Below are 139,721 nucleotides of genomic sequence, written 5' to 3' on the forward strand. Positions count from 1 at the left end.
AAGACAGCATTTGGTGCCATCAGACGCCGAGATGCTGGCGAGGATCTCCGTTCTCCAGTTCCAGGAACTGGTGCCTCCGGGCCCCCGGTGAAGTGGAATCGGGCTGCAGGGGCGGGCGCACCCTTACTCCGATGGTGCAGCCTTTGCGGTCCCTATCCAAAGGGGGGGTTACAAATCCCTCCCTCCAGCAGTCCTGGACTCCAGCCCCCGCCCCTCAGGCTGGCTCATCCTCTCGGCCGCCCCCTTCAGGGTCAACAAGCCCCCAGGGAAAACCAGCCCCACGGGCCACCCCACCCTCTCCCGGACCTTGACCTCAGAATTCTTCACCACTCGGTCAGCTCTCTAACGCTTCCAGGAGATTTTTAGAAAGCATCTGGCCCAGGGTTTCCAGCTGTTCTTGTGTGTGTGTGGGGGGGTCGGTCTGCAGACCGGATCTGCCTTCCCTGGGGGCAGGCGTTGGAGTGTTTCCGATGGGTGAAATGCAGGCGTATTTGAACACTGATGGCAGTGACCCAACCGAGGGGGAATCCATGATGCAGGGGACAGGGGATGCTGAAGCAGGCAAGAGAGGGCGGAGTCTGAGAGACAGCTCAGGGTGGACGGGGGCCCAGACCCTTCGCTTTGTGGGTCGCCTGCGCCTGCGTGGTGTGAGGACAATAATCCCAGCAGGACCCATCAACCTGGTCACAGGGTGGTGGCAGGCGGCCCCTGCTTCCTGCAGACATTTCTCTTTGGGGAAACTGGTGTTAGTCCAGTAAGGATCATGGGCTGGGCCTCCTCACGAGGGATGTGGGTGTGTCTGACGCTCAGGACGGGAGAGGAGGGGAGGGATGGGAAGGAAGGGCTGTGCCAGGTCCTCGCAGTCAGGCTGGGGGCCCACGCGTCTCAGTTCATGCAGTGCTGCTGACGACAGCCAGCTCTCCAGGGCTGCCCCTCAAACGCATCCCGTCCACGCCCAGCTCCTTCTTTCCCACAGGTCAGGTCCGCTGATGGCTCTCCTTTGCCCCCAGCCTGCCCGTGGCTCCCCAGGGCCCATACGATCAAGTCGAAGACGAGGCCCCAAGGAGCCTGAAGCCACTGTCCCTTCTCCTGTGTTGTCACCCTGCCAGCTGTTGGGGCCAGAATGAACCCTGCCCCAGCGGAAGGGACGACTGGGAGAGAGGAGGCGGCTTTCAAGGAGCACAGGCTTCGTTCAGGGAGGTTATTCTGCCCCTCTCAGAGCCAAGGGGAGAGGTGTGTGTTCCTCTGTGTGTCTTTGTGTGTGTGTCTGTGTGTGTTTCTGTGTGTGTATGTCTGTGTGTTTCTGTGTGTGTGTGTTTCTGTGTCTGTGTGGGTCTGTGCATGTGTGTGTGTCTGTGTGTGTGTGTGTTTCTTTGTGGGTGTGGGTGTGTGCAGGGATGGGTTTTAAGGTGACCACTCACAGAGACGTGAGGTGCCTGCAGGCAGAGAGGACCCTTTACTTCCTTCCCGAGTCGGTTGGTCTGTGTGGCACAGACTCGCAAGGCCCTGGGCAGAGAAGAAGAGGATGGGGGGCTGGGGGCTGGGGGGACGTGGAGACCACAGGCCCTCTCGCCTCTGGGTCTGCAGAGGGCAGGAAGCTTCCAGCAGGACGGGGGTTGGGGGATGTCTAGCCCAGAAAGTGCCTGGGCCTGCTGGTGTCCCCTCCCAGGAGGGCTGCTAGCACCAGGGGCCTCAGCGGTGGGGCCTCAGCCGTGGGGCCGTGGGCGGCCTGCTGTGGGAAGACTGCCGCCCCACATGTGCAGCTGCTCCCGGGCCTGCTCCTCGCCTGGAGACAGGGGCATGGGAAGACCCCCGTGCCCTCCAAAGGGGCCTCATTGCACCCCAACAGTGTGCGCGCAGCGGCAAACAGCGGCAGCCATCCTGCGTGCCCCCCGCCTGGTGTCTGGTCCTTTTCCTGCGCCCAGCCCTGAAGCTGGGTGGGCTGGGGAGGAGGTGTGTCCCCCCCACCACTCGGCCATCGGATGGGACTCGGGTCTGGAGGTGGGAGGAAGAGCTGGAAGAGCGCTGGCGATGGAAACTGCTGGGAGCCTGACGTGGGCCCCGTGCCTCTGAGCATCGCTGCTCCCGCCAAACTGCTCCTGGGCTGGAGACCTGGGGGAAGAGGTCCAGTCGGCCGCCTCGGGCCGCGGTTATTGGAGGCACAAACCCCTGTTTGCCCAACAAGCACGTCCCTCCGTCCTGGAGTGCGGGAGTCTGGTCTTTCTGAGAACCACTGGCCGGAGCCGTCCGTCGTCTGGTCCTTCTGAGCCAGGAAGAGCTGCTCTCATGGCCGCAGCCTGAGGTGTGACGGTTCACCCGGAAAACAAGGTCGCAGGGGTCAGGACTCACTGCTCCCCCGGCAGCAGCTGTCCCTGACCTGCCATGGGCTCACGGCTCCTCCCCCGCCCCCCGCGCCCCTTCGTGGCCCCGTCCCCTTCCTGACCTGGCTCCTCGGGAGGGGGCCCCGCCTGGCCTCTCAATCTGCCCTTGGTGCTGCACTCCCTGCGGTCTGAAGGGTGAACTCAGGTGACCAGCTGCCCCTAACGTGCCCCTAGACAGCCCCTCGGCTGACCCCCCACCTGGTCCTCCGCCGGCCCCCACAGAGAATGACAGCACGACACAGCTTCCCGCGGGCGCCTTCTGAAACATCAAAGCAGATTCTAACACCGGGAACAGTTGACGAGACACTCCTTTATTAAAACCTCAGGACATCTTTATAAAAACTACTGTATATAAAGACGGGAGCAGCGCAACAGCGGGCAGTGGAAAACACACGGTTATTGGTACATTATAGTGTATTATTATTAGGAACAGTATTGGTTTTTGGTTTTCCCCGGTTGTCAGCTCTCAGAGGGCCCCCCAGGCTGGCTCGGATGAAGTCGGGCTTTACGGGAGAGAGAAACCGTTTCTGTCCCACCTGTAGCCACATGCCCTTGTCCCCTGACCCTGGGGAGGACACACGGGCCCTGGGTGGGGTTTCCTGCCGTTAGGGGCACGGAGCCCCCTCCCTCGGAGTCCCCACTTAGTTATTGCACGTGACCCAGACTGACCGTTTGGTTATCTGCCTGTGACGGAGCCCACTAGCTCTAACATCGAAATGAGGAGGAAACTGCGCATGAGAAACTAAGGCGAGGGTCCAGGAAGACACCCTCTCGGTCACCAGTCTGGTTCCAGTGGGGCCACACGGGACGCCCACAGCGGCCGTGGAAGCTGTAACTTCCTGACCTGCCATGGGCTCATGGCTCCTCCCCCCGCCCCCCTGCACCCCTTTGTGGCCCCGTCCCCTTCCTGACCTGGCTCCTCGGGAGGGGGGGCCGCCTGGCCTCATGTGCACGGCCATCCTCCCTTGACTTCGTCTGACTTCGATGGGACCTGCACGTTTCGGAGGGCAGCTTAGGGTAATTCACTGGGCACCTCATTGCACAAACCCGGGGTGGCTGCTCACGGCGCATTTGAGAGGAATGGTGCCCTCTGGAAGCGGGCACTGCAGCAGCCCTGAATTTCAGTCTGTCAAGGGCAAAGGGGTTGGGGCTTTGCAGTGAACATAGGAGGTTTAGGTACAGTCTGACTCGCAGTCAAAGCCACTCACTCACCAAGCATCTATCTAGCACCAACTATCTGGCAGGGTTTTGGACAGGACACTTGGGGACAGGGGGACAATGCTACCTCCATGGCCACTTTCGTGGATGGGATAGGTAAGTCTTCCTTATTTGCTTTGTGAATCTGAGCATCCCTAACTATTAGGCACAACTAGTCACGTCACAGGCGATGCCAGCCTCTCCCGAGGATGTGGCGTGTTCCCTGACATCTCCGTGCACAGTGGGACCTGCTTCCAGATGGGCACTGGATAAATATTTGTTGAACAGATGAGTGAATGCATGCGTGAACAAATTTTTTTTTTCTAGGATCTTCTATGTCACCTGACTCCCCGATTTCAACATTTGAGTTTTTCGGACCATGGATCCCGAAGCTGCACACGTTCGCCTCCTACCGTCTGGGGCTGCCTCTGTGCCACAGGGAGGGGCTGGGGGCCTTGCGTGGCATTGGTGGCACGGGAGGGGCGCACAGGGCATCACCCCCGTCTGGTGATGTGTTCCGGGGCTGCAGACGGCAGTGACAACAGTGTCACCCACTCTGGGGGGTCGGGTGCCCCCTGACCTCTTGGACAGTCTGTGGGGACTAGGCAGATGCCGTGTGGTGCTCGCCAGGTGAGCAGGAAGGTCAGGTGCCACACCGGCCGCCTCCACTATTGCACCCAGGTTTCCGTAGCGGAGATGGGGGCTCTGCCGTGACGTGGCTGCCCCTCCAAACGGACAAGAGGTGCCCCCAGTACCTCCAGTCGGGCTGACACGTCGATCGGGACTGTCAAGGAATCTGCAAATTCACTTCTGGAGGCCACCTATGGCGTGACTCCTCCTGTCGGGGGACCAATCGGCCGAGTGGAAAAGATTAAAATAAACCAAAGAATACATTCTAAAAGTCTCCGACTCCGGGGAACTGTGTCTTCTTTTACAGCACAAGCTCTAGTAGACGCAGCGGATGGAGTGTCTGCTGAGCTGGGGGCGAGGGCAGGGACAGACAGCCAGGGGGACGGCAGAGGGCCGGAGGGCACGGAACTCAGAAATGACTGAAATGACCTAAAGAGAGCTTTCGATGTGACAGTAGCCCGAGAAGTATCTCTTGGCGGAGGCCTGTCATCCTCTATTCCTGGCCAGGTCTCCTCGATGCCCCCCGTCCTTTCCAGTTCCGGGGACAAATTTGCCTGAAGGGGTTTTTGGTTGAGGAGGGGACATGCCACCCACCCTAGCTAGCAGTCTACCTGCTGACTTTCTAAAGCATCAGAGACAGCAAGAGAGACCGGATCAACCCACAGAATCGCGTGTGTGCACCTGTGCATTCATGTGTGTGTGCACACATGCCCGTGTGTGCGTGCGGGCGTGCGTGCGTGTGTGCGTGTGTGTTTTCGATTAAGGCCTGTTTCAGGTTGGTCCTGGTCGGCATCAGATGCTCGCCCGGCAGGCAACTCCGAAGGCCAAGGAGAGGGCGGAGGGGCCCGGGGGCGCTACCAGGTACTGGTTCTGAATAGAGATCCCGGAACGCACAGGCACACCGTATGCGGACGAGAAGGAAAGCATAAAACTGCTCGTTAATAACACACCGTTCCCAGCGGGAAAAGGTCCTGACAAACACAGGAGTCCGTGGCACAGACCAGCGGCGGATGCAAACTCCTCGGCGGGCTCGTGGTCCTCCTCTTCTTGGATTATTATTATTGTTATTTTTACAGACGACGTGGTGAACAGCCAGAAGCTCACAGTAAAGAGTAAACAGAGGCAGCTTGAAAAATCAGGTTTGGGAGTCACTGAAAAACGCCAACGCTATAAATCTCTACTTGGTCTCGTCACCCCCCTGCATCATATTCTCAGGGACACTCTGCCAACTGGCACGTCCACCCGCCCCGGGAGCACGGGGACCGGCTCTCGTCGGGATGAGTGGGGTCCCGTGGGGTTTTGAGGAGCCCTCGGCATCGGGAATGACTGAGCGGCACTCATGTCTTCCACTCTGGGTGTTCACACCACAGGCACCATCCTCACCCGCCTCGGCCACACTGCAAGGCAGTGAGTGTGGGTACCTTCCTCCCATCCCCCTGTCCCACACACTTGACAGGTGAGAAACTGAGGCTCAGAGAAGAGAAGTGATTCCCCCAAGGCCACTCAGCTGGGCAGGGGCGGTGCTGGGGGTCTCCACACTCTGGGTCCGTCTACACCGCAGGCTGCTCTGCACTGGTGTGCAAAGTCTGTGATGTCTGCTGAGCCACGTGTGGGAGGCTTCCGGCTTACAACAGCATTTGCGGATCCCAGCCCGGCTGCAACTGTAACCTGCTGCAGGGTTCTCAGTCGCTCCTGAGACCCCTGGCGGGCCAGGTGCAGCAGCCCGCAGGTCGCAAACCTCAGGGAGGCCACTCAGCTGAACCCCAGCCCGGCTGGGCTACGGGACAGTGAGCTCTGGCTCTGGGCATTCAGGGCGGGGAGGCAAGGCCACAAGCTCCTTCTTAGCAGAGGAAGCCCTTCTGTCTGAGCAGCTGCATGAGCGTCACCCAGAACCGCAGGAAGCCAGAGGTGCGAGCCCCCTGATGGCCCACTGACTCCCTCCTCTTACCGATGGGGAAACTGGGCAGAGAGGACTAGCCCAAGCACACTGCTCTTAACGCAGAGCTGATGTCGGAATCTGGGTCTTGTGCTCACCCTCCACCCCCCAGCCCAGTTTAGGTTCCTTTGACTCCCGAGGCTGTGCACGTGGGTTGCAGGTGCGGGCTGATCCAGCTGTGCTGAATGGCTGTGAGCACCCTTCCACAGCAATTGCTGCCCGGCAGGGGCAAGGCCCTGGGGCATGTTCTGTGATGACTCAGCGTCTGGGGGAAAGGAAGCCACGCTACCCCTAATTGAGAGCCCTGCCTCTGCCAAGCTGTGTATCACTGTCTGGAGGAGACGCGACTGACGCTATGGGCTTGGGTCTTCCAAGGCCAGCTGTGTGACCTTGAGCAAGCAGCTTGACTCATCTGAGCCTCAGTTCCTAGTCCATGAAGCGGGGAGTGTCCCTTCTTTGTGGGGCTGTTGAGAGGATGAAAAGCCAGGCTGTATAGGAAATGCTTTACACCTGGAAAGTTCTTTCTGCTTGATCAAAGGCTGGGGCATTGTGCTTGTGCAGCCTGACAGTGACTCACAGTGAACCACAGAGTCTGGGCTCTCTGACCTTTATCTCCTTCCATTCTCCCTCTGGGTTCCTTGAAACCACTAAGCCTCTTGCTGCCTCAGGGCCTTTGCACGAGCTCTCCCCTCTGCCTGGAATGCTCTTCTCGCACCTCTAATGCCCATGACTGGCTCTTGTACACCATTCAGATCTGGGCTTAACTGTCACCTGTGCAGAAAGGCCTTCCGGAACCACACAAGCTCCACAAGACCCTCACTAACGTGGTTTCGACTGAATTCTCAGCAGAAGGCTCACCACTGTTGCTATCTTCCTTACTCACTAATTTCTTCACTGCCCTCTCTCCGCAGCTAGAAAACCAGCACCGTGAGCAGGGCCTGCTGCTCACTGCTGGGTGTGATGAACAGCGAGGACACTGGGTCTGGCTGAGTGAGGACACACAATCAGAGGGGACACGCACTTATTCGGCAGCGCTCACTGCCCTAAGGGCTGGGGGAGACTTTAGGATCACTGACACCAGCGCGAGTGCGTCTACACTGGCAGTGCGGCTCTTGGGGATTTGTGTGATCACTGCCTGGATGATGCCACTGGGGCAGGGGGTGGCTGAAGGCGGTGAGCACTGTGGATGGACATCCAGGTTTGCGTGGAAGTCCCACCTTAAAGTGGAAGGGTTTCTAGAACCTTCTCCTCTGAGTTTCCATAAGTGCTCGTCACCCTGTCCAGCAAAGATCTGTGTGTCTATATCTCTCACCAGACGGCGGCCCCCCCGGGGCAGAGACAAGGCCTGCCTTACCCACGTCGCGTCCCCATCACTGCCCAGCACGGGGCCCGGCACACGGCAGGTGCTTAACCAGAATGTGCTACGTGAACAAGGGTTCCGGGGCGGTGACGGTGGAGAACGCAGAGCAACGGAGCATCCACTGGGGAGACGCTGCGGGGACGGTGCTGGGGGCGCCCTGGCTGGGGAGGCTGGACCTTGGGTTCCTGCACCCCTGACGGCAAACTGAGGGGCTGATGTCCTCCTGGCTGTGTGACCCTGGGCACCTCCCTCGCTCTGAGCCACTTCTGCAGGGGACTGACCCCACCCATTCCCGGAGAACGAGAGAGGTGTGCATGAAGACACCCAACCTCACGCCTGCTCAGACGTGCCCCTTATTGTTACTGTTGTTACGGGAACAGATCCTGTAGGACGGACCCTCACTGGCATTTTCCAGTCCCCAGTGTCCCCAGAGACACAGCGGGGCCGTGTCCCATGCTCGCAACTCCCTCTGCTTCACAGCTGCCAGCTGGTGCAAGAAGCCGGAGCCCGCCTGGGATGCTGGCGAGGACCCCCACCACGTGGTGACCCGTGCCCATCAGAGAGCTGGGGGACCCCAATAAAAACCAGCCAAACAAACACAAAGAACACTCTGAATCACACACGCGCACACACACACACTCACATTCAATATTCAGACACACATAGGCCCACGGGCCACTACCGGAGGAAGCAGAGTCAGGGGAACTGTGGGGATGATGCGTAGGCCTGAACCCTCCCGGCCTGAACCGGCCGGAGCAGCTTAGTGTCGGTCATCCTGAGTCCACAAGGGCGTCACCTCTCAGAAGCCACCAGCCCAAAATGGGACTATTGCTTGTGGACGGGTGACTCAGAGCCCCCCACCCTGCACCGCCGGCCCCCTCCCCTGAGTTTGCTCCCAGCTGTAGAAGTCCGCAGCAGGGGGTTTTGGGCACAGGCGGCGTTCCCTTCTCTGCCACCGCTGCGGCCGCCTCGGCTCTCCCTGGCGTCTCTGTGGAAGCTGTTCTTCTCGGAGGCTGCGCCGGGTGCTTCTGGTCTCACCTCCCCTATCCTGAGGCACGGCAAAAGGGTTTTCTGGGGAAGCAGAAGGAAAGAAAATATCACATGGTGGGGACACACCAGGAACACTTCTCTCGGGCCTCAGGGCCAGGAGAAGCCAGGTTTTCTCTGAGCGCATGACCCGTCTTCGTCTTGTGGATAATTGAGAACCATGTGACTTTAAGACTGGAAAGTCTTAATGTGGTTCCCGGAATTACTAGCGCCCCGGCCCGTGCAATAAGACAAGAAAAAGCAGAGTGCGTCAGCAGTGGAGGAGAATTACACCGGCTGGCAGATGACACACACAGAAAGTCCCAGAGAATAAAAAGGCTAATTATTAGAAAGAGAGGGTGGAGGGAAAGATACAGTTTTCAATCTGTGACACATCAAATCAACTCACAAAAAAAACCAGTATTCTTTTACCCCAGGAATTACCAGGTGATTGCACATCTCACCTGGGGACGGTCCCAGTCAACACCTGCTGTTCTGACATAATTTTTAATATTGTTCCCTTGTCATCCTGAAATCGTTCTGACTTGGACGATAAACCATATGGCCACCTTTGCTACAACCAACGGGGAAACATGAACAGATACAGATACCACTCATCCTCATCGCAAAAATCATCATGAGTCTTGGCATCACACTGCTGGATACGAGCACACCCCACAGAACCACGGGGAGGAGCCAGGGCGCTCCTGGCGGAGGACCAGGAGGGTGGACACCAGCCCACGGGGTGCGTTCAGCTTTGATTGGCAGAGTCGAGCTGCCTTTATCCTTTCCCCTCTCAAAATCACCTCCAAACGAGGACACTGAGGAACAGAAGCACAACCCCCACCTGCGGCAGGCACAGGGCAGCCCCTCTCCTGTGCCCATTTATAGGGGCCATTGTCCCATCACAAATACTCCCCTGTCCAGACTCCCTTGCACACAGGAGTGGTCACATGACCCAGCCCAGCCAACGCTGTGTGAGCGGAAGTCTGTGGGGAAGGGGACGTGAACCCAGAGGAAGACCAGGAGGATGAAGGACCCTCACTGATGCGGGTGGAGGGGAAGCAGGGAGAAACCCGGGCTGGCGCGGCCCCAACCGCCCGCCTCACCCACTGCGGCTGCCTCTCTGCTACGCGCACCTGCTGACAGCTCTGGACTCGTGAGCTGTCTTCAGGCAGCCCCAGTGTGGTTGGCAGGGGCACGGTGGCAGGGGGGGACGTCCAGGGAGGGGCTCTAACCAAGCCGGCACAGCCCATCTTTCCAGAGCGAGTGACACTCCAAGGGGCTGGGCCAACCCCCAACCCTGCATTAGTGGGAACGTGAGCACGGGCTCGAGGTGAGAGATCCCAGGGAGTAGAAAAAGCCCGCTCCGGTGTCCCCACCCCGCCTCATCCTCCCCCACAGCACGTATCTCTATCCAGCACAGCACGTATTTTCCTTGCTGGTCAAGTTTGCTGTCTGTCTCCCCCAACTAGAAGGCAACATACAACAGGCCGAGGCGTTTGTGTGCCGTGTCCGCTGCTGTGTTGCCAGGGTCCAAAGCCACAACAGGCACACGGTAGGGGCTCAATAAACATTTGTGGAGTGAAGGAATGAATGCACCAAGGACTTACAGCCCACAGGAACCATCTTTTAAGTATAAAGTCAACAGGAAACTTTTTGAACATATTTTTGAATTATAGTTCCCATGAGCCCTTCTTATATAAATTACCAGAAAACCAAGGCTAAATGGGGTAACTCTGGCAAGAGCCGTGGCAGTGAGAATCTCTCTAACTGTGGGACTGTGTCTGAAACAAGTTGAAGGATGGTGACTGTTATGGAAAGAAGGAAAGAGAAAGCAGAGAACTGACACACAGTGGTACCTCTCGGTTACCCCTCAACCACAGGTGACTGGGGCCGTGGAAAGCAAAACTGGATAATGGGGATCACTGTGGGGTTCAGTACCATCCACTGTTTCCAACATCTGCTGGGGTCTTGGCAGGAATCCCGTGTGGATAAGACGGGACTACTGTAAATAATAATAGATAGGAGGGGTGCAGGTGAGAAGGAGGGGAGTAATATACATAAACTATGTCTTATTTATTTATACTTGGAGGTCTAAAGAATCATTTAGAGGTATAAGTAACATTAGAGGTACAAAAGTAAATAGAAAAAGTAATATAATCACTTAAAATCATTTGGTGGAAGGGAGAGTAGGGAGGGAGAGTAGAAATAGTCTAATTTGGACCTCATTCATAGTAGGGAGAAAATAAACATTGTCTAAAGAAACAGAAGATTAAGGGTACCATAACACAGTATAATTATCAAGATAACCATGAGCTCAGAAACACAGCTTTCCAAATTGTCAGAAGACGTACACACAAAAAATAAAACAAAGAAAACAGAGACCATATGGTGAAAATTGACAACCCACACAAAAGCTATAAAAGCAGAAAGCATATCACAAACTATGATGACAGAACTAAGACCAAATGTATCTGCCATATCAGTAAATGTTAATGAGCCACACACTTGCTAAAAAAAAAAAGACTCTCGGATAAGATTATAAACAAAATCCACTGAAGGTAGAATGATTCACAAAGTTTTCATAAAAAGGACGGGCAGATGATGAAAAAGCTCTGGAGATGGACGGTGGTGATGGATGCACAACGATGCGAATGGACTTAATGCCATTGAGCTGTACACTAAAAAGTGGTTAAAATGGTAAATTTTGGGGCTGGCCCCTTGGCCGAGTGGTTAAGTTCACGCGCTCCGCTGCAGGCGGCCCAGTGTTTCGTTGGTTCGAATCCTGGGTGCGGACATGGCACTGCTCATCAAACCACGCTGAGGCAGCGTCCCACATGCCACAACTAGAAGGACCCACAACGAAGAATATACAACTATGTACCGGGGGGCTTTGGGGAGAAAAAGGAAAAAATAAAATCTTTAAAAAAAAATGGTAAATTTTATGTTATGTGTTTTACCACAATAATAATAAAAAAAAAAAAGCACGGGCAGAGACATCGTGAACAAATGCAAACTAAGAGAAACCAGGGGTCTTTTCCTGAATATTAGACAAAGCTGAAAACAGGGCAAGAAATATTGAAGGGCCTTGTGTGGGCACCAAGATGAGAGTCATCACGAGGATCTAAGAGTAATGAGTGTCTGTGCACCAAATAACACAGCCGCAACGTTCACGAGCAAGAACTGCAGAAAATTTAAGAAGAAAAAGAGGATGCTAGTATTAGTGCATTTTAATTCACCTCTCTCAGTCCATCGCAGATGAAGGTGGCGAAAACATAAACAAGGATGGAGGGAGCCAAATAAACTAACAACATAGTAGACGTGCATGTGTGTGTGTGTGTGTGTGTGTGTATTAAACACACTCCACCCCCTGTTCAAATGCCCTGGAAAATGCACACCCAAAAAAATGACTATCAGGCCACAAAGAAAGTAAATTCCCCAAACTAGAAATGAGACAACATTCTCTGACCATGATATAGAATTTGAAAATATTAATAACAAAACCACGAAACAAAACAAACTCTACCACCAAGATGTCTAACCACTCTTTAAAATTACTTTTGAGTCAGAGAGAGAGCAAAAAATCAAAATGGCAGGATATCTAGACAACAACGAAAATAAAAGTATTACAATTCAGACCCTGTGGGATGCAGCTAATGCAACACTCAGAGGACAATTTATAGCTTCACATATTGCTATTAATAAATGAGAAAGACACAAATTAACTATCCAACTCAAAAAGTTAGAAAAGAAAGGCAAAATAAACCCAAGGAAGGCATATAGGAAAGCAATCGATAAATTAAAACTGAAATGAAGTTAAAAACAGAAAAGGAAGGAATGAATAAATAAATGCAATTTGTGGTTCTTTTTGAAAAACAGTGAAACACATCAACTGCTGGGAATCTAATAAAGCAGGGGGAGGGAGTGACCGCTGGCAAGTTAGCAGTTCTTTCGCTCTCCAATTCCACTTCTCCGCCATCCCTTAGCCCCTCCAGACGGGCTTTGTCCCAACTATTCTGCAGAATTTGCCCTTGTCAAGGTCACAAAGACCTGCATGTTTCTAAATCCAGTGGTCCATTCTCGATCCTCCTTTCACTCATTCTCTCAGCAGCCCTGACACAGCTGATCGCTCCTCCTGCCTCGGGGACACTCCCGGTTCTCTCCTCTGTCTCAGGCTCCTCTCTGGGTCCCTCTCTGTCTTCCTGGTCTCTTCTCTCCATCTCTACTCTGTCCTGAGGATGTTGTGTCCTCCCAAGGATTTAAACACTCCCTATGCACTGAAGACTCTCCAGCCTCAAGCTCTCCCCTGGACTCCAGGCTCATTTCTCCAACCATCTACTTGACATCACCAACTGGATATTAACAGACATCTCAAACTTAATATGCCCCAAATTAAAATCCAGATCTTGTTCCCCAGCTGTGCTCTTCCTGCAATTTTCCTGAGCTCAGTAGATACAGCGCCGTCCTTCCAGTCGCTCACATCAGAGTCCCAGAGCATCTCTGGCCCCTCCCTTCCTCTCGAACCCCACATCCAATCCATTAGTAGACCCCATTGCCCCTCCTTCAGATATGTCCATAAACCTTGTACTCCCTGCTGCCTCCATTGCTCCCACCGTGGTCCACGCCAGCAGGATTCTCACGATGGCCTCCTTGCTGGTCCACTCCTTCCGTCTATCCTCCACACGGCAGCCAGAGGGATCCCGTGAAAATCTACATCGGATCACGTCACTTCTCTGCCCCAAACCCTCAATGGCTCCCATCTCCCTCAGAGTAGAAGCCAAAGGCCTTCCCCTCCAGCGCCTCTCTGATCAGATCCCTATCTTCTCCCTTTTGCTCACTCCACTCCAGCCGTGATGGCTCATGTTACATGGGAACTTGATGGGGCCACGGGGGCCCAGATAGTTGGTCAAACGTTATCTTGGGCGTGTCTGTGAGGGCGGCTGTGGGCGAGGTTCCCATTTGAATGGGTAAACTGAGTAAGGCAGGTGGCCCTCCTCGATGTGGGCGGGCCTCCTCCAGTCCATGCGGAGCCCGAATCCAATTAATGGGTGGAGGAAGGGGCGGCCCCCTCCGCCTGCCTGTCTCAGCCTGGACATCGCTCTCCTCCTGCCGTCACAAGGGGACTCGGGCCGGAACCTGCGCCATCTGCTGCCCTGGGGCTCCAGCTCGCCAACCACAGCTCTCGGGGCTTCTCGGCCTTCACAGCTGTGGAGCAAACTCCTCACAGGGAATCTCTTTACACACGTCCATTCTGTTGGGTCCGTTTCTCTGGAGACCCCGGCAACACCCCGGCCGCGCCAGCACCTGCATCTCTTCTCCCAGATAAGCACACGCTTGTGCCCTCATGGCCTTCACGTCACCTGTCTCTGAGACCCTCTCCGACCACCCTGTGCAAACTTGCACTGCGTCTCAACTCCCTCTCTGTTCTCATGTGGTTTCTCTGCCCAGCTCTCGTCACCACTAACAGCCCGCAGAGTTCACGGAGATGGTTTTTACGTCGTCCGTAGGCCCCATAACAGGAGGTCTTGCCTTGGTTTTGGTGCACTGCTCTCTCCCCAGGACCGATAATGATGCTGGGCACAGAGCAGGCGCTCAGGAAACACAGGGGGAACAGACAGATGAGGAGAGAAAACAGGGGCGCCTACCCGCTCAACTCTATCCAACGAAATCAGAAAACCTGGACGAAACGGGTGAATTTCCAAGAAAACAGAAATTACCCAAAGGATCCACGGGGAGAGAAGCCAAACAGACCAATTGCCAAGAAGAAAGGGAGAAACCGTCAAATCGCAAGTGCAGGGTCTGAAACAAGAGAAACGCACAGAAAGCCGCCGCGGGCAAGTGTCCTGGAGAGCAGACAGACGAGAGGAAGCTGCCGCCATCTCTCACCGTCGCCCAGCTGAGATCACGAGGGTGGGTGCCACGGGTCCGCTGGTTTGTGGGGGGAAAGCCTCTGCTTGGCTGCTGGTAGGAGGGACGTTGGGGTCCCTTCCGGAAGGTGGTCGGACAGGAAGCAAAGTTACAGGTGCCCTTGCCCTGGGCCCAGCGGTTCCACCTACAATTATCCCACCAACGTGGCCCCTGGGCAATCTCATTCTTTGCAGCAGCTCGGGTCAAAGTGAAAGCTCAGGATCGTCCATCAGGAGGGCACGGGCGCAAAGGCGGCGGATCCCCGATGATGCAGAGAGACGCAGACCTCCGAGGGCCCAGCAGCAGCCCCAGGACGCCCCACGCTTGCACGCCCCATTCTCTGACCCGCATCCTGGGCTGCTCTCCCTGGTTCTGCGGCTTTAACGAATGCTGAGGCCTCTCCCCTGAGCTTCCGTCTTGACTTCTGGCCTCCTGGACCTCCCCCTGCCCGCCTAACAGGCATCCCGTTCTTAGCACGTCCAACACCGAACTCCTGAGCTTCCCTCTAAACCCGCTCCTCCTCGGCCCCCTGCATCTCAGCCCACGGCGGCTCCCTCCTCCCAGGAGCTCAGGTCAAAAGCCTCGGAGCCGTCACTGACTCGCTCTTCCCCCTCTCACCCAGGTCCACTCCATCGGCCAATCTCATCTATTCAAAACAGACAGGATCTCACCACTTCCCCCCGTCTCCTCCGTCACTGCCGCCGTCAGAGCCCCCGTCCTCTCTCACCTGGCGCATTTCAGTACTCAGCTGATTTCTCTGCCCCCACCTCCCTGCAGTGTATTCTCAGCACAGGAGCCAGAGTTCTCTGTGTTTTTAAAAAACATATATATTAAACCTCTTCTGCTTAAAACCCTCTAATATCTTCTCATCACCAAGGCCCTGCTGACCCTCCATGCTGCCCCCTCAGTGCCCTTCTGACGCGGCCTCCTGTCATGTGCCTTTGTCACTCTTCTCCAGCCGCACAGGCCTCTGTGCTGTTCCTTCGACACTCCTGGGCACTCCTGCCTCGGGGCCTTTGCACCTGCCATTCCCTCTGCCTAGACTGCTCTCTAGGCATCTACGCAGGGCCCATTTTCTCAGCAACCTCAGGGCGTGGTGCAGACGGCTCCTCCAGGAGGCCTTCCCAGCCCTCCTGCACCCCAGTCCCTGCTTTACTCTCCCTGTCACACTCCCTACCAGTGATGTCCCGTCTCTGTCATTTGAGGACTGTCTGCCTTCCCGCCAGCTCAAACGTTCCGTGAGGGCAGGGCTTGCCTGGTTTTGTGCCCGCTGCTCTATCCTGGCCCTGAGAACGTGGTGGGGGGAGCGTGTAGCAGATGATTCAGACCCCAGCCCTGGAGACCCCATCTGGAGGGGCAGACAGTGACATCAGGGGGGTGAATCTGAGACAGAGGGGGCCTCAGGGCTGGGGAAGAGGAAAGTCAGAGGAGGCTTGAGGGGAAGTCCCGGTGGCTGTTTAGCTTTTGCTTGGCTTCCCACAGGGATGGTGAGCTCACTACCTCGAAGCCCACTGTCCTTTTGGCTGCTCAGTTATCTAGAAAACTTACAATGGGGCCAAATCCCCTAATGCAGTTCACAGTCCCCTGCCCTGGTGGCCTTTCTGAGATACGGTGGCAGCAGCAATGTCCCTTCTCTCTGTTCCAGGCTCCCCCTTCTCTGAATGGAGGCAGTATCCCCTCGACCTTGGCCAAGGCCTCCAAGTGGCCGTCTCTGCCCTGGGCCCCCCGTCCAGACGAGCCCCGTCTCACTCCCTAGGGAGACACCTCCGTCTGGGGACGACAGGCCCCAAATCGAGGCTGGTGACCCTCGAGGGGGAGGGCGGGCCGGGCCTCAGGTGTGGGCGCTGCTCTATTCCTCAGGCCGGCCAGGGGAACGTGGCATTTGTTTCAGCATTTTTACACCTTAGAGGAACGTTGAACACACATTCTTTCGCAGAACAAGAAATATTTCAAGATCAGTAACATTAAGGAAACTCTGCTTCTGGGTCCTGGGAGGGTAGTGCTTTGCCGCCTGAGCTGGGCACTCAGGGCTTCCCACTGTCGCTACTTTCGCGGCCTCACCTTCCAAGGACTCTCTCTCCAGGCCCGGGTGTGCCCCACACGCTGGGGGCACCCTCTCCTCGGCACCCTTCCATGCAGCTGGTCTGACCCGCGTGGGTCTCGGTGACAGTCAGGACCACATGGCGCTGTGGAGGGGCTGGCGCAGGAATTGCCATGGGCCTCGGAGTCATACAGGCCTGGGTCCATATCCTGGCTCTGCCGCTCACAAGCTGTGTGACCCCAGGCAAGTCACTTAACCTCTCTGGACCTCAGAATCCACCTGATGCCACTTCAGGCGTGCAGGGCCATCCTCACTGCTGGCCAGCAGGGCCCTTCACCGCGCGGACCCCCCCCGGCTCAGCTCATCTGGACACAGCCCAGCCCATCAGCCCCTGTGGCCCATGTGCCTTGGGAACACGACTTCAACAGAAACTTCCAGAACAAAGCTTCGCCAAGGTCAACTTTTGTTCTGCTTCTGTGGCAGCTGCGCCACAGCCACGCAGGCAGCTGCGGTCCACGAGCGCAGGAAGCCGCTCCCAAGCAGCCTGTCCCCGAGAGCCCGCCTGCCCCTGGTCCTGGGGCCGCCCGCCGCCCAGGCACTGTGCCGGTGGCCTGGCCCCTTACCGCCAACAGCGCCGGGAAACCAGGCTTGGGGCCACCAGTGCCCCTCCCACTTGTGTCAAGGCTGCCGCCACCCACGAGGCCTCTGGCAGCGCTCGCTCCCTGGCGGCGTCCTTGGCCCGGCCCGCGCTGGGTGCTGGGGCTCAGACCCTGGTCAGGTGTGCGTCCCGCCTTTGAGGGCTCTGAGTGGGTGGGAGCCACAGCAGGACCCCTAGGCCAGAGCGGCAGATCCACGCTGCATCGGCAGCCAGGGCTTGGGGTTCATGGGGGCACGGCCTTGATGGGAATGGGGACCCAGGAAAACCCTTGGGCACTGATGCCGAGCTGGGCCCTGAGCAGAGTGAGCAGGAGATGGGAAGGCTCTCGGGGTTGGGGGGAGGCCCGGCCTGAGCCAAGGCCCTTCAGAGGACCGGGGGGGCGGGGTGGGGGGACGGCTCAGGATGCTCCTGGGGAGGCTGAGTTGAGAGGGGGAGCCCCCAGGCGCTTTGGCCACCAGGCGAAGGCATTGGGATGGACTTGACCCTCGGGCCCCAAGGAGCAGGCGTGAGCTCCTCGTTCCAGAGGAGGCAGGGCCGGGCTGGTGCCAACGGCACGGTCCCTGCACAGCTTGGCAGAGCTGCCCAACAGCCCCAGGGGGCCATTATTCCCCCACAGACAGAGGAGGAGACTGATGCTCAGGGAGGCGCCTCAGCTGGCCCAGCGTCACGTGTCCACTTAGCGGTGGAGCTGGGAGTCCAGCCTGTGCTGCCAACGCCGGGCTGCGCAGCCACCCCTCTGGGGCAGGGCACGGCCTGGAACCTGGCCCTCGGCCCCCAGGACAGGAGGGTGGGCAGCTGGCAGCTGCAGCCTAATTGGGAAGAGGAGACGGAACACCTGGCGATTTGAATAACAATGGACGCTTCCTGCAGGCGGAGGAGGCTGTGACAGTAACCCGCCCACCGAGGCAGAGTCGTCAGAGGCACCGGGACAAATTGCTGGGTGAACCTCCGACAAGGCGCCCTCCGCGGGGCTGACAGCTCGCATGTATTTAGCACTGACTATATGCCAGGTGTGGCGCCAGGAGCTTTTGCAAGGTTTTCCATTACGTTCTCACAGCAACCCGGAGACGCCGTCAACCGCATCTTACCAGGGAGCAGACGGCGCGGGGCCCCGAGTGAACCGGGGCCTGTAGGATTCAACCCCACGGAGCTAAGACCGCACGCAGTCCCCCGGGGTCCAGCTCTTAGCCGCGGAAGGTGTGGTCCTGGGAGGCTGCCTGGTGGAGGTGTGCTCGTGTGATGATGAGAGAAAGTGACATGCAAGCATCTGGAAAAGGTGACGGAAACTCCCGTGAGCCGCCCTCTGCGCCCACTGACAGGGCTGGGAGGGAAAGAGTGACGAGGCCCAGCGCTGGCAAGGGGGCAGAGCAGCCCCGAGCCACGGAGGCAGGTGGCTGCCAGGAGCTGGGAGAGGCAGGGGACAGTTCCGCCCTGGAGCCCCCGCAGGACCAGCGCTGCCGGCACCTTGATCTCGGGCGTTCACGAGGTTCACTTTGAACTCTGACCTCCAGAACTATGAGAGATTACATTCGTGTTGTTTTAAGCCACTAGTTTGTGTCATCTGTGTCAGCAGCCACAGGACACTAGCATGATTCCCAGACAATGGTGTGTGCAAGTTCCCCAGAAGGCCTGGGTGTGAGTGTTCAGAGCAGCTTCACTTACAACGGCCCCGAAGTGGAAATGAGCCACACGTCCTCAGCAGGTGAATGGATAAACAAACTGCGGTATGTCCATACAGGGGAGTACTACTCAGCAGTGAAAAACAAGGGCCGATCGCTACACACAACAACGTGGATGAATTTCTCTTAGAGACACAACGTTGTGTGAGAGATGCTGGTGCTATGAGCCCACGCCACCCAATTCCACATGCAGCCCAAGGTCAGGCAGAATGAGTTAGGGGCTGGATGTCAGGGGAGGGGTGCTCAGGGCGGCAAGGCAGCCTCATGGGTCCTGGAAAGTTTGATATCTTGGACTGAAATGCATGAAGCTGTGCAGATAAGATGGCACCTTATTACTTTAATGCAGAGAGGGTAACGGAGCCACGGGACACCTCCCCCTGGCAGCCGGTGTCTGGCGTGCGGCAGCTGCTCCATAAACATTTCCTAAGGAACCAGCGGAAGTGGCTGCCTCGTGACGCCCTCCCCCCTCCATGGAGAACACGGCATCTCAGGTGCGCTCCTCCCATCTGGGTAAAAATAAACGCTCCGTGTGTGCCGCTTTGCCTGTTTACATGTGATCTGCACATGCACCATCTCATTCGCGTGCCACCCTGAAGGCAGGGACGATTCCCCCATTTCAGAGATGAGGAGCCTGAGGTTTGGAGGGTGGGGGGGTGTTGGTTGGCAGATGCCCCACATCCATTCCCTTCCCCGCTTCTGGACTGGTCTCTGCACCAAGGCCTGACTCATACCCACATCGGGACAATCAGGACCAGCAAGACATAGTTCTGGGGTCTGTGTTTGAGCTGATGCAGATGCTAATATTGTCTTTGCTGCTGGGTTTGGATTGTTGCTTTGGGAGCTGGTGGTAGCTGACTCGTGACCTGGAGGGAGAGCTGGGCCTCAACCTCAGAGAAGTGGAAGTGAGAAATGCAAGACTAAGTCCTCTTCAGGTGGCTGGAGCTGCTGGATCAAGCCTCTCCTGAAGCCCATATTCCCCCTCTGGCGTGTTCAGGGGTATGAGTTAAACATTCTCTTTATTGTGTAGGTTAGTCCGAGTGAGGTTTCCTGTTGCCTGCAAAGCAAGAGCATTCTAACTGATAAGTGTCACTGGGTACAAATCCGGGCTTGAGCCTGCATGTGAAGCTTCATCTCCTCTTCCCAGCCAGGGTACCCAATGCTCCAGTGCCTGCTTCCAAGGCCCTGGCCGACCTGTGGGGTCCCCCAGTTCTCGCAAATTTGCTGGGAGGAAAGCAGAGACAATAACATCATTTGACATCGGGGACAGCGACGCTCAGAGACACAGAGTCCAGGGAGGAGCTGGAGAGGGGTCCGAGCCTGGGGAGGACCAGATCTTCTGAAGAGTGGTCCTTCTGGCAGCCTCTCCCCACTCCCAGCACAGAGCCTGGCGCACAGTAGGGCTTCGTGGGAGGTGGCTGAACAAACAGCAGAGGGTAGTGTGGTGCGTGCTCCGCTGGCCGGAGGCCCCATCTCCGTCCCCTGCAGACCCGTCCTCCTGGCAGGATCGGTGTGCGGGGATCCAGGCATGGGGGGGCGTCCTGACCGACGTGGTCACTGCCACAGGCGGACGTGGTCAATCCGTGGATGTGGATGCAACAACGTCCCTGAGAACCCGCCCAGCCCCGGCTCTGAGGGGCCCTCGGGCAGCGGGCGAGAGGACCCCACATGACCCAAGATACTGAGCCAGAGGGAAGAGAAGGAGCTGGGGACCACACAGCTGGATTTCCCACTCTTGCAACCTCAGGGAATGACCCTCTGGCCTCGGCTTGCACACCCCAGTGATGGGGAGCTCACTGCCTCCTAGCAGAGCGAGGCTACTTTGATCCGGGCTGCCTGGTGAGCGTCTTTCTCCTGCACGGAATCCTGCTTCCTGCACCCGCTTGCCATCCCACAGCCCTTGGGGCCTCAGCTTCAGCCCTGTTCTGGAGAGACGGGCGGGTTCTGCGTCCCCCGTGAGCCGGTCTGTGGCTCAGGCTTCTCTGGATCACAGCCTCCCTTCCCTCTTCCCGGCTTCCGGCGGGAGCTGCGGGGCGGCGCGCGAGGGCTCAGGGGGGCCTGGGACCCGCAGACCCGCCGCACCCGTCAGCCTTCGTGCCCTCCATCAGCCGTTAGCCACCTTTCTCCACGAGCCTCAGTTTGCCCATCTGCTAAATGGGGACTGTGTGAGGTTTGCACAGGACCCAGCGTATAGACCCGCCTCGTGCACAGAAAGCCCTCGGTAAGCGGCCGTCCTACTAAGTGGGGAGAAGCAGCCTTTCGGGAGGGGACGTTGGAGGCCCTCGAGGGGCATTATCTTGACTTTATCAAGACATCCTATTGGTCGTCTAGATGGATGAAGACAGCGGAGGTGAAAGTGCGGAAGGAGGGGCTGAGAGAAGGCACGTGAGCGCACATGTGTGCACGTGTGTGCGTGCGTGTGCCTGTGTGTGTGTGCGTGAGGGGGGCTCTGGGTTATCTGGTCCCTCATGCGGCATGGGCACAGCTGGTAAAGGTGTGAGGACCCGGACGGAGGAACCAGGCCGCCTGTCACTGCTGTTTGACTCAGAACGTGCCATGTGACCTCTCGGAACCTTAGCTTCGTGTCCATCAAATGACAAGGGAAACCCCTGCCCTGGAGGTGGCCGTGCAGGTGACGTGGGCGGGGCTCTCCCAAGGGCCCCTCGGACCCCAGGTTTTGGTCACCAGGTCTCCAGGAAAGACGAGAGGCCATCAAAACGAAGACCCTATTTGCAGACAAATTAGCATTATTTTGTGTCTTCAGGGCACTGCCTCATTTTAAAGAATCTGATGGGAAACCTCACTTTCTTTCCCTAAGGAGAAGCTGGCCATCACCCCCGGGAACGTCGAGGGCACCCATGGGGAGAGGATGGCTGTGCCTTCGGGAGTCAGCTCCGCTCAGGGCTCCGGGAGCTTCCTGGGGCTCACTGATGCCCCGGGGGCAGCTCCCGCCCACCTCGTCCTCCCCAGGGGCCCCTCAGATTCCAGGACAAGCCCCTCAGTGGCAGCCACGCTGGTGTCAGCCCAGCCGCCCCCCAGCTCCTCCCGACCCATCACCCATTGCCACACACGGGCAGCTCAAATGCAAGCCGCCCTGCAGGGCTGAGCCCCAGAGCCAGCCTGCCCCTGGGGCCCCACCTCGGAAAAGCCCACCAGCATCCTCCCAGAGGCTCGGTCCAGACGTCCTCTGTGGGGTCTCCCACTTCCTAACCATCCCCCACCCAACACGCCAGCCAGTCCCGAGGGCCCTGCCCGCCTTCTGCCACCCCCGCTCCTGTGACGGCCTCTCTGATGGACTGCCAGCTCCCCTCCCCACTGGCTGCCAGAGGGAACATTTGAAAAGGCACATTGGGCCATGTCCCTCTCCTCGAGGGCCATCCCCCTGTCCCTGGAATAGGAAGCCCTCTCCTCATGGAGGCCAGGCACAATCAGACCCTCCACCCCTCCCCTCCTGTGCTCCCCTTTTCTCCCCACACTCCTGCACCCCATCTCTCCTTCTGCTGCATGAATGCACTGGCTCTCTCTGCCTCAGTGCCTTTGCACATGCCGCTCCCAGTGCCTAGACCCTTCCCTGATCCCACCTCAATCTCCTCCAGCCTCGTAAGCTCACTCTGTTCTATCCTACGGACCCAGCTGCCCAGAAAGGCAGGGCCAGAGCACAGATCAGGAAGGCTGAGCCGAGGGCCTGTCCTGACCCTGCAGGCTGCGGCGAGCCTCCGGAGGGCTTGTGGCCGAGGAGGGCTGAGCAGGTGCCTCTGCAGACACAGGGCTGGAGGCTGCTCTGGCTCTAGTTGCAGGGGAGGAGGGCCCGTGGGGAGCCGGGCCTGGCTCTGGGGCCTCACTATTCAGGCCCCGCATGCAGCCCGCCCTCCCCTCCCTTTGTCACTTGGCCCTAGCGAGCTCGGGGTCTGTAAACATCCACAGCCTCGGGGTTAATTTTTAATGCCGCTTTGGTAAATATTTGATGCCGTTGCTTTCACGGGAGCTCTGGGCTCTCCATCAAATGCCACAAAGTGCCCGGACGCCGTCCTCTCACCGGCCTCTGTTTGTAACCCCTCCTCCCGCCCCCGAGGACGGACTCTGCCCCTTCGCCTCCTGCCATGAATTTTTCAAAGTGCTTTCCCAGCCCTTCTTGGCCCCGATCAGCATCTCCATCAGCCAGAGGGAAGGTCAGAGCTTTTAGCTGAGACCCACAGAAGCCTCAGCCCTTCTCCTCGCCTCACACAGGGGACGAGAAGCCCAGGGAGGGACGCGGCGTGCGCAAGGCTGAACAGCACGCCCTTGGGGGGAGTCGAATGGGAAGCTGTGATCCCACGGGGCTCTGCTCCTCCTACTGGGGTCCCCAGCGGGATTCAGACTGTCCATGCCCTTGCCCAGGCCAGTGGACACAGAGGTGACAACAGACCATGTGGCCATGGCTGCGATGGTAGTGGTGAGCTGGGAGAGAAGTCCTCCAGAGGAGGGAGGGAGGCCTGGGGGAGGACAGCAGCCTGAGCAAGGTTTTGAGGGATGAGTAGGAGCTCGCCGGGAGCTGGGCTGGGGGATCCAGTGAGGTGACCAGGCTTGGTAGGCATATCCCAGGCAGAGACAGGGCCCGGTTCATTCTGTGTCCCCAGCCCTGGGCTGAGGCCCAGGCCTTGGTCTGTGTTTTGCAAATCCTTGTGAAATTAATGTGCCTTCTTGCTCCGGGGGTGTCTGTGCCTTGCCCTTGACCGTCCGTGGCTCCAGGTCTTCCAGCTCCGGCCCCGTCCGCATCTCTGTGTTCCCTCCATTTGGGGTGCTGGCTTGGCCCCATTTCTATCTTACTGCCCCTGGCCGGCCTCAGGTGCCCTGGCCCATTCCTCCTGCCCTGTCCACAGCCCTCCGGTGGGGACAGAGGGGGCGGGAGCGGGCCGAGCTGGAGGCAGGGTCACCCCCAGGCATGTGAGTGTGCACACCCACACACACGCACACACACAATACACCCCCACCCCCACACACACTCAAATCAGATGCACCCCTCACATATACTGCACACACACACACACACACACACACACACACACACACTGCACACCCGACCCCCGAGTCTTTGCCTTTCTCGGCTGGCACCGTGGCCAGGGAGGAGGCCATCCACCATGGGGAACATGCCCCAGGCCCCCCATCCCTCCTGGGGCCTCCCTCTGCCTCCTGGCACACACCTGTCCCTCCTGGGGCCTCTCTGTCTCCCGCTCACCCGTGACCTGTCCCCGCCCTTTATGCCCCTCTCCCCTCGCGCCGCCGCCCAGGGCTCCCACTGCAGCCAGCGGTGAGCGCCCCGTCTGCTGTGCCCACAGCCTCCAGCGGCCGCCGTCCTTCCCGTTTGTGGCTACACCACACGTCACCGCGGTCGTCTCCCGCGCCCCCACATCCAGTCCTGTAGATCCTGTCCATTCTGCCTGCGAACCGTCTCCACGTCGGTCCGTTTCTCCCCCTCATAGCTCCCCTGACGCTTGCAGCACCACAGCGTCTTCCTGGGGCCCAGCGACGGCCTCCCCGCCTCCCACGCTCCGCCCAGTCGCGGCGGGGCCTCGTTGAAACTCCCATCTGAGCAAGTCCCTTGCCGCTGAGAGCGCCTGGGGCCCGGCTCTCCGTAGGTTCACGGGCACGCCGTCCCGTCACCACGGCCTCGCCGCACCCTGCACGTCCTCGTCCCTCTGGTGCCGCCAGCTGTGAGCGCACTGTTGCCTGCAAGTGGCTTTTCTGGAAAGCAGTTGGCAGCGCTCCATTAAATGTACACCCTGGGACACACGTGGGTGTCAGAGACCCTGCAAGGTCACAGAGATGTGCCCCTTCGAGCCATGCGAGTGACAGGATGGGTCAGGGTCCAGGAGCACACAGCGCTGGGGGCATGGAGTAAGGCACTGATGGGAGGAACTCGAGTGTCCAGACTTGTGGGTGGGAACGGTCCAGAAAGGGGCATCGGGGGCCCAGAGGAGGGTCACTGGGCAGTGCTGGACGGGAGCGCCGGGTCCGTCTGCAGGGAGGCTGGGAGCCGGGCGGCCGCCGAGGGAGCCTGGGGGCCACAGAAGCTCTCCAGGACGCGTCTGAGGGGTCTGCGGCCTGGGGTCCGCAGTCGGGAAGGAGGGCTGGACATAGACGGGAAACCTGAAGGAAGCCCCACCCCCTGGGCCAGGGGCAGCTCTGAAGCCCTGCCTCCCTGGCTCTGAGGCCCCCAGGGCCCAGGGACGGCTGTTTCCGGCCTCCTGAATATCAGACAACTTCAGCCGGCATCACCAGGAAGAGGATTCTGGGATACGGAGACCCCAGGGTAACCAAGCGGACAGCAGAACAATCTAGCACAATGTCCCCCTTTCTTGTCTGGTTGGAAGAGCTACAACACAAGCCCTCAGCTATGTCCACGGGGTGGACAGAATCAGGAAAAGAGGATCCTCTGGGGGTCCTTCCTATGAGTGGGGTGCTGGGCTGGGCCCTCTGAACATCCTTTTGGATTCCGTCCCCATAATCCCCCTGCCAGCTGGGGATTATTTATTCCTCCACTCATGTCTGTCTGGCAGCTCAGAGAGGTGAAGCAGCGTGCCCAAGGACACACAGCTGGGCAGCACAGAGCTCGGTGCCAGCCCAGCCCAGGGGCCCCAGAGCCTTTGTGGTTGCCACCCCAAGGCTGTAGCGCCCAGCGATTCCTGGAGCCCCGGGTCCCAGTGCTCAGGGCATGACAGAATCCCAGCCAGAGCTCGCGGCCAAAGCGATCTGGCAACGGGTTCCTCCCAGCACCCTCCGGGGCGCCTTAGAAACAACAGGAAGAGCATTCCAGAGGGCGTTTATGAGGAGCGGGCGCCCTCTCGGCCCCCAGGCAAGTGTTGGTTTCCGTCATTCTGACGGCAGCCGGAATGCCCACACTGGGAGCCACTCACCGCGCCAACGAGCTTCTATTCTGGGAAGCAAATGCTTCACTAGTTAAGGCCAGAGTTTCAGTGACAGGAGCATAAAGAAGGAGCGATCCCATGGCCCTCCCTGGTCCTCTGTTACCGATGGAGATAAATTACTTCTTCCATCGTCCTGTGGCGCCTGAGCTAGGAGCTGCGCCTACTTAGGGCCCCTGAATGAAATGGTTTTGGGGACCAGCACGGCCACCAGCCCAGCCACGATTCTCCCTTCGCGCCACCGTGCTTTCTCCACATTGCCCTGCTGCAGCCCAGAGGGCGACAGTATGGGATTCCCATCCGGCGGACATAAAGGAACATCCTCCTTTCTCCCGGGTAGTTCATGACGCCTAGATTCGCCGAGGCCTCTGCAGAAACATCTTTACTAATTGCTCACCAGAATGGCATCTTTGTTTACACAGTAGCCGGCCACAGTTGCTGGGTTATGGAATTTTAATTAAGATTCCACACTAGTGCGCTGGGTGGGCAGCGTGAGCCTCCCCTGGAGCCGGGTGCGAGGGCAGGAGCGCAGGAGGCCCCCTCCGAGGGTGAGGCACGTCTGATGCGGCCGCCTGGCAGCACGTCCCTCGGAATAGGGCGCCACGGGGCCAGGCACCTGCTCTGTGCCGGGCTCCTAACGGACACCATCTCCATCCTCCTGACGCCCCTGCTTTCACAGACAGGCAAAAGGCCTAGAGGAGCGAGGGACTCGCCCAAGGTCACACACAGGGCCCGTGGACCTGGTTGGCTGGACCCAAGACCCTCGCTGGCCCACCCCGCTGAGAGGCATCCTGGGCCCCGAGACAGCGGAACCCCCATCTGGAACTCGGGCTGGAAGAGTGACCTGCAGACAGCCAAGCCTGGTCTAGTTCATCTTGGAATTGCATCCTCAAACTGATTTTTCCAAAACCTTCTCTAAGGTACGTTCGTCCTGTGGCTGAATACATCGATTTTCCAGGTAGCCTGAGAGGAGGATCAGATCAGTTTTCTGCGCATCGCTGGCTGGCCTTCCTTGGGGTGGGGCTGTGTCTTTCTGACCTTCCACTCCAGCTCTCAGTACAGGGCACGGCCAACCCTCCCTAAGGGCTTGACAATCGACGAGCGAGTTAACAGTGTCCCGGCTGCATCCTCACAACAGTGCAGCCTGTTTCCGAGAAGGAAAAGCAGGAAGGAGCTGGAAAGTTTGCAGAAGGACTGCCCCTCTGGCGGTGGGGGCGTGGGGACCGAGAGGCAGATGTGTGACAGGAAGGTTTGACTGGTCTTTCTGCTTCTTTTGCTCCAGGAAGGACCAGGAGCTGAAAGGGGTCAAAGGCTCTCCCTCCCGGAACCGCCCGGCTACCGCTGCCTGGATGCCTGTCCACGGGGTCCTGGAAACACCGGGACGGCAGCTTCCACGAGCACATGAGAACATGCTCAATTCTCCACAGCGAGGTGCACGCGCCACGGGGGCAGGCGGATCATGCAAGGTGCTGAGTCCACGCGCATTTGAGCCGTCGTGTACAGTGGTGTGGCCGTAAACATTTAACGACTGATTCTCTAGGGGAGACAAGCCCTGATCTGTAGCGTTTCCATTGTGTAAACCCCGCCAATGCGGTGTCAGAACGCAGAGGCGGGAAGAGAGGCCGGTGGCCACTGAGATACAGTTTCCATCACACAGATACAACAGATGCAAAAACTCGAGAGCAGAGATAACAGCAAATGTAGCAAAATAATTAGGAAGTGAAGAGTTTCGAGTACCTATTATCTTTGTCTTTAGTATAACTATGTGTAAGTTTGTAGCATTTCGCTTTTAACAGTGGCTGTGTTTAACAGCAGGCTCCCCAAATTGCTAGAAATTTCACTCCCAGCTCTTGTGAGCCAGCACGGGGTGGCCCCAGCACATCTTGGATATGTTTATGCACTTGTTTTAATGCGTATTAGGAAAAATATAACTCTGAAAGCAAAGATATGGTTGCTTAGAGCAAGACTGAGTTTTCTAAAAAAGTGACTTGATTTAAAGTCAATTAAAAATGTATTAAGTAAATGGTATGAGGGAGGTTTGTAGACGAGAGGAACACCAAGGAGCTGAAGTTTGAGAAACAAATGTTGCTTTATGGAAATGGCTTCAATTATCACCTGTCTTGGGGGCATAGTAAAAGAAATGGGCAACCCCCAAGAGAGGAAATACAACTAATTAACACAGGGAGGAAGGGCTGGAGCTCACTGACAATCCCGGAGGTGCAAACCCTATAAAACCCAGGGAGATGGGCTGGAAATGGGCTGTGATGTGAGCGCCCCAGAAAGCTGCAGCTGACGGTCCCTTGGGGAACGCGGCTGGCACCAGTATAAAGAACCATAAAACCACCACCCTCCTTGACTCAAGAATTTGCCCCCCTGGAATCTACCCAGAGGAAATAATTCAAAAAAGGGAAAACCACAAACACTTAAAGGTGTTTGACGCCGCCTCTTAATTTCTGGAGTACGTTTCTCCTCCCGAGACGTTACTTGTCACAGTAAAAAAACTGTAAGCCGTCTACACGCCCCGCTGCAGGGGAATGACGAATTAATGACAGAACACGGGGTCCAGACCACCAGCTACCTGCTAAAATGATATTTAGAAAAACTAAGTAAAACCACAGGATAATGGCTCATTTAAAGCTAAGTGAATAAAATTAGAATGCAAAACTGGGGGTACATTGTTATCGGAAAGCTGTTGAAGCCAGTGCGTAAGAAATGCAAAATATCCGTAGTTCTGTGTGTGTGTGTGTGTGTGGCGGGGGGGGGGGGGGGGGGGGTGTTCCGTGTGGCTTTTCTCTCTGTTTTTCCTCTGGCACTAACAGCCACGATCATTGCAATCAGCATTTAGGGAGGGCCCTGTCACACGCTGGGCCCTTTCTAGTCCTCGAAGTCATCCCGCAGGGTAAGTCTCCCTGTGTCCATTTTACTGATGGGGAAACTGAGGCTCAGAGAAGTTGAACCATTTGCCCGAGGCTCCCCACCCGCACAGGGAGGCTCGATCTGAACCCGGCTCTGACTCCAAGAGCATGCAGCTCACCCCCCACAAGTTTCCCCCAGCGTGACCAGGAGATTCTGAAGCGAAGTTTTGTTTAAAACAGCTGGGTGTTGCGTTTCTGCGTTCTGTGCGGCCGGGTCCTCCTCTGCGGGCGGGCTTTCCAGGGGAAGGAGGCAGGCGGCGAGCTGCCGGGGGGATGGACGGGGACATCTGGCCGCCTCAGCTCCTCCTCGGGCTCCAGAAAGATTCCGAGGGCTGGCAAAGACCTTCACAGATGGTTCAAGAGAAAGGACGAAGACCCCGAGCCAAAACAAACCAAACTGACCACTCACACCTGGGGCCGCGACAGAGCCAGCACTGGGCGGGAACCCACACCGAGTTTCCAGCCGATCCTCGGCCCAGGCCTGAGAGGGCTTGGCATCCGATCCCTGGAGCCCCAGGCCTCATGAGCTTTGGGGATATGTGGGGTCCGGCCCCTGGGCTGGGTGAGACCTGATTTGCACAGGGAACCCACCTTGTGGATGCAGCGAGGGGCCTCGAGCTGTGTGAGCCCCGTCTCGGGGTTTAGCTGTCACAGCCGGACAAGCACAGTGGAGACACTGCCTCCCCTTCTGAGAATGTGGGCTTTGCAGTCGCCAGATCTGGTGTGAACTCCAGCGCAGCTGCTGTGCATGCCTGGGCCAGTGGCTAACTTTCTCTGAGCCTCGGTTTCCCCCTCCAGACAAGGAGCTCAGGATGACCAAGCTGCAGTGCCGTTGGGGACGTTAAATGGCACGGGTCGTTGCAGCTGCTTAGCTCGGTAGTTCCTTGTAGATGGGAGACACCGTTATTAGGAGAATAAAGCACTGCACCACGGATCTGACTTCCTGGGCACCCGTATGTGCCCGGCGCTGGGCGGAGGGAGATGCATTCATTCGCCACTTTTATCGAGCACCCGATACTCAGTGCGGGGGTTACGGCTGAGCACAGGCACATCAACCCCAGCTCTGGTTACAACTCTGTCCTAACAGCAGAGGAGACAGACACAAGACAAGAAACCAAACACAACAGCGAGGAAACTAAAAGAGGGTAAGTGAGTAGCGAGGGATGGCGGGGCGGGCCTGCTGCTGGTTTACAAACGCTGGCCAGGGAAGGCCTCTCCGAGTGGTGACATCTGAGCAGGTGCCTGGTGGAAGGGAGGGGCCGAACCACGCGTTCATCTGGGAAGAGAGCGTTTCAGGCAGAGGGAGCGGCAGGTACAAAGGTCCTGGGGTGGGGGTGAGCTTGGGAAGCTGCGGGAACGGCAGGGGGGCCAGTGTGTCAGGAGCAAGTGGGGGAGACGAGGACAGACGGAGGGAAAGCTGGCTTCTCCGTGGAATTAGCTGAAGGAGGCTGGGCTCCAGCCCTCACACCCCACTCCCTGATCCAGTGACTGTGAGGTCTGAGCGGGGGCGCCCCGACACCACCCACATGGCCATGCAGTCAGGCCCTGGGCCCCCAGCGGCAGGCAAGGAAGTGGCGTTTCCGGTGATGGAGGTGGACGCAGCATGTCTGCAGGGACCACAGAGGCAGCCCCAGTCGGAGACATGCCACTGCCGCGGGGCCTGCAACGGTGCCCACGCACCACCCAGGGTTCTGACGGGAGGCTCACCCTTCCTCCCCAGCAGAGGCGCCGCTGGCTGTGGGGTGCCACATTAGGGCCACACAGCCCAGGGTGGAGCCCTACCTGCCTCAGTCTCCCCTCTGCTGGGTGACCTGGGACTTCTCTGAGGCCCCCAGTTTCCACATCTGAAAATGGGGCTCAAAGCCCCAACCCCACAGGGCAGACAGGTGAGGAAACTCGTGACATGTGGCTGGCCTGCGGGGGTGCTGGGTGATTGCTGCTGCCACCTTCGCTGGCCCCCTTGGAATGGCAGGACCCCCCAACATTCACTTACCCACCTGTGAAGTGCCCACAAGAACTGCCCCATCGGGGCCAGGCACAGGCCAAGCCTTTACAAGGACCGTCTGTCCCATTTAATTCTCAGGATGATTATGACCCCTGGCATTTACATGGGGAAACTGAGGTACAGTTGGTGAAATGACGTGCCAAGGTCACACAGCCAGCAGGTGGCACGGGTGGGCCTTGAACTCCAGCCATCTGACGGGAGCCCAATCAGACGAGCGGGTTCCAGTAATGCTGATAGTGACAAAAATACTAAAAATAACCCACTGAATAAGAGTGATGGCTGCCTGATGGTGTCGGTGTGAACCCCGCTGATGGAGCCGGGGACGGGTGCCTGGTACATGGTGGGCACCCAGCAGTGGCCACTTCCTTCTCCTCCCTGTGCCCACTCTTGCTCCTCTTTGTGTCTCTGGGCCCTGAGCCCCTGACGCGGGCGCCTCAGTGCTAGCCACCCGGAAGAGGGTGTGGGAGCAGCGCCCACGGCCTCTGCGGTGGGTTTCTGAGTGGTCACTGAGCACTGCTGGGTGCCCGGCCCCGCACAAGACTCTGCTGGGGGGCCAAGGGCCAGCCCCATCCACCGCCTGGCCTCCCAGCTCCAGCGTCCGCTCCCGGCCACAGGCCTCCCTGTGCCAGACTAGGCAGCTACAGTCCAGGGAGCCTGGGAGAAGCCCCTGCTGCAGACGGGGCGGGAGGTCCTGAGAGCCTGGGGCAGCCCTGACCTGCAGCACCGCTGCCTGCACCCCTCCGGTTCCCCTCTGTCTCCATCCACCCTGTCCTCCTGCCTCAGTCTCCCCGGGAGTGGTCCAGGGTGGGATCTTGACTCCAGAGCCCCCCGCCTCCACATAAGGGCTCAGAATAGGCCTGTGGGGACCCAGAGGAACCCAGTGACGGAGACTCCAGGAACCCAGGGGGGAGTGGGCACGTGGACCCCTCTGTCCTCCTCTGCCCCTCTTCCCAGAGGAAGGGCTCAGGTCTGCTGGCATCCTGCCCCCTGGGGGAGGAGAATGGGTGAGGGGCCAAGCACGGAGACACCTCAGGAGCTGGAGAAGCTGGGACCATCACACAACACAGTGGACGGGGAGGGAGCGAGGGACAGGCCACAGGCTGAGGAGCTCTGGGGACGGAAGCAGAAAGTGGGAGATGCTGTCGGCGGCTTTTCGAGTCGTTTAAGGAGCACTAACGCGCTCCTGGCCTTGCACGCCCGGCCCTCCTGGCTGTGACACGCTCGTGGTGACTGTTCGGCTGCCTGGCGTGTTGACTGTGACAACACGTGGAGGCTGGGCCGAGAGGGGCTGGAGGTCGAGTCGGGTGACGGTCAGAAGCTGGGCAGCCGTGGTCCAGCAGGAGGTCAGGGCCCAGCTGCGGGAGGACTGCGACCTGGGAGGGTGTTCAGTCGTCTCCGCTGTGGGGAGAGGCGGGCTGAGAGGGGCCAGAGGGGCCAGCAACCAAGGTCACAGAAGGCTCTGAGCCAAGGGACAGGGTGGCAGCGCCCCCACCTCTGGAGGCCCGGGGGTTCGGGGGCAGAAGAATACATCAGGTTGCAGGAGACGAGGAGGAGAAGCAGGCCATCGGGGCAGGAAGGAACAAGGGAGGCTGCAGGGAGCGGGGGGGCAGGGGCCAAGAGACAGAGAGAGACAGAGAGACAGATAGAGAGACAGAGAGAGACAGAGAGACAGATAGAGAGACAGAGAGACAGAAAGACAGAGAGAGAGACTGCAGACAGGGTCGGGGGTGGGGGCTGGCTGAGCAGCCGTGGAGGTCCCTGGAGGCACAGCTGATGGGATGGGTGCTCAAGGGGCCGCATCTCGACGCGGAGGAAGCACTCAGGACCGCTGGCACGCGGCGTGTGGAGGACGCAGGCTGACACTTTGCAAATGGAGCAGCGCAGACTCGGGACTCTTGTTCTGGGAGGAACACTGAGGACGGCCCGCCCCTGTCCCAGCCACCTCTCCAGCCACACCCCTGGCGACACTTAGACACCCTGTGACCACACCCACCACGTGGTCGCAGACCCAAGACCTCCACTGGGGCGGCTCCCTGCCCAGGACGTGCACCCCCCCTCCCCTCCCAAGTCGAGGCTCATCTAATGCGGACGGCTGGGCTCTGGCTGTGCCCTCGTTCCGCCTGAGCCCCCCAGGCTGTATGTGCTGGTTTACGTGTGGTTTCCTGTGGCCCCTTGTCTCTGTGTCCCACGGCTCGCTCCCACCCCATCACGTACGGGCCGGTGACCTCGGGAAAGCTACCCCCCTCTCCACGTTTCGGGCACCTACTCCTCAGGGTTGGGGTGAGAATTAGGGTGCAAACACAGTGCCCGGAATACAGCAAGCGCTCGACAGATGTTGCTGGAACCGTGGGCACCCGCCAGGAGGCCCAGCGAGGGGAAGGTCCCCTCTGCTCTCAAAGTCCATCCCCTCCCACCTTGGTTGGCAAAACGGAAGCCCAAGCAGGAAGCCCCTGGCCCAAGGTCACATGGAGTGACCAAGGGCACACCGAGTGGAGAGGGCAGAGGGAGCCGGGGGGGCACCTTCTCCCGCATCCCATCCTCGTAGGTTTCTGACAACGGTTTTGAACGAATGACACGGGGTCACGGAAACGCCATCCCGAGTTCGCACATGCGAGGACGGGGAGGGACAGCGAGGCTCTGAGATCCAAAATGGAATGCCCCCCCGTCTGGACGGCAGCCCACGACGGCAAGCCCAGCCTCCCACTCGGACGCCACGAACTCGGACTTGACGCACCATCCCGGCAGCCCCAGCAGCTCTTTCTCCTCCACGGCTGACGCCCTTGAACTCCATCCTGACCACACAGCATGCCTGGCACACAGCAGGTGCACAATGTGTGCAACGTGGGGACGCACAAGGGAGAACTGTAGGGGACAGCCATTGGAACGGCCGCAGGGGTTCGGGGAACAGAACAACGCCCTCACAGTGCAGGGCGGCGCCTCCCACCGCCACCTCGTCAAGTGCACAGGGGGGCATCAGGCATTCCCACTGGCGGGGAGAGAGGACGGATGCGCCATCGGTCAAATAGTAACTTCCCAGCTCTCCGGAATCTTGGCTACAGTGGTTCCCAAACTGGGGTGCCTACAGGCACGGCCCTAAGAGGCGCCTCGTTGGCAGGCTCTGCGTGAGACCCAGGAATTTATTGTGACAAACACCCGAGTGTGTCTGCTGCGAGACACCCACATCTCAGGAAACCGTAGCATCCGGGCCCGGCCAACGGCTGTCTGTGCTCCCCCCGCCCGCAGACTCCTCAGGGTAGAGACCGACCTCGTCACCAGCCACCCCCTCCACATTGCCGCAGCCCGACCCCGGCCCCACCCCAGAGGACCCGCTCAGCTGACACTTGTCAAGCTGAGCTGAACAAGGCTGTGTCTTTGTCTGCCGCGTGATAGATGGGGCGATTATTCGATCAATAAGCACAAGCTGACTTAAGTGTACCGTATGAATTATTCAAGTCATGCATTATTGAAAAGGTCACTCTCTCTCTCGGCTATCTAAGTGGTCGTTACCAGCTCGGCTGCGTCTCCAGCACGAAGCAGCAGGGGTTAACTGAGCACTGACTAAGTGCCAGGCGAATGTTTACTCCAATCCTCAGCGCATTCTGACTCTCCCCTCCTTCACCAGGGCTGGAGGTTAACACGGCGGAGGTGGCTTCCCTGAAGTTGCCGGGCTGGGAAATGAACAGACCTGGGACTTGGACCCGAATTGAGTGGCTGCAAAGTGCGTGGACTTGGCGGTGATGGCTGAGTTGTCTGTTTCTACACCTGGATCCTGCAGCCTGGGCTCAGCATTGTGAGGTCCCAGGACGACACGCCCCATGCCCTGTGTGCCCGTGGCTGCAGCTCGGCCCCCCCGAGTGTCTGACCCCACACTCCGCCCCTGGACGTGGGCATCTGCGCTCAGCCTGGCTCCTGTGCGGGGCCGGTTCCTGTCCTGGTGCTGGCCATCCGCACCGTGAGGTCCCTGCTCCAAAATGCACAGACTCTCCTCTCTCCCTCCAACTCTGCACTGCCCAGGGACCCCCAGCTTACATCACTCCCCACCTCCCACCATACTGGGGCTGGACAGACAGGAGAGTCGTGCGGAGGCAGTCAGATTAGAACACGCCCTTTATGCAGGGTGACCGGATTCTGCTGGGGCAGCCGCCCCACAAGGCCACCCCTGAGGTCCCACCTCCCTTGCCAGCTTCCTCGCCTTCTCTTGAGCCATCACTGAGCAGCCTGCCTGCATCGCCTCAGATGCCTTTCGGAATGTATGTCCACGATGGAATCCAGTAATACGCAGAGCTTCTAACTTCGTGCTGACAAAAACGTCTCCCCCAGCTCCTGACACACTGATCTGCTTCCTCTGACCAGACCTTGAAAACCGGGAAAGCCATCTGATTTCCCCTTTTGCCTTGGCAGCCAGGAGACTCACAACTCCATTTACTGCTCAGAGCCAATGACTCTTACACCAGGCTCTAAGTGCAATACACGTGCAAGCTTTGTTTCCACCTCCCTGTCCAGGCACCATGTTCCCATGGGCAACTTCGAATTCTTCTTGGCAAATAAGAAACGCAAATAATCAGGTCATCGATCGATGGGCCAAACACAGCAGCAACAACGATCTGGTATTTTCCCAGCTCGTCAAAGGCAAGGGAGCGGGGACGGCCTGGGCCTCGATGGCAACCACTCACCAGGCAGACGCGCTCTGGAAGGTCATCAGTGGTGGCCCGTGGGCGTCTCCCTGCAGCGTGCGCATGGCCTGGGGGGCTTGCGGCAGGGGGCCGGGGGGAGGCTGGGGCTGTGGGGCCTGCTGCCCTGGCTGGGGGACCCGGGCAGGGTTCCCCCACCGCCGGGGGTCCTGTTTCATCCACCGTCCGTGGATGCCCCACCGCGCCAGGTAGACCTTGCAAATGTCGTAGTTCATTGCCGAGTAGTACAAAAGGTCCAGGGCCAGCAGCGTCAGCACGAAGAAGCCGTATATCCACACGCCCAGCAGCGCCGTGTAGTTGCTGCGGAGAAAGGAGAGAGGCTGAGGGCGGGGCGACAGCCTGGGCCCGAGGGGATCAGCGGGGCTCCCCAGAGAACCTAGGACGGGAGCTGTTTCAGGGTCCCAGAGAGGAGGGGTGGTGAGCCCTTCTGGGGGTGGGGAGTCCCGGCTCCCTCTCCTCCACCTGCCCTTTCCCTCCTCCCCGTGGGGAATCCACTGCCTGGGGCCCTGCCCCAACCTGAGCATCTCCCCCAGGACCCCGAGTCCTTGCTCAGCTGGGCATTGGGGCTCCTATGATGCGGTGGCCCCGACCCTCACCTGCCGCCCACGATGCTCTCCCAGCATCCCTCACCGCCTCCTCCCGTCCCCCTTCCAGCTCCTCCCCATCTTACGGGCCGGGGCATGGGCAGGAAGTCTGCTGTCTCAGGACAAACGCACCCCAGTTCCGGAGCTGTAACCTCTGCCCCTCAGCACCCACCCTGGGCCACCTCACACCCCATGTGCCGTGTGCAACTCAGCCATTGAGCCGGCCCCCCCCCCCTCCCGCCAGGCCGGCTCCCTGAGCCTGCGCCATCTCCCTCCCTCAGAAGCCCAGGAAGCAGGACATCAGCTCAGCTGCCCTCCCCACACCCCACGCAGCGTCACTGGGCCCCGCTGTCCCACCAGCCACGTGCCTTTCAGACCCTCCTCCCTCCCTCCCCCACTCGGTCCTCTTCACCAGGTGCCACCACACTGTGCGCGGCTGGGGTCTCGGGGCCCCGACATCCTTTCTCTTGTTTGTCACCCAGCGTTCCCTGCCCAGGGCTGCTCCGTCCTCCAGAAGCAGGAATGGTGGAGGGTTTTAAGCTGCAAACGTGTGCAGCCCCTTTGTGAAGCCTGGCTCCCCGACCAACCTGTCTCTCCACCGGGGAGCACGCCCTGCTCACTCCGACCCCGGGCCTTTGCACAGGCTGTGCCTTCTGCCTGGCCGATCCTTTCTGTCTCCTGTCTCCTTCCTCCCCTTCCTGACTCCTACCATGGCCTGTTGGAGGCTTCATCCCCCAGGAAGCCTTCGGGACAGGCAGCCCCTCCTACGTGGCTGGGTCAGGCCCTCCCCTCGCCTGAGCACCCCTCTCACCCAGCCTCCACCCCCTGGGGCCGCGCTGTCCCGGGCCTCGCTGTCCTCCCACCGAGGCCAGGGTCTGAGTCTCCCCAGGGTGCCCGGGGAGGGCCACTTCCTGGTCTTGCCTCTGCAGCCGAGGCTGCTGGGCTCCAGACAGTGCTCGCCAGGGACCACGGCTGTTCAAGCGGCCGATTTATTATCCCTCAAACACCGCCTCCATCTGCTCCTGCTGTGGCATCTGCTCAGGTGGGGGTGCGCTGGCGGGTGGCACAGAGGGGGCACGTGACTGTGGGGCAGAGCCGATGTCCAGCCTTGCTGCCCCACCTCCCACAGCAAGAGACCCGCCCGGGCTCTCGCCATATGGGGCCCCTTGATGTCCTGGATCCCCACAGCCCGTCCCTCCAGACCCTGTCTGAAGTCGGGGAGCATGGGCTGGAGCCAGGAGGCCTAGTTGTGGTTCCTCCTTGGCCTGGCTTTCCTGTGTGTCCTGGGAGAACACCTGCATGTCTCTGGGCCTGGAGGAGATGATGTGAAACCCCCCCAGTTTCAGTTTCCAGACCCTGGATCTTCCCGGCTCACTTCACACCCTGCCCAGCCTGGGCCTCTGCAGCGAGATGGTGGCTGGGCCTAGCCCAGGGACGCCTACTGTGTGCCCTCTGCCTGGAATGCCTCCCCTCCCCTCACTGGGGGCCCCTCTGTGTGTCCTGAGCGGTTAGCATGGAGCAGACCCTAGCAGGTGCTCAGGGCTTAGCATCTGCTTGAGGAAGGAGGAACTGACCATTCTGCGTCACGGCCGTTCCTGCTCCCGCCTGAGGGCCCCCCTCCAGCCACCACCTGCACAAGGCCCGAGGCAGTCTCAGGGGCTTATTCATGCTAAGGTGTGAATGACTGACAGCCAGGCCCCAGGCTGCCTTATTTCAGGGCGAAGCTAGCTTTGCCTGGAGACATGGGATGTGTCATTCCTGCCCGGGAACAGAGGCCGGCAGCCCTGTCTGGCGTGCTGAGGCCGGAGCCCTGGGGTGGACATCCACGTGGACAGGAGGGGGGCCTGGCTCCAGTCCCCGGTGCCCCTGTTCTCCCAGCATGCCCCCTCCAGCCTCCCCTGCAGCCCCACAGAGAGGCTCTGAGCGTCAGGCTTTTCCTCGGTGGTTCCCATGGCAGCAGCCGCGGGGGCTGAGGGAGGGGAGCGGGGAGGGGCAGGGGCAGCTGTTGGCAGATGCCGCCACGCAGAGAGGGCGTCCATGATGCCAGCCGGGGGCGGTGGCTGGACCCCGACGGGGCCTGGCACCACTGGGACTGAGAAATAATAAGAGGAATGAAAACAGCAGCTCACACATCCCTCAAATGCTTCCCACGTTGGCCCATTTGATGCGCAAAACCAACACGGAAGGAAATGTTATCACCATCATCCCCATTTGACAGATGGAAACCTGAGGCTCGGAGGAACTGAGAGCCTCGCCTAAGATCCCACAGCCACTGAATGGCAGAGCCGGGATTAGAGCCCAGTAGTCTTGTCTCAGAGGGCACATTCCTAACCACTGCACCGTACTGCCTTGGACAGGCGCCACCCAGCTTCTCAGGGTAGACAAGCTGCCTCCAGGCCTTTGTCTGTGCTGCTCCTCTGCCTGGAACTTCTCCCTGCCTCTCGCGCCCATGTCTTGGTGCAGCTATCACCTCCTCCAGGCAGCCTTCCCGGGTGGTCCCTGGGTTGAGTCCAACCCCTCCCCTGGGCTCCCAAAGCCACTGGGGTTCCCAGAACACACTGTTGTCTTTGCTGTTTTGTAGACCTGCCAGCACCTGGAGACCACAGCCCCTGGAGGCTGGGGTCAGGGTCCGACTAATCTTTGTGCACCCAGCGCTCAGCATGGGGCTGCTGCGGACGTCACCTGAGCTCACACATGTTGAGTGCCTGTGGCGAGCTGGTGACAGTGGCGCCCTCGATCTTAACCACTTCTTCCCTGGAGTCTCTCTTCTTGTGCACAGTCACTAACAGGTGACAGTGACAGCAGCAATCACCACATGCCAGCGCCCCACTTCTGGATCTTGGCATCAAGTCCAGGCATTAGGAGTCAGTCTCCCCAGGTGATGGACGAGGAAATGAGGCCCAGAGAGGCAAAGCCCTGGGCCCAAGGCCACACAGCTGGAAAGCGGCTGCACTGGGACTTGGACCCAGGTCCCTCTGACCTCCGAGTGTGCTGAATCTTGGGGAAATCCCGAGGTCAAGCCCAGTATGGATGTCCAGGGAGGGACTCCCGCCTCTGCTTGCGTGCCCACTTGTCCCGGCTCACCCTCTACCAGGAACTGAGAAGGGGGTCCAGCCCCCTACACAAGAGCATCCTGCGTCTCCGGGCGTCACTGTCATCGCATGTGTGGGTATTGGCCCGCGGGCCTCTGCAGCTCGCTCTAACTGGCACTGGGGGGACGGAGACCCCACCCCCGCCCTCTCGGCTCAGAGAAGGGGGGACGCACTGCTGGAGGGGACGCCCGGCCAGGGACCCCGTCCCCTGGCAGCTCTCCTGCCTTCCTCCACCTGCCCTCCCTGTGGCTGCCCGGCTGGAGGCATTCTGGTTTTTAAAATTGAATTAAAAAATGTGATCCGGAAATTAATTCCCTCCAGACGCGGGGTCTTTGTTGAGGGTGTGTGTTTCATAAAGGGCAGAAGATAAAACAGAGGCTGTTTTCCGGGGCAAGATGTGAAGCCAGCCAAAGCCACCGACGGCAACTTTTCAGTGTCTTTTGGGATATTTACGGACTCAGATTCTTTTTGTGTTTCCCAAGCAATAAACAAACCCTCCTCTGATGGAGGGATCTCCCCAGTACCTTCTGGGGACAGGAGCAGGGACGCGAGGACGGGGAGCAGCTGCGGCCAGGTGGAGTCCCCGTCACCACCCCACAGGTGTCCCAGGTGGGGATGGAGGAGGCCATCATGCCAGAAGGACCCGGGCTGCAGAGCCCGCGGCCCAGTGAGGGCCTGGCTGGGACACGGCCGATGGCCCCCTGGCCGGCCTCGTTCAAAAAGTGAGAGCCTTGAGTCCACTTGCGAGGCAGCTTGTGCGTCGGAGCGACAAGGCTGGTAACGCTGGCTCATTAAACTCTGGGCCCAAGAGGCCAAGACTGCGCGAATTCTGATCGCAGCTCCGCAAACTTCTCTCTCCGTGACCTTCGGACAGAGCTTTACTCTCCCTTGACTGTAGAATGAGGATGATAACGCTCCCTCCTTGGTGCTGTCACTGTGAGGCTCAATGAGACCACATGGGAGCCTGAAGAGAGACGGCCCAGCGAATGCTGGCTCTTGCGATGGCAGCACAGAGGGAACACTCAACCGATCTAGGCCCAGAGAGGTGAAGTGACTGGCCCAAGGTCACACAGCAGGATTGAGGTTGTCCAGTGCAATGGAGGAACATGGGCTTTGGGCCAAGGAAGCAGTCTGCTGCGATCAAGGACTCACTGCCCATCCCTGTAGGTCTGCCCCCGGGGTCCATGCCCGTACCTCTTCCTGGGAATGGCTTGGATGTGAGCAGACTCTTAGGAGCCATCAGGTGGCCTAGCCATCTCTCTTTTCCCTCCACCACGGGGACGTCCTGCCCCGGAAGAGGACTGCTTCACCGGCCTGGGTCACAGAATGCTCTGCGCCCAGAGCCACAGGTGACCCAAGAGGATGTGGAGGGTGAGACGACAATGAGCCTCGTGTCTGGAGCCCCAGGGACTTTGGGGCTGCTCCTCACCTGAGCCTAACTGAGCCTGGATGACAGATACGTCTGTCCCAAACCCTGCTCTGCCACTTGTGCGCTGTGTGACTGCGGGCAAGTCTTCACCCTCTCTGAGCCTCGGCCCTGGTGTAGTGGGGCTTGCGGGATCTTCCTCACAGAGAAGGCCTCTGCGCGGGTGGAAGGAGTTCCCTGAGCCGGGCGGCACCCTGAGCGCTCATCACTGCTCGTTAGGTCCCCCCTCCCAACTCGGCGGCCTGCATTCAGACGAGCAAACATCACGGACGCTGGAACCACTTTAGCCTTTTCAAGGAAGCGGCACGTATGCAGGTTTTCCACCAAACAGGGCTTGACGGCGTCCAGCAACTGACCAGAATGTTCGGAAACTTGTCACCCCATGCGGGAGCCGGACTCAGAGCTCGAGGCGCGCTGGAAGGTGGCACAGGTCCACGGGGGGAGGAAATCCAGGACGTCGGGCTCTCAGGTCTCCAGGCCCGGCCGGGTACCCCAGGTCGGCCATTGGTGTGGCTGGAACACGTCTGGGCCCTGGGGAAGGAAGCTTCTGGAGGAAAGAGGTCTCGTGCACGGACACGGGAAGAATGGCGATTCCTCCGCTCCAGCCTCGGAGGTCCCGGAGGCCTCTTCCGTCTCCTCGCATCCTCTCCCGCCCCCCACAGCCCGTCTGCCCGGGAAGGACGCCCACATATCACACAAGACTCCACTCCAGCCACGCTCGCCAGAGAGACGTGCTCCCACAGAGGGAGCCGACTGCTGGCCCCCCACGCCCCGGCCCACCCCGTGCCCTGGACAGAGGCTCCCGTTGCTGGTTCAGGCCCTGGTCTGGTCGCGCTGTTGGTGGCCCACCCCCCGTCCCCCGACCCGGCACGGGAAGGTCTGTGGTGCACGTCGCCTGGACACCAGTGCCTCTGCCCGTGCAGCCGCACGTGGCATCTCGCCATGGCCCTGGGCTTGGCGACGCTGCTCCCCTCGCTCTGCCTGCCTTCCTGCCAGGCAGCCAGAACCCAAACAAACCGTTCTGTTCCTCCAGAAAAATACAAATAAGTAAGACAGCAGAGCGCTCTCCTTTTCCCTGTCACCAGCCCCGCCTCCCGGCCGATTCGCTGGCACGGCAGGCAAGCTGGGCGGGCGCCAGGCAGCCCTTGCTGCTAACGGACCCCGTGCACCTTCGAGAAGCCCCGTGGGGATCACAGGCGCCCTGGACCATCTTGATGGGTGCTAACCTGTGTGGGATCCTGGGACATGAGGCCCCTGGGCTAGGATGTGGCGCATTCCCAAGCATCAGACAAGTGCTGGCTTTCTAGGTGCAGCTGGGGTGGCAGAGCTCAGTGGCCGGGACCAGGGCTCGGTGTCCCTCAGGCCTGACTGTAGCTGGAACAGGACTGTCTGGCCTGGGCCCAGCCCCTTCCTTCTTCCTCTGAGAGCAGCTGTGAGGACTAACAAGGCAACACAGGCGTCTTGCCCAGAGGGGTCAGAGCCTCAAAGGGCAGAGGGAACCAACGCTGCCGGAAATGCTCATTCCTCTGGACCGCTTGCCTCCCAGCTTCCTGAAAACTTACGGAGGCAGGAGAGCCAAGCACCTGCCTCCCTCCGTGGGGCACAAGGAATACTTGTAACAGGACGGCCGGGGTGGAGTGGGAGCCCAACTCCTCGTCCGTGTGCGCTCACCGAGTGACCTGGGCAGGCGCAGGCCCTCCCTGGGCTCCGTCCATGTCCGGGGGAAGGGGAGGTGGTGGGCAGCCCAGCGGGGAGCAACAAGGGAGGAATACCTCCAGATGGCACTCCCCACAGGGCCATCCTGCCCCCCACACTCGGCAATGTCGGGGACCCTGCTGGTTGTCACAGGTGGGGAGGGCGTGGTACCGGCATCTGGCAGGCAGCTGCCAAGGATGCTGCTATGCACCTGCAAGGCACAGGGCAGCCCCCACTGAGAAGGATTGGGTCCTGGGGTCAATGGTAGGGATCTCTGCTCTAGGGGCCCCCCTTGCCCAGACGCGCCTCCACTGCTGGCAGCCCCGGTTTTAGGAGGGCAGCTTCCAGACCTGGCTGGCTCTTGGCTCCCCCACCGACCAGCTGCCTCGATCAGGCAGGTCCCTCCACCTCTGCATCCTCATCTTCCTTGTGCACGAAGGGGGCTGAGGGCGGGCGGCCGGGACTTCAGCGAGGTGACAAGGGGCGGGCAGGTGAGCCTAGAGCCCGCCCTGTGCTGCTGGCTCAGAAATGCTCTCTGAGGCCCAGAAACGAGAACCAAGCCCTCGTCCTTCGATATTTCCATCGCTCCCGGGGGAAGGGCTTTATTTTGTGGTCCAGCTCTTCAGCATCAGCAACCAGGACCCACTGTGCTGAAACGGTGGAGAATTCCGTGTGAAATCCTGTGTCAACGTGCAGATTATAGAAACCTGTGGGCTTGGAGAGGAAGATCCTAGACACCAGTTGCCAGAGCCTTGAAGTCTGGTCGTCTTGCCAAGCCTCAGTCTTCCGTCTGGCCTTCGGCCGCAGCTACAACACCTTGGGGTCCCAACTCCGGTCCAGGCACCGTCCTCCTCCCTCCGGGGATCAGTCTTTGACTTTCAGAAAGGCTTGGGTCAGCTTCCAAGCCTGATTCCAGCCCTGGTGATGGACAGGGCTTGTTGAACGACTTCACACACAGGATTATTCTCAGGCCTGAGCAGATGGCGAGATATTCAGGGGAAGCACCCGTGCATTTGGGGGAGGCAGGCTGGGGAGCTGGCCTCGGTGGGAGGAGGGAGACTCGGGGGATAGTCAAGGAGTTCGCATCTTCTGCCTGAGCAAAGGGAAGAGGCGGCTTCTCCCGAGGGAGCAGAGCCTGGTGGCCCAGCACCCAAGCCCCAACATCACATAGAGAGACTGGGGCTTGGACCCCACCACTGCCCAGTGGTGCCGCTAACCCCTTCTACAGTCACTCAACAAACACTCCTTCCAAGTGGATTTTTCCCTACCGTGAACAAAATACATCCACCCCAACAGTCAGCCTCAGGCTTGCTGGGAAAATATTTGAAACATCCCCTTTAAAGTCAGGACAAAGATAAGAACACTTGTCAACTTTAAAAGATGGCTTTTGAGGTGCTAGCCCACAAGATTGGACAAGAAAAAGGAGGGAGGCACAGAAACTGGAAAGCAGGAGATAAAACTATCAGTTTGTAAATGGCATACTTCAACCTAAGAGAATCAGCTGAAAAAGTAGTACAAAGATAAGAAATTTCAGTAAGGTGGCTGAGTATAAAATTAATGTTTAGAAATCACTAAGTTTTATCATCTAAACAGTCAGTCACAAGATATTGGGGAAGAAAAGACTCGATTTATAATAGCAGCATGGAAAGAAATAAGTGGGAATAAATTGAAAAGATATGTATAGTATCTATACGACGAAAGTTCCAAAATATTATGAAAGAAACCTAAACAAATGGAAAGACATCCTGTGTTCTCAGATAGGAATATTCAACATCTGAAAAGGCAGTTCTCCTGAATTAATCTATGAATTCGACACAAACTTGGCAAAAAATACTAACTGGAATTTTGGGGTGAGCAGAGGACTGCGCTAGTTAATTCCAGAGTTCATACGACAAAAGATCCAGGGGGAGCAGACCAAGAAGACATGAAAACATATTAAAAGCCACAGCAGTTAACACAGTGCGGTACTAGCACACGGCCGGACAGACCAGTGACAGCACGAGACACTGTGATTCTCTGTGGATTCTCTGTGCACTGTGATTCTTCGTGGATTCACTGTGAATCCACCCTGATTCTCAGGGTATTTAGTATATTTAATATATTGAGTATTTTTAATAGTACATTTAGTAGTTTTTATTTACTATATGTAGAAATTCAGTATATTATAGTATATGATACGTTTGCATTTTGCATCAGTGGGGAAAAGATGGGCAATTCAGTGAATGGTGTTGGCAACTCATTTCGAAAAACAAAAAGAGTTGGATTCCTACATCGAAACTTACACCCGAATAAATTCCTGACAGATCAAAGATTTGAAGGCAAAAAATTAAAACATAAAAGAAGGGAAAGTAAACACGAGGGGATATTTAATGATTTCGGAGTAGGGAAAGCCTTTCTCAGTCTGATACAAAACCCAGAAGACATAAAAGAAAAAAACTGGATACAATTTAATTATATAACAATTAAAAATTAAGCATGAGAAAAAAAGCATCACAAATTCAAAGACATACTGAGAAAATATTTGAAATGCATCATGTTGCTTTCATATATAAAGAGTTCTTGTAAAGAAATAAGAAAAAGGCAAAAAATTCAATAGGAAAATGGCAGAGGACATGAAGAGCTAGCTCACAGTAAAAAAGAAAATACAAATGGCCTCAAATGTGTGAAAAGATGCTCAGTTTCACTCATAATAAGAGAAATGCATACCATCTTGATCCTCCATGCCTTTATTTAGCATATTCCTGCTACTTCTCTGCCCAGAAACTCCTCCTGTTTCTTTACACTGATGGTGCCTTCATCAGGGCCCTGGTCTCATATGTTTTAATCACCTTAAGGAAAGGGGCTGCATAGGATTAATCTCTGGGTTAAAAGTGTCAATCAATATTTGTTAGCAAATGACAAATGAATGAAGAAACTTGGGCCCCCTGGATTCCTGGCCCAAGGACTTTTGTGCCTGAAAGCCTTTCACACTTGACCTCCTTCAACCTCCACAGAAGCCATGAGAGGTGGGTACCACACGCCCATTTCTCAGATGCGGAGGCTAACGCTCAGAGGACAGACCAGGCCAGCAAACCTGGTGGCCTGAAGACGGTCCCAGACTCCTTCCAGGCCCACCAGTCCTCGCAGTGGTTACCCCACAGCGGCCCCGGGGCCGGGTGCTCCGGCTGCAGCCCTCCCGGACGGGGTGGTGCCCCAGCGAGTACTCACTTGTGCGTGTAGCCCTCGGAGCCGGCCGTGAGGTTCGCCTGCATCACCGCCTGGAACTCGGTCTCGTTGCAGCAGTATTTGAAAACCGTGTTGTTATGGTGACAGCAGAGGATGAAGGTTTTGTTGTCTGAGAGCCGCGGGCAGTGGAAGCCGAAGTGGTAGCGGCCTTTGTGGTCCGTGTACGGCTCACAGACCCGGAAGTGCGCGGACAAGACTGCAAAACAGAGTCACGGGGCTCAGCGGGGTCCCTCACCACGCCAGCCGCCCCGAGACCCTCGCCAGTCCGTGAGTGCCAGAGGCGGGGCCTGGGGGCCTGTTCTAGGGTCCTGCTCGCTTCTTCCCATCCCGGGAAGGCTCTGTGATCCAGGGCAAGCCTCATCTCTGCCAAGAGGCCCCCTCGGGGCTCCCGTCACCTCCCAGGCCTCCCTGGATGACCTCCCTGCTTACACGGTGCCCCCAGGCTGGGGGCTCCTTACGGGCGGGGCTGCATCTCGAGCCTGGTGTGGACCCCCTCCAGCAGCTCTGCACACAGCAGGCACGCAACTGGGAAACATTAACTGAGGACCTACTGTGAGCTTCACAGACTCCATCTCATTTGATCCACGTGGCCACCCTAGCAGGCTGGTCTGTGATCCCACTTTACAGATGGGGAAACTGAGGCTCGCAGGCTTAAAGGGACCTGCCTGAGCTGGTACGCGGTGGTGAAGAGGGAACGGAACCCAGGCCTGCCTGGATCCAAAGTTGGGGCCTCTCGACTCCCCCATCACCAGCCTTAATGACCTCTGTCACTGTGTGGGCTGCTGTGGACCCGCTGACAAGTGGTGAACAGCATGGGTGCAAAAACCGGGTCCACTTTGTGGAGACAGCGGCGTCCCCTCCGTACCTTGCTTTCTACTAAACCAGCACCCTGGACCTGTAGGTCCCCAAGGGCCAGCCTCTGCCGCTCCCGCCTCCCGGTGACAGAGCTGCCTGGCCTCGGACCCCCCTCCCCCGGCTCACAGAGGGAGAGCCCTATTCAGCCATGGACACTGCTGCAGACCCAGGACGGTATTTACCCATCGTGCCAATGGTGACAAATGGAGCGAAAGCCCAAACAAATAGAACAATGGGAAAAACCTGGAGCCCACCGTCTCCGGCTTAATTAGCGTCTTCATAAAAGGGGTCGCTGTATCTCATTTGTGTCGCTGAAAAGGGGCTTCGTCGGCCGAATGCACGTCTCCGACCACAGAGGCCCTGGTTTGGAAGGGCTCCCCTGACCGATGTCCTCAGGCTGCAGCCCACGCAGCTCCTGGCCCGGGGCTGCTGGCGGGGGTCCCAGCTGGGTCTCGAGGGCGGTCCTCGGGGGCTGGAGGGCCTCAGCTGGCTGGGGTGGCCTTGTGACATCCTGCGTCCCTTCCCCGAAGCACAGCACCCCCTCCTGTGGGGATGGCCCGAGCACAGAGGGACCCAGAGTCCCAGAGCCAGGGGAGGGCCCCTTCTCAGCCTTGACCTTGGGAAACAGAAGGCCCTCTGTGGGCAGGCAGAGGTCACAGAGCGCCCAGGCAAGTGCCCATCTCATTTATCTCGAGAACCACCGCTGGACAGAGGAGAGAACGGAGGCTCAGAGCAGCCGTCCCCAAGTGTGGTCCTGACCGGCCACATCTGCCTCCCCTGTGGACTGGTCACCAAGGTCCCCACTCGGGCCCCTCGGCCGACCTTCTGAATCAGAAGCACGGGGGGCGGGGGCGGCCCGCTGAGTCTTAGCTGTGACACCTCTGTGTCTTAGCAAGCCCTCCAGCAGGTGGTGATGGGACCCACCGGCCTGGGAGTGGGGTCCGTCTGGCCACTGCCCCGGCCCTGTCCAGGTCGTCGAGGAAGTCCTGCCGTGGACCTGCCCACACTCGGCCTGCGGGGAGTCGGGCGTGTCAGCAACGCCCACGGGGCTGGTCAGAAGGACAAGCTCAGGCCCTGAGTCAGGTCACCGCGGGACCAGGGGGAGGGGGCAGAGCAGGCGGGGGGGCCTCAGCGGGTCTTCAGAGGAGCCTGCTGTGCAGAGACGGGGGTGCGGAGGGAGGCCCGGCCGGGGGGGATGTGATAGAGCCCAGAGGCTCACCCCAGGCACCACTGGAGGGTCGGCGCCACTTGCTTTGGCCGTTTGGCAAAGACAAGGAGGCCCCCACTGCCTCCCCAGGAGAACGTGCTGGAGCCACAGGCGCCCAGGGCTAGGAGCCGGGACAGCCGGGTCCGACTCCAGGAGCATGCAGGGCGATCTGGGCCATCACTGCCTCTCTCTGAGCCTCCTCCCTCTTGTTGATGGGGACCGCTGGTCTCCCAGGTGCTTAAGGGGCCCACTTAGACCAGGCTGGGTGTGTGGGAATACGGACGATGGGGGCCGTGCCTTCAGGCTCCCAGGCACAGGCACAGCGGGGCTCTGGGGCTGCGTGGGGGCCCCAGGGCAGAGAGACGCTCCCTCAGGAGGCCAGCCAGCTCTGAGTCACCAGGAAAATCGGCCCAAGTAGGGAGGGGACACCAGGAGAGAGACGCTTTCTTGGGCCCTGGAGCCTTGAGGTCTGCAGAGCTCATGGCCGAGTCCTGGTCCTGACGGCTGTCATTTAGCAGCCAGCTGTGTGACTGTGTCATCTGACTGTGTGGCCTCGGGCAGGTCGCTTTCCTTCTCTGAGCATCAGTTTCCTCATTTGTAAAATGAAGTTTCTCTCTCCCAGGGGGCAGTGAGGACCAAATGAACTAACGCACAGGAGAGGAGTAAACGGTGGCCCCAGGCCCTGGCCTTGGCCTGGCTTTGGCTCTGCTGTCCTGGGAGCCCTGTGCCGCCCATCCCCCAGCGCCCTTCATGGCCTCCCTTTCAGCCACACCTGCAGCAAAGGGGGCAACGGCTGTGCCAGGGCACGAGGGCGAGAGGAGGGACCAAGAGAGACAGAGAAAAGGAGACACAGAGAGAGAGATAGAGGGAGAGACAGAGACAGACACAGAGAGAGATAGAGGGAGAGACAGGCAGAGACAGCGTGGGGGCCCTGCTCAGACTGGGGCCGAGCGTCCAGGCTGGCACCGGGTCCCCTTGCTGCTGGGAGGCAGGGCAGACCTCTCTGTCCAGCCAGCTCCAGGTGGAGCGGCTGAGGACTTGGTCTATGCCCATCTTTGTGACAGGAGAGTGACATAGCCCACCTGCAACGGCAGCTGGGACCTCGGGGACGGCCTAGGAGGCTGGTCCGGCGCCGGGAGGCGGGGCCCTGGGTTGGAATCCCAGCCGTGCACAGCTGTGCCGTCTCAGGCTGGCCAGCGCCCTCTCCAAGCCTCCATGTCCTCCTCTAAGCAATGGGATGACTGTGACGTCACCCGACTTCCACTTGCAGGGTAAGGGAGGGAACCGGCACAAGGGCTCCGCCCAGCGCTGGCTGGTGGCCCCCTCGAAGCCCACGGCATCCTCGAGAATCTCCCAGCGCAGGCACACGGGGTGCAGCTCACAGCAGGCTCCCCTGAACTGCACTGAACACGAGCTCCTCACTCAGGGGACGCCAGAGGGGCAGGGACCAGGGCACCCCCGTTAGTCAGCACCCAGACCCCAGCTGGGCTAGCACTGACACCGGGAAGGGAACTCCTGTGCCCCTCCACCCCTTCCCCCACCCACCCTGAGCATCCCGGGGGGTCTACCTGCGGAAATCAGCAACGAGAGGACGGCGAGCACGTCCAAGGACTGCTGGCCACAACTGGTCATCGTTTGGCTGGCATCGATCCGTCCAGAGCCGCCTGTTTAACGAGAGCCGGGAGAAGTGGGGTGTGGGCTGCCTGGCCAACGGCGGGGGCAGACGCTAGCTTTGTGGCCCACGGGGGGGACAGCGGGGGACAGCGGGCGAGGGCAGGGAGGCGAGTCTGCCAGGAGCAGGGGCCGGGCCGTGGATGATGGAAACGCTGCCATCCAATTTCCTTTCTGGAACGAGTGACCTTCCCCCACCAGTCAACTGTCACCTCCTTCTCTTTTCACGGCAAAATGAGGCTTAATCAAAGGAGGACGGACGGCTCGGGTTGGTGGGGGGGCAGTCACCGGCTTGCTGGGGCTGCCGGGGTGGGCACCGGGAGCGCACCGGGACGAGCAGGGCTGGCGAGCAGGTGGGCTGACAAGGGCTCGTGGTTCGCCGCCCCAGGTTCTCGGGACCGGGTCTCCCTGCCGTGTCGCTAACGCTGACTTCCATTAACCCTCAACAAGTCTGCCCGCGCCGGCACCTTCCAGCCATGAACCACACAGACACGAGCAGAACTAAACGGACACTGTCGCTGCCCCGGCCTGCGCGCTGAGGAAAGAGGCCGACAAACACGCACCCACAGGAATGTTTAATATGCTCCCGGGCTCCTGGGGACACGCCCTAAGGAACCGAAAGCAGGGACTCAAACAGACACTTGTCACCCGTGTCACAGCAGCATGAGTCACAACAGCAAAGGTGGAAGCAACCCAAGCGCCCACCGACGGATGACTGGATCAACACAGCGTGGTCCGTCCACACAGCGGAATATTACTCAGCCTGAAAGAGGAACGGAATTCTGACACCTGCTACGGCACAGGTGAACCTTGAGGACATCGCGCTGAGTGAAAGAAGCCAGACACAAGAGGACAAACCCTGTAGGATTCCACTCACATGAGGTCCCGGGAGGAGTCAAATTCACAGAGACGGGAAGTAGGAAGGTGGGTGCCGGGCTGGGGGAGGGCGCTGGCGAGTTAGAGTGTCGTGGGGACAGAGTTTCAGTTTGGGGGGATGAAAGAGCTCCGGAGAGGGACGGTGGTGACAGCTGCCCAACAATGTGAATGGACTTAGCGCCACTGAACTGTACACTTAAAAGCGATCAAAATGGTAAATTTTATGTTATGTATGTTTTACCACAATAAAGAAAGCTACGAGGCGTGGGGGCTGGCCCGGTCGTCTAATAGTCAGCCAGGCTGTGGCAGCGACCCACATTCAAAGCAGAGGAAGGTTGACATGGATGTCAGCTCAGGGTGAATCTTCCTCAGCAAAAAAGAAGGTATGAGGGGAAATAAAGCAAGGCGCGTGTGGGGTGCCGAGTGGTGACGTGGGAGCAGCTGGGGCCAGGGCAGCAGGGAGGGCCTCACTGCAGAGGTGACCTCTGAGCCAGACTCGAGTGAGGCAGGAGCAAGGGTGTGGCTATTTGGAGGAAGAGGGGTGCAGGCCAGGAGCAGCAGGTGCAAAGGCCCTGAGGTGGGAGCAGCCGGGAGGCCAGTGGGGGACGATGGACAGGCAGGTAGCAGCAGGCCACCAGAGGCAGGGCCTTGGCCCTCGGTGGCCACTTCAGATCGGTTGTTGAAGCCTCAGGACACAGCTGAGGGGACGGTGACCTCATTATCACCCCCCACCTGGGGTTTGGGCGCGGAGGTGGGGAGGCGGTCTGTTTCCCCGACATGAAGAGCCCCAGGCTGGCTGTCAGCTGTGGGGAGGGATGACCGGCGGATGGGGATGGAGCTGCGAGCACCTCCTGTGTGCCAGGCTCTGGGCCAGACGCGCTCCGCCCTCACTGTGGGGTTCGACTGTGTCCCCCTCGACTCACACGTTGCAGTCCCACCCCTCGCCCCTCAGAACAGGCCCTTGTTTGGAGACGGGGTCGCTGCTGACGTGGTGGAGGTCGTACTGGAGGAGGGTGGGCCCCTGTCTGACTGGTGTCCTGACAAAGAGGAGGTCTGGACACAGATAGGAAGGCAGGGAGACGGCGGCAAGAGATGGGGCAGAGATGGGGCCATGTGTCCACAGCCGTGAGGCCAGAGACGGCCAGCAAAGCCCCAGAACTGGGGAGCTGCCAGGCACAGTCCCGGTCAGAGCCTTCAAGGACCAGCCCTGCCGAACCCTGGATCCCAGATTCCGGCCTCCGGACGGTGAGAGAACGGGTCAGGCCCCCAGTCTGTGGGGCATGGTTCCCACAGCCCCAGGACGCCACCACCTGCCCCACACCACTCTCCCACAGGGACTGCCCCGGGAAGTGTGGGATCCACACTGAGCCGGAAGGATGCTCACCTGCCCACCTAGGAGCGGGATCTGATGTGAGGATGACGGACACTGGGAGAGCCCTGTGTCCACCGGGGAGACCCTGCTGCCCTCCTGGCCAGGCTGGCCCACCTCCAGAGCTGCTTTCCTGGCCTCCCTGCCCGCTCCGTCCTAGGCCCGACGTCAGTGCCACCCTGTCCCCCCCGGGGAGAGGCCCCCCACCCCTGGGGAAGGCCTCACGGCTGCATACCCTGCAGAGATCTGCTGCCGAGAACATGGCTCTGGAAGTCGAGACTGGGAAGGACCCACAGGGACAGTCCCTCCAACGGCGCGGAAGCTCCTGGGGCACCTGCTCTAGGCCAGCCTGGGCTGGGCTCCAGAGCCACCAACCAGCTGGCTTGTCCTCGCCCTCAAGAGCCCACGGCCTGCTCAGGGAGATGGCAGGGGCGCCAGCTTGGGCCTGAGGCAGCTCTGAATCCTGCTCAGCGGGGCAGGCCGAGCCGGAAGCCACCAGGGGCCCAGAGGCTGAGACCTCGGAGCAAGGAGACACGGACAGACTCAAGGCCAAGCCGAGGGGCTCACGGCCGGCCCTGCGCTGCTGGTGGCCCCGTCCCCTCTCCTGCAGCCCGGGTGCGAGAGGGCCCCATGGGGGGCGGGGCTGGGGGCTGCTCCTCTCAAGGCTGAGCCGGAATGAGAAAAGGGGATGGCACGGTCGCAAGAAAAAGCGGAAACATCTTAAGACGGCGACTGCTGATGGTGACGGCTGGTCAGCCCCTCCCTGGCCACAGGGCCTCTCTGCCCCCACCGTGAGCGCCCTGCCCCACGGGCTGTGAGCCCGGGTCTCCTGCGGCCTCCATCAGGACCCTCCTCGGAGGATGAAGGAGATTACAGCATTTGAAAGTCCTAGGAAAGGATTTTTTCGTGCTGGGGAAATGAAGGATCAACCCTGGAAAACACTGGGGGGCTGGGAGTGACGGGTCCTCTGAGACAACCCCCCAACGGGGCTCCACTCCACAGGTGGGGAAGCCGAGGCCCACTGAGGGCTGGGAGCTGGTGGGTTTGTTGAATGAATGCCAGGTGGAAGGGGGCCACCACGCATCCGGCCCTCCCTCTGGCTGCTCGAATTCCCTAATAAAACCCTGCCTATATTGATGGGGGCTGTCACTCACACCTGGGGTGCCTTCCTCTCATTCCTGTGAGTCCGAATCCTGCACCACCTTAGAAGCTACTCCAGTGCCACCTCCTCCCGGAAGCCTGCTGTGATTTTATCAGCTGGAAGATGTTTGTCCCTCCAGTGAGGCTATTGTATCCCATCCCTTCTTCAGTTAACGTGTTAAGTCATTCATTCTCTCCACGTCCACTGGCTGACCCCCACTCTGGAACAGAGCCTGGCTTCCAGGGATGTGGAGGGGGGGAGTCCCTGCCCTTAGGTGCACCCACCAGCTCTGCCTTAGGTGACTGGCCCCCATGCCCTCCTCCACCAGGCTGTGGGATCCGGAGTCAGGCCCTGGCCAGCTTGGGGCACGGCCTCTGAGCTCAGGCTCCAGAGCCCCGCAGGCCGGGGAGGATTGGTCCCCCGTCCCTCTGGGCTCTCCTCGCGGCCTGCTCAGTTTCCTCGGCCCGGCCGTGTCCCCCGCCCCAGCTGGGGCTGCCAGGGGTGAGTCAGTGGGCGACGGGAGCCACAGCCGTTTGCTGGACAAAGGTGGGGCCTGTCCTACCCACCTCGGCCCCTGGCAACTCGGGTCCCAGAACTGAAGGCTGGATCAGTGCGGGGAGAAAAACCCACTGGGCCTCATGGGGAAGTCGCAGGAAAACTCCGTTTCTAACCATCTGAGAAGCCGGTCGTCCCTCCCCAGCTGGTCAGACACTCCTCCGCCTCGGCGGCTCCTTGCGAGATCCCAGAGGCCGGCCACTGTGGTCACAAGGTCAAGAACAGAGACATTCACAAGGCCAAAGCCATCTCCGTGGGGTCTGCAGAGGGGCCTGGGCTCAGGGACTAGGAGCTCAGGTGAGGAGGGCGGTCACGCCGCCAGGTACCATGACCCGGGACCCACCCCCCTCAGCAGCAATGGGAGTCGGGGCTGCAAGGGTGAGGACACCCCCCTCCCGCCCAGGGTCCTTGAGCTCTTCCGGTGTCCTGGACTCGCTTGTCACTGTGTCGTCTCAGGCGATCCCTCGTCAGCCCAATGAGGGAGGTATCAACCCCCATCTCATAAAGAAGGATACTTTATGAGATAAAGGATGCTTTATGACACAAAGAGGCTCAGAGAGGTGAAGTGACTTGCCCAAGGTCACACAGTCACTCAGTGGCTCAGACAGGAGGCCAGCCTGGCCTCCAAACTTGTCCTTCCTCCAGGCACTAGAGGAGCTCCCAGGGCCCCCCCCCCAACGCCCCCCAGAAAGCAGAGGTACCCCAGGCAGATTAGATTGATGGTCCCGGGTTCTATTTCTTTGAAAATTGGTCAACTGCTCACGATGGTAGCTGGTGGCCCACGATAAAACTCAAATAACCAGAAGAACATTCTGGATGAGTGGGCCTCCTCCGAGCCCTGACCGCGTCCCAAGTCACGAGTCAGGCACGCATCTCTGCAGTCCACCCCTCGGGTCAGCCGGGGACTGCTGTTCCCAAATTTGAGGATTATTTTTAAACACCGAATTTGGCGAGAGCAGGGAAAGGAGGGCATGTGAAGAGAAGCAGAGCCCAGGAAGACGAATTAAACCCCACCGGGAACAACAACAGATCTGTTTTTGCGTCGGCCAGGCCAGGCAGGGGGGACAGGGCCGGGGGAGGGGGGCCGTGGGGGCCGTGGGGGAGGGCCTCGGCTGTGTCGGAGGGGGCTCTGCACACACCCCAGGCCTGGCGGCCGCTGGGCCCCCCTGGACATTCCACATCCTCTCGCATCCGGCACCCCCTCTCAGCCCACCACGCCGGCCCCTGGTGGTGGCCGAGGGCTTCACCTCCTGCCTGGCCCTCGTCAAGGGCAGCAGGCCTGGAGGCCGGGCGCCTGGGCTTGGGCCACGCTACCTGGAGCCAGTCCTGGCTCCACTTCTTGTAACCACACCCCCTGTGACCTGGGATAAGTTTCCTCAGTCTCCTCGGCTCCAGAATGGGAGTAAAAATAGCATCTAATTCACAGCGTCCTGTGACATTTGAATGAAGTGATGCATTGAAGCCCTGGCATGGGCCGGTGCGCGGGGGGTGGTACTCAGAAGTGTCCATAGTGACCCATCCTTGCCAGTGGCTGGCTCTGCCCCAGCTCCGCCCACCAATCCAGGTCCTGGGCGGCCCCCAGGGCCAGCTTACCGAAGTGCCCATCTGACTACCCACTCCCTCCTCAGGAGTCCTGGAGGCTCCGGGTTCAAGTCCACGCTCCCTCCTGAGGCCCCGTGTGGTCTGGTCCTGCTGCCACCCCGTGCCCCCCTACTCTCTCTGTTCCTTGAGTTCAGCCTTCCAGGATCTGCCTTTCCACTGGGCCTTTGCACATGCTCCTCCCCATGCGTGGGACACGCTTCCCCTCTCCTGCAGCAGGGCAGCCTCGACCCAGCTTTCAAGGCTCCACTGGGGTATCCGTCCCTCAGGGAAGCTTTTCACCCCCTGAATCCCTCACTCCCGTGGGTGGGCTTCTGAAACTCAGGCCCCTTCCCCACCCTAGGGTCTGACTGGATGGGATTCACCAGTGGGTGGCGGGTGTGGGCGGGAGCATGCTGCCTGCTTGGTCGGTCCTGATGTGAGTGCAAACTGGGAGAAGGTCAACTGAGGCCCGGCCCTCCTCAGACCTGGGCCACCCGAGCCCTGGACTTCCTGGCATCGAGAGCAAAGAAGGACATGTGAGCAGTTCCATGCCGGTCACCCAAACACGTCCCTCCTTGCCCACCTGCGGGTGTACGGGGCGCGGGGAGCGGGGTGGACGGTGGTGCTCTGCGGCCAGCCCCGTGGCGGGGTGAGGAAGGTCCTGCCCCAGCACCCGGGCGCCAGCAGCTGGTGGCAGAGCACAGGAGGCCGGCCTTTTGCTCAGCCTGACCCCTCGCCCAGGCATCCGTCTCCCCAAATCGTCCCAACCAGACCTCCCAGTGGCCGGGCTCAGTGCCACCCAGATCACAGAGCCGCCTCGGTTCCTCACCCTCCGACCCCCACTGCAGGTGACGGTGCTCTCCTGGACACCCGGTCAATGAACACCCAACGGGCCTCTGCGGGCGCCGAGCCCAGTGCCGGGACCATGGTCCAGGGGGCGGTCATCAAGCAACTGATGCCACGATGCGTCAGTGATTACACCTGGCATTCCTCTTCCGGTCAGTGGTGTGAGCCCACGTGTCAGTCATCAGACGAGGGCAGCGCCCTTCACAGCCTCACGACAGTCCAAGTCCAGTGGGCAGCAGGCGCCCAGCAGGCAGGTTCCGGAACCGGCAGGGGGACGGCAGTGCACGGCGGTCGAGCACCCACCCGGGCCGGGCAGTGGCCGCGCTCTGCTCCTGTGAGCTGAGCTCACTCTCTTCTCCCCGAGCCATCAGGCTGGGCCACTGCTGTCTCTGTGCCCAGTGCAGGCGGCCGGCGAGGGGCAGAGAGTCAAACCCACACTCTGCTCCTGGGCCCTGTCTACACTGACGGTGAGCATGTTCACACCGCAGGCAGCACATGTGTGCACACACACGCGTCCACACACACCCCAGCAGCACACACGTGCACACGCGTGTGAATGCACACGGTGTCGGTGGCGATGCTTAACCTCCAGCCAGTTCCCGGGGCCTTTCCTTGCGGTGCAGACCTACTTCCGAGTCTGTGAATTCTGTCTGCAGGTCCACATCCACTTAGAGGTTATGAAGCTCACTCTGAAATGTGACGTCTGGGAAGAAACACTTCGGGAGGCGTGACACCTGCGTGGAGCAAGACCCAGGCAGGTTCTCTGGGTTCCGGTGCCCACGGGAGGGAGTGGCAGGGTGCAGAGGAGCAGGACGCATTCCCTCGCTGTGCTGGCTGGGCCCAAGGTGGTGAGCACACGCATGAAGAAGGACGGACGTGTTCTCCCACAGCCGGGGCTCCGGGCTGCACGGCCAGCAGTTACGGCCACTGTGGACTGAGCCCCTGCTGGTACCTGGCACTGCGTGTCTGTCACCCTCATTTCACCTCTCGCTGGCTCCTGAGGTCCCGTGATGTGTCCGTCTCGATGGCCTGCACCCCTCTCCATGCAGACCTGCAAGCCAGAGCCTGGCCCCTCTACTCCGCCACTTCCTCCTTCCCAGGTCAACCAAGCACCCTGGGGTCCCCTGGCACCACCCCTGTCCCTCCCCCAAGCCACCCTCACCTCGAAGCAGAAAGCTGGCTTTTGAAATGCAAGCCCTATCGCACCACCGACTGCAACCCTCCGAGGTCTCCCCACCGTGTTGGGATAGGCCAGACTCCCACCAGGGTCCCCACCCCTCCCCGGCCAGGGCCCACCCTCCAGTCTCAATGGCCATCCTGCAGCCCTTTACTGGGCCCCTCCCACACCGCGCCTCCCCTCAGTCTGGCAGATTCAGACAAATCTCCGGAGCCTGTGTCCTCCAAGAGGCCGGCCCTGACCCCCGCACACCATCGGGACCCACCACCTTTCACTTGAAGCCAGGGGGCGGTTTAGAGCTGCACGCGGTGCCGTGGCTCGCCGAGCATCTGTCTCCTCCGCTTGACTGCAAGCCGGACAAGGGCTGGGACCCAGGACTGGCAGCATAATTTGCAGGGCACAGTGCAAAAGGAAAAATGCAGAACCCTTTGTCCAGAAATCATTAAGCACTTCTACAAGGCAACGGCAGAGCATTAAACCAAGCGCAGCCCTTCTGAGTGCGGGGCCCTGCGCGACTGCACAGGTTACATATCGTGAAGCCGGCCCTGCCGAGACCACTTCGTTTTTGCCCATTACTGTATGCAGTGTTGGGCCTGGCACACAGGAGGCACTTTATGCCTCACTGTATGCAGCATCAGGCCTGGCACATAGTAGGTACTTTATTCATCAGGCCTGGCACATAGTAGGCACTTTATACACACTTGCTGGATTGGCGAGTGAATGTAGGCATCATCATCTCCATTTTTCAGATAAATAAACAGCAGCTTAGAGAGCCCCAGCGATTTGCCTAGACCTGGAGGGTGGTAGGGCTATGGTTTGAACCCACGTCTGTCTGACTCCAAACAGGGGCTCAGGGTGGGTGCGGGAGGTGACGGCTCAGGCCCTGGAGCCAGTCCCCCCGAGCCTGGAATCGGAGTTCTGCTGCTCACTAGCTGGGGATTCTGGGCGAGTTACTCCACTGCCCTCAGTTCCCTGTCTGTATTTGGGAGCCACACCCCCACCTTGCTTGGGTACTAAATGACAGAAAGGACCGGAGAAGCCAGCAGGGCGCCCCGCACAGCTAGTCCATGTTCCATAAACGGACTGTATCTGGTGTTGCCCACTCTGCTTCTCCTAGGTGTAGGTGCCGGGGGGTCCCTGTGTGCCCGTCAGCGAGGGAGAGTGTGTTTGAACACCGTGCCTGTGTGCAGATGTCTCGAGTCCTTCCTCTCATGCTTTGCTTGTGCTCACAGTTAGCACCTGTTTCCTTCTGCCCTGCCCGCTGCCCATTGCTGCCCTGCCTGGAACAAGCCCCTTGTGGGGGGCCTCTGTGTCTCTGTGTCCCCTCACCACGCTTTGCACACAGTGGGTTCTAAATAAAGGTTTGCCGCTCAAAGTAGGAACTCCGTCAACACTCGCTGGCCTGGAGGCCAGGTTCGCTTTGCTGCCAAGAGTAAACCTCCAGACGGGGGCCACGGACATCCAGGCAGAGGCCTGGTGCCATGCGCTGGCTCCTCCCACTCAGATGGGGGTCCACGTCCACTGCCACCACCACCAGAAGTGACCTTGGGCATCAGCCCCCAGCGGAAGCAGCTCACCGTAGCCAAGAAACCCCAACTCCAGGACCCTGGTGGGACGGGTCCCCCTGAGGCCGGGGAGCCCAGGTGGGACGGCTCAGAGTCCTGGATCCACACCCCTTACCCCTCTGCCCCCTCCCGGCAGGCGTGATAAGACGCACTCCGCGGGGCTGCCGTGGGGCCAGGGAGGGGGGAAGCGTGCCTGCAGACTGCTGTGGGGGTGTCGGCGTGCGTGCTACAACGGGGACGGCATGTAGTTACCACCAGCTCACTCGGGAGCTACTCCTGCCCGCCCCCAAGTCCTTCCCTCAGGAGCACATCCCAGCTGCTCCCATGGGGCTCTCTTTCCTTGGAGGCTCCCCCGCCTCCCACGCAGCTGTCTGCCCCCCTGCCCGAGCGCGCCCTGGACCGGCTCAGCACTCACCCCGTCCTCCTCTAGGCGCTCTCCTGAGTGTCCAAGGTTGGCATTGCCGTCCTCCCCATTCCACAGGGGAAGAGACTGAGGCCTCGGCCAAGGGCGCAGAGCTGAAAGAGGCTGAGCCAGAAATCCCAGCTCCCCGAAGGCCCCGGCTGCTCTGCTCTCCCCCCGGGGCCACGCGGGTGGCAGGCGGGGGCTCCCCGCCCGGCCTCGGTTTCCTCCCCCGTTAAGGGGCGGGCTCAGCGGAGACGCCGGCGGGCCCTCTGCCTCTATCTGTTCTCTGAATTATTTGGCTGCACCATGGAGATAAAACAACCCCTGGAAATCCCAGCGGCATTTTTTCCCACTGGAGAAACACAAAAATATCCCATGAAGAATGAATCACTTAAAGTGTCAGGGCAGGAAGAGCGAAGACAGGCCGCAGGACGCCTGGGGGACGGAGGGCGGCTCCGGATTTCGCTCCCCGCTCGGGGCCTCTGTTCCTGCCTCCCTCGGTGGGAGAGGGCCTGGCCCCAGGGACCCACCCTCACTGTGGGGAACAGAAGCTGAAGCCCAGCCTCAGTTTCCCATCTGTAAATGGGGATACACACCCACCCTGAAGGGATGTTGGGAAGGGCCAAGGAGGTGACGGAGGCATGCATGCATTCATTCATTCATTCATTCATCCCATACTGAGTGTGACACTGGGCGGGCTGAGCAGACCCATCCCACCCCCACGAGGCCAACCAAACACCCCCATGACTGACTCAGGGTGTCTGATCACACAGGAGGGCCCTGGCCTGGCCTGGGTGGAGGGCAGCCCAAGGAAAGAGATACTGACAGGTGAGCAGGCCTTATCCAGACAGGGGAGGGTGGGCCTGGCGAGGGAGCAGCCCAGCACCCGCAAAGGCCAAGGGGTGGGACAGAGCTTGGGGAGGAGGCCAGGGCAGCAGGAGCCAGGGAGGGCTAGGAAGTGCCATGAGGCCGGAGCAGCAGGCAGGGCCCGTGGGGGGTGGGGAGCACTCCTGGCACATAGTAGGTGCCAATGGGCCTCTACGGGGCCACCCACGACTCAGGGGGACCACCGTAAATGGGGGTCTCAGCCCTCTCTAGTGATGACTGGGTGGGGAGGCAGAGGCGAGGGCAGGGGCCAGCCGCTGAGCACCTACTGTGCGCCGGGCGCTTCTGTGCATTCCCGAGCCCGTATTGGATGGGGGAGGGGGCCGCTCACACAGGGGCCAGCCACGACCCGCAGTGGGCCGGGGTCTGTCTGCCCTGTCCTCTGCCTGGCTAGCCCGGTGCACACGCGGGGAGAGAAGGCTATCCAGCAAGCAGGGTGGGAGGGGGAGGGGAAAGTGTGCCGGGTCCAGAGCAGTGGGTGCTGGGGCAGGGCTCCCGAAGGTGGCTGACCTGAGAAGAGCTTGAAGGGAGAACGTGGGTGGGGGGAGTGGAGTTGGTCTGGGTCAGACCCCCAGCTTCCTCTGTCCTCCCTCCCATCTGGGCCTCCTCGCTGGTCCATGAAGCATGGAGCTTGTCTGAGCTTTGACCCTCTCTTCCTGCCCACCTTCTCTGCTAGGCTCTGATACGAGGACACTGAGGCACAGAGATGCTCAGCAACTTGCCAAGGTCACACAGCCTGCAGGGGTAGGAGCCTGGACTTGAGCAGCTGGTCCAATGCCAGTGTCTTTGCACCTCCCACAGGGCTCCCAGCCCCACTACCCAGACGCTGCTCTCCTCTCCCTTCCCTTGGCACAGGCTTCACTGAGGCCCCTCACATTCTTCTGTACCTGAGGGTCATTCTGTGGCCCTGCCTGGCTCCTCCCTGAGGCTGGGGGCTTGCCCAGGGTAGGGATCCCGGAACGTGGCCGGGCTCAGCGAGGGTTTGCACCTGAAGGAGGGCACGCCTGTGCATGGTGTGGATCTGGGAGCTTCCACGGGACATCCATTACCTGCCTAGCTCTGCGACTCAGAGACCAGAAGCCCAGTCCTCCACAGCTGCTGGGCTTCCCACTCTCTGCCTCAACCAACCCTGAACCCCAATAAAAGGAGAGCCTCTCGGTCGGACGTTGCAGAGGCAACGGAGCGCCCTCCAACACCGGCCGGCCCGCCGTGCTACAAGAACCCAGCCTGTTCCTCTGGGCGGGGCGGGGCAGGGCGGGCAGCTGGAGAGCCCAGGCCCTAGGTGAGCCTGGGGCCGCCACCTGGTGACCATCCCCCCAGCCAAGCTCCCGTCTAACCGCCTGTGTCTTCACAGCACCCCACCCAGGGCCCCATTTCACAGATGAGCAAACTCAGCACGCTCCCCATGAGGCCTCCCAGCCAGGAGGGGCCAAGTCGGGGCTGCCATGCGGGATCCGGGCGGATGCTTCCTTCCCGTGACTCGATTTGTGTGACTCCCCAGGCCCTCGGGCTCCGCTGGTCGAGGCGGGTCAGTGATCGCTGCTCCAGCCTCTCCTCCCTGCCAGGCCCCGGACCTGCAGGTGCATGGCGAGCGCCTTCAGTCCCCCCTTCAGCCCTATGAGGAAGGAAACTGAGGCACAGACAGCCTACGGGGTGGAGGTGGGGCAGGGTCCACCTGACCCCAAAGCTGGCTGACCCTCCCGGCTGTCCCTCCCTTTCATAACCCCTCCGGCCCATCCCCACCCAGTAGCAGAGGGACCTGTCTGCCAGAGAGGGCACATGACCATCTGGACACGGCCAGAGGACCCGCTGGCCTCTGCAGCCACATCTCTCCTTTCGCCAGCCACCTGCCCCCAGCCCACTGCCATCTCCCAGGCCTTTGTGAGTCCTGGTCCCTGTGCTGTGCCCTGAGCTGGCATTTCTGTCATGGGCAGTGCCACGGGTGGCATTCAAAGCCAGGCCACGTAGGAGGTCAGCTCCCTCCCCCTCGCTCCCTCCCATCACTGGAGTCCGGCCGTCTAGAGCTGGGCTAGAGAGAAACCTCCCTTCTTGGCCCTTGAAGACGCAGCTGCTCTGCTTCCAGCAGCCAGAGGCTGAGTGGACTGGCCTGAATGCCCCTTATCTAGACCCGGGCCGGGCGGACAGCAGCACATCAGAGTGACCTGCGCCACGGGAGCCCAGCAGAAGTGCCTGACCCGGCCTGGGGGTGGGGGGTGGGAATCCACTTAATCCTCATGATTAGGAGGAGCTGTGATTACCCTCAATTTACAGCTAAGGCAACTGAGGCACAGAGAGTGTAAGTAACTTGTCCTGGGTCACTCAGCCAGTTTGTGGCAGACTCAACTCAGACCCAGGGTTGGCAGTGGACGCCCACAGGTGAGTAAGAGCGGGAGGGCGCTCCCCGCAGAAGGTCCGGGACACACAAGGTGGGGCTGAGGGTTCATGTAGAGCAATGAAAATGGGACGAATTTTTGAGCAGCGCTTAGCAAGGTACGGGGCGGCCCCTGCCTCTGGCCTGAGCGCCAGTGCAGGAGCAGAGGACCGGAGGGCAGGCTCTCAGCTTGGGGCCCCAACACTCGGACTCGAGTCCCAACTCTGCCGCTTCTCAGCTGTGTGGCCCTGGGCAAGCCCCTTCGCCTCTCTGAGCCTGGGCCGCCTTGCTGTTTTTAAGCTACTGTTCGAAGCGAACCCGTTTGCCAGGTCCAGAGGCCGATGACGTAGGAAAGCATAGCAACATCTTTCCAGTTACCCACAAGATCACCCCACGCAGAAGGAACTCCTTCACTGCCTCTGACGGAGGCTGGACCACGACCCAGACCAGCCGGCCTGGCGGGCTGGGGGAGGGCACCTGCAGGGAGGATGACCCCACCGCAGGCTCGGGACGCTCTGTCCCCTACAGCCGCTTGCGCACAGTGGGTCCTCAGCGACTGCATGATGAACCAACACCCCTCCTGGGCTCAGCGAAGGCCCTGCTGGCTGGCGGGCACCAGGCACCAGAATGTTCTCGGCAGCACTGTTTACAAGAGGAAAACCCTGGAGACAACCCAAACGGATAGACGGGAAAACGCATCGCAGCGCGTCCAAACACTGGAACCCGCCAGCTGTCAAAGCGGACGGCGGCCACACCAGTGTCCCGGGCGTCTGAGCAACACAGGGTGGAGGAGTTCAAGTCCCCGGATGCAGCTCAGCGTGCCCCAACTCACAGGGCAGAAACAGCTGAGAAACGTGTGCTTTTGAAGAATGCACATCTTTGTGACAGGGCGAGGGGGGAGGGGGTCCTGCGGGACGGGGCGGGGCGGCCACACGGGGCCGTGTTGGGCAGTTGGTTAAGCAGGCTGGTCTCTGGTGCTGGATCTTCCGAGTCCAGTAAGCATGTGTCTCCATGTGGATTCCCAGCCTCCTCCCAGCGAGCCCCAGACACCCTGTCCCTTTGCCCTGTGCCTCGGTTTCCTCATCTGTCAACTGGGGACTCGTGGGCATGAAATGTCTTCCCATAAGCCAGAGATGTGCCCTGAGCAGCTGGACCTGCCCAACCTACGGAAGCCAGAGATGGAAGCCCAGAGCCACTTCTCCCGCCTGGGCAGGTCACCGGCCTTGGGGGGCTCAGGCGCCTCCGCTGGGAGTGGGCACCCTGGCCCCCACTCCCCGGGTCATGGGAACAGGAGGGGGATGAAGAGCACGTCTGCTCGAGGCGCCCTTGACCATCAAGGTGACTCAAGTGCCGTAGCGAAGGCAGGACAGGTCTCCCCCCACGGTGGGGACACCGAGAGAGCGGCACCGGCACACAGCACACACAGCCAGCGCACTGCAGATATGGGAGCGGGGACCGCAAAACCCCCACGAGGTGCCCAGCGCTCTGGGCCGTGCCCTTGACCCCTGACCTCCCACGATCATTCTCCCCCAACCCAGGGGATGACGGCATTCTGTGACTTGTCAAGGTGTCGCCGTTCCTAACAGCAGGGCCCAGGGTGGACAGAGAACACCCCAGCAAGGAGCCCGGCCGGGGCGTGTGGCAGCCGAGGGAAGCACGCCTGGGGTGTGTGGTACCCGGGTGTGTTGTACCCTGGGGTGTGTTGTACCTGGGTGTGTTGTACCCTGGGGTGTGTTGTACCTGGGCGTGTTGTACCCTGGGGTGTGTTGTACCTGGGTGTGTTGTACCTGGGGTGTGTTGTACCCTGGGGTGTGTTGTACCTGGGCGTGTTGTACCCTGGGGTGTGTTGTACCTGGGTGTGTTGTACCCTGGGGTGTGTTGTACCTGGGTGTGTTGTACCTGGGTGTGTTGTACCCTGGGGTGTGTTGTACCTGGGTGTGTTGTACCCTGGGGTGTGTTGTACCTGGGTGTGTTGTACCTGGGTATGTTGTACCCGGGTGTGTTGTACTGGGGTGTGTTGTACTCGGGTGTGTTGTACCTGGGTTGTGTTGTACCCTGGGGTGTGTTGTACCTGGGTGTGTTATACCTGGGTATGTTGTACCCTGGGGTGTGTTGTACCCTGGGTTGTGTTGTACCTGGGTGTGTTGTACTCTGGGGTGTGTTGTACCTGGGGTGTGTTGTACCCTGGGGTGTGTTGTACCTGGGTGTGTTGTACCCTGGGGTGTGTTGTACCTGGGTGTGTTGTACTCTGGGGTGTGTTGTACCTGGGTGTGTTATACCCTGGGGTGTGTTGTACCTGGGTGTGTTGTACCCTGGGGTGTGTTGTACCTGGGTGTGTTGTACCTGGGTGTGTTGTACTTGGGTGTGTTGTACCCTGGGTTGTGTTGTACGCAGGTGTGTTATAAGCAGGTGCTCTGTATCTGGGGTGAGGTGCCTGCGTCAAGGGTGCGGTGGGGCCTCCAGAGCTTGTCAGCTCAGGGCCTCGGGAGAATCGAGGGGCCTCTCAGACCTTCTGTTTCCTCTTCTGTCCAGTGGGGATTGTGTTCAGAGTAGGACGAGCTGAGTGGAAACTGTCGTGAGCGATCCTGGAGGGGCGGGACCAGGGCTGCCTGGAGTGGGGTCCTGCGCGCCATGGAAGCTGGTCAGAAACACAGGCTCTCGGGCCCCCTGGACCCGCTGGATTAGAACTGGTGTGCCGTCAAGGAATCTGCATTCCCCAGCCTTCCAGAGGCCTCAGGTGCACAGCCACATCCCAGGCCTGCTGGGCTGGACCGGAGGCCGGGAGCCGTTCTGCAGAGGGGCAGACTGCAGATGCTGGCAGCGCTGCGGGCCCTTGGGCAGCGTCGAAACTATGCACCTCTGCCGCTGCCACGGGAGGGCAGCAGCGGACGACACGGGGCGCGGGGTTGATGGTGGGTTCCAGTGAAACTTTATTAACAAAACCAGGTAGCCCCAGCCGGGGACCCCTGCGTTAGCCCCTGAACCCCCGAGAGCAGTTCACAGACGAGCACCACGGGCATCTCTGGGTTGGAGAGGCCCTGGGCTGTGGCGCACGCGGGGAGCCGGCGCTGAACCGGCCTGCTCATCCCTTCGGGCCTGATAAGGGGCTGGGGGAGGGATGCGAGTTATAACAAACTGTGGCACCAACGCGGCTAATTGGCAGCAGCTGCTGCTGCAACCAGAGACTCGTCAGCTGTGATTAAGCGAAGCTGCCTTTAGGCCAATCAACTTCAAAATTATGCAAATAGGGCCCCAGCAGAGACCATAGGGATGGCGCGCAGCCCAGCCGGCTCCCCAACCTGACCTGGCACCCTTCACCCCCACCGCCGGCCGGGAGGGACCAGGCCCACTGGTAACGCCGCTGGACCCCACTTGACCTCTGGGGGTTGGTGGGCCTCCCGCCCACACTCTTCTTCCCAATTGGCACCAAAGCTGCTGAGCTGGCAGCGAGCCAGCGGCCCCTGACAGGCAGGCCAGGACCCAATGCCCCTCTTGAAAGCGTCGGCTGCCCCACTGGTTAGCCGGCCCCGGTCACCATACCCGTCAGCCTCGCTGGCCCACAGAGAGCCAGGGACGGTCCACACCCAAGAGGGCTCCCTGGGTGCGATGGTCAGGCAGCAAGGGCAAAGGTCACTCCCAGAGGGGGCAGGAAGTGGCCCTCTGCCGTCCTCCCCAAGCTCTGCAAACCCTCGCTCACCCCCACCAGCCCCGCAGGGCCCAGACCTAAACAGACAGCGGCCTCTCAAGCTCGTCTCCACTTCAGGGGCCCCTGGCACCCCAAACTTGTTGCACCCCAAACTGAACTCCCCCGCCATCCCAGCCCCGTGGGCCCCCTCCGGCTTTGCCACCTGCCTCTGCCGGCCCCTCGGGGGGAGAAGGGGTGGTCAGTCACTGGACAGGCGTGAGGGATGCAGGGGGACCCAGACAGAGGGAAGACGCCTTCTCATGCCTGCCTCTTAGACGCAGGCTCCTGGAGTCCCCGTTCCGTTCCAGGAGGATGGCAGTGTCAAACTGTTTTGGAGATCCGGAGGCAGCCCAGCTCTCAGGCCCAGGGTCACCATGTCCAGGTGCTGTCAGGTGTCAGGTTGGGAGCCAGGCTCTGGAATCAGACTGAAGCGTTCTGAGCCATCTCAGGGGCGCTCTCCTCTCCCTGTCTGCTCCCCGCCCCCCCTGCAGCCTGGGGGGTCCCCCCAGCAGCCAGCGCTTCCTCTGCTTAATCCCACTGCCGCTCTGCCCTCCCGAACTGGAGAACCACTCTGATCCTGCGTTTGCACTCTGCGAACAAAAGAGCCACCAGTCAACGTGGCTGCCAGCATCCACTCAGCGGCCGGAGCCCTCTGACATCCCCTGGGGTCTCTGCTGACACCCTGACACAAAAGATGCTCTCGAGGGAGCAGGGGGAGAGGGGCAGAGCACAGGCCCCTGCCGAGGAAGGCCCAGCCCCCAGGCCCACACCCGCCCTGCCCAGCCAGGGGTCCACCTCGGGCCTGGAGCAGGGTCTGGCGCTGGAGGACGAGGCTCGACCACAGGCATCCTCCGTGGGTCAACGCTACTCCCCAGCCCACCCAAGCAGGCCTCCTGCTTTTGAAAGATGAACATTGCTTATAACGGGAGGAAGCTGAGAAATCTGACAGCACAGGTGGACATCTAGGTAAACAGAATTACAGAGGTCTAGCTCACGTGCCGCTCTGAGGAAAGCTGGCTCAGAAATTTCCCGGGAATGGAGAGGCAACATCAAAAAGCATTTATGAACGAGCCGTGTCGGCAGGAAACCCAATCAGCAGGGGGAGGGCAAGGGCAGAACAGAACCGCTCGGAGGTGGGGGATGGGCCCGTGCCTGGCCAAGGACGGACGGAGGGTGCAGATGGGCCTGTGGGAGGGGACATGGTCACCCTGAGCCCCTGGACACGTGACTTCGCCTGTCTGGGTGTCCCCCTGTAGAGTGGGGTGCCAACCCCAGCTTCAGTTGGGTGGTAACAGGAGTAGAGGAGACAACATATGCAAGAAGTGGTGCAGAGGAGGTTACTGGCCTCAGTGAGGACAGGGGAGCTCAGAGAGGCCGTGATTTCTGGGGGTCACACAGCTCCCACGGAGCAGACCAGAGACAGGCGCTCAGGCTCTAGCCTCAGCACAGGCTCGCTCCACGTGCTGGCCACGCCGGGCACAACCCACACAGCTCCAGGGTGGCCGCGTAGACATTTTGGGCTCACAGGGCTCATGGTGAGTGGCATAGACCCACCACTGTCAGCTGCGGGTCCTGCCCTGGCCTGGAGCCCACAGGCTTGCAGCTGTGGACGCAGAACCCAAACGAGAGTTAAACTGTGTGTAGTAATTGGCCTTTCACACAGCAGAAGCGGGAGAAACAGACTATTTCTTGAGCACCTACTGTGTGTCCAGCCCTGTGACAGGCATCTCACAAATATTGTCTCCTCTAATTTTCAGAAAAGGAGGGGATGCTGCTCCCAGTTTGCAGATGAGAAAACTAAGACTCAGAGAGGTTGTGTCACCTGCCCAAGGTCACACAGCTGCTGGCTGTTAGGACTTGGACCCAAGCTGGCCTGGCTTCCAAGTTAACGTTCTTTCCAGGCGTCAGGCTATTGGGCTTGGGCCCTGGGGAGGAAGTGGTGGTGGGGAGAGCGGTCACTCCCCACAACGAAAGCAGTGGAATTTCCCCTCTGCCAGCACCTGGGGCACAACAGAAGATAGGGCTTATGGAATCAGCCGGTCCCATTGCCCACGCGGTGCTGGAGCCCCACCCCTCCCCTCACACTGAGGACAACCCTGAAGATCTAGCCTCTGAATGAACTCCTCCATCAAGGGGACTCAAGTCACCACGGCCCCTCGGGAGCCCCTTCCCTTTGGGGATGATGCAGACTCCAGAAAGCTCTGGTGGAGGGGGCCTGGCCTCACACTGAACGAGCTTATTTAAAACAATCAGCATTCGGCTCAAGTCGTGAAAGACTACGTGTGGGCGTTGTGTCAGGAGTGGGATGGACTGAGCACAGCAAAGAAAGGGGCGTTGGTGTGGGAGGCCCCCAAATGTCGCAGGCCTAGCTCCCGGCCCAGGGACAGGTGTGGCGGGGGACATCCAGGTCTTGGGGTGACAGATCTCTACCACTAACAGACATGTTAACATGAGCAGGTCGCTTCATTCAAAGCCTGGGTCTCCTTCCTGCCTCCCTCATCCATTCCTCTCTTCCATCCTCCCTCCCTTCCTCTCTTCCATCCATCATCCCTTCCTCTCTTCCATCCTCCCTCCATTCCTCTCTTCCATCCCTCATCCATTCCTCTCTTCCATCCACCATCCCTTCCTCTCTTCCATCCACCATCTCTTCCTCTCTTCCATCCACCATCCCTTCCTCTCTTCCATCCACCCATCCATTTCTCTCTTCCATCCACCATCCCCTCCTCTCTTCCATCCACCCTACCTTCCTCTCTTCCATCCATCATCCCTTCCTCTCTTCCATCCACCCTTCCTTCCTCTCTTCCATCCATCATTCAAGCAGGAAACTTTCATTGAGCACCTCCTACAGGCCAGTCCCAACCTAGGCCCTGAGGATACAGGATTGAACCAGACAGACACACAGTCCTCGGCATGGAGATGCCTTGGTCTGGAGTGGGAAGGAGGCTCTCCATGTCTCCCACCCATTGCCTGCCCAGGAGGGACCTCCTTCAGGGTGCCCCTCTTGGCTATGTCCATGTCTGAGGCCCCTGCAGGCTGTTGGCTCCCCGAGGCCAGAGCCGGGGCTGATGCTGACGCTCCTCTGAGACCCAGAACTGGGCGTGGAGGAGGCGGTGGCAGGCAGTAGGGGAGGGGCAGCGGGGAGGTGACGAGCCCTGGCCATGGCCGTGGACGGTCCACAAATAAACTCCAGCTCATCCCTCTTCCCAACCGAGAGCGAGAGAAAATAGCTTTCACACTATATTTTCTGATTTTTTTTTGTCACCTCACTGCTTCTAAATCGATCCAGAACAGATTGTCCAATTGTTTGAATTTCAGGAGAAAAGTTTGCTAATCCTTCCTCACCCCAGAGTCCCGCCAGGCCCAGGTCCTCCCTGGGCTGCCCCGGGCTCAGCTGCCGGCCTGGGGATCTGCAGGGGACAGCCGGACAGGGCCTCTCCCTGGTAAGGGGTCTGCACTCCAGGTGGGCGCACTGCAAACCTCTTGGCCCTGGACGGGACGGCTCTGCTTTCCGAGGAAGGACCCAACTCACCATGCACCGTGGGGCCGGGGCCGCACAGGAGCGTGGCAGCCCGGGCGGCGTTGGAGGCTGCGACCTGCCCTCCTCTCCCATCAGGAAAGGATCCTAGGTGCTGGGCTGAGCCACCAACGTAAGCAACTGCGAGGGACCGTCGTTATCCCCATTGCCCACAGCAGCAGGGCCTACAGGGGTCCCCTCAGGATCGACTGTTGGGGCTGCCTGGGGGTGGGGCTGGGCACAGCCTGACCCCTTCTGTGAAGGATTGATTAGCAATGTCTGCCCCAGGCACGGCAGCGACCAGCGGTGACACCCAGCCACGTATCTGCCCTCCTGGGTCTGCAGAGTCAACTCCCTAACTCACCGGAGTCCTGGGACGTCAGGCCACGGCCGCTTCTGCAGCCTCGCCAGCTCAGCTTTCCACAAGTGCCACGGGACAGCCATGCTGAAGCCCCGAAAGTTCCCCAAACTCCTTCCTCTGGGCTCCATATGTGGGGCTCCCTCTGCCTCAGTGGCCCCCCCAGCCCCTTGCTCATCCACCTGGTCCATTTATCCCCCACTGCCTTGGGTGCCGCCTCCTCTGGGCAGGCCTCCTTGATGCTCGGCCCCTTTCCTCCAGGCAGAATTGCTCCCCCGCCCTCTGTCGTCACCCACATCTGTGCAATCCCTCAGGCAGGACTCAGACATGGGGCAGAAGGGGTGACCGTGCCCTCTTCCTGCAGCCCTCGAGCCACCAGGGCAAGCCCTCGGTGCAACCTCAGAAGGGAACAATCACACGACACGTACCCGGGCAAATGGCTGGCCTGCTCCTGTCTCACCCCAGCCCCTCTGAGGAGGCTGCAGGCGGCAGCAGAAACCAGACCCTGGATGTCAAAGACCCTGGCCCCCTCGACCTCCGACCTCCAGGCCCAGGCGATGCTGGGGCCACCCCAGAGCAGCTCACCAGCTCTGCCAGGCTCCCCCCTTCCCCAGGGGCTTGCTCCCCTGTTTTTCTCTCCTCAGAGAGAGGGGCTTCAAATGTCGGTAACAAACGTGTGAAGGGCTCCCTTCTGGAGCCCTCCGCCTGGCCCCTCAGTGACCGTCCCCCAGACATGACGCAGGAGGGCCTGCTGTGGACCCCATTTTACAGAGAAGGAAACTGGGGCAGAGAGGAGCGAGGTGGCTGGGGGAGGCCACACAGTGGTGAGGGGTGGGCACACGAGTGTGGTGACCCTGCGCCACCCCGCCAGCACCCCTCCTGACCACTAAGCCTATCCGGCCTCCCCCAGTGGGAAGAGTGGAAGCGGCCAGATCCACATCCTGGCTTTGCTGCCTCGAGGCTGCGTGCCCACGGGGAAGTCACATCACTTCTCTGAGCCGTCCTTGCTGAGGGAGGGTTCCCAGGATTAAATCAGGTGGTGTTTGCAAAGCACCCAGGACGGGAGGGCTCTCCAGCAGGCCAGGGACCCCGGGGGCCTGGGGCGCAGGGCTCCCGTCCCTGAGGCCGTTCTGTGGCTCTGGCAGGCTTACTTCTGGTGCAGGGTGGTGGTGCCCTCCTCCCCGTCCCTCCCCAGGGGACCCGTCAGGAGGGAATCAGACAGTCCAGGGTGGCCCACGGGCTGGCGTTCCATAAACTCCGCCTGCACCTCGCCACCCTTCTGCTCCTCGATCTCCCGTGCTCCCTGTCACCCCCCAAGAGGAGCCCCAACACCTTCTCCACTTCCCGTGTACCCCTCCAGATTAAAGACCATCCCCAGCCACCTTATCTTCGCGCAGCACCACGGCCCAGAGGAAGGCAGCATTGTCCCCATACTACGAAGGAGGAAACGCAGGTGCAGAGACACACGGGGACTTCTCTGTGCGAAAGGGGCAGAAGCCACAGCCTGAACCCGGCTCTGTCCAGCTCCGGAAGCAAACTCTCGCGAACACTAGGTGGCCTGGAGACCCAGACTCGGGCCGCCATCCCTGGGCCCCTGGAATGGGGACAACAAATGTTCGTGCAGAGAAGAGAGTCATATCTGGCTGCAAAGCTCATTCTACCCCACTGCTCATGGCCCTCAGGAGGAAGCCTCGGCCTCGTCCTTCGGCACCTTCCTGTGCTGCCCTGATCTCAGGCTTCGATGTTTCCCAACAGCCATCCTTCATTCATTCACTCACCCACGCACCCATCCATCCATCCACCCGCTCATGCATGCAAACATCCCTTCATTCACAGGCCTGTCCAAAGCACGCCTGGGCGAGGCTCTGGCTACAGAGCTGAACCGGGAACGATGCTATCTCCACCCTTCAGGGACACGGAGAAGCTCCACTGCTTCTGTTCCTCCTGGGTGCTTGTTATTACCTGTAGCGGTGGTGACGACAATGACAGCAACACTTCCTGAGCACTGACTGCGTGCCAGGCTCTGCACCAAGCATGTGTCTTAGATCAAATCGTTTAATTCTTGCAAGAACCCTGTGAGGGGGCTGCTAGCCCCATTTCTGGATGAGGAGACTGAGGCTCAGAGGGGTTATATAACCTGCCCAAGGTCACACAGCCAGTAGGGGTGAAGACTGGGATTCGAACCCTGACAGTCCCTCCAGAGCTCGGGGGGGCGGGGAATAAATAAGGGCTACCACCATAATCAATGAGGGAGCCCGAATGTTACAATCCCCACCTCTGAGCCTCATGACACCTGGTAAGTTATTATCATCACCATCATTATCAACCTCATTTTGAAAATGAGGACACTGAGGCTCAGAGAGAGAAATAACCAGCCGACGTTGGTGCGGGTAGGAGGTGGCGCCGGGGTTTGAACTGGCCGTGCGCTCCGGAGCGGGCTCCCACTGTGCCCCGCTCTGCAGTTGCCATGACGCTGGGCAGACAGCACTGGGCCCAACAGCTCCGTGACTCATTTCCTCATTCGATGGACATCCCGGTGGTAGAATGCCTGCCCTGGGGGCACGGGACGGACAGATTTGCAACACTAGCAGAGTCACAGCGGAGTTCCCGTGAAACAGTAACAAAGTCAGAGCACAGAGAGCTGCGGGTGCTGAACGCACACCCCGTGCTAACTGGGCACCTTCTGCAAATGGATCTTGTCTGGCTCTCATGTCACCCATTTCACAGATGAGGACACCGAGGCTCAGAGGTTCTGCAAGCTGCAGAGGGGAGCCTGGGGCAGGGTGGAGCTGGTGACCCCAGGCTGCTCGGGGGGATCTGTGCCAGGAGCCTGCCTCTGGCTGGGCGCCCTGACAGGGGCCTCGGCTCACTCCCCAGAGGCCTCTCAGCCCCAGGGGCCGATTCCAGGCAGTTGCATCATCCCGCCCTGCTCTCTGGAAAACCTAAACAGCAAAGACCTTCAGAAGCAAATCTGTGGGTGGGCATGCGGGGTTCCCACAGAGCGGGAGGCCGAACACAATTGGCCGGGCCTCGGGGGCTCCATGACGATACCAGGCTTCCTGCAAACGGGCTCCATCACCCCATCTTCCGGACGAAGAGAGCGGAGCTCAGAGCCGGCAGCTGGGGCACGGGCATCCCAGAACCCACGTCCTGAGGCCTGGCCTGCACTGCTGCCCAGGAGCAAGACTCCAGTGGACAGAGAAAGGGGACTTCCTAGACTTTGGCATTAGTAACTGTGGTTCTTTGATTCGATTTTTAGGATTTCCACACAGCGGCTTCCTATACTTGCCTCCTCCTCTCCTAGAGCCTGTCTGAGCTGGAGCCTTGGGTTCCAGAGTCCTGTCTGGCTGTGACTTCAAGACCTTCCTCAGGCTGCTCCTGAAATGCCCCCTGCCCCCTTGTGCCTGGCACACTCCTACCCACCCTTCAAGACCCAAGCCAAAAGTTACCTCCTCCAGGAAGCCCTCCCTGACCCCTCAGGTAGGGTGGGACCTCGAAGATGGTTGTTTTTCTTTTGTTCTCCTGCCTCCAACACACACAACTGCAAAACCTAGCAGGCTCCTGTTTAATCGTCCCCTGTCCCCTGGGCCGGGCGCTGCGTCCAGCACAGCGTAAGTGCTGGGGAAACGCGGAATGAATGGAAGCTAATGCGCTTTCTGCTGGTCCATGAAGCCAGCTGCACATGAAGCCTCTCCCGGCAAGGCAGGCAAACCACCAGCGTTGCTGCAACCTGCTCCGGGAGCCGCCGAGGAAATTCTCACGCTGGATTATGGAAGGAATTTGCCTTTATCTTTAATTTGTGCCAATATCTAAGAAAGCAGCGCTTTATTTTGAGCCCATCAGGCAGCGAGGAGCTCGGAATCTGGCGCAGGAGACAAACTTTCGCGGCCCCATTTCCCCATGCGCATCTCGCCACCCCGCCCTCGCCGGGCACTTCTCTGCGGCTTGCCGGGGAGGAATAATCAGATTATGTAGCTGGGTTTTAAAAGATCACGGTTTGTCTCATTTTCCAGGGAAGTGTGAACAAAAAAAAAAAATTTTTTTTTTCCTCCCAGGGCTCTGTTAAGAGCTTCCAGAACTTAATTCAGTGTTAAATGGGTGTAATTTGGGAAACTCATGCATTATTTCTTGGTTTTCTGAAGGCGAGTTTGCGCGCATCTGCTGAGAGGTGCTCGTGCCGAGGGATGGCGGGGCGGGAGTGTCCCAGACGGGGGAGGGCAGGGGGCCAGGTCGGGAACGCGCAAAGTAAACGCTCCATTCACGTCTGACGTCGCAGATAGGGGACAGGAAGCACTGGAATTTCATCTCTGCTTTTGCTTTTCCACTTGGATGGCCAGGGAGGGGGAGACGGGAAGCCTGTTTCTGAAGGGAGAGCCTGGGGGTTTTAGGGCAAAGGCACCAGCCAGGAAGGGTTTGCACCCCGCCCCCCACCCCAGGGAGCCGCCCCAGAGGCCTGTGGACCACGCCCATCAGGTCTGCATCACATCCCCAACATCCCCTGCCTTCGTGGATGCCTGGTTGGCTGTGACCTTGAACAGTCCCCAGCCTACTCTGGGCCTCGGTGTCCCCGTCGGGAAAGCGGACAAGCTTCCAGCTCCCTCCAGGCCTGGCCGCAGCCCCTGGGGCTTCCCTCCATCACAGCCCAGCACACGGGACTCGGAGATGCTGGGGTCCCTGTCTCTGTCTGCCCCCAACTACAGGCTACGGCAAGTGGGGCTCCCATGCCCAAGACCCTCCCCGGGCCTTCTCCCCACCAACCCTCACGTGCCCGCATCGCTAAAAATCCAGGCTCAGGGGGCAAGTGACTTGCCATTGAGTGGCAAAGTCAGGATGCCCAGAGAAGGCCCTTCAGAAAATTTCCAACCTGGTCACGGCTAGGGGGCAAGGAAGGAGGGGCTTGTCACAAGTGGGCCAAGCCAGGGGGTAGGAGGAGGTACATTAGCAGGTGCAGGGGTGCTGGAACAGTCACTATCTCAACTAGAGAATTATTTATTCGTATAGTCAGTCATCAAACTGATGCTGAGTCTTGGTCATGTCTAGGCAGAGCCTCCCTGGAAGTAGGTCTGAGGGGGCTTGGGGTCTCCTCCACCTCCCCAGGGGGGTCACACACAGAAAAGGGGTCAAGGGATGCGTGTGCCGGAAGAAGGAAGGCAGGGAAGGAAGAACAGAGAGAGGGAGAGTGGGAGGAGAAGATGGGACCGCCTCCCTGCCAGGCCCCGTGCAGGGGGAGACCATCACCAACAGAGTGGGTGGCACCTGATGTCCTCAGGAGGGCGTGGCCCAGGGCCTCCGGTCACCGGCCTCCATTCACCAGCTCTAGATGCTCAGGACCCCACCTTATAGAGGAACGTTTAGGAGACAAGACCACACGGTTCTTAGGGGTTGACTATGGTTTCTATAACTTCTGGAAAGAGCAGCTGGGCTGGGAAAAGCCGCTCTGGGGGAGCCAGGGATGGGGCTGTTAGTCCATCCTCAGATCAGCGTGAATCTGTTGCATGACTTGGCTGGGGAGAAGGTAAAGAGACAGAGGCTGAGTTAATAGAGGTACAGGGAGGGGATACCTTTCATCTGAGCCCAAGACAGGCCACACGCAGATCAGTCCGGAGGAGAGTGAACAGAACAACGACTAGGAAGAGACTCAGGAGATGTGGCCCTGAAGTGGCTCACTGCACTGGGTCTGAAGAGTCCCCTGATGGCCGTCGGGCAGGGGCTGGGCTCCAGGTCGGGTAGCGTAGTGGTGAGAGCACGCTACGAGCAGGGTTATTTTTAACCTCTCCCAGCCTGTTTTCTCAACTGTACGACAGGACCGATCGTCACCACCAGCTCACAGGGTGGGTGTGAGGATTAAATGAGATGATGGGCTCGGCGCATGCTCAGCACGGTACCTGGTGCATAGTAGGCCTTCAGGCTTTTACGCTCAAGGGCAATCCTCCCGCTGTGGGGTGCAGCCTTCCCCCCAGACAGCAAAGTCGTGTGTTACAGACGCAGAGAGTTGAAGCTGCCGGAGCTGGTGTCCACTCGCTGCCTCCCCATCCCAGGAGCCAAAGGCCTGGCCAGGCGCAGTCCCCTCCCACAGCCGGGCAGGAAGCGGGGACTGGCGAGGGTTAGGCCGACTGTCCTAGAGAGCTGGACACCAGACTCCTCTTCTCATCCTCCCAATGGTCCCCCCTCTGCCCACCCCAACCCCGGGCTCCCCCCACCAGCCACGTAAGCGTCCAAGCTGCAAACTCACCCATCCTCCCGTCTCCCCAGCCCCACCCCTGCTCTCTGAACCCTCGCCCAGGCCCGAGGGGCGGGGGGTGGTATCCAGCTCCCCTGCCGGCGCTGCTCCAGCTGCACTAGCTCCCACTGTCCTCTAGTCCTGCAGCCCCAGCCCTGCCCCGCCCCAGCTCCCAGGCCCGGGGTCCGTGTCCACAGGGTGCTTCCCTCTCCCTCCTACACATCTGCATCTGCATCTTCACCCCCAGGGTCTCTGCCCAGAACACCTGCCGCCCCTCCCTTCTTCTGGCTGAGTCACACCTGCCTTCTGGACCAGGCTCCCCCCCCACCCCGGCCAGGCCCCACCTCGGGCTCTCTGGGGCAGATGCCCCCCCGCCCTGCAGCCCCACAGCCTTGGCTTCCCCCAGGCAGGGCTCTCACCCCGCGGGCTTGTCAGGGGCCATTTCCACAAGAGCCGTCAAGGGCAGAGCTGACGCCTCCAGTGGCTGCCACGGGGCCCCTGAGTTGGCTGAGGAAGGGGAGAGAAGGAACGGATGGCCAGGACCGAGGGAGCGGCTCTCAGCCCTGGGCAGGCCTCCGTCCTCCGCTCCCACGCACAAAGGTCTGAGCAGCGCTGGCCCTGCCCTCACCCCTCCTGTCCAGTTCGGCTGCCCTGGGAAGCTCCAGGCTGGGTGGCCCGGGAGGGTGGGAGGGGGACACACGCATTGACACAAAGAGACACAAACAGAGACACACACGCGGCTCCAAGCCAGACTCCTTCCCCTCGGCTTCCCCCATCGGTTTATCCCTCCCAGATGCCTGAGTGAGAGCCAGGAACTCGGTGTGACGGTGACATTAAAGAACCAGGCAGAACCCCTACCTGGGGCTCTCAGCTCCAGCCACAAGGGCAGGGGCCACCCGGCTTCAGAGAACTTTCTGGCCACCTCTTGCTCCACACTCAAGCCCCAGCCAGGACAGACGGAGCAACAGCCTCTCCAGAGAGACAGACGGCTTACAGGGAGGTGTCCTGCCCTGGGGGGTCACACAGCCAGGGGATGCGGGAGGGACCCCCAATTCCAGGCAACCCTGACCAGCCCGGGGCTTGTCCTGGGCTGACACCAGAGGCTGAGGATTATTCTGATGTTGGTTTTCAATGACATTTCCAACCAAACCTTGCAGCCTACTGCTGATGAAAAGTCCCCATGTTCCACGGGGCTGCCTGCTCCCTGGCCACACTCAGACCGCCTGACAGGTGACGGGACAAGGGGTGACGGAGGAGCTCCCCTTAGCCTGGGTCTCAACAGAGCCCAACTTGCTGGCTGAACGTACTTCAGTCATAGCCCGGAGGGGGGCTCCCAGAATGCCAGTGACTGAGGGACCAGGCCCTCATTCTGTAGACTAGGAAACTGAGTCCAGAGAAGGGCAGGCAGCAGCCTGGGGTCACACAGCCAGCAGCACACAGTCAGAACTTACAGGGCTTTCAAAGTGGGGCAAGCTTCGCAGATGGGAATGGCTCCATGCTACTTTACAGATGGAAAAACAGAGGCTCAGGACTCAAGGGCCTTGCTCAAGGTCACACAGTGAGGAAGAGAGGACTGGAGGTCCCCCTCCCCCCTTGACTCCAGGCCAGGGCACTTTCTGCTCTTCCCATTCAGGTCTGGGGTTCCTTAGGCAAGATCACTCACTGAGCCAAGGGATCTGAGAGGCAGGGAGAGGCAGGGCAGACACAAGGAGGCGTACAGACAGACTCCCACGGCAGATTATGTAACTCCCCTTCCCGGCCCCACGGCCCCCAGGGTGCGGCCCGGGCAACCCGCACGCGCACCCACCCCCGCACGGCGCCCTGGCCCACCGGCCGCCCTGCCTCTCTCCAAAGAAATGACAGTTGGAGGCGCCAGGACGAGCTGGGTTTTTGCCCTCCTCTCTTTTTTCCTCTGGCTGAGTAGCAAATACTAATACTAATAATGATAATAATAATTAGAATAAATATAACCTGAAGACGCTTGGGGTCTCGTTGCCATGGCAACCGCGGGCGCTAATGAGCTTCGGAGGCCGCCGCCGGGCCACCCGGCCCCAGGCGCGGGATCAATATTGACTCGGCCCTGGGAGGCGGCGGCGGCTCCGCTGGGGCCACGCGGCGGGAGGGGAGCGAGGGGCACGCACTCGGAGGGGCCTTCCTGTCGCCCGCGCAGCTCAGCCGGGACCCCCAGAACCGGCCGGGTCCCCACGCGCCTCCGGAACTCTGCCCGGCGCGCAAGGGGCTCCCGGCTCGCTGCGCTCGCAGACTCGGTTCTCGGACGCCGGTCCCCACCTCGGACGCGGAATCCGCTCCCAGCAGCCGCGTCCCGGCACGATGCGCCCCGGACTGCTCCTCGGACCCGGCCCGGTCCTCTCCAGGGTTCAGCGACCCCGACCTTCGTGAGCCGCGGCGCGGACCCCAATGCCAGGGCACAGGCTGCCCGACAGGGCTCCAGCCCCCAAACTCTCGCCTGGGCGTCCCCGGCCTCTTTCCAAAGCACCGCGGACCCCCCAACGCACCGAGCCCGCCTCCCCGGGGCGCCCACCCCTCCCCGCCCCGGGCGCCCGCACCCCTTCCCGGGAGCCGGGGTGCCGAAGACCCCGCCCCCCACTCGCGGGACCATCCTCTGCCAGGAGCTCCGCCCCGGCCCCTCTCCCCGCGTCGGACCGGCCGGCGCGCCCCTCCCCCCGGCCCCCGCCCGCCGCCCGCCGGGCGCCGCTCACCTCGTGCCCGCCGCGCGCTCGCTCCTCGCTCCGCCGCCGGCCCGGCGCCCGCGGGCTGAGCCGCCCGCCGAGCCCCCGCCGCGCCGCCGCCGCAACAGTTGTCCCGGCCCCGGGGGCGCGGGGGCGCTGGGCTCCGGGGCTCCGGGGCTCCGGGGCCGGCGCGGCAAGCAGCCCGCTCCTAGGCGCGCGGGGCGCGGCGCGGCGCTCGGGCTCGGGCTGGGGCTCCGGCTCGTGGTCCGGCCACCGGCCGCATGCCCCGCCGCCCGCCCGCGGCTACTGGGCGGCCCGCCCGCCCGCCGGCCCCGCGCCCCGCGCCGCGCCCGCCGCCGCCGCGCTCATGCTCGCCCGGCCCGCGCCGCCGCGCTGCCCGCTCCCCTCTTGCCGCCCGCGCCTCGCCCTCTGCTGCCCCCTCGCGCGCTGCGCTCCAGCCGCCCCGCCGCGCCGCCGCCGGCCCCCCTCGCCAGCGCCCGCGGCGCCTCCTCTCCCGCTCGCTCCCCCTCTCTCTCCTTTCTCTCTCTCTCCTTCTCTCTCTCTCTCCTTCTCGCTCTCTCCCTCTCGTACCCCCCACCTTCCCTCTGTCTCCCCCCCTTCTCTCTCCTTCTCATTTTTTCTTTCGCAGTCTCTTTTCCTCCCCTCGCCGGTGCCTTGTGCTTCTCTTCGTTTTGTCTTGAGCAATCTCTTCCTCTTGTCCTTCGTTCTTTCTTCTCACTCTCTTTTTCCTTCTTTGCTTTTTTTTCTCTCCTTTCCCCCTTCTGCTTTCCCTTCTCCCCTTCCTCTTTCCCTTCCTTCATTGTGTCCCTTCCTCTCTCCTTTGTTCCTTCTTCCTTTTTTTCCTTCCCCCCTCCTTCCTGCCTCTCTCCTCCTCTCCCACCGGCTCTGCTCTCATTCCGGCTCCCCAGCCCCACCAGCTCGCTCACCCGCCTCCTTGCTGGCTGCTCCCCAGCCCTCGCCAGGCCGGCTCCAGGGGCTCCCCAGCCCCTCCCTGCAGGAACATGGGACCCCCTTCTGCCAGGTGTCACTGGTCCTGGCAGCCCCTCCTGCATCTGCCACAGGAGGGCCCCACCCCACGGTGTGCTTCCTGCTGCGGTTCTTGTCAAGCCGACGTTCTTTCCAGCCGGACCCTGAGCCAGGTGGTCCTGGCAGGGCCAGGTGTGGCAGGAGACTCCTTCACGGCAGATGAGACCCTCCGTGCAGTTTCCCATGGGAACCCTGCTTCCCTGGCCAGCTGACTGCTAGGGGGGCTCCCCTGTTCCCGCCCTCCTCCTCTCCATCTCTGCTCCCCAGCAGCCCCCTGTTTCCTGTTGGCCCCCATGTCCCCCCTCACCTGCAGGGCATCGCTGATCTAGACTCTGTGGCCTGGAGCCAGTGAGCCGAGCTCAGGAAGCCTGTTTTCCCGTCTTCCTCTGTCCCTGGCCCAGTGACCTCCCGTGGTAAGGAAGGTCACGTGGGGGCACATTGCAGCCCCTTCAAGGACCCTGCAGAGGGAGCAGCAACGAGGATGGTGGTGAGGATGGTTTATCCCTGGGTCGTTTGGGGAGGGAGAGTGGATTCGAGTGCCCTGGAGCACAGGCGGAGCCCTTCCCCGCCTCTGAACCTGGCTTCCCTTTTACAGCCATCGACTGAACTCACTGGAAACCGGGCTGTAGCCGTCTACGCACTTAGTTTTACTTATTCCTCACCACAGCGCTGGGTCATATCCTCCCCGTATTACAGAGGAGGCACCTGGGGCTCAGAGAGGTCAGGCACCCATCCTGAGCCACACAGCCGGCCAGGGGCAGAGCCAGGGCTGCAGCCCAGACCACCTGGACCCCCGAGCCTGGCTCCCTACCTGGGACAGCTCTCCTCCCCACAGGGGTCACATCCTGTGCCTCCTTCCCTGATGCCGAGAGGCTCCAACGAGACAGGAGACAAGAAGCACTTCACCGGGAGCCTGAAGACCCTCCTGAGAGGCAGCCGTGATCACCCCACATTATCATGGAAACCGAGGACCAGAGAGGCTGAGAAACAGGCCCGGGGTCCCCGTGCTCACACTGGTGGGGCTTGGGTTGAGAGGTGAGCATCCTCTGAGCTCCTTGCAGGCAGAGGCTGTGTCCTGAGGGTCATCACAACTGTGCACGGTGTGTGTGCGTGCGTGCGCGCGTGGCGCGTGTTGAAGAGCCTTGTCATTCCGGGGAGCCCCTCCTCCCTGCCCCCCCTCACTGAGCAGGCTCCGGGCCTGTCCCGGGTGTGTGACACCAGAGCCCAGAAGAAGCTCACAGCCTGGAGGGTGGTGACACGGGGCATTAGACCTCCACCAAGCTGACTTTCTGTGGCTAAAACACAGTCACCTGTTCCCGGCGTTCTGGGCCCTGTCCCGCGAGGCCCGGCTGCCCTCCCGGCCTGCCCAGCCTCCTCTCTAGGTGCCCTGAGCCCCAGCCACGTCCAGCCCACTAGGCACTGGGTTCCCCTAGGCGGCCCCTCCGCGGACTCATCGAAGTGCCGTTACACGCCTGCTGCGTGCTGCACTGGGCCGCCTCGCTGTGCTCCCGGGGCTGCAGTCAGGCTCCCCCGCCGCGGACAAGCCACTTTGCCTCCCTGAGCCTCAGTTTCCTCATCTGCAAGATGGGAAAGATTCCACCCACCGCAAAGGATCAACGTGGGGATTAGAGGAGAGAACACGCAAGCAGGCACCAGTCCTGCTGGTCATCCCACAATAAGTGAGCACCTGGCACTCAGTGGGTGCTCGATCCTAGTCAGTGTCCCTTCTCTTCTTCCAGGAGGTCTCAGGAAAGAGCACGGACCTTGGCTGGTCAGACTCAGCTCGGCCTCTCAGCAGCTGTGTGACCGCAGGCCGGTTCACTCACTTCTCCCAACTCCTGTGCCCTGGCTTCCTGTGGCTGCCATAACCAATGACCACAGACACAGTGGCTTAAAACAACACATATTCGTCCTCTTACAGTTTTGGAGGCCGAGTATCCCAACCTCAGTTCTACTGGGCTGAAGTCAAGGTGTCGGCAGGGCCGCCTCCCTCAGGGGGCATAGGGGACAAGCCTTCCTTGGCTCTTCCAGCTCCTGGTGGCTGCAGCATCCTTGGCTTGTGGCCGCATCACTCCAATCTCCAAGGCCAGCATCTTCCAGACTCTCTCTGCTCCTCTTCACGTGGCCAGACCCTCTGTGTGGTCACAGCTCTCTCTGCGCCCTCCCAGAAGGACACCTGTGAGTGCATCTAGGGCCTGCAGATAGCCCACGATGAAGTCCCATCTCAAGATCCCCACTTCATCACATCCGCAAAGCTTTTGTCCTTCTTGCCGTGGTTGGCAGCATCCCCAGGTTCCAGGGATGAGCAGGAGGATGTCTTTGGGGGTCGGGGTGCATTTCCAGCCCCCCACACTGGCTGTGTCTCCATGGAAGCAGGAGGGGTGTGCTCCACGGGCCGCTGGGGGAATCCGGTGAGATGGACATGGAAACTGGCTCAACAAATATGGTGTCTCCACTCTGGGCTGGGCTGGGACAGGGAGAGGCAATGGGGGAGCGTGCGGGTCATTACACAGCCTGCCGTGGGAGCCGGTACCCCCCATTGCTGAGTGCCTACTGTGTGTCAGGCCGGGCTGGTTCCCACTACCAGTCGCCTTTAATTCCGTCCCTATTTACTATTTCTCTGCCTTCGGGAGGCCTGCTCCCCCGCAGATGCGCTGCTCGCCCGGGCGGGCGGCCTGGCGGATGACTCACGCTCTCTCCGTGGAGAGCAGCCTTTTCAAAGGGCTGGCTGGGGAGGAGCTAAATTTAAAGCCAGGCTTCCCGAGAAGATCACCTGCCTCGTCAAAATTGCTGCCTTTTCATTAGAAGTTGGGGGCATGAGGACCTCCCTGGGGAGTGGGGGAGGGAAGCGCCTGGAGGCCCAGACCTTGGGGCGGGCAGGGGGAGGGGCCCACCAGCTGGCCCCCAGCCTCCGCATCATCGTCCCCCCACATCCCTCGGGGAGCAGCCCCCACCCTCCCAAGGACCTCCCCAAGTTCCTCCTTCTCCCTCTTCAAGATCTTAGGGTCCCGTCTCCAAGCTTCATTTCCCAAATTCCAGACAAGGAGCTGGGGCTCAGAGAGGTTTGGAGACAGCCGCCCCCAAGTCACCCAGGGAGGATGTGGCCAAGCCAGGATCTGAACTGGCTCAGGGCACGTGTTCTGGACCACTGGCCACGCGGTCCCTCCTGTGGAGGGCTTGGGGTGGTGGGCAAGTGACTCAGCTCCTTGAACCTGTTCCCGTCTCAACGTGAAGGGGCTTGATGGACCCACGCCAGGGCCGGCCTGCCCCTGGAGACAGAGCTCGGAGAGGCGGAGAGCATCCAGGCCACCCCTGTCTACCTGGAGGACACGGGCCCTGGGCCCTTGGTGGGCGGGAGGCCTGTCTGGTCTATTCCATCCTTAGGCCTTTGCTGTTCCTGCTCCCCCACCTGGCCAGGGGAGCCACGCGTCGGTCGTGGCAAAGCCGCAGGCCCCCAGTGGCTACAGGGCGGGTCTGCTGGGCGGCGGACAGTCTGGTGGTGGGAGCTGGCACCCGCTGCAGCCTGGGCCGTGCTCAGCACAGTTTGCTCGTCTGTAAGATGTTGTGGGTCTTGAATGCTCTGCTCGGGGCCAGGCGCACAGAAGGTGCTCAGTGTGCAAAGCCACTGCTCCCTCCGACTGACGTCCTAGAGATTTGGGAGATCAGATGCGGCCAGCCAGTTATCCAGTCCAGGAAGCCCCCCTGAGGCCTGTAGTGACGCCAGCGTGTGCCCGCCGGGGGCGCAAACCCCCCGTGGGGCCTCGGCACGGCCTCCGGCTCCCTGCCCCCACCTGTCTCCCTCCTGGCCGCAAGGTGTGAACACAGCTTCTATTCTGGCCCTGGCAGGAGGCCTGGCAGGACATTGACAGCCCTCAGAGCCCAGAGGACACGGGGCCTCTGTCCCCATCGCAGGTGCACTCAGCAGGCCGGTTCCAAGCCAGCCGGCCCCCTGCCCCCGTGTTCCTGCGATGTTGCACTCTGCGTCAAAGGGGATTTGCAGATGTAATTACAGCGTCTAACTGCCGACCTTAAGGTAAGGAGATTAAGATCTGGGGAGCCGCAGCTGATCACTCCAGCCCTTTAAAAGCGGAGTTTGCTGTGGCTGGCGGCAGAAGAGGAAGTCACAGAGATGCCAGCGTGAGGAGGGGTGCAGGCTCCTGCTGGGATCGGGGGGTCTCAGGGCAGCCCTCACCAACAGCCAGGAAGAAACGAGGACTTCAGTCCAGCAGCCGCCAGGAGCCACGTCCAGCAGCACCCTGAAGGGGCCTGGGGTCTCCCGGACCCTCCCCGTCAGGGCCGCGCTGGGCTGGTGCCTCGGCTTCCGCATTATGAGACCCTCAGCAGAGAGCTCGCCGAGCCCACCCAGACATCGGATCTACAGAACTGCCGGATAATATGTGGGGCTGTTTTAAGCTGCTAAATTGCTTGTGCAGTGAGAGAAAAACCAATCTACTCGGCAATCGCTTGTGCCCATTACTTCGTTGTTGTGGGACGAAGGTCCTCGCAGCCCGCCCCTCCCCCTGCAGACCCCGGGGTGGTCTGCGTACAGCACAGCTCTGCCTGCAGCCCTCCCGTGGTTACACCTGCAGGATGACGTCTGTGTCTGGCTTGGCATTCAAGGCCCTCGGTACTCTGATCCATCTTCCCCCACAGGCCCCGTGGGCAGTTTTGTTTGGAGAGCAGCCCCCGGCCATCATCAGACATGCCTTACGGGTCGTCCTTGTGCCCTCTTCTCAAGGACAGCTCCTACATGTCCCTAAGCGTTTCTGTCTCATTAAATACGCCCCCGATAGCTGGTTATGTGGACATCTGGGAGAGGTCGGCCCATGTCGTGCACAGTTGCGAATTCCACATTTCAGAAAATCGGACGCAAAGAAGGAAAGACAGTCCCGGTCAGTCTGGAGACAGCCGCAGCGGAGGCCCTGCTCCCTACCCTGGGGGGCTGACTCCAGGAACGGGACAGTTGAGGCTCAGAAAGCGCCCCTGCAGACCCACCTGCCCGGGCCCTAGGCTCGGAGCCCGCTGATGCCCTGAGTCGGAACCGCCATGCGGCCGGGGCCCCGGGAGCATGTCTGCTGCATGGGGGCAGTGGGAACCCAGAGGGCTGGGGGGGACCCGAGGCACTTCCCCAAATTGGAAAACAAGAGACCCCAGGGACGCAGCGTGTCCTTGGCCTCCTCCAGCCTCAGTTTCCCCTTCTGTCCGCTACCACTGACGGTCACCTCCTCTTGGTGGCACCGGGCTCTGCTCTCCGCTTCTCAGTGTATTGTGCGTGTCAGGTAGTGACGAGCCCGTGGGACAGGAGCTGTTAGCCCCTCTCTCATTACGGCAGTTTCGCAGGTGAGGGGCCAAGAACGAAGGTGACGGGCTGTGACACCAGCCCTCGGGTCGCAGGCGGAGCCCCGGCTTCACAGCTGCAAGCCCCAGGCTGGAATCCTGGCTCCCACATGCCAGTGGGCAGCAGCATGGTCTGCCCCCCACCCCGGGCAGCCCATTTTCAGTCCTGTTGGAGGCACTGAGACCGCCCCCCCCATACCTCGGTTCCCCAGATGGGTCGGCCCCGGGGCACTCCCTGCCCGCGGAAGCCCCGGCACCTGGCTGGCCCATGTGGGCGTCGACACTGCCAGTTCCCGGCGTCTGTCCCGGTTTGGGCTGTGTTGCAGCTGGCGCCTCTTGCGGGCTTGCTGCATCTCAGCAGCGGCTCCAACCCAGCGCAGATGGCGAGAATTAATATGATGCAAAGTGGTGGGTTGACCCAAGCGCCCTGAGCAAGAGGCCCAATTTTCCACACAGCCCAGCACTCCCCGTGGGCGGGTCCCGGAATAGCAGTAACGATGATAAATTAGGATAATTGGCATGTGCAGCGCCTCTTCAGTCCACACGCCCGCCATGCCCATTGACGCCTCGAAAAAACGCAGGGAGTAGGAGCAGGGAGCCCCCCTCATCTGAGAGCTGCAGGAAGGGGGCTCAGAGAGGTCGTGTAACAGGCCTGAGGTCACACAGCTCGTGAGAGTCCTCATCGGAAATCTGAGGACTCCAACGTGAGTACTCTCTTTGCTGCTCCCTTCTCAGAAGCCTCTGTCTTGGGGGACAGGGGTGGGGGCTTTGCTCTGTAGACTGGACATTTTAAACCCCAAGGCAGCCTAGGCCAGAACAGGAGTCTCAAAGTGTAGCTGGGCGGCCCTGGACAAGTCACCTAACTTCTCTGAGTTGAAGATCCAGCTTTTCTGTCGAATTAAGTTGACAGCTGCTCAGGCAGGAGCGTGCCTGCTCTCTCCTCCCTTCCTGAGCTGGGCACACAGTATCTGTTCAGCAAATATATGTGTGTTTAACCCAAATTAGGTCAGGTTCCCACTTATTAGGTGCCCTGTGCCCCACGATGTGCCTTGGATGGTCTCCCTGAATCCTCACGACCGTCATGGGAGTTGCTTCTATGCATTCCTATTTATAGTTGACAAAACAGGCCCAGAGATGTTAAGTGACCAGCCCAGGGTCACACAGCTGGGAAGTGGTAGGGCTGGGATTAGAACTTGGGTCTGTCCCTGCCCAGGGGCCCATGCTCTTGACCCTGATGCAACAAGGAACAGAGTGGAGAGCCCTGGGATGGGAGCCCGACCTGGCTCTGCCTCCTCAGGCCTCGGTTTCCCCACCTGCCCTGTGCTCGCTGGTGGGCGGCCCCTCCAGCTCAGACAGTGGAGGCTGTGGCAGGCTCAGCCCAGCTCCGGCTTCTTGCGGGCCCTGGGCGGTAGGCTGTCTGGGGTTCAGGCGCCTGGGCCCGTGACCGGCCGGAGTCCAGGCTGCTTTGCTTTGCTGAGCGGCTCCTCGAATACTGACAGCTGCTTGGCTTGGCCTCAGAGCAGCCGTCGTCACTGCCACGTCTCGTGTTTCCACGGAGCCGGGAAAGGGCAGCCTTGGGTGGGGGTCCAGGATCTGAATCCTGTTCTGGGGGGACTCCTGGCTGTGGGGACGCTGGCCACACCCTGTTCACTGGTCAATACCTGCGGTGAATCAGAGCCTGCGAAGGCCGCTCGGGCCTGACGGGGTGTCGCTGAGCTGAGGGCTCCCGGGCTGAGCAGGGCCAGCCGAACCCTGGTTTCTTTGAAAAGGGGAAGGAGAAGGAAACTCCAGCTCCCAGAGCCCGACTCACGCCCCCCATGCCAGGCCTGGGGGTGGCAACATTTCTTCATGAGCCCCGCCAGCCCCCCATAAGCGAGGTACTGTTACTTTTGCATCCTTTCAGCTGAGGATCAGAGAGGTTAAGCACCTTGCCCAGATCACACAGCAGGTAAGTGAAAGCTGCTTCCTGCACTCTGATTTCTAAGTTCAGAACCATTTACACCAACATCTCTTTCTTGGTCAGAAAAACATGGCCTCACTTGGCGTCCGGGAGATGCCCGTGTCAGCCCTCCTGACCCGGGACCCAGACCTCGGGAGGGGCCAGGCCCTGTGCAGTCAGATTTGCTCACAACTTGCCCTACGGTCTCCCCAGAACACGACATCCGGAGCTGGGGCCCAGGCCAAGGAGAGGATAGGCTGCCTTCTGCCCCGGGGCCCCATCGGAGTATCTGGGGCCACCACCTACAAAGGCAGAACCCCAGAACCGTGGCCTATGGAGCCCTGACTGCAGATGAGGAAACTGAGGCTCAGGAAGGGCCGGAGACTTGCCCAAGGCCACCAGCACGTTGAGCCTCCTCAGCTCTCAGCGTCGTGTTTTAACGTGAAAATTACAAAGTCAGGCTCCCAGGTCGGCCTCGTGCCGGCGAAAGCCCCTTAGACAAGTCACCTTCCCTCGGATCCTCGATTTCCTCGTCTTTGAAATGGGGACACCAGCTCTGACCTTTCAGGGACCCCGTGACGAGGCTCAGTAAGTGTCTCAGCACAAAGCCTGCACACAGTAGGGCCTCTATGTGGCTCTCCCCACCCTCTACCCCTGTGGGTGGCTGCCGCCCCTGGTTTGGGGTCTCACTCAGTATAACGATAGCCGCTAGGTCTTGTGCACCTGCTGTGGATGGGCCACTGCTCTGGGCCTTTATGTCATCACCGTAAAAATAACCACAGCCGGTGGCTCGGAGCCGTGCGTCAGGCGCTGCTCCATGCATTCATGAGCATCGTCTCCGCCAGTGTGACAGCGGCTGCTGTCGCACCATCTCTCAGACAAAGAAACTGAGGCTGGGAAGTAATCTGCTCGAGGCCCCTCGGAGCCGCGTCTGCCTGACCCCAAAGCCCAGCTCTCAGGCGGGACCAGCAAAGCTGAGGTCCCGTCCTCCACCCACAAGGGGCCACCCGAGCCAGCCTGGGGAGGAGGGAGAGGGCAGTGGGAGGAGTAGGGCTGGATGTCGACGGGCAACGGCTGCAGCTGGCAGGCTGCTGGCTACTCCCCAGAGGTGGCGTCCACAGGCTGAGGAGCCACAAACGCCACTGGCCAAGTCTCCGTCCCGGGACCTGGAGCATGGCGGTGAGAGCAGGATGGGGTCAGGGCCACAGACACAGGGACCTATCCGTGTGGGAATTCTGCCCTTGACCATTTTGGCTCACCCCCTCACCAGTCGCCAGTCATGTTGGCTTCATCAGGCAGAGCCCTGAGAGGCCCTGCTCCAGCCCCTTAGCTGCTCCTCCTGGTACGCACGGGTGGTGCCTGATTCAGGTCTCACCATCTCCTGCCCAGACGCGTGCAGTAGCCAGCAGTCTCCCGACTCCATTCTCCTGCCTGCTGGTCATCCTCCCAATGGGAGCCAAAGGGATCTGTGTGAAACCCAAATCTGACAGCATCACTCTCCTGCTCAACATCCTTCTATGGCTCCCGATTGCCTTCAGGATAAAGTCTGGATTCTGCCTTCCACTGAGCTCCATCTCCTGCCCCAAGGCTTCCCTAGGTTTGCTGGGTCTCTTGTCTTTTCTGAACTTGCCATTCTTTCATGACCCGGGACCCCAACTCTCTCTGTTTTCTCTTCCCGGACTGTCTCTTTTGTTCCTTTTTGTCTTTGAGGACCCAGGTCATTTGTCTCCTCCTCCTGGAAGTCTTTTCTGAGCCCAGACCGGGTCCCTGCTTCCTCTGGATTTCTCGCCCATCACAGCCCTGGTCGTACTGAATGACACGGTCTGTCTGTGCTTCTGTCACAGCCAGGATCTTCCCAAGGGCCAGCCTGGGTCTGACCCAGCTCGGTGTCCACAGTGTTGCCCACATCAGGGCCCAGCCCGGAGTGGCCTTCACGCGAGAAGCTGCAGAAGTGGTTCTAACAGCGAGCGCTGGGCTCAGCGAGCCAGCCCAGGGGGCAGCGGATGCCCCCCAGCTCCCCCGGGACACCCAGCGCCCCGTCTGCCATGTCTGCAACTTGGCACCGAGGTTTTATTAATGAGCACATCAGGCACTGGCCTTGCCCCTTTCATCCTCGGTTCTCCAAGCACTTCCCCAACTTTAATTAATTCCCCCGCACCCAAAATAAGCTGCTCTTCCCACGGCAGATAATGATGTGTGAAGTTTTTTCTGTAAAGGTGCCGTGATTAATTCCACGGTGTAATAGGATCCTGTCTTCTCCCTCTCCGGGCCCTTCCCAATTCTGTTCCTCCCTCCCCTGTGCCGACAGGCGGACTAGAGGCCTTCAGCATGGAGTGTTAGTTTATTATTATTTTTACAAAACCGTGCATAAGCTTGCTGGCTCAACAGCTTGGTTTTATCGTCGGAAAAAAGAACGAGATAATTTTTGCAGAGGTGACCGAGGCAGCCCAGAAGGGCAGTGGATAGAGCGGAGCGGCACTGGAGCCTGGTTCATGCAAGCTAGCTGGGTGCACAGTTGTAGACAGCTCTCCCTCCTCCAGGAAGCCTCCCTGATTGGTTTGCTCAGATGGCCTTTTCTGCTTCCCTCTGGCCGTTAGAGCAGAGGCCCCTCTTCTGATAGGTGATTGCTCTGTGTTGACCTGCCCTTCCTTCCCAACCACACTGAGAATCCTTGTGTCAGATTCAAGCTTCCATGTTTTTGCATCCTGGGACATGAGCAGAGGATTGGGCATTCAATTGATGGGTGCTTGTGGAGGAGTGGAGGGATGTGGAATGAGTGAAAAGATGGTGGGTGGATGGAGAGGAGGATGGATGGATGGATGGATGGATGGGTAGATGGGTAGATAATGGGTAGGTGGTGGATGGATGGATGATGGGTAGATGGATAAGTGGATGGATGGATGGATGAATAGATGGATGGATGGATGGATAGATTGGTGGATGGACAGATGGATGGATGGATGGGTAGATAATGGGTAGATGATGGATGGTGGATGGATAGATGGATGGATGGGTATATAATGGGTAGGTGATGGATGGATGGACAATGGGTGGATGGATAGATGGATGGATGAATGGATGGACGGATGATGGGTGAGTGGTTCATGGAAAGAAGGATGTGCAGGTAGACAGAGAACATCATGGAGGATGAATGAAGGGATTGGTTGGTGGATAGGTAAGTGAGTGGCGGGTGGATGTGTGATGGGTGTGCGGCTAGAAGGATTAATGGGTGAATGATGAGTGGTGGGGTTTGGCTAGACAATAACAATAGTAATAATAATTTACCCACGGCTGATATTTATGGAGGTACCAGGCACTGCTCCAAGCATCGGTTCCAAGTATATTAATTAGCTCATTCGATGCTTGCGGTGATTACCAGGGGACACGAGGGATGGGGACGCCTGGAAGTGTGTCTTGGTGGGCAGACAGGTGAGCAGGTGGCTGGCTGGCTGGCTGAGCGTTTTGTGACAGAGGGGCAGGCGGGTGGCTGCTGGAACAGACGGGATGCTGGGTGGGCTTCTAGGTGGGGGCGGAGGGAGCAGTGGACGAGAGGTCCAAAGGCGTGGGCCAGAGGCTCCGCGGGGAGCCAGGGTGTGTTTCCATGTTCCTGCCTCGGGGAAGGACACTCCATTCACCAGACGCTCATGGTGGGAATCTGGGGTCACCGTCGGCCACCGTCTCTGCCTCACCCCCCACCCCCCACCCTTCTGAGATCCAGCCGTCTACACCCCCGACTTCAGATCCCACAGCTCTTGCTGGTTGGCCCCTAGCCCCCAAACTGTCCTGGCCCCTCCCACACCCCCTCCACACGGCAGCTGGGGCAATCTCACCAGGAGCCAATTCCAATCCTGTCACTGGCCCTCCTCTGGCCCCCAGCACCCATGAACACCCAGGCTTCTTGGTGCACCAGACATCCCCTAGCCAGAGGTCGCAGACACACCCATGGCCCCTGGTTTCCTCCACAACACTGTCTTTCAGGCTCCCGGGCTTTGCTGATGTGGTGCCTCTTCCAGGGTGCCCGTCCCCCCAGCTGCCGCCATCTCTCTCTGGCGCTGCTCTCATGACCCGTCTCCTCCCGGCCAGCACAGAGGTTTCCAGCCCAGGGTCTGGAGTCGCCACTGGAGGACCTTTGGCTCCTCCACAGCTGGCCTCCTCGTGTGTCAAATGAGGGTGAGCAAGACTTCTGGTCTCGTGCATTGTCCTGAGGGCTAATGAGGTGCGGCCATGCTTACGGTGGCCGCTGACATGTGGAAAGTGCCTCGTAAGTGGTTGGCTGTGATCGTTATTAATAAAGTGCCTGCCTTCCCCCACCAGACAGTATATGGGCCCCTTCACGGATTAGGCAATTCATTCCACACGTATTTATGGAGCCTTTCCCGCGTGCCAGGCGCTGTCCTGGGGGTGGGGACTCCTTGGGGAACACAGGCACCTGTCAGAGAATGGCGAGGGGATGGTGGCATCGGCATCCACCTAAACACAGCAGACGGGACAAGTGAAAGGCCTCAGGGCCGGGCTCCCACCTGGCTGCCCACCTGGCCTGTTCGCCGGCCCAGGAGCGGCCCTGGCCTCCTGAGCAGTGCAGAGCGCGCTGGGCCCTCCGCCAGCGGATCAGAGGCTGAGTCACCTCTCTCGGGCACAGGAGGGTGACCTTGCTCGCGGGCCCTGAGGAGCTAAGAATAGCCTGGGAAGCTGAGCGCCACTCCGCCCCCACCTCCGCGTGCAGCAGGAGTGGAGGCCTGGGCCCCCCGAGGTGCGGCCAGCTGCTCTGGCGTCGTTGGGCACGAGGCGGAGCCCCACCAGCTGTTTGGGAGAGCAGAGGAGCCGGAGGAGGGAGGTGCCACCACCGAAAGTGCCGAGCCCCTGCTGTCCTCGAGGTCCCGCCTGGAGCACGGGAAGGTGCTCGTGTCCTGGCTCTGCCACTTACTGGTCGGTGACCCTCGCCAAGTCACCTGTCCTGTTTCCCAGGCGGGGAGACTGTCACACCCCTGCTTCAGGGCGTGGAGCTGGCTCATGGCCCCCACTCTGATCCTGCCCCATGCCTGACAGGGGCCTTGGAGGGTGGAGACCCTCGTCCCAGGCCCCTGCCTCTCCGCTCCGGCTTGGCCCAGCGCACACTCTCTCCTGGGCCTCCCCTGTTCCGCAGGAGCGACTGACAGCTCAGAGCATGGCTCTGGAACCTGATGGCCTGGGGCAAACCCCAGATGGGCCACTGGCAGGCTCTGTGACCTCAGACCAGTCACTTGACCTCTCCCAGCCTGTTTGCCTCCTGTATAAAATTGTGATTATGGCCCTTCTTGGAGGCATGGTGCTGCGTTATGAAATATGCACATAAAGTGGCACATGGTAGGTGCTTCTGAAGCACATAGTAGGTCCTTGATGTCAGTATCATGTTTCCTTGTGGGGTGGACAGGGCGTGGTGACTGGCACAGTGGTTGACCTCTACAGGGCCAAGCTGGGGAGGAGAGGAAATGGTCGTGCTCTTTGTGTCCCCAAGGGGCCAGGATCGGACTAGCACGGAGACCATTTGGGTGGACTCCCCAAGAAGAATCGCCTCAATGTTGGGGATGAGAGAGAAAGTCAGAATGGGCTGCCCCTCAGGAAGAGAGCTCCCCATTCCTAGAGGCAATCAAATATAATCTGGTCCTCTGCTTTCCAGGGATATTGCAACAGTGATTCACACAGACGTGGGTCACTATTTACCCTGGGGTTTCAGGACACTGGGGTTTATCTGGATCCAGGACCACTAGAGACAGAATGTACAGACTATGGGCTAAAAACCCGCCCTGGCCCTGCCAGGCCCCTGCCTTGGACCCTGTATGTTCCCATCACCTGGAGAGCAAGAGAGGGGAGGAGGGAAGATGGGACGATGGCCCTGCCCACTCCCAGTCCCCACCGCCTGAGCCAGGTGGAAGGATGGACAGGAAGCCAGTGCTGCCAGCTGGGTGAACGTGGACCCGTGGACTTGGGCCCAGAATGTGCCGGAGGGCTGCAGGCTTCTGTTTAGGAGCCGGAGAGGATGAGGTAGTGGCCGTGATTGGAACAAATAAAACTGCTTCGTGTCATACTGCCCAGAGTCCCTTGGGAAACAAACTCGCCAGCACAGAGCTGCTCCTCAATGACCCCGTTTCGTAGAGGACGAGGTGAGGCTCAGAGAGGGTGGGTGGCCCCTCATCGCCCCCCAGCTGCTGAGTGGGACCCTGAGCCCGGCTCCAACTGCTGCTGCCATTGCCGAGTCAGCAGGGGTCATTTTCTGGCTAACTGGCCAGCGCAGGCTAGCCGTTCCAGTGGATCCCGCACCGCTGTGAGATTTTGGTGTGGGGGTATTCCCGCCGGCCAGGGCTGGCTGGGGGTTCCAGCTCTGCAGCCCCGGGCGGGGAGGCTGCCGCTGCCCCGGAGCGTCCCGGCGGGTGCTCTCCAGCCCATCGATCTCAGGGCCTGAGGCTGCACAGGCCTCAGCCGTCGGCACTCTCCTCCTCTCGCAGACAAGCTGGAGCTGAGCGCACGGGGCTGCCCAGCGTCCTTGCCCTGCGGACTGAGCACGGGCTTCCCGGGTCAGGGCCGCCTTCCCCAGGCAGCCCACCTGTGCGCTCCCCCACCCTCCTCTGCCAATCTGCGGATGGCCAGTGGCCCCAGGGATATTTTATACAATCGAGGGAAGGAGGGCCTGTTCTGCATGACGGTCTCGGTTTAAAACCCTCCCACGGCACCTGGAGGAAGACTTCATTCACTCGACACGGACACGGCGGTGAATGCTGCGTCCCAGGAGCTGGCCTCGGCAGCACACCTGGAAAGAAGGCGGCAGGGAGGAATTCTCGGCCGTATTTGTGCGCTCACCACTTCCTCTCCTGCCCTCTCCTGTCCATCTACGGGCTGCCAAATCCCAGGTCTCTGGGCCCAAATCTCTCTCCTGAGTCACAGCGTCACCAGCTGCCCAGGCCCCGGGTCTGCAAGCAGGTCTGGATGGACCTCAGCATCCTCCTGTCCTTCACCCGGCCCCCTCCCGCCGGCCAGCTCCATCCTGTGCAATCAGATGCGTCTCCTCGTCTCCCAGGCTCTGTGTGTTCCCCCTCACTCACAGCCGTGGCCGGGTGCTGTCCGCTGCCGTCTACCACGAGCCCCTGGGAGCCACCATCGCTCCTGCCTGGACAGCCACAGCAGCTGCCCGGGGTCATCCTGCTCACTGTCACCCCCACCTCGCCCGCCCCACAGGCCAGTGTCCGTCCCGCACTGCAGTGGACGAGCAAAGCCGAAGGCCTGGCTGAAGCAGCGAGATGTCGGTGAGGCAGGTCCCCTGATGCAGAGAATGAGCAGGGACCTCTTCCCCAACTCTGGGGCTCCTCGAGCAGATCAGAGAGCAGAGAGAGGACATCTCTTTGGGGACAAGTGTGGCTTCCGTCCTACTGCATGTCTCCAAGGGGGAGGGGGCAGCTGCCTCCTTTACCTCCAGCCGGGTGGGACCAGGTGGGGTATCCGTCCTGTGTTGCTGGAGCCTGGAGCTGCGGTGCCCAGGGGCCTGATCCAGGGGAGACCAGGAGAAAGGGCAGGGTTGGGCCTGGCAGCACCCCCAGGGTTGTGCTGGTGAAGGTGCCCATGGGGCCCGGGGCTCGGGGAGCCCTGCCTGGAGCCGACCTGGGAGAACAAGGGACCCCAACAGTGACTCTTCCAGACGTGGGCGTCAGATGCTCCGGGCTGGGGCTGGGGGAGCAGCAGCCGGGGCAGGGGTCTGCATTCGAGAACTCCCCCGGATGGACGCACCATGCTGGTTTCTTAAAGGATGTGAGTCAGGCGGCAGTTGGGGGGTCGTATTAGGGGCCCGGGGCTGGTTCAGCAGACTCGCTTCCTTGCTCCAGGGGAGACACAGCGGAGCTCTGACCCTGACTCCTCCTTGGTCCGTCTCTAGCTCTGCAGGCTGAGTGCCCCGGCCCTGGCCCAGGGGGGTGGGGTGTACTGACCCCGTGGTGGCCTTCCTCCTACTGGGGCCTGTCTTCTGGGTCTCGGGGACCTGGAGGCCCTGTGTCGCCACGGAAACACCTGAGCTGACCATGGAGGTTTCTGGACTGTGGGCAAGGCCTGGGCAGGTCACTTTCCAGCCCAGAATCTGGCCTCAGGGGTCTAACGAGGGCTGGAGGCTGGGGAGGAGGATGCAAGTCTTGTGAAGGACCCGTTGCTTGTAGCTAGATCCCCGTTGGTGGAGGCCCAGGTGGCCCCCGCCCCTCACCCCCGACTCCCTGTGCTCCCGATGGGGGTGTGGCAGGTGCCCTGGGGGGCACGTCCGCCCCATCTGCTTCGAGAACTTGCGGGATCCAACCGGTGGTGGCCCCAGGACTTGCAAGGGTGCTTCTTAGAACTCAGAGCCCCGTTGCGGGTGCACACAGACCCACCACGCCCCCACCCGGACCCCACGGTCGCCTGACCCAGCGGCGATTTATCGACAGAAGCTTCCAGAAGCTGAGTGGCTTGTCCAAGGGGCTCAACCGTGGAGCCATCCGGAGAACCCACAGTTTCCAGATCTTAGGGCAGCGTTTTCTCCCCAGCCCCAGGAACATGTCCAGGTGGTTTGGGGACCACAGCATCACACAGGCGAGCTGTTTGAGAGGGAGCTGTGGCTCAAATACCCCCGTCCCCCAGTCCACGCTCAGCAGGCAGCCCAAGGGACGCCTCTGGAGTCAGATTGACCGTGTCCCTGGCTGCTCGAGCCCTCACGGCCCGTCTAGTCCAGAGCCAAGGGGCCTCCCTGCCCGGCAACGCTCCTGCTGAAGACGCCCGCAGCCACAAGGCTCTCCCCCATCAGACCTTCCCCGAAACGTCGGCTCTCCAGCACGGCCTCAGCCGGCCTCCCTGCCCCCAGTTCCAGTTCCCTGTCCCAGTTTTTGTCCCCTATCCCATAGCCCGAGCACCTCCTGACCGTGTGCGCGCTGTGTGATGTTGTTACAAATGCCCCTGCATCGGGAAGTCCCGCCGCGTGAGGCCTGGAGTGCGTATCTGCTCGCCTCCGGCTGCGTCCCATGGGGCCCGGCACACAGTAGGCCCTCAGCAAAAACGTGCTGAGTGAAGGACCCCGGATTCTGCTCAAACATCGGGCAGAACACAGGAGGGGAGCCGGCCTGCGGCTCCCAACTGTGTGAGGGTTTTTAAAATATTTTTGTTTCATTTATCAGAAATCAAGGCTGTCGAGCACGGCGCTACGTCTAAATCTGTTGATTAAAGCTTAAGGAAGAAAGTGGAACTTGGTGGCAATGAAATGGAAGCCCCGGGAAGATGTGGAAATATTGTGATCCCTCGTGTATTTGCTGCAAATGGGCTTCTGTTCATGGTGAGCCCGTCGTCTTTCTCATTATTTCTGGGGGTTTTCTTGCCGGCTCCTCCCTGGGGTTTCATGATATTGTTACATAAAGTGATTTCAATAATGAAATCACACACCGTGTGTTCTCGCCGGTTCGGCAGCCAGGGACCAGCGTGGGGGCCTGGATGTGATGAGAACTGGGATTCGGATATCGAGGCTACTCCTGACACCAGATGAGGCGGTCAAGGGGAAGAAGCCAGGGTCAGAGACAGAGTCCTGGGCTAGAGACACATGAGATGCCCACCCCACTCCAAGACCACATTCAGGGTCCTTCCTACCCACCCCTTCTCTCCACTCCAGCTCTGTTGTCCTCCTTGCTGCTCCCAGGCTGTGTCAAGCACATGCCTGCCTCAGGGCCTTTGCACGGGATGGTCCCACTTCCCAGATAGTTCTGCTGTCCCAGGATATCCCTGAGGCTGGCCTCCTCCTTCCTTCCTACTTGGGCTGACCTGTCATTTTCAGGGAAGGCCTCTCTGAAGTGCCCCGCACCTCCAGACACTCCCCACCTGCCTTCTTGGCTTTTTGCCCCTGGAGCATTCATTGCCTTCTGCTATAACATATATATACCTTCTTATTTGTGCAGAGGGAATGGATTCAAGAATTCTTTAGGAGATAAGGAGTCAGACCCGGGGCTGGGGGAGAGGGAGGGGCGAGGACAATCCCAGGCTTCTGGTTTGAGGAGGGCGGTGGGGCTGTGGAGCCATTTGTCCTGATGGGGAACCCAGGCAACATTCCCTGACACTTGGCCCGTGCCTCAGTGTCCCCATGGGTTCCCTCCTCTAGCTGGCCCATCCCCAGTGCCCACCTGGCACTCCGCCTGACCTGGCTGGTCCCGTGGCCGCCCAGCTGACCCGCAGCCCCCACTTGGGATGCTGTTATGAGTTGAATTATGTCCCAAATTTCACATGTTGAATTCACATGACCCCAATCCCTCAGAATATGGTCCTTTATTTGGAAATAGGATTTGCAGATGTGATTAAAGACCATGAGGCCGTATGCAGCGTGCCCTAATCCACCATGGCCTATGTTCTCAAAAAAAGGGGGAATTTGCACACAGACACACACACAGGGGGAAGGCCGTGCGAAAACGGAGGAGACATGGGGGTGATGCGTCTACAAGCCAGTGATGCCAGATAGCCAGCAGCCCCTGGAAACTAGGGGAGGGGCCTGGAGCAGTCCCTCCGCTCAGCCTCAGGAAGAACCACGGGTCTTCTGGCCTCCAGGCTGTGGGAGCACATACACACTCCCCCAACCCCCCGCCCTTTGTGGGGCTTTGTCACAGCAGCCCTGGGGCACTAAGAACATTGCCCTCCCTTACCCGGCGCCCAGCTTCCAGCGCCGCCCTGTCTAGAACCGTCTCCTCTGTGAGTGATGCCCTCCCTTGCTCATCAAGCAGGGAGTCGGTTCTCTGAGTCTCTGCTTCCTTATTCGAAAAATTAGGATAATAATACCCACCTCCCACGGCTGGCTGTCAGGAGCCTTCCACACAGCACGGCGGGAACCGCACCTGGTTTGTAGTAAGGCTCAGTGATGGGCGGCGGCAGTGGTGCGCTGGTCATTTTTATTGTTGTTGTTATTAATAGCGTTTTTGTAATTAGTTGCCAGGTCTGGGCTGGCCGGCGGCGGAAATAAAAGAGCCTCATGGTCGGGTCTGGCTGCCTGCAGGGGAGGGAAGGAGCTGCACGAGTCCATTCCCGCAGACTCATTGTTGCCGCCTCTGCTCGGGCTCCGACCCACCTGCCCAGGGAGGGAGCTACATCCACATGATTGCAATGCAGCAAGCTCAGGGCTCTGAAGACAGGCCCCTGGCGGGCTGTGGGGCCCAGAGGACACCTGGTCCAGCCTGGGATAGGGCCGTGGCTGCACGGATGGCTTCACGGAGCAGGTGACTTTTGAAATGGCAATAAAAGGAAGGGAAGGGTGCATCTGGGCTCCCAGCTCCCGCACCCATTTGCGGTGTGACCTTGGCCTGGCCCCTCTCCTCTGGGTCTCTGTCTCTCTGCATGAAAAGTGCAGCCACCAAGGGTCCCCCACCTGACCCCTAGGAGACCTCGGAGTTGTCACACTTGCCGGGTCGCACTGTCCCCAGTCCCTATGCTCAAAGCCAACCAGGCTAAGGATGCAGATGCCCTGACAGGCACTCGGAGGAGTGGCCGACGTTCCTGAGGGTAAGAAAAGAAACTCCTGACAAACACCGAAAACCCGTCACGACTCCCTGCCTGCTGGTCCACTTGCGGACAAGACAAACCGCCAAGCCGGTCTCGCGGAAGAGCCACACCCGCCGGGCGAGCCTGGCCCGTCCAAGAGCATCCTGGGTCTCTGCTTCCATTTCGGCTCTGCCGCCGGCCACCTGTCTGTGCTTTTGAGCACCGAGATAGAACGATAAATGGGGACGGGGAGCTGGGCAGCTGTCACCATTTCGGAGAGGTGCCACCTGGGATCCTGTTTCCCCGTCGGAAGACAGAACATCCCCACAACCAGGCGTCTTTCTCTGCTGGCAGATTTCAGGCGTCTTGTAAACACGAGCCAGAGAAGGAAAAGGAATCGCGAGTTTGCGGGCTCCTGCTCTGCGCGGGAGCCACGCTGTGTGCTGTGCACGGGTCTCTGCACTCCTCACACCCATTTTACAGGCGTGAATACAGAGCAGGGAGCTGAGACCCGCCCCCCGCCCCCACCCGGGAGAAGTCAGCGCTCCGAGTGTCCAGCTTGCTGTAGACCAACGCACAGAGTCAGAGTTCAGGGTGAGCTGCTCTGGGGGGATGGCCGGGCTGGTCGGGGGCGGAGAGGCGTGCGTTAAAGAGAAACATTGCAGCGACGCTTGCTGGAAATGGCAAGGAAGACCTTGTTCAGGACTGCGGCTGTGGGGGTCAAGACTGTGGCAATAGGGGAGGGTTTGAACCCCATCCCCAAGACAGCGAGGACGCCGGGGAGCCACAGCCACGCTGCAGAGCAAGGGGTCAGGCAACGGAAACTTACTCCAAGGAACTTGAGTAGATGTCACTGGTGGGCCAGTCTCGCTAAGCTGGCCCAACAGGATTCTGGCTAAAAGGACTTAGATGCCATGGCGGGGGATGAGGCTCTGGGGGCTGCATGAGCCTGGCCCATCATCTCAGCCATGATGACGATGATGATGATGATGGTGAAGAATTAGGTACCTCCACCCCCGCACCATGGGCTCTGCAAAGCTGGCTGGAGGGGAGAGATCCTCATCTGTGCAGAGCCACAAAGCAGTATGAGCAAAGGGCCTGGGGCAGGCTGGTGGTAACACCCCTAAAAGCTTTTCCTGTTTTGAAAAGACTTTCCCATCTCAACTCTCACTGATCCTCTCGTGGGCCCACAGTCTAGTCCCCTCCTACAGATGAAGAAACCAAGAAAGCGAGGCTCATGCGAGCCTGGGCCTTGGGACCTCACACCCAGCTCCCGTGCCTCTTGTCCTCCAGCGGCTGCCATAGGGTGAGCTGGGGAAGGCATTTCAGGAGTGAGAACATCTTAGACAAAGGCTGGGAGGCAGGGCGGGACCCAGAACTTGGGGCGTTGGCGTGAGTGTTGGGGGTCACCAAGCAGAACTGAGGAGAGCCCTTTTGCCTTGTAGGGAAAGCATCCCCCGGGGTCGTGCTGGGAAGACCCGGGCAGAGACAAATGTCAGGGCACCTCAGGCCCGAGAGCGAATTCCTGCACGCCTCTTCCCGGCTGAGGCTCATCCAGCCATGAGTCGACCTCAGACTCAGTTTCCCCATCTGCGAAGTGGGGCCTCTGGGGCTGACTGACTGAGCACCATGCAGGAGCAGCGACTGCACACAAAAGGGATCAGTAATCGTGACCCCTCCTCCTGACCCCCACCTGTAGCTGGGGGCTGTCACACAGTAGGCCCACCATATTGAGTGTAATTTGGGGGGAAAATCCCACTGCGGACACAAACGTCTTCGCTCCGGCAGCTCCCCACCCCACGGGTCGGCGCGTGAGGCTGCGCACAGCTGGGAGCCGGCTGGGGACCACAAGCAGCGAGGAATCCAGAGCGGGCTCTTTGTTCCACGAGGACGTGTCCTCACCGGGTATCTCCGGGAGGTGTGGCGACAGGCTGGAGCCGCCGGCCCGGATGGAGGCGGCGGGGACATGTGGGGGCCAGATGTCCCTGGGGAATCCCGCAGTCCTCCGTTGCGACTCAGTTCCGGGACAGCCGAGGGCTTTGGAATTGGCTTGGGCCCCTCTAGCAGATGCAGGAAAGGTCAGCTCCACGCGGCCGTCGCATGGAGGCTGGCAGGGGAGCAAGGGCGGGGCGAGGCCCAGCTCTTGGCTGAGTGTCCTCAGTGCCCAGACGCGGGCGAGCTGCCTTCCTTCCTCAGAGCGAGCGCGCTCCTCCTAGGCAGTGATGGGCCGCGGCATCCGCGGTCGCATCCGACAGTTCCCAAGCGGCAGCCGTGTGCCGGGTGCAGTAGCCACCTTGGGTGCCGAGCCGAAGAGCTCTGAGTCCGTATCCTCGAGCCGGTTCCAGGACTGGGCCCTGGCGGCACCTACGACCGGGAGCAAAGCAACTGACGGGGCCGCAGCCCTGAAGGCGGCTTCTGGGGAGTCCAGAAGTTTCCCCAACCATTTTAGAAAGCCGTGTAGCCTGTGGAAAGCTGGAGAGAGCCAGGCCCGGTCCGAGCCGTGCCTCAGCCCCTGGCTGGCTGTGGAATGTGGCAAGTCACGGTCTCGCCCAGCCTCGGTTTGCCTGTAGGGAGCAGAGCTCTTGGTTTGGGGGTAGGTGGGTTCTGGGGGTCACTGGGCTAGTGGTCCTTGGGCTCAGCATGACTATTACCCCATAAAGTCTAGAATTATGACGAATCACCAGTTCTGGGCGGAACTGGGTGCCCCGCCATCGTGTGCTGAAGTCCTAACCCCCAGGACCTCAGGGTGTGACTGTATTTGGAGACAGTATTTAAAGAGATAATTACATCAAAATGAGGTCATTTGGCGGCCTTAATCCAACAAGACTGGGGTCCTTATAAGAGGACATGAGGACACAGACACACACGGAGGGACGACCACGTGAGGACCCAGGGAGAGACGGCGTCTGCAAGAAGCAGAGAGGCTCACAAGGAACCAGCTCTGCAGACACCTTGATCTGGACCTCCGGCCTCCAGATTGTGACAATAAATCTCCGTTTTGTTAAGCTGCTCCCTCTGCGGGACTTTGTTCCAGCCGAGCAGAGGACCACAACCAGTATCGATGTCAGAGGAGCGAGGCCATCATCACGGGCTTTTGGGCTCAAATTCACCCTGTGACGCACCAGCCAGGGGACCCTCGATGACGTCTGGGGAACGTGGAGGAAGCAGAGCCCCTCGGGGCCAACCTGAACTTGCCCCAAACAGTTCTCAACCCACAGGAGAGCTCTCTGACGCTCCTTCAATGTTCCTTTTCCAGTCACAGTAGAAGGAAAAAGGATGCATCCTGTCTGTCCGCTCACAGGCCGAGGCCTGGTTCAACGTCCCCTCCTTTGAGGCCCCTCCTCTGGGCCCCCGCCCCCGGCCTCGGCTCTGGGGTGGCTATGGTTTATGGCCAGGGCGTCTAGAGGGCAGAGGCTGTGCCCCTCCCACTGTCCCTCCCAGCACCCAGGATGACCTGGTCCAGACGGTGACCGTGACAGCGAATGCCGACATCACTGGCTGTGTGCCAGCCCCACTCTGCCCTTTAGACATGCAAACACATGTCTCCCTCATGCCCAAGACCCGCAGCAAATGCCACGATCAGGTCCATTTCACAAAGAGACCGAGGCCCAGAGAGGCCAGGCGACAGACCCAAGGTCTGGAGAATGGGGCCACCGGGATCCACTGTGGCACTTTGGCTCTAAGCGGGAGTGTGTGGCCACTGGGCCACCCTGCCTCACAGCACAGGAGGGAGCAGCCGTGGGATTCGGGGCGAGCCCTTCACTTGGCTGCCTTGGTTCCCCCGCTGTGGGATGGGCTCCCTCCCCACCATGAGACTGCTGGGCGGCTGTGGCAGAGACGCAGGGGGAGGGTCAGTCTGAACTGGTCAGCTCTGGACACTCGGTTTCTAGTTGGACTTTGGGCCCCATAGGGGCAGGGAGGGTGTGTGGAGCCATCTCCCCACCCGAGCCTGCCTCAGAGTGGGCGTCCTTCTGTGAGTAGCTGAGGGATGACCAGCAGGACGTGGGGCCTCCGGGTGTGACCACTTGCCCCTAGCTCTTACTTCCCTCTGTGGCCAGTACAGCCACCTCAGGGAGCCTCTGGCTGGGCCATCTGCACGTCCGCCAGCCCCGAGTGCTCTGAGCAGGCTCGCATCCAAGACAGGAGGTCCCTCTGGAAGGGCTGGCCTGCTGGAACGGGGACAGTCATGAGGGCTCCCTGCGAGCGCGGTTGGCCACAGTGCCTGGACGGCACCCAGCGTTCTCCCAGCGCGTTCCAGAATCCCGCGCTGCTCCCCAGCTGACGCTGTTGGAGTTGTGCTCACCCCGGTGCCCGCTCAGGGCTGACCAAGAGACAGCGGCCGCGTGTGTGGCGGGAGGGCCAGCGTGCGAGGACGCCTGGAGTCCCCTGACCTGCAAGGCCCATCAGACAGGCCTGGTTCACAGCTCCCACTTCACAGATGGGACACTGAGGCCCAGGGGCGGAGGCCACCTGCCCCGGGCTGCCCTTGATGCCACCCGCCCATCACTGGTGCGTCCATGCTCCTCAGGGCCCTGCCCCAACCCAGGTGTCTCCCAGACGCCACCCTGGCTCCCACCAGCAGCTGCTCACCACCTCCTGCCCCCGTTCACGATTGAGTGGTGGGACCACCCACAGCCCACCTCCTGCGGGGCGGGCTGGCCCTGGTCTCAGGAAGGAGGGACGAGGTGGGGCCCCTCAGTCTCAGGCCTGGAAAGAGGGCTATGTGATGCCTCCCAGGGCAACAGGGGGTGGGGGTGGACTGCCCCCGGGGGAACCAATCCCTGGAGATGCACCTCCCCAGGCCCCCCAAGGTCACAGCTTCCTCGCCCAGGGTGGCCCGGCCCCATTCCCCAGGGAGATTTAGCTCCTCACCGCCTCGCCCATTCAGCTGATGTTCACGGAGCCCCACAGCCTGCCAGGCCCTGTGCAGGAGGCAGTGTCTGCCTTCGAGACCAGGCCAGGTGCTGAATGATGAGATGGGGGAGAGCACAGTGTGACGAGGGAGCCTGGGGTGGAGGCACCGGGGCTGGGGGGTGGGGGGAGGCGTGGGGCACACCCAGGCCAGCCCAGCAGAACACAGGCCCCAAAGGCAGCCACCATGGGACTGGGGTTGCGCCAATGGGATTGGACTCCAGCCATGCCTCCAGGCCAAGCCAACCCAGGAGGTCAGCCTAGAAGAAGGGGCCTGACTGTAATTTGTACAAAAGTGTGATCTGTGCTAGTAGCTGCTGGAGGAGGGTGGGTGGGGGCACCAAGCAAACCACCCCAAGAGTTTGGCAAGTGTCCCCTGGGCAACTCTCGGGGTTATAGGTCTGGGGACAAGGGGCTGCTAGAGTGGAGCCAAGAGGCAGCACTGTGCTAGGCTCTGTGGGACAAAGAGGGTCATTCTCGTGGCCAAATTAGACCCTGAAAAAAGAGTGGATCCTGGAAGCTGGGGCAGAGGACGGGGCGTTGCCCAGCGACCCACAGGCTGGGGGATCCGTGGGGAGGGTCTTCAGGAACTGCTCCGGAGCCTGACCCCGGCTCACGGCCGAGCCCCTGCAGGAGACTCCCCCGCCCGTCCTCGCCCGGCCCAGCCCCGCCCAGCCCCGCCCAGCCCCCGCCCAGCCCAGCCCCCGCCCCGCCCAGCCCCAGCCCAGCCCCCGCCCCGCCCAGCCCCAGCCCCGCCCAGCCCCGCCCAGCCCCGCCCAGCCCAGCCCCGCCCAGCCCCAGCCCCGCCCAGCCCCGCCCCAGCCCCGCCCAGCCCCAGCCCAGCCCCGCCCAGCCCCAGCCCCGCCCAGCCCCGCCCCAGCCCCGCCCAGCCCAGCCCAGCCCAGCCCCGCCCGTCCTCGCCCGCCCCAGCCCCGCCCCAGCCCCGCCCAGCCCAGCCCCAAGGGATAAGAGCCGCCCCCAGCACTGGGGGAGCAGGCAGAGGACAGGCTGACCACAGCCCTGGCCCCAAACCACGCGAGCCAGGCCGGGGCAGGTGGTGCTCTCAATCCCATGAGACTCTGAAGGTCCAGCCTCAACCTCGCCCCGACTTCCTATTACCTGACAGCACTGAAACTGAGGCAAGGCCCTCAGTGTGCACACAAGGGCGGGAAGCACGAGTCTGCCGGGTGGGAGCCCGGGGCCGCAAGAGAGAGAGAGTGAAGCTGCCCCCACCCCAAAGCCGCCACCCACACTGGGTCCAAGTAGGGGTTTCTGGAAAAAGGATGCCCCTGAGGGGTGAAGAGCAACCAGCAGGTGATGGGGTGTGGGGAGCAGGGAGCCCCGGGAAGGGGCCGGGCTTCCCCTCATGGGTGAGGCTGAGGCTGAGGCTGTGCGGGGGGCACATGGGCTCATGGGCCGAAGGCGGCCGTCCCGCAAGACCCCAGCCCCTCCTGCAGGGAGGTCCAGGGCCGCGCACCGGTTCCAGATGCCCCTCCTGAGGGTGGTGACCACTCGACCGTTCGCTACCACCCAGCTCCCATGCTGGTGTGGAGGGCACTCACTTCCACAACCCTTCTCAGGGTCCTGAGTTCTCTGAGGCTGCACAGCTATAACCCGAGTCGTTCTCCCGTGCAGGGCTCGCTCGTCTTCAGAAGCTCCGGACGCTTCTGCAACGAAGCCGCCTCCCTGTGCTGGAGCGGAGGCTGGCGAAGGCGGGCCGCTTTGATCTGCACTTTTGTCCTTGGCCTGTCAGTCAATGCCCCAGCTACTGACTGGAACATGCACACATGCACGCACACACTCACAGAGGTGCACACATACACTCACAGACGTGTACACACACTCACAGAGGTGCACACACACACAGACACACACACACAGACGTGCACACATACACAGAAGTGCATGCACACACTCAAAGATGTGCACGCATACACACACAGAGGTGTGCACACACACACACTCACAGAGGTGTACACATACACTCACAGATGTGCACACACACACACACTCACAGAAGTCCATGTGCACACAGACTCCCTCACACATGCTTCCCGGGTCCACAAAGCCAGCTCTCTGTGGAGGGCGCAGCCCCGTCTGTCTGTCTGAGCGGCCGAGGGCTACACTAGCGTTAGGCTCCCTGGCGGTCTGGGCCTCTGGAGAATTCAGCAGTGTGGTCTGGGCGGGTCCTAAGGAGGACGATGTCCTTAGGAAACTGAGTAAAGCTGGGGAGAAGCCTCCTGCCTCAGCCTTTGCTCCTGCAGACGGCCGCCAGGGTGCCCCCCAGGCCTCCATAGGCAGATGTCTACCTAGCTCCAGGCCAGTGTAGACCTGGCCTTCCCCGTGGATCACAGCTCTGCAGGAAGGGACCCTGGGTCTTCCTCTCACGTCCCCGGATGCAGCTCAAGGCTCTCATGCTGGCTAAGGCCACCGTTCCCAGCACCCCTGCACCTGGCTCCTGCCACGTCCCCATGCCCTTTGGCACCAGGTGCAGGCATGTCAGATAAAGGGATGCATTATTCCCACCTGTTGGCAGATGGGAAACAGAGGCCTGTGGAGGAGAGACCCGCGAGGGGTCGCACAGGGAGCTGCTCCGGGCTTCTAAGAGCCCGCGGCCCCTGGGAGGCCTTCGCCAAGGGCCAGGGGGAAGAGGCAGGCCCTCCCCAGGTCCCTCCAGCCCCGCACCCCCGAGTCTTGGCAGGGCACGACGGCCTGGGGACGCTTTAGGGCCAGAAGCTGGTCCAAATCGGCTTGTGACCCAGCGACTGGCAGGACTCAGTGAACTGAGAAGGGGATGAACCATCGGGTGCTTTCTGAAGAGCAGTGATTGGAATAAAACAATGAAGCCGACTCCTTCCAGCACCTGTGATGCGTGGGTCCTCCTTGTGCTGCTGGCTCATCCTCACAGGGGCCCTTGGAACAGAGCCTCTCATCAGGCCCGCTTTCCAGATGGGGGAACAGAGAGGCTAAAGCACTCCCCACGGTCACACAGCAGAGCTGGAATTGGCCCCAGTGTAGATGACCTCCATCTCAGTTGCGAGGATGCCAGCCGCTAATGGGCACTTTCTGCGAACCCGGCAGCGTTTTGCAGCCTCACATGCATCAGCCAGTGGACGATGAAACCCCAGCCCTCAGCGGTGACACTTCCGAGCCCCAGGAGAGGCAGATGTGGGAGAGATTTTCAAAGGAAAGTTCCCCACGGCCTGCAGACTCAGGCTGCGGGGAGCTGTCTCACGGCCAAGGACAAACATGGGTCTGGGGGGCAGGAGGCCTGGGTTCGAGTGATAACCGCAGCTAGAATGTGCCGGGGCTCGCCCTGCGCCAGGCGTGGCTGGAAGGGTTCACGCACATTGTCTCGTCAAGTCCTTCCCACAGCCCCGGACGGAAGGACAGTGAACGCACCCATCGTGTGCACCCATGACTCAGTTTCCCCAGTGCAAAAGGTCGGAGGTCACATCAGGCCTCTTGGGTCTCTGTGTTCTGAGACCCTGCCCCCGGCTATTTCCCGTTTCCCCACCTGCACTGCCCGCTGCCCGGCACGGCCTCGTCGCCTCGCACACGCCGCCTGCTTGGAGTGGGGTTGGCTGGGTTTTTTGTAAAATAGATTTTATTTTTTAGGGCATTTTAGGTTCACAGCAAAAGCGAGCAGAAGGTACAGAGACTTCCCACAGCCCCCCTGCCCCCCACAGGCACGGCCTCCCCATTATCAATGCCCTGCACTAGACTGGGGCATTTGCCACCACTGATGCACCTGCAATGACACATCACCGTCACCCAGGACCCCTAGTTGACATCAGGGTTCGCTCTTACTGTTGCACGCGCTCTGCGTTTGGACACCTGTGTACGGACACGTATCCACCAGTATAGCGTCCTACAGAGAAGTTTCGTCGTCCTAAAAACCCTCTGGCTCCCGCTGTTCATCCCCCGGCCCCAGCCCCAGGCGACCACGGATCTTTGTTCTGTCTCCATAGATTCACCTTTTCCAGAATGTCACACAAGGGGAATCGTTCAGTCTGTAGCCTTTCCGGATTGCCTGCTTCCACTTCATAATACGGCTGGCTTTTGATTGCCTCTTGGGTGGCATGCACTCTCCCCCAACACCACCAACTGACCGAGACAGGATGCCCAGGGCCCCCGCGAGGACTGCTCACCACCCCTCCCTCCCCCGTCCCGAATCCCACCTTCATCATAGAAACGACAATGATCTGAGGTTGCGGGAATGGCCACATGGTCTTCCCTCCCTTTCTTGGATCTGTGTGGTCCCTCCCTCACCGACTCTGGACTCGGCCGTGGGGCTTGCTTCGGCGGAGGGGACATTAGCGAGCCCGATGCCCTCAGAGCCTTGGAAAGCATGTGAGCCCTCATGCCACCGGGTGAACGAGCCCCAGCCAGCCTGCGGGAGAGGCAGCATCAAGGGGACTGGGATGTCCCAGCCAGCGGCCTGCCGACCACCAGACATCCCAGGTCATCCCATCGCCAGCCGCCTTGCCAGCTGAGCCCAGATGCACGAGAGCCCAGCAGAAACGAGCGGAGCCGGCCCAGACCCAGAGCTTCCCAGGCAGCCCACAGGGTCACGAGCTAAACAAATGGTCATATTTGAAGCCACAAATATTGAGATGGTTTGTTGCATAGCAGAAGCTAACGCCACAGGCATGACGCTTGTTCCGAGGAGCAGGTACTGGGTGTAAGCGCTTGGGGCCCTGCGCACTGGGGAGCTGCGTCAACGGCAGCCTGGCCTGGAAACTACTCTTTACACCAAAAGCTTAAGTTGCCAAAACCGGCTCAGTGCCCAGCACGGGCCTCAAAGGGCAGCAATGTCGCCCAGGTGCAGAGAGCCCAGGTCACTCACAACGACTTCGGTCGTGGGGCAGACATTTGGCAGCGCCCGTTGCGGGAGGCGAGTCTTAGAGGCGCGGCTGGTGAAGTCCTCAGGAACGACTAAGCCGACTGACAGCCCGCACGCGTCTGTGGTGAAAAGTCGGATCCCGAGGGAGGAGGCCCCCATTCCGGCAGGAACTGCTCCGACAGAGGCCAGTTCCGACCCAGACGCAATCCTCCCAGCTGAGGTGCCCCCAATCCCTCAGTGGGGAGGGGACACAGAACCCCACAGTTTATCCTTATATCTTATCGTATGTGTCTACGTGTGACATCTGATAGGATGCAACATATATTTGTGTAGATATTTCAGTTAACGGTCTAATAACCCGTACACGTAATTCTCACTCTAGAGCGAGGACCTGCAACCCACTTTCACCTTCTTCATAAAGCCCTAAGTGGACAGATCCGTCAGACCCCAGAGTGACAGGTCCCTGGGTGGACGAGGTCAGCCCTTCACCCGGTGAAGACTCTCACGGCCATGCAGTGAGGCAAGTGGGAGCCTATTTTACAGATGAGAAAGTCGAGGCTCAGAAAGACGAGGTGGGTGTTTGAAGTCCTAGCTGGTACGTCGTGGCTGGGACTTCAACCAAGCGCCCCCTCAGGCGGCACGTCCAGTGGGCCTTTCCTGGCGTCACACGGACCAGAATGCATACCATCCCCTCCCCACCCTGGTGGAGGGATAGACCCTCGCTCTGCTGGACCCCTGGCCCCACAGCCAGTCCCCAGCTCTCCCTCCCTGCAGGCCCTCCCAGGGAGTGATCAGGGTAGGGATGAGAGAGCCGGGCCCCTCCTGGGTGGGGTCTGCATGGAGCTGGCTCCCAGAGTGAGACGGTGGCAACAGGACCCTGACCCCAGCTGTTGCTGGGCTGACTGCAGGGAGACAGTCAGGCGCGGCGGGGCGCCTCCTAGGAGTGGCGTGGTGTGGGAGCCTCTCGGTTTGGAAGGCCTGCGTGTGCTCAGGGCGGGGAGTTGAGCTGGTCTGTGCAGCGGCCCTGGGCTGAGCCTCTGCAGCCGTGGGGACATCTGGCAGCTGCTCCCCACCTGATTAGTTCCTCTGTGCCTCGGAGGGACCTGGAGGCCCAGGCAGCAGCTGGGGCCCTTCTTGTTTCTCGGTCTGTCGGCGTGGAATGTGCTAGATGGGGGGCTGGCCAGAGAGGGGGTGTGTGCGGGGGACCCTGAGGGACGGGCCAGCCTCCTTCTCCTGCCAGGGCAGCTGAGAGGGACATCTTCCCCGGGCTGCATGCACAGATCTGCTAGCAAGTGGGCCTCCCCGGGGTGCCACTCTCCGCGGGGCCGTAGCCCGCAGGTGCTCAGGCCACTTCCAGCCTCAGCCAGGGCCCGGGGTGGGGGGGGGGGGGCAAGAACGGCTGCCCTGGGGCCTCTGCCCTCCTGTCCCCTCTGCCCGGAGCGCTCTGCAGTCAGCTTTCTGGTCTTTGTTCCCAAGGCGATTGTGCTCCCAGCTGCCGTCCAGCCCGGAAACAGCGCCCCCTGCAGGTGTGCGGCGCACGGCCCCTTCACCGCGAGCTCGGGCAGCCACCCTCAGCCACCCAGGCCCCCTGCCGCCTTGCTGTGAGCGGTCCCCACGGCTCCCGCCATTCCCTCTTGTTCAGTTATTTCCTGCCTCCCAGGCCCCGAGGACGTTAACTTCACAGGCACAGGGATGTTTCCTATTCTGTCCCACCGCTGTGTCCCCACTGCCTGGAAGGGTGCCTGGCAGGTTGTAAGCACCCCACAATTACTGGGTAAACGAGCGAGTAAAGTAAGGTGATTCTGAGCTTCACACTGTCTCTCCAGGGAGGCAGACAGGTCAGGATTAATAACCCCATTCTGCCAGTAGGAGAAACTGAGAACCCAAGAAAAGCAACTTGCCTGAGGTCACATACAAGGTAAGGGGCCAGGTCAGACTGGAGCCCAGATCCCAGCCTGCCGAGGCCGGGGACCCCTCACGTAGTCGTTCAACAAAAGTTCAGGGAGCACCAATTACATGGCAGGTGCTGTGCCGGTCAGAGGGATGTGATGGTGAGCCAGCTCTTTGTGGAGCTTATAGTCCCCTGGGGGACACCAAAGGGCCACCACCAATAATGTGAGATTGCAAACCGAAGAGTGAGGAGCCTGGCCTGAGCAAAGGGCATTCCGGCTGAGAGTCAAAGGGAGGAATCAGGCAGCCACAAGGAGAGGATGGGGAAAAGCATTCTGAGGGTGGGGAACGGCTTGTGCAAAGGCCCTGAGGCAGGATCTCAGGATGCATTGGAGGCAATGAAGGACTTTCAGGGTGGCCCAAGCCAGCAGAGGGAGGGCTGCCGGGTGGTCAAGGGCTGGGCCACGTGGGCCTCACTGGCCACGTGGAGATATCTGGGTTTTACCCGAGGGTAATGGGGGCCCTTGAAGGTTTTATCTGGGGTGATATCACCAGGCCTAACTCTCTCTGGCCACCAGCTCTGGTCTCCTGGCAGCCCAGACCCCATCGGGCATCTCTCTGCCACATCCAGACCAGATGCCATTGGCTGGGGCAGCCGTTATCACCCGCTGACGGCTCCAAAGATGGGAAGCAATTTGCAGGAGCCCTGTGACGAGGAACGGCTGCGGATGGCCCGAGTGAGGACACGGCGTGCACGGGCCTCGCAGGGCGGCCTCGGGGGAACTGCCGGGTCAGGGACACAGCTCAGATTCCCTTGGGGCAGCAGTGGGCCGGGGCGCCTGTGCAGGGCCCTGCAAGAAAGCTACGGTGCCATTCTCCTTTGGCTCCATCACAACTCACTAAGCTCCTGACCTGGGTTGAATAGGGTCCCCCTAAATTCATGTCCGCCTGGAAGCGGAGAATGTGACCTTATTTGAAAATAGGATCTTTGCAGATACAATTAGTTAAGATGAGGTCGTCCTGGAGGAGGATGGGCCCTATATCCAGTGACCAGTGTCCTTATCAGAAGGCCATGTGAAGAGAGAAAGACAAACAGACAGACAGGGAAGAAGGCAGAGACTGGAGTGATGCAGCCACAAGCCAAGGGTCCCTGGCAAACCCCAGGAGCCGGAGGGGCAGGAAGGATCCTCCTCTGGGGCATCGAGGGAGCGCAGCCCCGCAGACACCTTGATTGTGGACCTCCGGCCTCCAGATCTGGGAGAGAAGACATCTCTGTAGTGTTAGCCACCTGGTCCGAGGTCATTTGTTGCAGCAGCCCCAGGACACTAACACAGCTCCCAGCTCTGGCTCCAGCCCAGGGGTTGCCCTTGCCGTGCTCATTTTTGGTCTAAATCCTGCACCGAGTTTACCTTCAGGTTCCTCCAGGCTGCTCTAGACACCCTCCCCGTCTCCCACTGCCAGGGGGGGCCTGCCCCCTGCACACACCCCATCTGACCTGAGAAAGGGGACAGTGAGAATGTGGCCTGGCCAGGAGTGGGTGAGGGCTGGGGACAGCTGGGAGCCTGGGGGTTGGCCTCGGGAACAGCCTGGACCTCGTCCAGCAACCCAGTTAGAGCTGGGTCTGGGCATGCCAGCTGTGGGGGCGCAGATGGGCTGGGGCCTAGGGAGCAGCTCCCACAAACACCCAGCCTCTCCACACACTGGAGCCCGCCGGGCACAGAGCCGTAGGTCCCAGCTGCTTCTGCCCCCAGGAGACACGGGTCTCACCACAACTCACTGTGCAACAAATTCACATTCCCTCAGTGACCTGTGACCATCTCAGGGCTGGGCAACGCTGTGACACAGAGATACGCAGACAAAGCACCCGACTGGGGAGCTCCCAGCTGGCGGGCGAGGTGGACAAGGACGCGTGATGCCACAGAGTAGTCAGCGCTATAATGGGGGATGCACAGGGAGGAGGTCTGGGCACCCCCAGGGGAGGGCTGCGGGAGCCTGGCAGGGCGCAGACATCAGTCTGGTTGGCCAGCGTGTGCCCCCAGCATCTCAGAAGACAGTCTGCGTTCATCCTTGACTCCTCTGCTCCCTGTAATAAGTCACCACCACCGGGTCTCTCTCACTCCATCGATTTCCACCGTCTCCTCTGCCACCAGCAGAGTGAGGCCCCCAGTGCTGGCCCTCCTTGCTGAGCTCCTGGCAGGGAGGAAAGTGAGCTGAGACGCAGCAAATCTCTGCGTGAAGACATGGGAGAGCTGCCGAGGCAGCGAGGACTGCAGGGGCTGAGGGCCGGAGAGAGGGCAAGCTGGTGGAGGGGAGGCCGACAGTCCCCCGCTCCTCCCCAGAGACACCTGCCAGGGTGTGGGCAGCTGCTCCGAGAGGCTGGGAGCCAAGCAGAAGAACCACGCAGAAGGTGGCAGCTCGTCAGAGCTCGTGGAATCTCCTGGGGCTGCGGAGAGGAGACCTGGCGTTCAGAGCTATCCAGCAGCCAGGACTCGAGGATCTAAATTCCAGGAGAACAAAAGCATGCAGAATTGAGCCCACACTCTCTCCATCCCCACTTTGAGAAACTTACCAATTCCTAAGCAGAATGAGCTTTGCAGAAAGTGACTTCTAAGAGGCTGAAGATTTAAGCAGAACTTTCAGCAGATTTACGGTCATGAGAAAAAATATTGGGGTCCAGGGACCACCAAGGACGAAGGACAGCACAGTCTTGGCTGGACCCCTGAAGGTGGTTATACCCTCGGAATAAGGGTGAGTCAGAGAGAAGCCATCCGTGAGAAATAAACCTGACCTGTCTGACACGCACAGAACATCACAAAAATAAACAGCAGAGCTCATATGATCGCTGAGGGCACCTGGGTCATCTACTGAACAGATCATATGCTGGACCACAAAGCAAGTCTCAACAAATTTCAAACAATTGAAGTCATGTGTTCAAAAGAAAGAGATGGAAAGGAAGCCTGTAAACTTAAAAAGCTTAAATTTAAAAAAAATGATCAAGATTAAGCTATGTTTGGGGATGCACATTTGGGTGATAAAATGGTAGAGTAGTCAAGGAAACAGTTACTTATAATTGTTGCCAAGAGGATTGAGATGGAGATGATGAAAAAAAATCCTACGTTCTTTGACCTCGTGGAATTAAACCAGAAATCAATAACAAAAAGGCAACTGGAATATCCCCACCATTCATAAATTAATAAACACGAATTCTAAACAATCAATGAGTTGGGCAAGAAATCACAATAAAAATTTGAAAACATTTTGAAATGAACAATAATAAAATGAATCATCAAAATATGAGATGCAGCTAAAGGAGTGCCTAGAGGAAAATTTATAGTCTCAAAACTTACATTTAAGGGGGAAAAAAAGGCTGAAAAGACATTATCTAAATATACATCTCAAGATGCAAACAAATAAACAAAAACAAGTAAACTCAAAGAAATTAGAAAAGAGAGAAATCTTAAAAGAATGAAATAGAAAATAAATATATAATAGTGAAAAACTCACAGTGTTAAGTTTATTTTTCAAGGGCATCATAAGACTGATAAATCTCTGCAAGACTGATGAAGAAAATAGAAAGCAACATCAAGAATGAAAAGGGGACATCTCTACAGACCTTACCAACATTAGGAAAGGACATAATGAATGTCTCTTTAGGCCACTGACTTTAAAATTTCAGTTGAAATGGACAAACTCCCAGAAAAACAAAACTGACCAAGAAGAAAGAAAAAGCACCCATCACATACAGATGTTTGATTTGTGATTTAAAACCTTCCCACAAGGAAACCTCTAGGTGCAGATGGCCTCACCGATGGATGCTTCCAAATATTTAAGGAAAAATAGCACCCATCATATACAGATGATGCACAGAATTAAAAAGTGGGGCTATGTTCCTACCTGCTTTAGAGGCAAGGCAAAGCCTTCATACTTAAAACTGATACGGACTTTACAGAAAAGGGGCAGAATGTGTTTTCCAAAGGCAGACACACCAGTATGTGCAGCCCATGCCCCCTGCTTCTCTCACACTGGGACTTACATTCTTCTCCCTCCCTCTGAATCTGGCAGGAGTCTGGTGACTTCTGGACCAGTGGAGGGCTGCAGAAGTGATGTTACGTGACTCCCCAGGCTAGGTGTATGAGGGACAAAAGAGTGTGGCTTATGTCTCACTCTCTCTCTCTCCCCGTCTTGGGACATTCGCTCTTGGGATCCAGCAACCACGTCGTGAGGAAGCCCAAGCTGGGGCCCCAGTCAACAGCCAGCATCAACCACCAGGCATGTAAGTGACTGGGGCTTCGTGTGGTTCCTGGCCCTGGCCTTCAGTCCTCCAGCCGAGGCCCCTGACATTGTCGATCAGAGACGAGTGGTCCCAGCTGTGCCCCATCTGAATTCCTGACCTACAGAATCCCCTAGAGATGAGAGGATTGTTTTCAGCCAGTATATTTTGGTGCAAGTTGTAATGTAGCAATAAGTAACTAATACAAAAGAAAAAATTAAAGGCCCAAAATTAAAGATGCAAAAATCTTAAATAAAATAGGGGCAGAATAGAATCTGGCTATATGTACAAAGCACAATTCATCAGGATCAAGTCGGATTTACTCCGGGAATGCAAGATGGACTTGACATTGGACAGTCAATCAGTGAAATTCACCACATTGGAAGAATATAATGTAATCACATGTTTATCTCAATAGATATAGGAATGACATTTGGTAAAATTCAATACCCATTCATGATTTTAAAAACATATTTAGCAATCTAGGAATAGAGGAAAGTTCTTTAACCGGATAAAAGGTATCTATAAAACCTTCAGCAAATATCATACTTAATGATTAAAGACTGGAAACTTCCCCACTGAGGTCAGGAACAAGCCAGGGGACCCAGAATCCCAACAATGGTTCAACACTAAGGTTTTAGCCAATAGAATAAGACAAGAAAAAGAAAAGCGATAAGGAAGAAAGAAAGAAAACTGTCAGCACCTGTAGATGATATAATTGGTGCTGACAGATAATCTATTAGAACGAATAAAATTAGCAGGTTGCTGGGTTCAAGGTCAATATGCCCAAACCAATTGTTTCTAGATACCGTGCACACATAATTAGGAAATGACATTTTAAGAAATTATTTGCAATAACATTAAAAACACAAAGCGCCCAAGAATAAATCCAATGAAAGATGTGCACGACATCAACACGGAAAAATCAGAACATTATCGAGAGAAATCAAATAAGATGTTTTAAAAAGTGGAGAGATATGCCACGTTCACGGGTGAGAAGACCCAATGTCGTCAAGGTCTTAATTCTACCCAAATTGATCCATACACTTAATGCTATTCCAGCCCAGTCTCGGCAGGCAGGTATGTGTGTAAACTGATAAGCTGATCCTAATATTTACGTGGAAACGGAAGGGATCTGTAATATTCAAAACAATTGCAAGGAAGAAGAAAATCTGAATTCACAGGACGGGACTCGAGACTCGCAGTCAAGCCAACGCCGACGTTCACTCGAGCGTGGCCCGTGAAGGAGGAGGCGCCAGTGCGGCCACCTGAAGGACAAGGGCTCCGAAGGGGCAGGCGTGGGGGCAGGCGCAGGACAGGGCGAGCAGAGCACCCACTGTTCGCTGGGCACTGAACACCTTGCAAACACCCTCTCTGTGCAGCTCTGCAAAGCGTGTGTTGCCACCCATTTGCAGATAAGTAAACTGAGGCAAGGAGAAATGAGGCCTCTAGCCCAAAGCCACGTAGGGCCGTGATTCAAACACAGACCCGTCTTTAACCTGTGCGTCCAGGAACAGAGACGCCTGGGCCAGGGAAGAGAATCAGGGGTGAGCAGGGGCCACGCGGCGGGTCTGTGTCCTGGCGAAGCGGGGACTCCCAGCCCGTCGTGCACGGTGTCTCCAGGGCGGGCCTGTGGCTTCCCCAGTCCCTGCCCTCAATGACGCCCAGGCCAGAGGCTCTCTGCTTACAAACAGCACGGGTTCGGGGGTGGCCCGGGAGGGAAGGGGACGCAGGGCTAGCGGCACAGCAGCGGCTTGAGTGCTGATGAGTGAGGCAGCCCTGACGTCTTCAAGCTGACGCTCGGCCAACGCTCGAAGATGCAAAAAAAAATGATTCTCAGTGAATCAGGCGCATCCTTGATTCCTCCAGCCAATTCCACTCACGCCAGAAGGGTGTCGACCCAATGTTGGCTCCAGACCATCCTCTCCGCTTCTGCGCCCCAGGGTCACCCAGGGGCAGGGGTGATGCGACTAGAGAGCCCCAGGGACAAAGAGGGGCTGTTGGGGGCCAGCCCGGTGGCGCAGTGGTTAAGTGTGGACGTTCCGCTTCGGTGGCCCGGGGTTCGCCGGTTCAGATCCTCTGTACGGACATGCCACGCTGTGGTAGGCGTCCCACATATAAAGTAGAGGAAGATGGGCACGGATGTTAGCTCAGGGCCAGTCTTCCTCAGCAAAAAGAGGAGGATTGGCAGCAGATGTTAGCTCCGGGCTAATCTTCCTCAAAAAGAAGAGGGGCTGTTGATCTGGGAACAGGGAGGGCTGAACCCCCGAACCCCAGCCAGCAGTGGGAACTGGAGTCAGCCCTGCGAGGGCCGGGTCCACCCCAGTCCTGGTTCCGCCCTGGCGTATGCCCAGGCAGGGTGGCCTCCGTTCCCTCTTCCGTGAAATGTGAACGTCGCCCACCTTGTTGGACTGCTGGGATGAGCCCTTGGGATGGAGGACGGCAAAAGGCTGCTCTGGTGACTGGCACACAGTAGGTGCGCAGAGAATAGTGGCTCTTAGGCTGAGGGAGCTGACGGGCCTGTGACGGGAAGCCATTTGCCCAAGTCACACACGAGGAGTTGGTGGCAGCACTGAGCGTGGGATCCCGAGCCCCCTGTGCCTGCAGACCCGTTTGCTGCTGGATCTGGGAGCGGAGCAAGGGGCCTGTCGATGCTACAAATCCTCACAGAACAAAGAGGTCCTTGCACCGCACAGGCCCTGCCTGGAGCCTCCGGGCCCTTCCAGTAAACAGCTGCCCCAGCAGTGGGCACTGAGGACAGGCGCTGCTCCCGGTGTCAGAAGGCCCCTCTCAGGGATCAAAGGCCCTACGGCTCCCTGGTCATCAGCAAACAAGAGCAACGCCCCCGGGGTCCCTCAACTAGGGAGCTGTGTGGCCTTGGGCAGGTGTCTCAGCCTCTCTGGGCAGTGTCCTCAGCAGTAAGATGGCATCAATGTGGGGTGTTCTGTACAGAGGTGAGAGGATTCCAGGGTTTACACGTGTGAACTGCTTAGAACAAGGCCCGGCACCTGCAGAGGCTGCATGTGTTAGCTGCTATCATTACTGCCGTTGTTGTTGTTGTGACTTCCCAGCAAGGAGCGTGGGGTGGAGGTGGAGAGGGAGGGCACGGACCAGGAGAGATGGGGCTCCGGGGTGGAGGAGTCCAGTGGCCAGGTGGCCCCAGCGTATCACTTCCTCTTGCCCACCTTGGACAGGTGAGTGGGGCCAGGATGACCCTGGTGGGGGGAGGAGCCCACAGGGATGGCTGGAGCTACCAGGAATATGTGGCTCTTAACTTTGGCTCCGTCCCCTGTGCCTCCTGAGCCAGGCAGGGAGTGACACTGGTGTGGGAGCAGGGCAGGGACAGACGGGGCGAGGCCACCGTCAGATGTGACGGCCTGCACCCATGTGGTGGGTGGTCAGAGCATCTGGATTTCTGTGAAGAATGGTGGTGAGCACCCCATCACCAGAGGAATGCAAGGCTCAGTGCTGGATGTAGGGGTGGGGCTCTGGGTCAGGAGTCCCTACCTCCTGAGAGGTGAGAGGTGCTTGGGGGCAGTGGATGAGCCCCCAGGCATCTGTGCCTCAGTTTCTCCACCCGAGAATGGGATGACAGCAGCCCTATCGTGCAGGACCGCTGTGAGGACTGAGTGCGCTCGCACCGGCAGAGCCCGGCCAGAGCTGGCACGTCAGGACACCAGCTAGGATTTCTCGGAGGGCGGGGACGGACGGCGGCCCAGCACTCACGCTGCCCGGAGCGCGGCCAGCAGGGGAGGGGGCGGGGAGCGGATGCTCACTTCTCCGCAGCCTCGGTCTTGTTCCCGGATCTCAATTATCATTCCTAGACCGCAGGGCGGCTTTATGGAGCGGAAAAAATCCATTAAGGTTTTTAAAGCAAAGCTCAAGACATAATCGCCTCCTCATCAGGGTCCTTGTGGCGGCTGCACACCGCACGCCCCCCACCCCCCTCTGGCTGGGCTCCGGCAGGGGCCATGCCTCCTGGGTGGCCGGGTCCCTGCTGCCACCCTCAGGTGGCCGCGGCCACAATCCAAACAGCTCCAACGACTTCCGGGGGCGCCCTTTCCAGAGCTTTCTGCCACCCATTGATCCGGCCTCTCGGGGCTCAGCCGTTCCTCCCAGGGGAACCTTCCAAGGGCCGAGTCTGACCTTGTCTTTCTCCGGCCTGAAGTCGCCGCCCTCCTGGGGAGGCCCAGCCCCTCCGTGACGCTCAGCAGCCACCTGCCACCCCGGTGGCCGCCCGACCCCAGGCTGAGTGCAAGACCCTCCCGGGTCAGCCACTCCCGGCAGGTCACCCAACCTCCCGAACCCCAGGGTCCTCATCTGTAAACGGCAGAAAAGTAACGTCTGCCCAGAGGGGTAGCTGAGAAAGCAACGGGGTGGCACAGAGGGAGAGGGCAGGCCGCCTGGGCACAGGCCGTCAGCGGTTGTCACCGAGGCGCCTCTGCCCTCCCCACCCTCAGCCCGCTCACAGCTCGGCCTCGCAGGGCCCTGGTCATGCCTCATTCCCCACCTGGCTGGCTTACAAGGCTGCATTCAGGGTACCCTCTTCCAGGAAGCCCTCCCTGATCAGCTAGAGTAACCCCAGACTTCCCCATCATGGCACGGAGAACACGATGCTGATTTTCCTGCCTCCATGCAGGAGCTGGGCCTCTTGAGGGCAGGCTCCAGCCTGGGTCCCCAGGACCCAGCACAGGCCCAGCCACAGAGGGGTGTCACGCCAGCTGGTTGATCTGAAATGGCGTCTGGAAGCTTCTAACACAGCTCTGAACACGTGCAAACCCTCGAAGGCCTCCAGGGCTGCCCTGGTCTGGCAGTCGAGGCCCACGGAAGCTGGGCTCAAGCAGCCCCTCCAAGCCCCTCCAGGCCCCTCCAGGCGCCCAGCCCTCTGTGATTTGACTCCATCTGGGCTGCTGCACCTCCTTCCTGCTTCGGGCCTTTGCTCAGGCTGGGTGCCTCTCCCTTGCCTCTGCCTATAGACATTCTCCCTGCGCCAAAGTCCCCTTCAAACCACCTCCTCCGGGAGCCCTCCCAGACTCCCCCGGCCAGTGTTCGGGGTTACCCTCCTTTCTCTTTGCCCCCTTGGCCCCAAACTCCCTCCTCAGCCGTGAGCAGGAGCATTTGCTCGCAGGGCAGCTGGCGGGTGCGCACTGTCCTGGACGGAGGGAGAGGACAGAGCCCGAAGGCCAGGTCACCTGAGGAGCCCTCGGGACATCGCTGGGCAGATACTTGGAGGCGAGGGGCTCGCTCGAGGTCAAACAGGGAGGAGCAGGAGAGCCAGGGGCCCACCCCCAGCTCAGCCCAGTCCGGACGGCCCCCCAGCGCCCGTCCTCCTCTGCCTCCCCCCACCCCCAGGCCAGGTATAGGGCGGCCGGAGGGCAGCCCTGGGGTGCCGAGAGGAAGTGCAGGTGCCTTGACGTGACGGGGAGGGACTCGCCCCCCGTGCCTGTGTTTACAGACTGCTGGTTTCCCCGGGCTCTGACCTGCCTCGTCCAGAAAGCCCAGCAAGAGCGTTGAACTCCTGCTTTCTGCAGGTTCTGCTGGGAGCGGCTCCTCTGGGGTGTGAAGCGGGCAGAGGAGGATGAGGAGGGAGCCGTGAGCAGAGCCTAGGAGGAGCCTTCCGGGGGCTTCCAGAAGCTGGGGACGGCTGAGACCTGGGTTTGAGGAAGAGCCAGAAGGTCTGAGTGGCTAGATACGGGGTGGGGGTGGGGGTGGGGGTGGGGCAAAGGGTGCAGAGCTGGTGGGGAGATGAAGAGAGGGGGCCAAGGGGAGACCCCGTAGGGCCAGGGGGCCTTGGGGAGCACTGAGCCTTTATCCCGAGTGACTGGAGGCCATTAGGGCCACCAGTGGGTCCCCACGGAGAGCCCTCCCCAGGGAGAAACATGGAAAACAACCACGGCCAACCGAGTGGGTGCAGCCCGCACGCAGGTGCCCCCCCATAACCGATGCACTGCGTTGACTCCAGAGGCAGGTGAGCGCATGTACGTGTGTGCGCACACGTGTGTTGGGCGCGTGTGTCAGGAAGGGCCCGGGGAGCCGAGCGGGAGGGGCCGTGTGCTCCCGGAACCGGAGCGTCCACACAAAGGGACCCACGCCCTCCCACCCCAGACGTCCTCACCCAGAGCTCTCCCGGGGGAGCAGCCGTGGCCCGTCCACGCGCACAAACCAGGAGCCCTCGGCGCCCTGCCCCTGTCCCTGCCTGCCTCCAGCAGCTCGGTCACCTCCTGGACGGGTTCAGATCCAGCACGCTCTCCACCCTGTTTGCCACACCCGAGGCTGAGCCCCCCCACCTCCAGCTTGGTCTCCTGGTCCCACCGTCAGCACTCTTCTTCCTGAAACACGTGCCTGATGGTGTCGGCTCCCAGCGCCTCCCCTCGGGATAAACCCCCAGATCCTCCACAGACTTATAACACATCATCCAAACCCAGACTTGACTCTTAAATGTTAAAGGAGGAGCCGTTAATGATGTTGGGATAACAGGTGTAACTGGGTCGCCCTCAGCCACTCGGGACATGTGGTCCCCTTCTGCTTGGCTCTGTGTAAGGCTTGGGGGACTGGCCACTGCCCACCTCTCCAGCCCCACTGCACATCCTGCCCCACCCTGTTTTCTGAGCTCTTCTCTTCCTGCACGCTTTAGGTTCCTTCCTACCCCAGGGCCTTTGCCCATGCTGTTCCCTATGTCTGAAGTGCTCTTCCTCCCTCTTCCCGTCCTCTCTTCCTAGTTAATGCCTGTCCATCCTGATGAATAAATGAAAAGCAATAAGATATTGAAGTATGAGGAAGCCATTTGGTTTACAACTAATTCTGCCCAAGCTTGTTGTTCCAGAAAGGCCTGATGTAGCTTGTTGAGCAGACATCGTCCATCTGCTTTAAACATTTACGATGTCCCAGAGCCAAAAATGATGCCCTTAAAGATAGGGATGTTGCCTCCCCCCGTATCAGCATTTCTTTAAGGATAAGCATCTCTTCCCAGAAACGAAGGATAATTACTGACCTACTGAGCTCACCTCGTGACCACCCACCTGCTGTACCAGCTAAGTGACCCGTGACTGGAGCACAGGGCGCATTCCTGTCATATGTGACGTCTGTCCCTTGTTCCAGGACGGTGCGTGACCGCTCTGTCCACCCTGCAGCTTCGGGGAGCTTCCTTGCGTGGGGTAGGGGGATGTGTGAGGCGGGGGCGTCCCGAGTGAGCTGACCTCCTGCAGCAGCCGCAGCCCCAGCCCCTGCAGGAGCCGCCCGCCTCCCCCACGCGTCCTCCATGGAAAACACAACCGAGAAAGGCATTCGGATGGCCAGGCCTCCCTCCACCCGGACCAGCTGCCGGGACGATTTCCATTAACCATCACCCTCCAAACTCGCTTATAATCACTCTCCGCCCTCCCGGGCGTTGCCAAGGGAGGAGCGTTAATCTAATCAGCGATCGTGTCTGAAGGCTGATGGCCTGAGATGGGCCTGGGCCTCTCCCCCCCCCCCCCCCCCCGGGGGCAGGGCGTGCACGTGGATGGGGGAGATGAATGAACACAGATGCGGCCGCTGTGAGCTACCTTCCCGGCACAGGATCTGCTCTCTGCTCTCACCAGTGGGGCCCTCGCAGCATCTCCCGGGTGCAGAAATATTGTTTGCGTTTTCAGCCAAGCAAGAGCCGTGGCTCAGAGAGCTCAAGTGACTTTGTGGGGCTCACACAGCATGTTGGAAGTCTGTTTTAAAGCAGAGTCTGGTGACCATTCTGGTCTTCTCTTTCCTCTGCATCCTGATTGTTCCCCGGAGAGGCGGGGTGGGTAGGGGCGGGTGCTGGAAGGAAGAAGAGGGCAGAGAAAGGGGGCCAGAAGGAAGAGGGAGGCAGGCTTCCTGGCCTGTCACTCTCCCCTCTGCACTCAGTGATTTTTAAAATGGAAATGGGACTGTGTCACTCCAGGCTCCGAGAGCTGAGCTCCAGCTCCCCGGCACGGCCACCGGGTCCCCAGCCCCTCTTCTCCCCGACCTGCGTGTGGCACTCCAGCAGCTCCAGCTGTTTGCCATTTCCCCAAACCCACTGCTCGTGGGCACCACCCCCGCCTTGCAGGCCCACTCGACGACCCCTTGCCAGATGGCTCCCGGGGGGGACCCCTTTCCCGTCTGGGGGCTCAGGGACACGTAGACGGTCTTTACGAGGCGTCACTTCCTTCGATTTTTCATTGACAGAGCTGAAGGCTGACAGGTGGGTCCTGCCTGTGGCAGCTCTGTCGCTGGCCGGTCACCTCGGGCACGGCATTCCTCTCGCTGGGCCTCAGTTTCCTCATCTGTGAGGCGGGTGACGAGAGTGCCAGCCTGTGCGGGTGTGAAGGAGCGAGGAGAGGGTGCGGGGGCTCCCAGGGCTCCGCCTCGCCCTCAGGTCTCTCGGGGCAGTTTCCCAGGAGGACCCGGCTGTCCCTCTGCGGACTTCCAGTGCCCTGAGAACATAGCTTTTCTCCCGTCCGTGAGGCATTTTCTGAGCCCCGGGCTCTGCAGGAGTTGGCAGCAGCGGCCGCCGAGTCACACCATTCGAGGCCTCCCCTTCTGTGCAGGAGACACACCCGGGCCTGCCGCACAGCCAGCCGGGAAGGGCTGCTGAGTCTCGTCACATGTCACCCCGACGGAGGGGCTGCAGGAGGCTCCCCAAACCCCGCTCTGGAGCCCGGAGAGCAGGGGGCAAACCAGTGAGAGATCCCCGCCTCGGCCGGGCCCCGGGTCCGCAAGGGGAGAAATGGCACAAGCACGCTGCCCACAGGTCAACACCCACCACCGCGCCAGACAAGAAATAAATACCACACCCCCTACCTGCCAAGGTGCCCTGGAGCTGCCAGGAGGTGGGCGACGCACACGTGCCTGACCGACACCTGGGTCCTGCCGGTCAAGCCCTGAGAAAACAGTGCCTCCATATTTAGGAGAAAGAAACAAACACACCGTAAATCTGCTTGCCAGGAAAATCGCCAAGCTGCCCTCTTAGGGCGGATTCCTGGCCAAGATGGCACACTGTGCCCTGGGACTCTGCCCGCCCCTCCCTGGGGCTGCCGAGAGCAGAAAGTGGGCGTGGAGAGGATGACCGCCTGCCTGTGCCAGCAGGGAGCAGAGGGGCCCCGGGTGGGTTGGAGGGCATAGGGCTGGAGGGGGAGCAGAGTGACCCTCAGCCGGAAGCTGAGAGGAAGCGTGGTCTCCCTCGTGGGGCCCGAAAAAGTCCAGAGGGTAGGACGGTCAGGGTGCAGTGGTGGGGTCCCATTGGGGATGGGGAGCTTGTCTGGTCCCTCCTGACTCTTGTTACCCAGAGCAGCTGGTGACCGTGACCGTTGACCCCCCGACCCCGGGGCAGTGTGCCTGGTGGGTCCCGCCTGGCTGCAGGGTGATGAGAGGGCAGCAGAGGAACACGAGAGACTCACTGGGATGTTTGGAATATGGGAGATCGCAGAAATTACCACAGACAGCCCAGCGGCCAGATCGGGTCATCACCAGACGCGGCTGTGGATCAAGCTGGTGTTCCAGAAGACAAGTGAAGGGACCCCGGGAACACGCGACAGAAGGACAGAGACTCAGCAGCATCTGGGAGCAGCTCTCGAGAGAGCGCGGGTCAGTGCAGGAGAGAAATCAGAGTTTAAGGAATAACGATGGGAGAAGCGTGCCCCCCCCTCCCCGCCCCCAGCTGCAGCGGGCGTCATGTTTCCAGATCGAATGTGCCCGGTAATCATAGAGCAGGACTAACGACGGGAAAACACGCACGCCTGGTGACATTCAGAGTGACGACAGTCGGGGAAAACCCTGAGAGCTCACGGAGGGAAGAAGCAGTCCTGGCCGGGGAGCTGGGGCCTGACCCGTGGCAGGTTTCTCCCGTCGGCCGAGGGAGCGGGCAGACCACGGAGCGAGGCCAGCAGAGTTCTGGGGGAAGAGCTTTGAACGGTTCTGCGCCACGCTGACTGCCCACAGGGATGGAGGCACAATGGTGACTTCTCCAGACAATGAGGAGGAAGGCAGCTGGCCCACACCCTCGCCCTGCACGCACGCACAGATGAGTCCCAGGTGTGTGCACGCACACATGAACCCAGGCCCCGTGCACACCTGAGTCTGGCTGCAGACACACATGCATCCAGGTGACCTGCGTGTAATCAAGCCCAGGCCCAGGAGAAGGCGGCGTGGATGGGGGTGGGCTGCCTGGGCGATGCAGAGCAGCAGGGAGACCCCAAAGCAGGTCAGAAAGTGTCCCTAGGCAGGTTCTCCTCTGAGGGGCACGTCTTCTGCAGCTGGGGTCACGCTTGCTTGTCTGTCGGCAGGCCCCAGCACACTCCGTGGCTGCTCAGGGAATAATATTCACGTAACACCAACCTCGAGAGCCCTATTTATTAATTTCCAGCTCGCAGACTTGGTCCCCGACAGAGCACAGACGAGTGATGGTCAGCTGTTCTGCCCGGAAGGCAGACGCCCTCCCCCTTGACGGCGAGCGGCCCCGCGGTGGAGCAGCGGGCAGAGGAGGCACGGAGTGGGGGCCTCGCCCTCGAGGCTGCCCGAGTGGGCAAATCGAGAACCTGGGCTCGATGTCTGGCCTGGTCTTGTCAGCGGACTCTCTGCCTGGCACCCGCTGAGCGCCCTAAGCACTGGGGTCACAGCCAAGGTCAAAAGCGACCCAGTTCCTCCTCCCATGGGAGGGCCGGACAAGAAGTGCACCCACGTCGGAGAGAAACAGCAGAGGCGCCAAGAGCTGCCGGCTGTGGGGTAGAGGGTCTGAGAGGGGGGCTCAGAATGGCCGTGCAGGGCAGGCCGCGGGCAGAGGGGTTTTGAAGCTGGGGATGAGAGGCAGGAAGGAGCCAGCAGGGGAACAGACTTCTCGCCCGGGGAACAGCCTGAGGAGTGAGGACCTGAAGGAGGGCTGGTGATGCTGGGGACGGGGTCACGGAGGATGGCAGGAGGTGCTAGACCCCAGGGCCGGGTCACGCACGCTCCGGGGGCCACCACAGAGTCTGGACCCGACCGTCGGTGCCGTGGGTGCGTGTGTTGGGACCTTTCGGCAGGGGACAGCTCTGACTGGGAGCTCCCTCTGGCAGCTGGCCTGATGGGGAAGCTAGAAGCAGAGGAGCCCAGAGTCAGCAGGCGATGGCCAGGGACGTCTGTGTTTTAAATCACGGAGCCAGCGGGGCCGGGCCTGAAAGAAAATGCCAGCGGAGGTGGAGAGGGCGTGTGGGCGAGCGCCTGGCGTTCCAGAGCCGAGCCGGCAGATATTGTTCAAGTCGATAAGAAGAGGTGGAAGCGTATTATTTAAAGTTATAAAGGGAATCGGCAGAACGAAAAGCAAAGCGCAGAACAGCCGTCGGCTCCCGGAAGAGGGTCTGGGCCGGGGGGATGGGCGCGGAGGCGGCTTCTGCTCTTCGTCTTATCGGTTCCGTAAGATTTGCATATGCATTATACATAACCATGTGCCTATGTAACTTTAATTAAAAGGGGGGGAGCGGAGAGAAACTAGAAAGGAGTGGGGAAGCCCTCTTTCCAGAGGGAGAAGGCAATTTAAGGCTAGAGGAGGGGTTGGGGGTCATAGTGGATGCTGCGCAGAGAAGCATGACAGGGCAGTCTGGGGAGGCTCCTTTAGGAGGTGACACTGAGGCTGAGCCTGGAGGAAGAGAAGATGCTGGCCCTGGGGGGTGCAGGGGAGAAGGGAAAAACACAGGGAACAGCAAGAGGGGACGAGGCATGCGTGAGGTCCTACAGGCAGCAGGAGCGAGGCCGGAACTGCTCCCTGGGCCGTGGCAGCTGACGGCGAGGAAGGAGTCCGGCGTTCCTGTGTAAATTGCAATTACCCCCCAATGACCAATGCCGGCAGACACCTCTCTGTGCCGGCCCGTGCCGAGCACTGCTCAGGGATCTGTCAAACCTCACAACAAACCTGCGAAATTTTGCCCGTTTTGCAGATGAAAAAGCTCAGGCTGAGAGAGGTGAACGAGCTCACCAGAGTCGAGGGCTGGCACAGGGCAGCCCCGTTGCCAGCTCTCCGCCACCTCCTCTTACAGGGGGACAGGGCTGTCCCCTGCACGGTGGCCGGCTGGCCCAGCAGGCTGCCCTGGCAGAGGGGAGGCAGAGACAAGCCTGCTCCTCCCAGGAGGACCAGCCGCCCCCGGGGGCTCCCCCTGGGTCGGAAAGTCCGTTCAGTCATGAAGATGTTAGAAACTCAGCTGAACTCGGCAGCTCCTGACCGTGGAGACAAGCCCCGGTTCCTGGGGGCTGCCTGTGGTTTTTCGAGGAAATACGCAGTTGCGAGGCGCTCACCGAGCGAAGCAAAGCGCCGGCGTGTTGGAAATAATGGACCTGAAACACTCGTTTCCTGGGACGGCCCACAGGTGCCAGCCAAGCAGGACAGCCCGGACGTGGTGTTTCTCTGCCTCCGAGAGCAGGAAAACCAGCCACGGAGGCTGAGCCTGGCGGGGGGAGCGGCGCGGGTGGGGTCCAAGGCCTGTCTCTGCGCCCCCTCTGCCTTTGCTGTGTGACCTTTGGCAAGTCGCTCTGTCTCCCTGAGCCTCAGTTCCCTCCACTCTAAAGCGAGGGTGACATAGTACGTGGCTTCACAGTGCTGTCAAGCCCAGCACATCAGAGAGGCCTCGGTGAGCTGGTGTGGCCGGGCGCCCGCGGGCCACACTGGACCATCCTCAGGCTCATGGGTCTCACTTTGGTTTCTAGCGATCGCTCCCAGTGCCAGCTCTTTGCGTATGCTGTTCCCTCTCCCTGGGATGCTGTTCCTCAACTTCCCCTGGCCAACTGTCAGCAGATCTCAGCTTAAATGTCCCTTTCCCACGGAGGCTGCTCCCTGCCCTCCAGTCTCCTCCGTGGGATCCTTGTCCTTCCTTGCAGTGCCCTGATCCCCATGGACACCCACCACCTCTGTCCTGGCCCTGAGGACCCAGGGACGGGCGGGACTCCAGCCCTGCCTGGGGGAGACCACTGTCTGGTGACAGACAGCAGAACATTGACCTCCACATGGAACACAGTGTGGGGTCACCCAGGAGGGCCGCTTCCTCCTGAGGGAAGGAGTCGGGCTGTAACGGAAGTCGAGGGGAGAGGTGCTCCAGCTGGAGGGGACAGCCGGCAAGGCAAGGAGGTGTCTGCCTGCACAGAGGACTTGGGGACAGGACATCGTCCTGTGTGACTGCAGCGGGGGGAGGCTGTGGCTGCCCTGGGGAGGGCAGTGGCCTTAGCCCCGTGGCTGATGGGTGCCGAGGAGGACAGGAGTCCCAGCAGGCCTCCTGCGGGTGTGGACACTTGGGGCAACAGGAGCGCGAAGCGAGGCGGGTGGACAGGGCGAGGTGGAGCGGCGGGTCTCCCGGGCCCGTCCCTTGAGGGTCCAGCTCGCATCTGGGACTCGGGTCCACTCTCTCACAAATACCACGTCGTCAGGTCACCCAGGGGTCCTCAGCCTGGCGACCACAGGCAGCCGGGCGCTGTCCACGCTGCCGGGGGCGTTTCGGGCTCGGAAGCGGGGCTGGCTTGGCTCCTGGCTCTGCGCTGGCATCTGCGGGTTCCGGGGTCTCGTGCAAGCTACTCGCCCCCCAAGCTTCGTTTCCTGAGTGCAGAGGGTGTGAGACATCAGCATCGGCTGACAGAGGGGACAGACAGCAAGTGTCAACATGCCTGAGGAGGCGGGGCTCCTGGAGGGCGGGGGTCGGAGGGGGGGAACCGCGGTCCCGGCTTCCTGGAGCACAGTAGCCAGTAGCCAGGTTGGGACAGCAGAGGCAGGAGAGGGCTGGAAGGGGGTCAGTGGGGCTTAATGGGAGGGGGGGCGTGCAAGGCTGGTCGGCTGGAGAAGTAGATCGTGGCCTGCTAAAGGGAAGCCAAAGGCACCAAAGAGGAAACGCATGAGAGCTGTTGTCCCAGACGACGGCTGTTAACGCACATCTACCGGGCACTTGGGAAGGGCAGGGCTCTGCCACGTTACAGATGAGGCACAGCTGGGGCACAGAGAGGCTGAGGAACTCACACCAGGTCACACAGCCCAGGTGGTCCAAGTTCACGGCACACCCTCCTAACCGCTGGGCCATAGCTCGGGGACAGCCCACCGAGCCGTCAGACACCAGCACAAAGCACATCCCAGCACCAGAGCCAGCCTGGGCCTGCATGTCATTGCTGCTACGGCTTCTAGCAACTACTCGTGATATTTGCACGGCACTTCACAGTTTGCAAAGCATCTTCCCCCACGTCATCTGATGAGACCCACACAGCAGCCCTGCACAGCGTTATTCATCCTGTTTTTAGAGGAGCTGAGGGAACTGCCCCACCTCACACGGTGACCAAGGGCTGTGTCTGGGACTCCAGGCGGGTCAGCTGAGTCCTCCTGGCTGGAAGGTGGTATCTATTAACTAACTGTTGTCCTTGTTCCCTGAGCCCCTGCCATGTCCCTTCTCTCACTTGGTGGTCTGACCCATTAACTCCATGGTACAGGTATTCGGGCCTGGCTTTATAGACGAGGCCACATGAAGCTCAGAGAGCTTGAGTCACTTGCCCGAGGTCACACAGCTACTAAGTGCTGCAGTGAGGGTGTAAGCTCGTTTCAGCCAGGCGATAAAGCCCGCACTCTCTCCCTCACATCCTGCTGAGCAGGGACCCATAAACCGATCGATGGCTGAGCTGGCATCTTCGCAGCTGACCCCTGCAGCCCGTCAGCTCTGACCACCCTGTTCCTTATTCTGGATGGCAAGTCCTGGGAAAGCACGGGTTTTCAGAGTGCGGAGGGTTCCCACTGACACAGCTGGATGACATCCACGCTCTTCTCAGGAGCAAAGCAGCGTTCGCAAGGAGCCCTAATTGTCTGCTAGTGTTTCATCATTCACGATGCACTTTCTCTGCAGACCCGGTGCCCGCTAACTGGCGGGCCGGCCTAGGAGCTGGAGGTGCTGCGGGTCCCTGCGAGTGACCGATCTCGGGGGTCACACAGCTTGGGAGTTGCGTTCAGAGGGCAGCTGGGCTCTGAGACTCAAAGCTCAGGTTCGGGCAGCCGGCTGAGGGCTGAGGGCTGCGGGCTGAAGGTTGCGGCTCTCCGGCAGCGGGGCACGAGAGGGCCTTCTGACCCCTGCGCCTAGCCAGGAATCGCAGAGAGTTCACCCGTGGCCAGTGGGTCTGAACTAGAGACGGGTATGGACATCAACCCGACGGTGACATTTAGGGGCACGGCAGGCTGGGGTGCCTCTGCGCAGCAGAATCTCTGGTTTTTAACAACAATATAACGTGACCCAAAGAACCTCGTGGCGCCAGGTGGTCCGGTCTCTGCAGAGCATCACGTTCTTTCCCAGATTCCTTTCTCCCTCCACCCCTGTGGCTCTCAGTCCTTCCTTTCAGCCCAGCTGCGGGCTCTCTGGTCCTTTGTTTACTGTCCCAGCCTGTCTGGTTGCTTCATGGTTTTCTCTCCATTCTGCCCACGATCAAAATTCTCTACAACAAAGGAAGCTCGGGAACTGACCCAGCGAACAGGTCCTTCCCGTTTTTCTCTCTCTCAGTTTATTTCCCCAGTTCTGTGTCTCAGAAATCCAGAAAAAGCCGGGCCCTCCCCTCTCCCTGGGTAGGAGAGACGGAGCGGGTGAGCGGAGGAAGACACCGTACTCTTTGGCTGGAGGAAATGCCGGCAGGTTCCTCACGTTGCTGCAGCTTTGCTGGTCCTGTAATGACGGTCACTGTTTGAGAAGGGCTCCTCCTTGTCAGGTTCAATAAGCCACTGTCCCTGCCCTCAGGGAGTCCCTCTCGTGGTGGAGAAAGACACACGTCCCCCGAGGGGCCACTGCCACTAGTGCCCTCCTGGAAGTCTGCACAGGTCTGAGGGGAAAGACGGAGGAGGTCACGTTGGCTTCCTGGAGGAGGTGACGTTTGAATCAGGAATAGATTTTTCCAAGAAGACAGGCGCCCTCGGAACAAAGAGAACGGCAAGAACGGAGACAAGGGAGCAGCCGGGCGCAGGGCACGAGCTGAGGCTGGCGGTGGCCGAGGGATGTGAACGTGGCCTTCAGCAGCAGACGGGGGCGGGGGGCGGGCAGCGGGCGGCGGAGGGAAGAGCGCTCCTGGGGGAGGGGCAGCACACACAGAGCTTGCAGCGGGAAAGAGCCTGGGGTGCACGGGGCACCTGGGGAACTGTGCCCACATGGCCTGCCGCTCTAGCTGACATCCTCCTGGTGATGAGCAGGGCTGGCTGCCTCCGTGCCAAGTGTGGTGTGACCATCCCATCCTACAGCTAAGGACACAGTGGCTTGGCCATGGCCGCTGTGGTCAGAGGGGTCTGACAGGGGTCCCTGAGCCTCTGAGCCTCCTCCAACCCCTCAGGCACCTCAGGAGTCCCAGGCTCTGAGACTTCCATCCATCCTGGACGGTGCACGGCTCACCTAGCTCGGGGCCACACCGCGAACTCGGCAGACACGTGCAGGCTGACCCCACCCACGCATGGGGGTCCCACTCGGCCACTGCCACCAGCTGTGTGTCCAGCAAGGCCCTTCCTCCTTCTGGCCTCGTGTGCAGGGTGGGGATGCCCAAATGGAACACTCTGGGAGGAGGCGCCCGGCTAGGGCCTGACCAGCGGGTGGCCGCACCTGGCGAAGGGACCCCTGTGTCAGGATCCTTGTCCCTCACTCGGCTTCTGAGGCTTCTCTATGCAGGGGTTCGAGCCTCAGCTTTGCTACAATTGCAGGTGGCTTTGGGCGTGCCCGCCCGCCTTGGAGCCCAGTGTGCCCCCTGGAGAGCGACCGTATCAGCACCCCAGGGCAGGGCCGCGGAATAAAGGACTCCAGAGATGCGCTCAGCAGAGTGAAGAAGGAACGGTACAACCTGCTCCCCAGCGTCACCACCCCCGGAGGGACCAGAGCCCAACGGAGCCCAACGTGGGGGTGGGAGGAGGGGCCAACGCTTCCCGGACCACCGAGGCCTGGGGGACCCCGCCGCACAGGCTCCAGGCCTGAAGTGCCTCCTACTGCCAGGCCGACAGGGTCAGTGTGAATGACGACGAGGACCGGCCTCTGGCCGCAGGAGAAAAGAATCAATTAACTTGGTTTGGTGGCCTTTGCTGTCCCTTTCTGAAAGAGAGAAAGGGCAAGTACCCACTCATCCGCTTTTTGAATTAAGAATGGAAAGCATTTAATATATTGAAATTGCTAAAGAGGACACTCCAGCTTTATTTCAGGGCCACTCGAGGCTGAGAGAAGAGACAGAGGGTCTAGAGAGAAAAAGAGACCAATGGACGTGGGAAGAGAGATGGGGACTGACCCACACGGGGGAGGCGGCTGAGGGGGGCAGGCCCAGGGGGGCCCCCGGGGACTCCGAGGAGCCTCCTGGGAGACCCCGGAGAGTCCCCACGGTCGTGGGTGACATCCCCACTGGGCTGGCAGTTCCTAGACTCCATCTCTGTTCCACCAGGTGGTGCCCAGCGGACTCCCGCCAGGGCAGGCTCAGGGACGGCTCCCGGAAGGAAGGCCGGCCGGGGAAGGCAGACCCGGGTCCCTGGCTCACCCCAGCGGGGCAGCCAGGATTCAGGACTGGCGGGAGGGCTGGCTGCGCCCAGGTCCAGGTGGGTTTCTAGAGGAGATAGTCGATGCGGGGGAGGGGGTCTCACTGTGTTCCCGTGGTGAACAGGAGAGCTCCGGACGTGGGGGTTTCCACTGTGGGGGAGTCAGTGGGAGGCCAGGCTGGCACCCACCTTGTTCCCGTCCCATCTCCTCCAATCAGAGTAGCCCTAGAAAAGATTTCATCTGAAAACCTGCCAAAAGGACGCTCAAGGCTGCAAGGCGACGGTCCCCCTCCAGGTTGCCGTCCACGCCCCCCGAGGTCACCCAGGGCTGGCTGGGGTCCTCCAGGAGAGGGACCTGGGACAAGAACAGGCCGTGTCTCCTGGAGAGCACCCCCCGTGCCTGGCACCGCAGAGAGCTTCTCACACATTAATGCATTCCATGCCCCTAGGACTCAGTGAGACCCCATTTGCAGGCTGGGAAACTGAGGCACACGGTGGTGAAGCAACTTGCCAAGGTGTCGTGGCCGAAGGTGGCAGGGCTGGGGTTTGGGCCCAGGCTGTCAGCTCCAGAGCCCCGAGGACACGGCCCGGTGCACGTGGTTGGCCCTCAGAAGCGGGACAAGGACGGTGATTGACAGAAAGGAAATGGGTTCTCACTTGGGATGGGTGGGTGACAGCTCGTTAACGTTTTTTCCTAAACTGGCTTTCATACGACTCCTCACGTGTGCAATCACTCACTTTTAAAACATGGACTCGCTTCTCTCCTCCTAGAGCTGCAGGCGACGTCGGGGTGGCCCGGGCCTCCGTGGAAGGACAGTGGGCAAGGGCGGGGCCCTGCCATCCCCAGGGCACACGAGGGTCTCTGGCACCAGCAGCCCTGGGGGCTGGGGTGTGCTGGGGCCTCCCAGGACCTCCCTCCTGCAGGGACGGTGGGTGGCCTCTGCCCTCACCCCCTTCTCCTTCCCCTCCCTCTGCCCCTCTGGGTCCTGCACTGCTGCCTCCTCCCCCGGCCCCCCCGCCACCGTGCACAGAGTGGGCGCCCCTGCCTGCACTTCCACACCCACTTTCCCCCTCGATTCTCCCCGCTCTCCTGGGGGAGCTGCCGAGCAGGGGTCACCTGCTCATTTCACAGAGGCGCAGGTGGAGGCTGAGAGAGGCCGAGGGCACAGCTGCCACACTGGAGCCGTCCCTACATCCAGGCCTCTCTTGTTCTGGTCCACCTGCCTGGAAGGGGCGCGAGTAGGGAGAGGACAGACACCTTGAACAAACGCCGCTTACACAGGACGCCTTCCCGAAATGTCCTCTCTGCGGGATCATTGAACCTGGGAAGGTCCACCCGCCCCTGCAGGGTTTCGAGCTGCTGGTGTTTAAATGCCCTCGGAGCTCAAGGGCATTTGGGCTGTGCATTCGTTATTTTGCAAATTAAGGTGAACTGGAGAAATCGTGAGTGACTTTAAGACTCCGAGCAGCCTCCTCTCCTCGCTGCCAGCTGAGCGGCTCTCTGGAGCCTCCGTGTCAGGCTCAGCCACCAGGAAAGATCAAAGAGCAGGACAATGATGATTCAAGTAATGGGATCAGAGGTTCCGGCTTACCACTTAATTTAGAGCCGGAGCCAGGGGAGCTGGCGGGAGTTCTCGGGGCTGGTTCCTAAAGGGCCGTGGGGCTGCACTGTCCGCAGAGTCGGGGCCCAGAGAGGGCAGGCCGTCTGCTCAGCAGGTGGCAGCAGGGCCAGCTGGACCAACTGTGGCTCCCGCTCTCCTGCCTCAGGGCCTTTGCACGGGCAGCACCCCCTCCCGGGGTACCGTCTGCCCTCTCTCCTCTGCCTGCGGAAATCCCTCTATGGGGCCACCTCCCCTGTGAGACTTCCCTGTCCTGTCCATGACACGTAAGTGCTCCTTGGTCTCTGCTCCATTCCTCTCCCTGGACCCCCTAAGCTGGGAACAATGCCATTCGCTGCCTGCTGACTCCCCCTCTTGACCCTGAACTTGACCTTGTCTCAGGGATATTTACATCCTCAGGGCCATGTGGTCCAGCGAGAATCGGGCAGGGACCTGTCCTCAGGGGGCACCCAGGCTGGAGGGGGCAGCGTGTGAATAAATCAGAGAGGGTGTGGGCTGTGTGTGTGGACAGGGAAGACAGGGCCCCTTCCCTCCATCTCCACCCCTCCCTCTACCCTGTGACCCTGCAGTGCCCCCAGGAGAGCAGGTGGAGTCTGCCCCTCCACCCCGGTGACCTGCCTGGATGAGGGATGACGCTGAGTAATGTGAGCAGATGCCTTTAATGGGCTAAGGCGTCTGGCTTGGTCTCTCACTCCTCTGCCACAATCCGGAGGGGCCCAGCCCCAGAATGAGAACACAGAGCCAGCCCAAAGTGGATTACAGCCTGGAACCAAGTGCCGCTGAGCCCAGCTCAGCCCAGCCTGACCCAACCCAGCTCAGCCAGACCCCAGACCCAGCAGCAAGAAAAATACATTGGGTTGCTGTCAGCCGCCAAGATTTGGGGAATGCTTGTTACAGAGCGTCACTGCAGCAAGAGCTGACCAATACAGCGGAGATGTGCACAGCTCAGGAGCAGGGAAAACACGAACACAGGCTCAGCCCTCTCCCCGAGGGTGGACAGAACCCAGAGGAAATGGCAGGATGCTAAAGCGAGCACGAGCGGGTCACCCACAGAACAGACCTCGCCCTTAGCATCTGGAACCGGGGCAAGAGCAACAGCTGGACGTGGGCACTACCAGGGAGGCACAGCCCCTGCGGGTCTGGAGCAGAGCTTCCATGCCAAAGGCAGGAGGCCTGTCCGTGCAGCCGGCGGGCACCGTCTCTGCTTCCGACACGCAGCCTCTTCCGCCCGCAGTAAAGTGCGTGGAGAGCTGCCCCGCTTTGCTGAGTTGTGCCTTCTTACAGAGTTTTATTCTTTGCAGTAGAACTGGGTGGTTCCATGTGTGAGATAACGTCCGTCCAGCCCCGGCCCCAGCCTGGCCTTTGGTCACAATGGGTGGGGTGGCTGTCGCGAGTGTGGGTGCGTGGCCTGGTCTTCAGCCTCCACTGCTGGGCTCCCTGTGGCCGTGTCAGTGGGTCTGAGCCAGCCACCACCTCTGGCACTCCCAGCCTCCCTGGGTAGCCCCTGAGGCTGTGCCAGGTCAGAGGTGACTCTTGGGGACAGGCCTACTTCACAGGCATTGTGGGGGAAGCTGGGCATCCACACACACACATGAGACAGGAACCAAATTACCCTGAAACAAGGAACTAAGACAAGTTCCCAAGATGAAGGCCAGCGCCTTAAAGGCTGGCGGTCACACTGACTCAGCGATTTCCTGCCGGTCCCCCTGTGTGTGTACGTGAATCCAACAAGCAGGCCTACTGTGTGCCAGGTTCTGTGCTGCGAGGTCTCGGCCCTCAAGGCACTGGGTTTAGTGCAGAAGAAATGATCCCGATGCAGACACGTTCCCCTCCCCGCCCGCTGCCCCCAGCTCTGTGTCATGAGTCCTGCCCAAGGTCTCTGCAAATCCTCGGCAGCCAGGAGGACGGCAGCATCAGCGCCTTTGGGTGGTGAGAAGACTGAGGTTTCGAGGGGCCATGTGGTTGCCAGGATTTGCACGCTGGGGAGCGGTGGCCCAGGGGCAAGTGCCAGGTGGAATTTCAACCCGGACGGTGACAGTTACTCAATTGCTGGCCCTAGTGACACAGGCCACGTACGAGGATCGGAAGTGGCACCAAAGCTGGGGGACGTGGGGTGGGTTTACTGGGCCAGGGTCTGGGTGCATGGAGAAGGTTAAAGGGCACCAGCTCCTGGGGTGACTCTGAGGGACCATGGGGCAAAGCGCATGGCGGGGAGGTGGCACCAACGCCTGGCACGGAGGGTCCTGGGTGGTATTTACAGGAAGGACGCGCTCAGTCCAAGACCCAGAGGCGGCCACCCAGCATTTCTCCACGGACCACCGCGGAGGGCCTTCCCCCACAGGCACGCCCTCCTTCCGGCAGCCACGTACCGGGACCCGACCCCCGACAGCCCTGCGGCTGCAGGACTCGGCGAGCAGAGGCAGCTCACTGTCAGGCCCCGAGAAATTGTCTCCATTAGTCCCACTCCCCAGGGAACTCCCTGCCTCGTGCCTGGGAAAGGCTGGGGCAGCCCTCGCGGGGGTCCGGCCAGTGCCAAGACCCGCCCAGCACCTGCTCTCCTCTGATAAATGGGGATGAAGGCAGCCAGCAGGCCCCCCTCCACGGAGCCCCTCTCCCCGCCTGCCCCCTCCCGGGCACCGGAGGAAATGGAATGAGCCCTAATCGCCTCACCTTTGGGTGAATATCGTGCCCAGGGAGCAGGCACAGAAATCCATTTAGGCGGAAAGTCAGATTTGACAGCCCCCCGAGCACCAGGGGACAAAGGTGCAGAGCTGCCAGGATGGGTCCCCTCGCTTCGATCCAGTTCCACTGGGCCCAGCTCAATGCCCAAGGCAGCCCCCACCGAAACGGGCTTCTTCCTGTGAACCTTGAGGTGTGATAGAGAACTGGGGATCCGGAGAGCCGCCCAGGAACTGGGTCTCCCTGAGCTTCCTCCCCACCTTCCTGGAGGGTCTTCCCAGGCGGCCGCCCGCCTCCCTTGAGGGCAGGACCTGGGCCCCCCATCCTCTCCCACCCACCCCAGAGCCGGATGAGGAGGCATTCCTTCCCCAAAGGCACCAGGCTCCTGGCAACCCTGCTCGACGTCTCCGAACTTTTCAGCCTGCTTCCTGCAAACCCGCTACCTGCAGCCGGCTTCTAATTAAGCCAACGTGGCTCGGACGTTTAGGCAGCCGCCGAGAGTGCTCTGAGCCCAAAGGGCAGGCTGTTCCCCCCAGGCTGGGCCATGGAGGGGGGCAGGGAGGTGGCATCATGGCTCCTGCCCCGGAGTTGAGGACGGACGTGCGAGCCCTCCCAGAGCCCTTCCCACCCCAAGCCCGTGGCCTCACCTCCTCCAGGAGGGCAGACCCTTTGGGCGAGAGGAGCGTCCCCTTACCTGTTCTGAGACTTGTCACTGTCCAGCATGCGGAGGGCACCTCCTGGCGTCCCCACTGCCCCTCACCGGCTGGTCCCCGGGAGCAGTCTGGCCACGCTCTGCGGAGCACGTCCCAGGTTGGGGCATATGTGTATTCACGTGTGCGGCAGGGCGGTTGGGGGTGGGGGGGCACCTCCGGGAGTCGGGGGTCAAATATTCCTGGCTGCCAGCTGCCACCAGCCTGTCCCAGTGGCCAGCTGCCAGAGAGGGGGGCACTCTGGCTGGGCCAGGCCCGCCGTCATCTGCCCGGAGTGGCGGGCGGCAGCCCCTGCTCGCCAGGCTCGCACGGCTGCTCCCAGGCTGAGGTGAGCAGTTTATTTTTAGAGCCGGGCCCTTCCCCAGGCGCCAGGATCCCAGCTGAGATCTCCAGGCTCCGACTAGCCCGTGCCTGGGCTGAGTTGTTGCTTCCTGGGAACGTTCTGGAAGAGAGAGATGGAGGCACTTAATGGACGTGGTCCTCGGTGTTCTCATCTGAGAGGCGCCATCCTGGATGGGTTGCGGGGGGGGAGCTCCGAGACCCTCTGGTGGGACGGCCCCTGACTCAGCAGCCAGGCTGGGATTCAGCTTGAGCAGGGCAGCTTTCCCCTCATCCCCAGGCTGCCTCAGTTTCCCCATCTGGAAGATGAGAGAGGGCAGCGAGCACTCCTGTCCAGAGCAGGGCTGGGATCAGAGAATGGGCTGAAACGGGACACAGCCATGGCTGTTGACTGGGGGCTCCTCCCAACTGGACGGGGGTCACGGGGGCCGGGGCCCGCTGTCTTGTTCACCATCACCATCCCTGGTGTGTCAGTTCCATAGCAGGTGCTCAGGAAATACTTCATAAGTCAGGGGACAAACGCCCACCCCCTGATGTCATTATTGGTCCCCTAATAACCCGCAGGGTCTCTGAGAGTCCCCCCATTGGAGGGACGTGGAGCCCAGGGCCTAGGAAGGAGGGGAGGCTGCCCAGCACCCCCCGCCGGAAGATGGCTGCACCGGGGGTGGGGGTGGGGGGTGGCTCATGTCCCCCTCACCCCCATCCCGCCTCCTGGTCCAACAGCTGTGCCCTGGAATGTTCCCTTTTTTGGGTCTCTGCGTTGTACCCGCCCCCCACTGCTGTTCCCGCCCCCCGCCCACTGCTCCCTGCCATTTGTTGTCCCCCATGCGCCGGGCATGTCATTGCCTTTGCAGTCCAGACGGCCACTCGTGGGCTTTTGGGGCTTGGCTGTGGGACCCCCCTCCAAAGCCCTCTGGTGTCTGAGGGGAGGACTGACCCTGGTCCTGGCCGTTTCCACTTGGGGGCCCCAGCACACCTGTGACCTGCCTGGGCCTTGCTGTCCCTCTAGGAGGCCAGTGCAGGCCATGCTGCGATGACCAGGGGAAGGCCCAGGCACACAGGGGCCATCAGTGTCTGCTTGTCCGTCAGCTCGTAGGGGAGAAGCTGGCTCCCCTCCCTGCGTGCTCTTGCTGAACGAGCTTCAGCCCTCACAGCCGCTCAGCCTCAGTGGGCCGCGGCCTCTGTGCAGGGAGCGGGGCCTAACTGTCCTGCACGGAGCAGGCGCAGCCCCTTGTGGACACTCGGCCCCCGGTGTCCTGCCTCCCCCACCGCCTCCTTTGAGGAGCTCTCCCCTGTGCCTGGGACGCCCACCCTTCCTCCGGCCGCCTCCCAGGCCCAAGGCCACCTCCTCCGTACACCGGGGACTGGCTGGCTGGCCACCCAGGGCCCCAGGAGTGCTGGGGATGGGAATTCCTGCCCCCGAGCTCCCCCCTGGGGAACAGCAGGCAGGTGGCCTGGATGCTGTGATGTGGCTGCAGCCGTCAGCATCAGCGTTTCTCCTCCTCCAGGCCCTGGGGCTGCTCGGAGGCAGGGGAGGGGCCCGGCTCTCACTCCTTAACCAGGACCGTCCGCCCCCAGGGCAGCTGACCAGGCCAGCAGTCTCTGCCAGGACCCGGGAGGCAGAAAGGCCAGTGAGGTGAGGAAGACGGCGTCTGGAACAGCCGCTGCCCCCGCCACGCCCCTTCCGAGGGGGTCTCCCTAGTTACCCCCCGGAGCCTCCAGTTCTGCAGGGGGCCCGTCTGCAGAATCTGCTTCGTGTCCCTGCTGGGCGCACGCCTGTCTCTTCCATCGAGGGGAAACTCGCCCAGGCACGGACCGTCGCTTATGCTCCGAGGGCTCCAGGGTCCTCGGTCCCTGTTCGTTGGCCAAATGAACGGTTCTCCACAGGAAGGGTTCAGCGGATCGGGGCCATCTGTGCGATGTCACACTAGGCAGCCATTAAACTCTTTTTGGAATAATCGTTCCCATCGTGGGTGAATGTTCACGGCCCGAGCCGAGTGAGTCAGGGAGATTACGAACTGTAACTATGGAAAGATTTCAATTTTGTTGTGGATTTGCATTGACAGTTCCAGTCCAGGGGGAGTCACTCCCCTCACCCCGAGCCCAGAGGAGCGTGTGCACTGCCGTCCCCTCCTCCCTGTGGGCGGGCATTCGGCTGACACCAGGTGGTGGTGACAGTAAACCTCTGGCGAAGGGATGCATTTCATTCATTCATCCTCGCATTCAGCAAACCCTGTGGCGCACCTACTGTGTGCCGGCTCTCCTCAGGGAGCCGGGGGCCCAGCGAGAGTCCGGTGGGTGAGACCGCCACTCTTCAGGAGCTTGCCGCACATAGTGCTTAAGCCACGTGATTTCAGACACCCAGAAGCAGGGACGTGAGAGCAGAGCCCGAGGGGTGAGGTGGAAAGGACGAGAGGGCAGATTGGGGGTAAAGGGACTCCCCAGGGAGGACCTGTCCCCGTTTACAGATGAGGGGCTCCTTCAGGGCTCCTCTGGGGTCTGCAGCCCGGCCCCTCCCAGCCTGATCTGCTTCGCCCACTCCACGTGCGGGCAGAACCCCCACCCCTCTCTGTGCCCCGGGACCCTGTCCCCGCTCACAGGCTGCATCCAGGGTCTGTGCTCTGGACTGAGCGGCCGAGGAGCCTGGGAGACGGTCACCCTCCAAGGACAGAGACCGGAGCACCCCACCCCTGCACATGGGTCCCGTCTGCCCTGTGTTTGGGCACCTGGGGGCCACTGTGTGCTGCCCCGGGGTACCCCACCCCAACCAGGACACAGCCCACCTGTCTGTGATTTGACAGCTGCAGCCCTCTGACCCAGGTCTAATTCAGGGTTTCCACTACAGGATCCCGCTTCTCCCGAGG

At 60.2% G+C, this 139,721-nt stretch overlaps 1 protein-coding gene and 1 long non-coding RNA gene across 5 annotated transcripts; one reads left to right on the forward strand and one right to left on the reverse strand.

The window, feature by feature from the left end:
* Nucleotides 1-2,671: 2,671 nt before the first annotated feature.
* Nucleotides 2,672-78,522, reverse strand: SHISAL1 (shisa like 1). Of its 4 annotated transcripts, none has more exons than XM_070600042.1 (6): nucleotides 58,609-58,790; nucleotides 48,981-49,076; nucleotides 45,333-45,546; nucleotides 35,311-35,628; nucleotides 10,393-10,538; nucleotides 2,672-8,575 (listed from the first exon to the last, which is right to left on the reverse strand). In XM_070600042.1, the coding sequence occupies exons 2-5, from the start codon at nucleotides 49,042-49,044 to the stop codon at nucleotides 10,400-10,402; spliced, it is 735 nt and encodes a 244-aa protein (XP_070456143.1). In that variant the 5' UTR covers nucleotides 49,045-49,076; nucleotides 58,609-58,790; the 3' UTR covers nucleotides 2,672-8,575; nucleotides 10,393-10,399. The 4 variants fall into 4 exon arrangements, with proteins under 4 accessions (XP_070456143.1, XP_070456141.1, XP_070456142.1 ...); XM_070600043.1 differs by lacking the exon at nucleotides 58,609-58,790 and adding an exon at nucleotides 78,350-78,522 and having other exon boundaries at nucleotides 8,439-8,575; XM_070600040.1 differs by lacking the exons at nucleotides 10,393-10,538; nucleotides 58,609-58,790 and adding an exon at nucleotides 78,350-78,481.
* LOC139080302 (uncharacterized) lies at nucleotides 25,750-28,381 on the forward strand. Its single transcript, XR_011534702.1, has 2 exons — nucleotides 25,750-26,637; nucleotides 27,000-28,381. It is a non-coding gene; the product is annotated as an uncharacterized lncRNA (long non-coding RNA).
* Nucleotides 78,523-139,721: the final 61,199 nt, after the last annotated feature.

The sequence above is a fragment of the Equus przewalskii genome, chromosome 29 (assembly GCF_037783145.1).
Source record: "Equus przewalskii isolate Varuska chromosome 29, EquPr2, whole genome shotgun sequence".
Classification (NCBI taxonomy): Eukaryota; Metazoa; Chordata; class Mammalia; order Perissodactyla; family Equidae; genus Equus; species Equus przewalskii.

What these genes read in the sequence shown, in the direction of transcription:
- SHISAL1 (XM_070600042.1), bottom strand. Translation starts at nt 49,044, where the DNA reads ATGACCAGTTGTGGCCAGCAGTCCTTGGACGTGCTCGCCGTCCTCTCG. An exon ending in CTCGTTGCTGATTTCCGCAG is followed by an intron (nt 45,547 to 48,980) that starts GTAGACCCCCCG and finishes TCTGTTTTGCAG; the next exon opens with TCTTGTCCGCGCACTTCCGG. An exon ending in TCCGAGGGCTACACGCACAA is followed by an intron (nt 35,629 to 45,332) that starts GTGAGTACTCGC and finishes CTTTCTCCGCAG; the next exon opens with CAACTACACGGCGCTGCTGG.